The following is a 114,585-nucleotide window of genomic DNA, read 5'->3' as shown; positions in this document are numbered from 1 at the left end:
AAAGTCAAAATAATACATAAATTTTTTATTTTTCTCTTATTAAATGAATTTTAGAGTTATTTCTTATGAATTCAAAAGAACCCCTTATACATTTAAGGGTTTAGATTTAACTAAAAGAATGTCCAAACTTTTCATTCTGCCTCTGTTGGTATTAGGTTAAGGATACAAGCGAAAAGGTTAGAGGATGACTTCCGAATTGCATAAGATTCACAACATTCCCATCAATCTTGGTTTGAATATCGATCAAAATTGTATTAACAATTCGAATCACTTTCATATTTCGTCTCATAATGAATAAGCTCATGGATCACATGTTGGTAAAGCACATTTCATCTCATAATATTCATAAAGATTATAGATTTAATGAGAGAATTACAAATTTTAATGGTTGTTTTTTCTTAGGGTAGATTTTCTTGATCGATTACTTGATTTAGATGACTTCCTTGAACATATTGATATTTTTTGAAAGACATATTAATTTCATTGTGCTTGCTCCTCAAATTGTTTTAGATTTGTGGGAACAAATATAATTTTTTTTAAATATATAAAATCCCCTTGTGATTTTCCAATAAAGCATAGAACATTATTAAGGTTTTGAGTGTAACAATTACCCTCCTAAAGTCCTACGCCACTGTTCTTCATTTAAACCGTTAATTTTATACTACTTAACCCTTTGGGACGTTTTAAGTATAACACTTACTATTTAATACAAAAACATCCTTTGTAATATGTGAAAATAATATATATTGTACAATGTACATGAGTCATTACATGAGAAATTTACTATTTGTTTTGTAAATATTTAAGAGGAATGCAAATTGCAATGTCCATAATATTCTCACAACACTTTTATAACAAATATTAAGTGGTAGATTATTATTTGTTGTTACTAATGTGTTAAAAAGGTGGGGTATTTAAGTAAATCTCTTTGAGGTCAATTTTATAATTAATATTATTAAGGGAGTCTTTAAAAAATTAGGTTGAAACTCAAGCTATATATAAGCTCATTAAGCCAGCCTATAACTATAATTTTTTTTTTAAGGAAGACTTCTCAGTATATCCAAGTAGAGAAAAACTGACAACACAACTGAAGTAAGAGCTTAAAAAATCTCATCCTTCATTGAATCTATAAGTTTTATAAGAAATTAAAAGAAAATTTTATAAGGGTATTTTGGCCAGTAATGAGACTATATAAATATCTTATAAGTTTTATGATGTAAACTAAAGAGCCTCAGGAGGGGTGGCCTAGCGGTAAGGATCTTGCACGCATGTGCAATGATCCATCATTCAAACCCTGGCAAGTATTGGGAATGGGGGATGGGAGGTGGGAGCACTCATCCGTTATGCCTTACTGCTAGCTTTCTTGAGGTGTTAGGGTGAGGTCTGTGACATCCCAGTCATAGTAGCTATGACTCAATCCAACATTCCCTAACGAGGGGTATCTCTATGATCACGTTTAAGGGGTGAGTCACACATGGTCGTCTTCACCCCTTTTTTTTTCTTTAAAAAAAAAAATAACAGTAGTAGTAAACTAAAGAAAAGTTTAGGCTTAAATATATGGTATTGGTGTTGAATCTTCAGTCTCCTCCGTGACAGGCTGATAGCGTTTAATTGTTATAGAAACTACCGATTTCTTTGTGCAAGATTCTTTTAGGCACAGACTCACAGGTTTTTCTTAAGTAACAGTGCAATAATTGTTGGACTTGGGTGACTACGGTGCGCTAATTGTTAGACTTGGGTGACTGATTCAGTAGTCTACCAATATAGACTCTAAGGCGACGGTGAAGAGGCCATCAAAAGTCTAAGGCTATAAGCCTATAAGAGACAAAAAGGGGCTATGGTTCAATTTACAGCTATGGGTCTTGGCTTTGACTTTTCTTCTATAAGGCTTTAATCTAAGAATAGTGGTGGCAGAAAAATAAAGAAAATGCATTTATGAATATATGAGTTTTGGGTTTTGAGATGGCAGTGAAAAAAATAAAAAATAAAAGTTATAGATTATTTAGAATGCTTCTCTTCTGGCCGATAATATCACAAGTTTTTTTTTGAATTATTTGATTTTAAGTAAATACTAAATAGTATCTATAAAATTGTTTTTAGTGGTAACTAAGGATTTAAAAAAAAGTGTTAGAAAAAGTTTCTTTTAGTATAGCCTTTAGAGGTGAATAACATTATTCTAATTGGTTTAAGTCTCCTCCGTGACAGGCTGATAGCGTTTAATTGTTATAGAAACTACCGATTTCTTTGTGCAAGATTCTTTTAGGCACAGACTCACAGGTTTTTCTTCAAGTAACATTGCAATAATTGTTGGACTTGGGTGACTACGGTGCGCTAATTGTTAGACTTGGGTGACTGATTTAGTAGTCTACCAATATAGACTCTAAGGCGACGGTGAAGAGGCCATCAAAAGTCTAAGGCTATAAGCCTATAAGAGACAAAAAGGGGCTATGGTTCAATTTACAGCCATGGGTCTTGGCTTTGACTTTTCTTCTATAAGGCTTTAATCTAAGAATAGTGGTGGCAGAAAAATAAAGAAAATGCATTTATGAATATATGAGTTTTGGGTTTTGAGATGGCAGTGAAAAAAATAAAAAATAAAAGTTATAGATTATTTAGAATGCTTCTCTTCTGGCCGATAATATCTCAAGTTTTTTTTTGAATTATTTGATTTTAAGTAAATAGTATCTATAAAATTGTTTTAAGTGATAACTAAGGATTTTAGAGAAAGTGTTAGGGGAAGTTTCTTTTAGTATAGCTTTTGGAGGTAAATAACATTATCCTAATTGGTTTATTTTGCTTATACTACTGTATTTTAACTACTGAAAATTATTTATAATTGTTACAATTTTATTTAATTGTTTTATCTATATTAATTTAAAGTAAAGAATAAATAATTATCATAAATATGTTGATAAATGAATATATGATCTTATATATGTATTTGAATGAGATATATTTTTGTTTGAACTATGATTTGATATATATATGATTTTAGACAGTCTGATTATATTTTGACTTTGATACTTAGTCAATAGGAGTTATTCATTGGTACCAAAACTAGTTCTATTTGGGGCATCGTAAGTCTATCGTGTTTCTAGACCTAGCTAGTGGAGGATATACATTAACACGAAATTAGTTTCACTCTGAATCTAATGCCCAGTCACGGGAATATACTGTGACCATAGTCATAAAAGATTGTTAAGAATATGAATCATGTTTGAGTATTTGAACTATCTGAGTCCTTGAAACTGCTTATGTGTTTTTGAAACCTATTGTAAATTATAGCTTTTGATATATGGAAAATTGATTATTTTCTAATTCATCTATGATATAATTGTAAGATTAAAATATTCAATCTATATACAACTTATTATTTTATAGATCTATTTGCTTGATAGAACTTATTAGGACATGAGTTACTTATTGAGTTGTTAACTCACCCCCCTTCCCCCTCCAGTTTCAGATTGTGAAGAATAGCAAGTTTTTGGAATTTTACTGTTATGTTTTGAGCAAGAAAGAAACTTAGTGATTTTGGGATTAGATGGTCTTGTAATAGTCTTATATTTATTGGCCAATTGGCTAATGTACATGAGGTTTGGATTTTGTTCCTTTACAATTATTGGAGATCTATTCATAAAGAAATTGTTGAAGTATTTTGGATTTATTTGATATAATTTTGAGGATAAATTTTAGTTGCTAAGAAGGCCTTGCACACTTGTAGGGTGATTACTTTATAAGCGTGTGGCCGTTGTTACGTGCCTGTCTTTATAGTTGGGTTTTTAGCGTGACAATTTAATTGTATCAGAGCCAGGTTATGATCTTGTAGACCCGATTTAGAATGAAATCTACGCCCTAGGCAATACAATTCTAGTTATTGTTTATGGAGGTTATTAGGCCATAGATAGTGTTCTTTTGATGATTTGATGAGAAGTGTAGATGGGGTTCCATCATATAATGATTTGTTAGGTCAAATTTGTTGGGATTTTATATTTTTGTCATTTTGGTTATGCATGCATGACTTATAAAACAAAAAGGAGGATTTTAATTGATATATTTTTATGTTCTTATACTAGTATTAAGTGTGTGTGCTTTATTCTTGAAATTTTGCATAGGATCAGATTGGTTATTCAAAGACTTCTTCTTCTTATTATTATTAAAATTAAAGAGAGAGAAATTGTTAAATTATGGTTTTCCACATAACATTTATGTTGGCATATTCCATAACAAAAAGTGTTGTAATTTCATTCATTTATTTTCTTGTATTTTGTGGGATTTAATTATAATGGGTTTAGTACTAAATTGGTGAAGATTGCTCAAGACAGTTTATCTCGCAACTGCAGCATCTGCGAAAGGCCATTTAAGGAGCACATGAAGAAGTTCAATAGTCAGTGTGTTTCGCGAGTCACTCGTGACTTAGCCAACCCACGAGATGACTAGTGAGATACACTGATCAGCTGGATTTTAATTGTGACCTTTCCTCTTATTTACCCTACTATATATACCCTCATTATCCACAAAATTGTAAGGAAGTTATTCAGAAGAAAATAAAAATAAAAATAAATAATAAAAAAAATCCAAGAGAGGTTTTTACAATACACCCACCTTATTAGAGAGAGCTACTCATCCTCAATAGAGAAATCCTTATAGTTTCTTCTCCTTTCCCTCTCCTATTGTTATACCTTGAGAGGAGATTTGTACCTAAACACAATCCATACATATTTAGAGTGTAGAGAATGTTTTGGAACTTAGGAAGCATTGGGGATTTGCCAAAATAAGCCGATGAGGCTTGGCGGATGCAATCGGGCGATATTGTGAGATCCAGAAAGCTAGTGAAGACAAGATTTTGAAAAGTCCATTAGCAGTTGGAGCTTAGAAGGCTCAAATACTTTAGGTAGATTAGGCTTAGAGGGTCTTTTTGGTATCCTTGTACTCCAAATTATTCACTAGTGGATCATTTCAACTTACAGGGTTGCGAAAAGGTTTTTCGCCGAGTTCTTCGGTTTTCTCTTCGATAACACATCGTTGTGTTATCTTGTGTTTGCATCTCTCCTCCCTTACTCTTTAAGCTTTATATTTATTGTTACTTGCTTATGGTTATGGCTTAGAGAGTAGTTCCAGTTATTGTGTATCATTTACTTTTGTTCCACACTTAGATAAGTTAGAGTAAAAGCAATTTAGCCATAAGTTTAAAATTAGGGGTCTAAACTAGCTATAGTTTTTAACACTATTTGAGCTTTCAGAAAAGAATGAGCAAAAGAATCTTACTACTATTTTGTAATTGATCTTTTGTAAACTCATTTGATAGTTTTGCCTAATATAGTCGACCTTCCTAAGGTTAGTTTGGTCCAGTTTAGTCGAACCTCGTTGGCCACGAGTGGTTGAATGAATCATTGACCATCTAACTTTAGCATGGTTCAACGAGTATTTATTGATTAACATAGTTGGTAAGTGGATTTATCTAACTCCGTTGAGCTCACGTGTGGTCTAATAAACCATTGACCATCTAATTTTGATGTATGCATCGCATTAGAAAATGTATATATGTATATGAAAAAATATATATATGAAGAATTTTGTGAGGTGATTATTTATTTATTATTGAAAAGTTTTAACTATATTACATATTTTATATATATATATATATATATATAAGGAACTAATTTTGATTAACATTTGAAATTCTCTTTTGCCACCTATTTGTGATGGAGAGTTTTATTTGGATCTATTTAGTTGAAATTTTGAGATTCCACTGCATTTTTGAAATATGCCTTCTTTTCTTATGTGTTTAAAAAGAAAGTGAAAACTCAAATTAGTGTGCAACACTAGAACTTGTTTAGACATCAAATTAAAAATTACGGCTAGATTGCTTTTACCCTAATTTATCAAAGTGCAAAATAAGAGTAAATAAGCACAGTATGCCGATAACATTACTCTAAGTCATATCTAAGCACAATGAACAATAAAATGAAAGTTTAAAGAGTAGGGAAGAGAGATGTAAATACAAAATAACACGAAAATATGTTATCAAAGAGGAAACCGAAGAACTCGGTGAAAAACCTCTCCGCGACCCTTCAAGTAGAAATCGATCCACTAGAGAATAAAGTTGGAGTATACGAATAATAAAAGACCCTTCAAGCCTAGTCTACCCCATGTACTTGAGCCCTCCAAGCTTCTGCTACCAACAAACTTCTTGGAGTCTTGTCTTCTCTAGCTTTCCGGATCTGCAATTCAGCCTGATTACATCTGCCACTAAATGGCTCCTTCCAATACTTCCCAACAACACAAAAACCTCACTTAACACTTAGATTGGGTGTGGTAAGTGCTTGGGCTAAGATTCTCTCAATGATGTAGAGATGGAGAGGTAAGAGTAGAGGAAAACCAAAAGGAAATGTGTAGAGGATTGTGGGTATAACAATCTCTAACTCAAGTGTATTTGCTAGAGTTTTCTCTTTGAAAAGCACTCCTTACAATTCGTGGGTAATGAAGATATATACAATGTGGGTAAAGAATTTGGTAAAGCAACTTAACTTTTTGCCAAATAGAATGTTTTACGGGTACCTTGCGAGATGGCCTTTTTTGCGAAGTACTCGCGAAATGACAAGCTGGCATGACTTTTCAGCTTTTAGTTATGTGCTTCACACGTGGCTTTTTCGCGAGTTGCCTTCTCGCGAGCTAGTCGCGAATTTGCACTGATTCGTCTTTGACGCTTGATTCTTCACCAATCTTTCACACTCATTCCTCACAAATAAACCCACATAAATACAGGAAAATGATTGAAGAAATTACAGTCAAATTTGGTACGGAATTAAAGCCAACAAAGGCTAGTTGGAAACCACAATTTTACAGAAAGTATCAGTAAATTTTTTCTGATATCCTATGTTCGACTTCAATTTATCTTGTAATGACCACTTGAGCACATCCACCCTATGATATGATCAGCTTAGGACCTGGTGTTAATCCAACCATCCTTGAAACCCATGTCTAAATCTCGATTTTAGTTTAGCTGAATACTGAGTAGAGATGAGATTGAACTTTCCCATTGGTTTCCTTTGGCTCCTAATTTTCATTGTTTAAATTTAGTCTTGCATACTCTTTACAAATCAAAATTCAGATTTTGTTATCTTGATCTTCGAAATCATGCTTACCAGAGCCTCAGTATTAAATGTGAATTTTTGAAATTAACTCTTGGTCTCACATATTCATGAGATCTCTTTTTCTCCCCTTAAACTTTTTCCTTGGTAAACACTCGGGGGATATAGGTATTCCAACAACTGTATCAGTATTTCCTCCATTACGAGTAATTCATATTTCGAAACTCTAAATACAACTCCTTGGCTAAAAGTATAGTTTGCTAAAATTTTTATTTTTTATTTTTCCAATTGCTCTGTTAATCTGTATGGTAGATTTCAACTTTTATATGAGCTTGTTTAAAAAAAAAAAAAAATCTACTTTTCCTAGAGTTGCTAGCATTCCTTTGAACTTTATTTTTCTGGACTTATAATCAAGTTATCATCAACCTTTCCCTTATTAAAATATATATTAAGTTAATCCCTTGGACCTAGACAACACTAATCGTACTTGAATTCATGAGTCACCTATTCTTGAACTTTGTATTGTATATGATTCATTATTCTATTTTGGTTCTACTTGTTCTCTTGGAAGATTGTTTAATATTCTGGGGGATAAGTTTTGATGCTAGAATAGTAATTCTTTGATTTTAGTTGGAGAGAGTTAATGGATTGGCTCAATAGAACATGAAGTGGGTAGAACACAAGTTCATGGTATTATTGACTTGGACTAGTGAACCATATTTTGATTGGATATTGAAGGATTTGGGATGGCAAGAGAGTTTATCTTGAAAGACTTGCAATTTGAATTATAGTCAATTGGGGTACCCTTGTTTATATTGGTAGGTGGTCAATAATCATAAAGTTGCATTGTACTCTAGTTCTAGGGGACAATATTATCTGTAAGTTAAAGGAAGGAAAAAGAAAAACAAAAGGTGGTTTGAGATATTTCATGGAATTCCCTTCTAGCAAATGTACATTTAGATATTATGATTTCATAATAAGCAATATATTTACGAGGAACTCAACTCTTCAATGAGTTTAGCCCAAGCATCATCTAGAGGTTAAAGGTGAATAAAATTTTGCTTAATCGTGAAAATAATTTATGTGATTAAGATAGACATTCTATGACAGACCCTATATAAATGCTCGGTTGATTTTTATGGAGACTTTGGAAATTTATATTTTGAGACTTTGGAAGTTTATACTTTACAAATTTTGAGGAAGGAAAAGTCTACGCATATGTTGTGAAATAGTTTTGAACTTATATTTAAGTGGATGCAATATACAGTTAATGGGATGTCAGAGCATAATGATTTGCGGTAGACTTTGATTGTGGTTTTCTTTTATCACAACCTTGGAGGCTCCTTCACCATCTATAATTATTGGAGATTACTTATTGAAGAAATATCATTTTTACTGGGTTTACTTGAACATGTAGGTTTTGAAATTTTTATTCACTATGGAGGCAACTTATAGTGCAATTTGGGTTAGAGTGATAGTATCTTAAAGGGATTTTTTGTAGTTTAATTGCTCTTGAACTATGGTGATGAGTAACAATTTTTATAAATGATACAATAGTGACATCAGAGTCGCATAGGGGAAGCGTGATAAATTGATTCAACTTTAGATGAATTTAGAGGACTGAATTCTTATAATTGGGAGAGAATGTAATACCCAGGAAAAAAAAAAAAAAAAGAGACTTAAAAAGGTGGGGTATTTAAGTAAATTTTTTTGTGAGATAAATTTTATAATTAATATTATTAAGGTAGATTTTAGAAAATTAGGTTGAAACCCTAATTATATATAAGCTAATTAAGTCAGCGTATACGTATAACTATAATTATGTTTAAATGAGGACTTCTCAATATATCCAAGTAAAGAAAGACTAACGACACACCTGAGATAGAGTCTAAGAAATCTCATTTTTCATTGAATCTATAAGTTTTATAAGAAATTAAAAGAAAATTTTATATGAGAATTTTGGCCAGCAGTAAGACTATCTAATAAATATCTTATAAATTTTATGATGTAAACTAAAGAAAAGTTTAGGCTTAAATAATGGAATTGGGTGTTGAATCTTCGGTCTCCCTTGAGACAGCCTTTAATTGTTATAGAAACTAACCATTTTTTACGTGCAAGATTCTTTTAGGTACTATTGGATAGAATTTATTTTGTTGAAACTAAAAACTAAAAATATCATAATAAAGTAATTTTTAAATATGTGAATAGTACCGTAAGACCTATTTTTAATGAAAAAATTGTTGAAAAGTGAAATTTATAGATCCCATAAACAATACACAGACGCACAAACTAATAAAAAGAGACTAAAAAGTCAAAAATATATTGTTACTGTTTATAAACAGTAACATAAACAGTAATCATTTGTCCCCCTGAAACTAAAAACTAAAAATATCATAATAAAATAATTTTTAAATATGTGAATAGTACCGTAAGACTTATTTTTAATGAAAAAATTGTTGAAAAGTAAAATTTATATATCCCATAAACAATACACAGACACACAAACTGATGAAAAGTGACTAAAAAGTCAAAAATATATTGTTACTGTTTATAAACAGTAACATAAACAGTAATCATCCCCCCCCCCCCCCCCCCGGGGAAATGCGTACTGCAGCAGAAAAAAAAAAAAAGGTAAAACGCAGGAAACGTCCGACCAGTATAAGCAACGTCTATCCAAACGGATACTAGTCGCAGGTTTTTCTTTAAGTAACAGTGCAATAATTGTTGGACTTGGGTGACTGATTTAGTAGTCTACCAGTATAGACTTTAAGGCTACGATGAAGAGGCCATCAAAAGTCTAAGGCTATAACCTATAAGAGACAAAAAGGCACTATGGTTCAATTTACAGCTATGGGTCTTGGCTTTGACTTTTCTTCTATATGGCTTTAATCTAAGTAGAGGTGGCAGAAAAATAAAGAAAATGAATTTATGAATATATGGGTTTTGGGTTTTGAGATGGCAGTGAAAAAAATAAAAAATAAAAAGTCATAGATTATTTAGAAAGCTTCTCTCCCGACCGGTATCATTATAAGTTTTTTTTTTGAATTATTTGATTATTGAGTAAATGATATTTGTAAAATTATTTTAGGTGATATTTAAAGATTTTAGAGAAAATGTTAGTGAGAAGTTTCTTTTGGTATGGTTTTTGGAGGTAAGTAACCTTATCCTAATTGGCTTTCTTTTATTTATACTACTATATTTTAATTACTAAAAATTGTTTATAATTGTTACTGTGGAGTACAAGAATTTAAATAAGACACTTATGCCACGTGTCATATCTATGGTCGAGGAGTCCATTGCCAGGCCGAGGAGGCCACACGCTCTTATAGTAAGTAGACATGGCAATACAAGTCAGAATTTTCCGACCCGGCCCAACCCGAAAAATACTTAACTCAAACCTAAATTTTTTAATCCGAAACAAAAACTAGTTGACCTGTGACCCGACCCGATTTTTTATGGATCAACTCGACCTAACCCGAATAACCCGTGACCCGACCCGTTAAAAAAAATTTGCTAATTATTTTTTTTTAATTACGTCCTGATACTATGTGCATAAAGCACAAAGTACCAAAACTAGGAATAATATATTATGTTTATCATAACCAATAAAAAGAGCACTATCCTTGACAATAGACAAGACATCACAACACTACTGTCACTACACAGGGGTCAACTTGGTTGACTCACAACCATTAAAAAAAAAAAAAAATCTCATTCAATGGTCAATGCTTGCTAGCAGTAGTCCATGTCCATCACTCACGCGGTTCACTCCATTGTCCAAAGCCAAAGCACAAAATGCACAATACAATCAATTATACAAACAAACCTGAAAAGTGAAACCTGAAAGTTTAGTTGAGTTACTCTGGGCCGTTTGGTACATATGTTTAAAAACTAAAAATTATTATTTAAAAATTTTTGTGAAAATACGTGTGGGTGAAAATATGTGTAGAAATACGTGAAATGTTGTTTAAAAACTGAAAATTGTTGTTTAGAAACACTCACCAAACACCCCCTCTACTTCTCTAAGTTCTCTTGCGCCTCCATGTTCACAGTCTCTGCCCTTCTTCGGTCTTCACAAATTTGACATTCCACACTTTTTTATGTTTATTTTTAAATCTTTTTTTTTTTTTTTTTAGTTTATCTTTCTAAGTAATTTAACTTTACTATTATTTTAAATACAACAGGAACATGTGCACTTAGAAAGACCAATAACTTGCTACTTTGCTCGCTCACTTGTTTTGTTTGTTTTAAGATCTATCTCTTTTTAAAGTTGTAAACTTGTAATTATATGCATTTTAACAGTAAACTATTAACATTGGAGACTTTTTCCATCATGAATTTATGACTATAAATAATTTTTGTCATGCTCAAAAGTCAAAACTGTTAGAATTGGAAGGATATTAACAAGTGGCATTAAGTGCAATTCATTTGCTTAATTGATTTTATTCATTCTCTCTAAACAGGTTGTCATTGATTTGTTTTTGTAATTGAGGAAAATTTTTTTTTTGAAAAATGCTGGTCAACCCGACTCGACCCGCAACTCGATTGACCCGTTTAAAAATGACCCGTTTTGACCCGTGACCCGTTTGACCCGTCAACCCGATTGACCCAACCCGAACCCGACCCAACCCGTCCGTTTTGCCACGTCTAATAGTAAGGCTACATCAGTGGTACATTACCAGAGGAGGTTCTCCTGCTGAGAAAAAGTTTCGAAGAGGAGTTAGCTCTGACATGACTGAAGGGGTGGTGGCTGCCTTCACATTTAATGCATCCCACCAAACCTCCTGACTGCATTTATGTGGAGAAGACCCATGAACAATGCTGTCTTAGCCACTGCAACTCACAAAGAGCTTAGGAAGGTGCCTGATAGGACAAGCACTCAAGTGGTGTACTAAACGATCAACAAAAGTAAGGCTAGGATCGCCTGAAGAAAGCTATATAATGTGAAAGACCCTCCAAAGGGAAGGGACACAAAATCTGTAGAGAAAACACTATGGTGTGAGGAAAAGTAACTGTAATAAAAGTTAAGAGAAATATATTCAAGAACTACTCTCCTTTGACTTCGCCAAGGAAGAATTTATGTGCATCACATTTGTCTATTTATTACTTTTCTTTGCTCTCTTACCATCCTTAGCCCATTAAGGGCATCGTCCACTTCGATAAAGCCCAGCTTTTCGGCTCACTTCCTACAAATTTATTGTATTGGGCTCTTTGGGCCTTAGTCCATTCATTTTTTGGACCTAAGAGCTAAAATATGCCCTTACAATTGGCGCCGTCTGTGGGAAAGGCTTGAGCTTCAGTAAATTCGACGTCCAACCATGTCAGGATCAGGGCAGAACCGGGAGGAGTCTATCGGCTCCCAATGTCAAGATCGGTTCCTCAACCTTGAGCGGAGGAGGGACCGTGAGGTTAGTGTGCACACCACGCATACTAGTAGGAGCCAGTCTCAAGGGGGGAGTCACATCTCCCACGAGGAGAATACCAGAAGCTTGCAGCCGGAGATTAACCGTCTTCGCAGAAGGCTACGCCGCAAGTGATGAAGAAGGATTCCCTCAGATTCTGACCCTTCCTCTAAGGACAAGGAGGATGGTAACTACAGGCCTAGGTCTAGGACTCCTCCCAACGAGTCTTTTTCGTGTGACGAAGACCATCACTACGAGCGGAGGAGTAAGATTTTGCCACACAAAGGTCTGGGCAATGATGCTATGAGCAGGGCCCTTAACCAAATCTCCAAATCACTGTTTACACGTAGAATCGAAAGGGGAAAACTTCCCCAACATTTTACTCAGCCAACTTTCACCATATAAAATGGAAGAACAGACCTCGTGGAGCATGTAAACCACTTTAACCAGAGAATGGTCATGCACTCCAAGAGCGAAGCCCTGATGTACAAGGTGTTCCCATCCAGTTTGGGGCCTGTGGTGATGATGTGGTTTGATGGCCTGAAGGAAGGCTCTATCAACTCCTTTAAAGGGCTTACTCGGGCGTTTAGGGCCCATTTTATGACTTGCAGTAGGGTTCCTCAGCCTTTGGACTCTTTGCTGTCCATGACAATACGGGAGGAGGAGACCTTGAAAACGTACTCCAACAAGTACTAGGAGATATTCAACAAGATAGATGGGGACTTTGATGGCATGGTAAGAACCTTCAAGGTTTGCCTGCCAGCTGAGCATAATCTGAGAAAGTCTTTGACCAGGAAACCGATCAAGAGTATGCGTAGGCTCATGATCGCATTGATGAGTATAAGCGGGTCGAGGAGGACCAGTAACAAGGAAAAGGGAAGACTAAGGCGATCCCTCAGGACAGAAGGGATTTTTGGTCAAATAGGTATAATAACAGCAGACCTCGGAGAGATTTTGCGGGACACTATGGATCAACTACTACTCAGGTAGTTTGTACTGTGTTCCAAGAGCCGGTACACCAAATCCTAGAAAAAATAAAGAACGAGCCATATTTTTAATGGCCAAACAGGATGGGGAGAGACCCCGCGAAGTGCAACCAAAGTCTTCATTGCCAGTACCACCAAGAATGAGGGCACACTACTGAGGATTGCAGGAATTTGTGGAGCCACTTGGAGCAATTAGTTAAGGCAAGAAAGTTGAAGCAATTCCTGCATCAGCCCAACGAACAGGGCGGTCAGACAGGGAAAAGGGGCTCAAAGGGACGCTTCCATAAGGCCGCTTTTCGGTACGATCAACGTTATCTTGGCTACCCCGGGAAGGACTAGCTCTTAGCCATCCAAGGTGATATTTGTGGCTCGGCCACCCACAGATGGCTCATTCCCTAATCTGAAAAGGAGTAAAGTGGAGGTCTGACCAGCATTGAGCTTTTCTGACGAAGACAAAGTAGGGACCTTACAGTCACACGATGATGCCCTAGTAGTTACCCTCAGGATATGAGGGTATGATGTGAAAAGGGTACTGGTAGATCAAGGTAGCAGCGTGGAGATCATGTACCTTGACCTATTTAAGGGACTGAGGCTAAGGTCCGAGGACCTGACATGTTACGATTCCCCTCTAGTAAGGTTTGACAGCAAGGTTGTTTTTCCAAAAGGCCAAATCCGACTACCCGTTCAAGCAGAGACAGAGGTTATGGAAGTGAACTTCATCGTGGTAGACGTCTATTCCCCCTACACTACCATTGTGACAAGGCCTTAGCTTCACACCATGGGGGTTGTACCTTTCACCCTACACCTAAAGGTGAAATATCTGTCTGAGGGTCAGATCGAGGAATTGGTGGGAAGCCAATCCATGGCCAAGTAATGCATGGTGGCCACAATTAGACATCAGACAGGGGGCGAGTCCTTGACCTCCACGATAAGGGATTTATAGCAATCAAGGGTGCCAGAGTTGTCTTCGGTGGTAGCGGCAAAGGGGGGTAAGTGTGAGCAACTAGAGAAAATTGTTATTGGCAACGACAAGGAGAAATTCTTCCATGTTGGAGTTCAACTGCCTCCTCGGGAGAAGAAAGAGGTGATAGGTTTTCTCAGAAAAAATATCGACGTATTTGCATGGAGTGCTTACGAGACCCCCGGGGTGGACCCAAACTTCATTTGTCACCATTTAAATGTTAATCCATCCGTCCACCCTAAAAAGAAACTTCCTCGACGCTCATCCAAAGAACATTCTAATGTTGTCAAGTAAGAAGTGCTCAAACTTAAGCGGGCTGGAGCTATAAAGGAAGTGTTTTACCCCAACCCCGAGTGGTTGGCCAACACGGTGATGGTGAAGAAGAAAAGTAGGAAATGACGGGTGTGTGTAGACTTTACGGACTTAAATAAGGCTTGCCCAAAGGATCATTTCCCCCCACCTCGGATAGATCAGCCGGTGGATACAATCGCGGGCCATTCTTAAATAAGCTTTTTGGATGCTTTCTAGGGATACCACCAGATACCCTTGGGTCGAGATGATCAGGAGAAGACTTCTTTCGTTACGCCCATAGGGAATTATCATTACAAAGTGATGCCTTTCAGGCTAAAGAATGCAGGGTCTACTTATTAGAGAATGATAACCAGGATGTTCGAACCACAACTAGGAAATAACATTGAGATCTACATAAACGATATGGTGGTAAAGAGTAAGGTGGAGACCGAGCACATAAATGATCTCGAAACTATTTTCGAGATACTGAGGAGACACAAACTACGTCTCAATGCCGCTAATTGTTCTTTTGGAGTGGGTTCTAGCAAGTTTCTAGGTTATATAGTTACCCACTGCGGAATTGAAGTCGACCCAGATCAGATTAGAGTAATCCATGACCTGCAGCCTCCTCGGAATCCCAAAGAGGTCCAAAAGTTAATAGGAATGACTGTTGTTTTGAATCTATTCATTTCTCAATCAGCGGATAGGTGTAGGCTTTTCTTCCAGCTGTTGCATAAGTGGAAGAGATTTGAGTGGACAGAGAGGTGTTCCTCGGCCTTCCAATAATTGAAGAAATATCTTTTTCGGCCACCTATTATGTCCAAGCCAGAGGAGGATGAGGTTTTGTTCGCTTACATTACTGTAGCCTCATACTGGTGCGGGATAAGAATGGGGTGCGAAAACCAGTTTATTATGTGAGCAAGTCATTACATGAGGTAGAGATTCACTACTTAACGCTGGAAAGGGCTATCTTGGCAGTAGTGCATGCCACACGAAAGCTCCCACACTACTTCCAGGCTCATATTGTTGTGGTTCTAACCTTGCTCCCTCTCCGATCATTACTTCGGAAGGCTGATTACACAGGGAGGGTTGCAAAATGGGCAACAATCCTAGGAGCCTTCAATATCAAATACATGCCTCGCCGACTTAGTAGCTGAGTTCGCTGAGCCTTCATTTAAAGAAAGTGGTGAGAGGCCGAGCACGGATGGAAAATCAGTTGGGATGATCTCCCTACAGGAACCACTACCTTGGAAGGTGTGTGTTGATGGCGTGACAACCCAGATAGGATCAGGAGTGGGACTAGTTGTGGTATCTCCTAAAAGGATTATCATCGAGAAATCTTTAAGACTGGACTTTTCAGCCATGAACAATGAAGCCAAGTACAAGGCTTTGCTGGAAGGGATGGCTATGGTCCATAAAATGGGAGGAAGAACAGTGTAAATGTTTTCAGATTCGATATTGGTTATAGGCCAAGTAAAGGGGGAGCTGGAGGCCAGGGATGTGAGAATGCAAGAATACTTGAACCAGGCTAGACACTTGCAATTAGAATTTGACTTTTTTTCCTTGCACCAAATCCCTAGAAGTAGAAATACGCATACTGATTCCTTTGCCACTCTTACAACCTCCTTGACAAAGAGTCTACCTCGGATCATCCTAGTCGAGGACCTATGCAACCCTACCAAGATGGGGAGGAAGAAGGTCTAGGTTCATTAATTGAGGGCGAGACCTAGTTGGATGGATCCTGTTGCCCTATTCCTTAAAAATGACACCTTACCCAAGGAGAAGGGCGAGGCTAATAAGGTGTGAAGGAAGGCTCCATGATTTTGGCTGTTCGAGGACCAAAAGTGATACAAACGGTTTTTTTTTTTTGGGTCATATCTGCTACGCATCCATCTTGAAGCAGTAGAACCACTTCTAAAAGAGTTGCACAAGGGAATTTGTAGAAGTCATAAAGGAGGCCAATCCCTGTCTCACAAGGCCTTTACGCAGAGATATTGGTGGCCCAATATGCAAAGAGAAGCGCAAGAATATGTGCAGAAGTATGACCAGTGTTAAAGATTCGCTTCCAACATTCATTAGCCAGGGGGCATTCTTAATCCTCTGCCTAGTCCTTGGCCTTTTGCTCAGTGGGGCTTGGACATTGTGGGACCCTTCCCCAAGGCACCGAGAAACAGGAGATGGCTCCTGATCGACACTAATTACTTCACCAAGTGGGTTGAAGCTGAGCTACTAGCAAACATTAGGAATGTGGATGCTAAGAGGTTTGTGTGGAAGAACATTGTCACTTGATTTGGGATTCCCCATACCCTCATCTCAGATAACAGACTTCAATTTGATAGCAAGGCTTTCAAAAGGTACTGTGGTGAATTGGGTATCATAAATAGGTACTCCACTCCAGCTTACCCCCAGGGAAATAGGCAAGTTGAGGTTCTTAATAAGGTTATAGTGAATGTACTCAAGAAAAGGTTGGATGATGCAAAGAGCAAATAGGTGGACGAGCTTCCACATGTCCTCTAGACGTATCGAACCACCCCCCACGGGTCAACAGGGAAGACCCCCTTTTCAATGACCTATGAGGCCGAGGTTGTAATTCCTCTAGAGACTGGATTCCTAATGTTGAGGACTAGCTTATTCACTCCAAACAGCAATGACAACCTACTAGAAAAGAGTCTGGACCTAGTTGAGGAACAGAGAGAAAACATCATAGTTTAATTAACGTATTACTAGTAAAAACTCAAGCAAGGTTATGACTCCAATATGAAGTTAAGACCATTGAACCCGGGGCACTTAGTTTTGAGGAAGGTGGTGGGCATTTCAAAAAACCCAGCATAGGGGAAGTTAGGGCCCAATTAGGAAGGGCCGTACCATATCACCTCGATAGCAAGAGTAGAAGCATACTTCCTAGAAGATCTAGACGAAAAAGTTGTGTCGCGACCGTGGAATGTAAATAACCTGCAAAGGTACTATTATTAATGAAACACAGCTCTGCCATGTTTTTATTTATGACATTATGTGTTGCGTCTATTCCTTATTTGAATATTAAACAGAACCTTGGTCATGCCTAACTTCTCAGACCACATACCTTGGGTAAATTAATATTCTCTAGTATTTTTCTCTAAGTGTTAAATATAATCTTGGTTATGTCTGGCTCCTCAAACCACATACCTTGGGTAAATTAACATTTCATTATTTCTCTAAATGTTAAACAGAACCTTGGTTATGCCTGATTTCTCAGACCACATGTTTTGGGTAAATTAACACTCACTAATACTTTTCTCTAAATGTTAAACAGAATCTTGGTTATGCCTGACTCCTCGGACCACATACCTTGGGTAAATTAACACTTCATTATTTCTCTAAGTGTTAAATAGAACATTGGTTATGCCTGGCTCTTCAGACCACATGTCTTGGGTAAATTAACATTCACTAGTACTTTTCTCTAAGTGTTGAACAGAACATTGGTTATGTCTGGCTCCTCGGATCACACATCTTAGGTAAATTAACACTTCATTATTTCTCTAAGTGTTAAACAGAATCTTGGTTATGTTTGGTTCCTTAGATCACATGCCTTGGGTAAATTAACATTTCACATTATTTTTCTAAGTGTCAAACAGAACTTTGGTTATACTTAGCTCCTCAGACCACATGCCTTGGGTAAATTAATACTTACCAATACTTTTTTCTAAATATTAAACAGAACCTTGGTTATGCATGGTTCCTTGAACCACATGCCTTGGGTAAATTAACACTCTCTAATACATGTATGAATATTAAGCAAAACCTGGGCTATGTTTGGTTCCTCGGATCACTCGCCTTGAACAAACTAACACCTGTTTATCCCTTTTTCTACTAAACGTTTTGATTATCTTTAAAGACTTAGGTATCCATGTTGATTACATAGTTTTCAGTACCAGCACACAATCATCTTTTCTCATCGTCGGGAGGGAGGAGGCTACTCAGCTGCAGTTGGAGCAAGGGTGGCTACCTCGGGGGCTGCCTCAGGGATGTCTTGGAGGTCCTCAGGGTAGAAGACATTCTCGGCTTTCCTCCACTTTGAGTCCACAGGAGCTTCAGCCACGTTCAGGGCTTCAGTCCAGACCTCGAGGCAGTACTCCCTACAGACCCCAGCTAATTCCTTAGTCAGCTAGGCCTTGGTTTCCTAAACTTCTAGGTCGTAAAACTTCTGCCTTGTAGTGTTAGCAGCTGCCTGGGCCACCTGAGCAGCCTCCTTGACTTTAGATAGCTCCGTCTTCAGCTCCAGCACCTGCTGCTTGGCCATAGCCAGCTCAATCTCGGTGTAATGGAGCCTCTAGCACTGCTCCTCGGCTTACGCCTCAGCGCTTATGAGGCTAGCCTCTACGCTCATTCGGTCTCTGTCCATGGTGGCCAGCTTCAAAACCAGCTTCTTGTTCCTCCCCTCGGTAATGGCGAAGGACTTACTGGCCTCTATGTGAAGGTTATCCGCGAGCCTCGCCTTGTTGTAAGCGTCATTCACCCACTCCTCGGCTGCGAAAACCTCCTAGATGGCCTGCACAAAGGCAACAAAAACACTCCATGAGATAAGTAAACAAAAAGACTGGCACAAGGTTAGGGGGACCAAGTTGAAAAACTCACCAAAGCTAATTTCCTCTTCAGGGACATAAAGATATCATGTTGCCTCATGTTCTTTAGGGTGTTCATATCCTTGGGCAACAGGAGAGGCCACTCTAGAGCCTCGGCCACGTAGGTGGCGTGACCCCTCTAGAACTCCCTAATGGAGGAGCTCCAGGGTACCGCCGTGCCATCCAACTCCAACCAGAGGTTCCAGGCCGGATGGCACATGTCGGTTGAGTGCTCAGCCTCCTTACTCTCAATTGAGGAGGCCCGCCCTCTGTCTCTAGCTGTCCTTTGCTACTTAGGCTCCTTCTGGGGGACCACCTCCCCCTCCTCGGCTCCTTCCTTCTCTTTTCTCTTTTTCTTCAGGTTGGGCATGGGGAGCAGGTTGAGTGTAGGAGGAAGGGGAGGGGGAAGAGCAGGAAGGGGCTAGGACTTTGGGGCATCTTTAGATGATGACCCCTTATTCCTCCCTTCGAGGAGCTCCTTCAGGCCTTTCCTTGGGTTCAGGGCCATCTCTTCTTCCTCCTCCGAGCTACTGTCCACCTGAGCAACTATGAATTTGGGGGAACGAACGGTGAAGGACCTATCAAGCGTACCTTCTAAGTCTGAGATCTCCACAGGCTCTCCTAGCGCCTCTCCTTCTTCCCCAAGGTGAAATTGGTCTATCTCAGTCTCATGGGACATACGTGAGGAAGCTGTTTCTTCCCTTGGAGTTGCTACCTCACGGAGGGATCGATGGAGGGGCAGCTCAACTGGCGGGAGATCTTCCCAGGCTAGAAACCTAGGCATTGAGACGTCAATCCGGGCTAGCCGAGGATCTCCTGCTTTTATCGCGTGGACCACATCTTGGAAATTGTCTGACAGGGGCTTGAAGTCGAGGATGAAATGGACAGTTTGCAGTTGCCTATCTTCGCTCACAAACATTTCTGACCTTAGCACCCTGTTAAGGCCTGCGACGTTAACGAGATTGAGTTTGGGAGCTACGTGTCTTTTGTCTACAAAAACATCCAAGAAGCAAAACCACGGTCAGGATAACGAAGCCATGCATCAGGAGTGAACAGAATACTAAAAGAAAGAAGAAAGTGAGGAAATCACAAAGCTAATGCCCCTGTTTAAGGGGGGGGGGGGAACTAAACCTATGGTACCCCACCTAGCTCTCCCTCTTAGATTGGGCCGTGAAGACCGTTGTGCCATTCCCTCAAGACTATCAAAAAGTCATCTTTCATGCCCTTGTTGGATTTGGGGAGGCACAAGACAAGTCTGGCGACGGAAGATCTAGACTTAAGGTAATACCTTGAGTCCGCAAGTTAGTGGCACTCGTACATCCAAGCGACATCGTGCTAGGTGAGGTTTAGCCCTATTTGCTCGTTGAGAGCGCCTATACTACCCAGAATCCTAAAGAGGTTGGGCACACATTAGTGGGGGCATAGCCTATGGGCGATTAGGCAATCTCTGGTCACCTTACCTATGGGAAGCGTCATTCCCCTTTTATGAAGGAGATCATGGGAACGACAACCTCCCCTTCATTCCTATGGGTAAGCAACTGGTCTAGGGCACAGTACCGCAGGGAAACTCCCTAGGGAATGTGATACTTAGCCCTAAACCCTTCCATACCGGCGGGGGAGTCTACGAGATGAATGACCCTACCCATCTAAGCAGACTAGGATGAAATGAACGAAATTTTCAAGAAAATAAAACAAAGAATAGAAGGCCGAGGAGACTGGCCGAGGAGAAAAGAACCTAAAAAAGAAAAAGAAAAAAAAAAAACTTACGAGAATGAACACGAGGGTTGCTTCCTGAACTTCTTAAAGCTTTAAATGATTTTTTGAAAATTCTGGAAGACTAAGAAATTTAGAAAGTCCTGAAGGTTTGCGAGTTTGTAAGTCTGGAGAGCTTGAAAATTTGTAAAGTGGGGAAATGATTCCCCCAGGCACCTTATATAGGAGGCGAAATTGGGTGGGAGTTATCTTGCCCAAATTTTGAGGAGAGGCGCTAGCTGTAGGATCTTTATCCCACCACAGGATGTGGGGAACAAAGCGCCACCTAATGCATTTATTGGGACGTTGCGGACTCCGAAGTACCAGAATGGCTGCGGAACACGCGAAGTGACACCTTCATGTGTAGAAATCAGAGAAACGTGTGGAGTTAATATTCCAAAGTCAAAACCCCACTTTTCTCCTCGGATAAGAGAAAAAAAAATCGGAGTTTTAAGGAGCTATTGTGGGGTACAAGAATTTAAATAAGGCACCTACGCTACATGTCATATCCATGTTCGAGGAGTCCATTACCGGGCCAAGGAGGCCACACACTCCACATCAGTGCCACATTGCCAGAGGAGGTCCTCTTGCTGAGAAAAAGTTTTGGAGAGGGGTTAGCCCTGACATGACTGAAGGGGTGGTGGCTGCCTCCACATTTAATGCATCCTACCAAATCTCCTAGCTGCATTTATGTGGAGAAGACCCTTGAACAGTGCTGTCTTGGTCGCCGCAACTCACAAAGGGCTTGAGAAGGTGTCTGATGGAACAAACACTCAAGTGGTGTACTGAATGATCAACAAATGGAATGCCAGGATCGCCTGAAGGGAGCTAAATAATGTGAGACCCTCCAAAGGGAGGGGACACAAAATCTGTAGAAAAAACACTGTAGTGTGAGGAAAAGTAACTGTAATAAAAGCTAAGAGAAATATATTCAAGAACTACTCTCCTCGAACTTCGCCAACGAAGAATTTCTGTGCATCACGTTTGTCTATTTATTACTTTTCCTTGCTCTCTTACCATCCTTAGCCCATTAAGGGCGTCGTCCACTTCGTTGAAGCCTAGCGTTTTGGCCTACTCTCTACAAATTTATTGTATTGGGCTCTTTGGGCCTTAGTCCATTCATCTTTTGGACCTAAGAGCTAAAGCCCGCCCTTACAGTTACAATTTTATTTAATTGTTTTGTCTACATTGATTTAAAGTAAAGAATAAAGAATTATCATAAATATTTTTGATAACTGAATATATGTTCTTATATATGTATTTGAATAAGATATATTTATGTTTGAACTATGATTTGATATATATGATTTTTGGACAGTCTGAGTATGTTTGACTTTGATACCCAACCAATAGGGATTATTCATTGGTACCGAAACTAGTTATATCTGAGGCATCATGAGCCTATCGTGTTTCTAGAGATAACTAATGGGGATATACATTAGCACGAAACTAGTTTCACGCTGAATCTAATGCCCAGTCACAAGGATATAGCTTAACCATCGTCATAAAATATTGTTAAGAATATGAATTATGTTTAAGTATTTGAATTGTTTTGAGTCCTTGAAATTGCTTATGTGTTTTTGGAACCTATTGTAAATTATAGCTTTTGATATATGGAAAACTGATTATTTTCTAATCCTTCTATGATATAATTGTAAGACTAAAATATTCGATTTATGTACAACTTATTATTTTACAGATCTATTTGCTTGATAGAACTTATTAAGACTTGAGTTGCCTATTGAGTTGTCAACTCTTCCCCCTTTCCTCCCTCCAGTTTCAGATTGTGAAGAATAGCAAGTTTGGAGAGTTTTGTTGCTGTCTTGTGAGCAGGAAAGAAGCTTAGTGATTTTGGGATTAGATGGTCTTGTAATAGTCTTATATTTATTGGCCAATTGGCATTATGTACATGAGGTTTGGATTTTGTTCCTTTACAATTATTGGAGATCTATTCATAAAGAAATTGTTGAGGTATTCTGGATTTATTTGATGTAATTTTGAGGATAAATTTTAGTTGTTCAGAATGCCTTGTACACTTGTAGGGTGATTACTTTATAAGTGTGCGGCCATTGTCATGTGCTTGTCTTTATAGTTAAGTTCGGAGCGTGACATGAGGAGTTTAAATTAGAACTAGTAACCATAGTTATTAAATCCAAATCGGACATTAACTCAGTCTACAAGTTGGGTTATCGGTCGAGCAGTAAGGTCAAATAAAAAAATTTAAAATATATATACATATATAAAAATAAGTTTGAAAAATCATAACATAAATCTATGAATTAAAAAAAAAAAAAAATAGGCATATGCCTAAATTAAATTGGAAGTTGTAATTCAAAATCAAGATTTCATAATAAACAGAGTAATCTTTTTATAGGATGAGAGTCTTGGAGATATGTATACAAACGAAGAAGTGCATTTAAAAAAAAAAAATTCTTTAGGATTTCTTTTCTTTAAATTACCATATTATAACATATTAAATAGTAAAGAAGTTAATAAAGTGGATTTATAGATGTAATCTATATTTTATATATACTATAAAACCGAAACCTTTGACTTTTTGTTGACTTCTTTAGAGTTCGCCACGTAGATTTTTGAACTCTCATAATTTTTCACATCATTATATATTATCATTATTATTTTTAAAATTTTGCTTTTTTATTTGGGTTTTTGCCCGATAAATTTATAAACCTTAAACGTAAGGAGACTCTGTAGCTAGATTTTCCTGTCTCTAAAGATAGACTTCACTTTTTTTCCCCAGTTCAACAAAATCTTAATTATGTTTCCACAAACCCTAAACCTAACGCACAAGGGTCCACTCCCTCCCGTAGCATCGTTTCAACAAGAGATATCCAATTTCACTCTTTCAACGTGAATTATTTGCAACCACCCATAGTTCCTTCCTATGGACACCTAGGCCTGTTTGGTATGTGTGTTTAAACAACAGTTTTCAGTTTTTTTGGAAATAAATGTGGGTGAAAAAATGTGTGGAAATACGTATGATGTTGTTTAAAAATTGAAAACATGTGTTTAAATACATGTACCAAACGGGCCCAGGAGGAAGCAAGAGAAGTAATTTCCAAGTTCCAAGATGTGAGGTGACATGTTGTATCAGTTAATAGAAACAAAGGAGCAAAATAGATGGCAACATATGCATTACCTATTGAATCAGAGCACATGGGGCAAAGGGAACTCCCTCCCATCCTTAGCAATACTTTGTAAGACACTTTTATTATCAATAAACTTTTTTCTATGATTTCCCCTGCATGATTATATGTTGTTATAGTGAACTTTTTTATTTTTTTATATGACTTATTGAACAGTGATTAAATATTTAGAAAAATATATTATATCAGTTACTATTGCATTACAATTCTTAAGTAGTATAACTGCTAATTTTCATATAAATATTTTGTGTGATCTTTGGTGAATATAAATTTGAATTTGTAGAGAAGTGAAATCAAATTAATTAAGACCATTTGGTGTCAAAGCATATGTGATAGTGATTGATGGTATATGAATGCATTTTTAGTTTCTTCTAGCATTATTCTTGAGAAATCAAAAAACACAAATTAAACCTTTATGCAAAGATTTGAAGTTACAAAATTATGTAAGGCTGATAGTGCAATATAGGGACGAAACCAGAACTTAGAGTTAGGGGGCGGCTTTGCTTTTGATTGTGTGCAATGACTTTGGCCTTTGATTCTGCTTATACTTACCCTTTGATTTTTTTTTTTTTTTTAATATTTTTGATGTGTGCATTGTTGGGTAAGAACAAAATTATTTCGTTTAAAATTTTTTAAAGGGTCTAGTTGTTTGTTTTGGTAAAATTGGTTGATTAGGCTTAATTTTTATTTATTTTAGTTTTATTATTGGTAATTTTTGTTGTTAGACTAATTTTTTTAGGCTTGTATATTTTGTTTTAGATTTTAGATTTATAAAAAAATTTTATGGTCTTTAAAATGAGTAAAATTATAGAGTTACAAATTTTTTTACAAATTGCTGGTGTGATGAGTAGTTATTGGTAAGTAAAAAAATAGTGTTAGTAGTAGGCTCAAATGCAAACCAATAAGAATTTGTTACCTTAACAGTTTGTAAAAAATTTTTAGAAAAATTTGTGACTACAGCAATACTCTTAAAATAATCAATGATATTGTTGAGGGTAAACGTGTACTTTTATTAATATCCATATATATAAATAATATATTTTAAATAAATATCCATATATATAAATAATATATTTTAAAAAAAATTTAGGAGGGCCATTGCCCCCCAAGTCCAACCATGGCTCCGTACATGGTGCAATAGGATATCCAAATTTTTTATTTGATAGACTTGCGATAGGATATTCAAATTTTTTATTTGCTAGACTTGTATCAAATTGGCTTTTTTGGGACAATGATTTGAGAATCTTTTATACAGTATTATAAAAGCTTGACTTTTTGATGAAGAAGTATAATGCTTTGGTTTGTGGTAAATGAGCTTCCATAGTTTAAAGGGCAGTTTTTGGTTTACTATTTTTCTTAGAATATGCTCATGAAAATTTAAGGATAACAAAACAAACATTCTTAGTACATAGGAACCAACTGAAAGTACAAAATATAAACAATAACTAAATTTCCAGAATATCAAATATCAATAACTATATCATCAATCGAATATTTAAATTAGTTTTTGTAGTTTAAAATTACACATAAAAAATAAGTTTATGAATTTAATAGTAAATAAAATTTGATTAGCATGAAATTTGACGTGAATTAAGAACTTGCAATTCAATAAGGTAACGATCGATTAGATTTTCAAAATATGTAGTCATGTTAAAATTTGTCCTATAATAAATTTTCAAACTATTACAATAGAAACAATTGTCAATAGCAAAAACAAATTCATAAAAATATTTTTTGAAACTCATATTTAATAGTTTTCCGTGCATTCAACAGGTTAGCGACTAGTTTTACAAATTTCACAATCCCAACTAGGTTATAGAAATCCATCCGGGCTACCTGGGTCATCACAAACCCGCCATGTTTGACAGGATTTGACTATGTCTTACACAGAAACAATCCATTAAAACACCTAGATTGGTTTGGGTACTAGGTTAGTCCAAATTTAATAACTACTAACAACTTAGCATCTATAATTTGTTATGAAGAATATTGTAGACATAACATTTCTTAATATTTAATGGTTTACAGTTTACACACATAAAACAGTACTAAAGGAGTCAAGTTTTATATTTTAAATTTTGAAATTTCATTCTAGTCATGTGTTACAGAGAAAGCATATAGGTTTGGTGTATTTTTATTTTTTCCTTTTCTTTTCATTTTTTATGTTTCACCAAAATGCTGAAAATACAGAGGGTATGCCTTGCTCCAAGGGCTTATAAGGCATGCGTGGGGCGCTTCTCTAACCGATGTGGGACTCCAAGGGTGCGGTGTAAAAGGCTACAAGGCAAGCCCTTGGCCCGAAGATCCGTCCACCCAAGGTTCCCACACTCGGGGATAAGGACAAATCCGTGCGGGCTTGACTCCTCAAAGCAGACAATGAGTTGAGTGTGTGCGGGAAAAAACCTCCCACAGAAATCATTTACCAAACGACCCAAAGTGTTAGCCAAATAAAACAAAACAAAAACTATGCAAAATAAAATCTGTGTTTCATCCAATGAAAAAAAAACCTTGTGTCTTATAAGAGACAAAAAGGGCATTTGGTCTAGTGGTATGATTCTCGCTTAGGGTGCGAGAGGTCCCGAGTTCAATTCTCGGAATGCCCCAATTTATTTTTCTTTTATGCTCTGTCTGTCTACACACTGTTACGACGCCAATCTTTAGTCAAAAGAATGAGTTATTACGACACTAATCCCAATGGTCCTCTCTCATTTCCAAGTTGGCCTGCCTCTATTGTGGTTTTTTTTTTTTTTTTTTTTTTTTTTTTTTTAAATATTTTTGGGTGGTCTTTAACTCCATCTCTTGACCACGGAAAATGAATATTTTTAAGACAATCAACTTGAGATAAACAATAAGGGTAGTATTTGAAATAATGATAAAAATCTTATTTCAATGGCAATTTTGTGGGCTTTAACTCCATTTCTTGACCACAGAAAGTGAGTATTTTAAAGATATCAACTTGAGATAAAACAATAAGGGTAGTATTTGAAATAATGATACAAATCTTATTTCGATGGCAATTTTCACTTAATAATGCTTTTTAAAAATATATTTTGTTAATTAAAAATGTTTTAAAAGTACTTGAGATATATATATTTTTTCTAAATGAAACTCAATCGATAAGATTCAAAAGATGTTATTTTCCAAAATAATTTTCTTTAAATAAACCAAAATAACTTTCAAATATTTATATGTTGTTAAATATATGTATTTTTTTTAATTATAAATATTAACAAAAATGGCCTTTTAAGTAATTGAACATATGAGAGTCCTATAAAAAAAACATATGAGAGTCCAAAATAAATTTTCTAAGTAAACTAATATAATTTTCAAAAATTACAACTATGTCAAATATTAAAAAAAAAAATTATGTAACAAAAATAAATGGTGTGCACAACATCAAGATATTAACTATTTATATACAATTATTATTGATATAAAATTATATATATATTATTAGATATGAATTTTGAAAATACAATCATTGGATTGTATGTTCTTTTATATACTTCATACTTGCAAAATTTCCATAAAATCAAAGATCAGTAATTATGTAATCAATCAAATATTTAAATTTTAAGTTTTTATGATCTAATATTATAAATAAAAAATAATTTTATTGATCTAATAATAAATAAAATTTGATTTGAACAAAATTTAATAAGCATATTAATAGATAAAAACAAACCATTAAATTCTCAAAATTCACATCCACTAAAATAAATTTTTTTTTTTTAGAGAGTTTTCTCTTATACAACCCTAAAAAATTTTACCAATTGAACCTACCACTAAAATAAGTTTGTATTTTTAAATGGTTTTACAGAAGCCTCGTGTATATTTAAAAGAAAAAAATACACGCGCGAGCGTGGTATAAAATTCACGTGACTCCCTATACGTGGCGCTAATTCATTGGCTACCACAACTTCTTAGAAAAAAGAAAAAAAGAAAAAGAAAAAGAAAATCAGCAGTCACCACCACCGCCTATAGTTCAACCACCGCAGCGAAACCCCCCATTCGCATTCCCAATTCTCCCAATCGCCGATTTACACAAAAACAAAAGAAAAACAAAACCACCAAAAAAAATGACAGAGGAGAGTGGCGCTAAGGTTTCTTCATCCGAGGATGTCTCACAAACAAGGCAAAGGTTTTGGTTTCTGTACTCTTGAATTCAATAATTTATTCTTTAAATTTTGTTCGCATATTATTTATTCTCGTACTCATTGTTTTATAGATTTGGGTTCTCTTTGTTTTGGAGGGAGATAGGTTTTTTTTTTTTTTTAGGGATTTGGGATCTTTACGTTTATGTATGAAATTTTTTTTTTTTTTTTTTTTTTTTTTTTTTTTTTTTTTTGAATGAGGGATTGAGGGATATCTGTGTTTTCGTTGGTTTTTGGGATTTACAATGGAATGTGATTATGAAATACTTAAGAAAATTACATTTTTTTATGGCATAATTTGAGGGCATATTATGATTTTCTTCCTTAAGAGACTATGGTTATTAGTTTGCAATTGAGGCAAATAATAGTTTTGTAATAAACTGTGTGTTTTTTTTTTTTTTTTTTTTTAATTCTGCTTAAGAGGAAAAGGAAGTTGTTGAATTGAATGTTTCAAATTCACATGATTATTGACAAATTGTTTTGGTTTGCTTCATACTTTTGAAATCAGTTTCGATGCTGGATTGAATCCTTAATGTGCTCGGAAACCGATTTTGGATGTAGGTTTTTTATTAAAGGAATTCAACACTAAATTGGTGTTTTTGATGAGACCTTGAAGGGTCCTTGAATAGGGTTTGATGTTTAAAGGTTTAGGTAGAGTAAGTAACAAGAAGATTGGATCTTGAATGAGTTTGGTGGTTGTTTTTTTGTTAAAACAATGAATAGAACAAGAAACAAAGAAGGATAAGCTCTAGGCAATCCCGCTGGGTTTCCCAAGCAATCACACTTTTTTTTTGATAGATAATAAGAGTTTTATTGATGAAAAGAACAATGTGTTTACGATTGTAAACTCACTGTCCTTGAAACAAATACAATCAAATCATAAGGAAAGTCTAATATAGATAAGGAAATTAGACAAGGAACTACAATGCGTAAGACCCCAAATACGAGACCACTCAAACAAAGTCCTAGCAAGCAAGTTCTTCAACAAATCTATAGGTCTCTCAACGTCCTCAAAAGTTCAGGCATTGAGTTCCTTCCATGCTAACCACATAAGGCATGTTGGTACCATATTCCAAACCTTTGAAGATTAAGTTCCCAACCAATTTCTCCAAGCAAAAAGAAGAGAAACAATAGTATCCGGCATCACCCACTGAACCCCAAACATAATAAGGACCTCACTCCACAAAGCAGATGCAAACTTACAATGAAGCAAAAGGTGATCCACAGTTTCCTCATCACACCTACATAGACAACACCAGTTAACAAGGGGCAAGTTCTTCTTAACAAGGTTATCTATTGTGAGAATCCCACCCCTAGCAGTAGTCTATAAAAAGAAAGATACCCTTTTAGGTACCTTTACACACCGAATGCTCTGCCAAGGGAATGAAACAGAAGGGGCTTTCAATAAAGCAATATAAAATGATCGCACATCAAAAACACCACTGCGATTCAACTGCCAAATCAAGATATCCTCACCCTCCCCACTAGGAATCCTGGCAGAGATATGCTCATAGAAAGAATAAAATCTCCTCAACTCCCATTCATTAAAATTGCGACGGAAAAGGAAGTTCCAACTCCTACTTGCCCCATCTGGTGCAAAAATAACCATGTTAGAAATCAGAGCTTCCTGAACCACAGCACAAGCAAACAATTCCGGGTATAATTCTTTCAAAGGATTAGGACCACTCCAAGGGTTATGCCAAAACCGAATACGATTGCCCTCTCCCACTGCATACACCACATGACCCAAAAAATTGTCTACACCTTTCCTAATATTCTTCCATAACCCACAACTATGAGTCCCTCTCACAACTCTAGTGCATCAACCTCCACTACCCTCTCCATATTTGGTGGCTATTACCTGACGCCATAAATGGGTAGCTTCCTTCCCAAACCGCCAAAGCCACTTCCCAAGTAGAGCTTGGTTAAAAAGCCCAATCTTTCGAATCCCTAAACCCCCTATCTCCACCGGCCAAACAACCTTATCCCAAGCAACAAACGGATATCTGAAAACTTCATTAGAACTCCTCCATAGGAAATTCCTCTGAATCCTCTCTTGTCTGCCTGCTATGTGTTGCGGAATTGTAAACAACGATAGATAATAAGTTGGGAGACTCGACAAAGTACTCTTCAATAAAGTAAGCCTACTTCCTTTTGACAAATACAACCGATTCCGACCAGCGAGCTTTTTCTCCACCCTTTCTAAAATAGGATTCCAAATCGAAGTGTCTTTTAAATGAGCCCCAAGAGGCATTCCCAAATAAGACATAGGCAAACGACCAACCTTACAACATAGAATACGAGCCAAAGCATCCAAATTCCCAACCTCACCAACTGGCACAATTTCTCTCTTGCCAAAATTTACTTTTATGCCTGTAATAGCTTCAAAAAAGATCAACACCATCCGTATATATAATAATCATTCCCTAGATGCATCACAGAAAAGAATAGTATCATCAGCAAATAGAAGATGAGAAATATGCAAATATCCTCGCACATTGGGGCTTGCCTAGAACCCCCTAAGAAAGTCACCCTCTTCTGTCCTCCTCAATAACCTACTCAGCACCTCCATCATCAACAAAAACAAAAGAGGAGATAAAGGATCTCCTTGATGAGGACCACGCGAGCTACCACAAAAGCCAGCCGAGGGCCCATTAATAAGCACTGAGAAATGAACTGTAGTGATACAGGCCTTCATCCACCTCCCCCACTTCTCCCCAAAACCCATCCTCTCCATAAGGTAAAACAAAGCATTCTAATTTACATGATCATAAGCCTTCTCTATATCCAACTTAATAATCACACCCAGAACACCACTCTTCAATCTACCATCCAAACATTCATTTGCTATAAGAACTGAGTCAAGAATCTGTCTTCCCCCTACAAAGGCATTTTGGGAGTTGGATATAAGTTTGTCCAATACACTTCGAAGCCTATAAGCCAACACTTTTGACAAAAGTTTGTATAAACTTCTTATAAGGCTAATGGGCTGAAAATCTTTAATATTGACAGCATTAATCTTCTTAGGTATCAAATACAAAAAAGTAGCATTCAGAGATTTCTCAAAGATGCTTTGGCTATGAAAGTCTGCAAAAAAAGCCATAACATCCTCATCAATCACACACCAACACTTTTGGAAAAAAGCTATGGTAAAGCCATTAGGACCAAGAGCCTTATCGCCCTTGGCCTCCCAAAGAGCCGCAATGATCTCCTCTCTATCAAACTCCCTTTCAAGAGAAAGCCTATCAGACTCATCCAAACTAGCAAAATCTAACCCATCAACAGTGGGCCTCCAATCCTTAGGTTCCTGATAAAGACTCTTATAAAACCCCACCAAGCAATCACACTTAGGAAGGAGAAGGCAATCACACCCACTAGAATTTTATTAAATTCAATTTTTTCTATCTCTTTTAATGAACGCATAAAAGACTTCTGTATACACTAATTGCCACTACTACTCCTAGAAGGATTAGGACTCCTAATTAACCTTTTCCTTAGAAAGACAGCCCTAATAATAAAGAAAAGTAATTGAGAACTGTTAGAATATTGGTTAAATTCATAATTTCTTAACAACTTGAGCTTTTGGGACAAGTGGTAATTTATCATGGCATCAAAACATGTGGCCTTGAGTTTGAACCCTTTCTCCGCTCTACCTCCCATTTAAAAAGTGAAAAATCTCATGTGTTGAGCACTATCTATTAGGGTGGAGTTTGGACCCACACATGAGGGAGAATCTTAGAATAATGGTTAAATGATTAAATTCATAATTTTCAAATATGAGCTATAGCTCAATTGGTACTTCCTCCTCCCATAATAATGGGATAGAGGGTGAGGGCGTTGGTTCAAGACCCATTGGTTGCGTGTAGAACTTATTTTTTGAAAAAAAAAAAAAAAAAAAAGCCTTTCCTAATAACTTAAGTTTTTGAAACAAGTGGTATTTTATCAAGAACTTTTATACCAAATACCAAATGGACCTAAAACATAAAATGAGACTCATGGGCCTAGTAAAACCTGTCACAGCCCATTTTTAGAAAATCTAGAAATTAACAAACTACTTTTATTTTGGTAAAACTTTATTAAAACAACAAATTTCTAAGCTAAAGAAACATAATACTAATACTCAATAATAAAATAGCCCATGACGACTGCCAAGAAGGCCCCACAATCGAAGCTAGACCAAAATTCTTGAATTTTTTGGTATTTAATCCTGATTTTCCTCGAGGTCCTTACCATCTGCATAAGCTTTGAGATTGAAAATTCAGATATGGAAAGATGTACATAAATTCTATTGTTTTAAAGCGTATTAATCATGAAAGTCTAGATATGATTCACGTTTTTTTACCATACAGATGCTACTGTTATTACCTTATGGCTTTGTCTCAAATCAATTTAAATGTATATTTGATTTTGGCTAGATTCCTATTCCGTTTAGTGGAATCGATATTTGTACTTTGCCAGTTCCTAGTTATGATAAGCACTGCAATATTTTGCAATATTTAACTTTTAGTGAGTGTTGCAGGAAGAAGAGAAAATGGGATCAACCTGCAGAGTCCTTTGTTTCAGCTGGTGTAGCGTTATCTGGGGTCCTACCACTTGGCAACATAGCCCTTGGTGGGATTGCACTTCCTGGTGCAACTCCAGTATCCAGTGCCCTTTTAATGAATCCACTTGTGGCTAGCTGTGCAACCATACCCCAGGTGTTTCAGACATCATCTATACAGCAACACACTGCCACCATTGTCCCTAAAGTAAGTCAACTGAGATACCTTATCTGGGTTTGTATTGATTTCTGATGGCTTCGGCAGGTTTATGTTGGTTGAACTTTGCTGCAGTATTTGTCATTGTGGTATACTTTACAATTGGAGTCATATTCTAGCTTCAACCAAACTGTATTTGGGGAACAATTTTGTTTTCTCTTCTGGAGACAAACTCAAATTACACACACCCACATATATTTTATATATACTATTTTTTAATATCAAATATGTGGGGTGCAGCTGTGGATGTATGCATTCTCGTTGAAAGTCTATGTATGTATATATATGCTTTAATAACAGGAAGTGATTTGCCATGCCAAATGCATGCTGACGTTATTTTGGTTTGGTAATAAATAAAAGTGATTATTTATATAAGAACATTTTGAAATCATCACTTTTGGTAATATTAGGATATTATTTTTATTTTTTAAATTCAAGTTGCTCTGATTTCCCATAAAATATAACTGAAGGGTTATGCACAATATTGTGTAAGACAGAATGATGTGTTGGTGCCTTTTGTCAAACTTAGAGACCATTTATTCATGTTCTCTACATCTATTTCAATTTTCCTTTTGTTTGTACGATGTTTAATATGATTTGTCACTTGGGATTTTTCTCTGTGTTAGTTTGAATATATTTTATTTTCTGTTTTCTATCACAACTTACTGCCCAACTTTCAGATGTATTCAAGTCCTTCAATAAAAATGTTGTCTTTTGTTGCATAATATGTTGTTTGACAGTTAGTTGTTTGGATTTTGTAATTGCAGGTCTTAATTTGTTGCACTGCCTTGTACCTGGGCTTTGTCCTCTTTATTTTTAATAAAATATTATATATAAAAAAATTAGTTTCATATCAGCAAGGATAAATATAGTGTTGGATCTGTTAGAAGAATGCTATGCATGCACTGTGCACATAAAAGAATGGAATATTATGGTGTAGCTGGTTGAAAACGATGATTCCATGTAAGGGACATACAAATAATATATTTGCCACGTTAAATATTAATTCCTGTTACATATACTGCCACTTGCCTGTAATTATGATTGTAAATGTTGAACTATAGTTTACTGAAGATTTCTATTCATTATTGTTTCTTTTATTTTTCTTCCTTAGTCATCTGTTGTTTATTTTGAATGTTCATCTGTTACTCATTTCTCCTTTGGTCTGTACGAATGAAAATAGCTAAAGATTCAAGATGAGTTAATAGCCCGAGAAATTGTAATAAATGATGCTGAGTCTTCTGTTCGTTACAAGCTCACAAAACGGCAGACGCAGGAGGAGGTGAATTTTCAAGTTTGCATGACTGGATGATTTGTTTATTATTATTTTTAATTTAGTTGAACACTTTTTTTAAAATTTTTTTATTTTTCTATGGTGTTGACCAACTTAGCTTACTTGCAGATTCAAAAGTTCACAGGTGCTGTGGTTATAACTAGGTTTGTAGTTCTTCAAAGGCATTTCTGTGGGAGCCTCTTCAATGGGGTATTTTGGCTGTCATGAATGTAATGCATAATCTGATTTCCTGTTTCAGGGGTAAGTACCGTCCACCAAATGCACTGCCTGATGGGGAAAAGCCATTATATCTTCATATCTCTGCGGGAGCTCATGTAAGTGTGATTTATGCTGTGCACAATTATGTAAGAATAGTTGGTTTGTTTTGATGTATGTATCTGTTTGAATACTTATAACATGCACAGATGGTTGAATGAACTGTTGATGGTTTACAGAAAAACATGGCTAGTGTAGATTTCAAAAGAAGAAATTTGATCTACAATAAATGTTTTACATAATACAGGAACCATATAACTTAATAAATTGAAACTGAAATAAACCAGAATATTTTTCCCATTGGTTATATTCTCACGAGCCAGTTGGAAATATGTTCGTTTTGATGTATGCATCTGTTTATATACTCAGATAGTTATAACATGCACAGATGGTTAAATGAACTGTTGATGGTTCTACAGAAAAACATGGCTAGTGTAGATTTCAAAAGAAGAAATTTGATTTACAATAAATGTTTTACATAATACAGGAACCATATAACTTAAATACTTAATAAATTGAAACTGAAATAAACCAGAATATTTGTCCCATTGGTTATATTCTCATGAGCCAGTTTAACTTACTGCTCCTTTGTATAAACCTTGGTATATGAGTCATATGGATAAAGATAAATGCCTTTGGTTTCCTTGTATTACCTGATTGCCTCTGCAGTTAAAAGATACAGCTGAACGGATACTAGCAGTTGATCGTGCTGCTGCCATGGTTGAAGAAATGCTGAAGCAAGGTCAGAGTTTGCAGCCAGCTTCTTCCACTTTTCATCTGGCTATAAGCAATGGAGTGAAGGTAGGGATGTGCTGCATTGCAAGCATTTTTGTGTTAAGGTTTAATGAGGATTACAACACATGAATTTTCTAATTGATTATGGTTACTCAGGCACTGAGCACAAGTGTGTTTTTGGGCTTTGAACCAGACCCATCATTGAACATTGCTGCTCGTATATGTGGACCAAATGTAAGATATTGTTTTCCTTCCCATCTCCCCTCCCTTTTGCTTTGTTTTCTTTTGTTTTTTCCTCTGATAACTTAACCATGGCAATGTAGTTCTCTATGGTTAGTTTGTGTGTGTGTCTGTGTGCGCCTGAGTGCCTCTCTTTGTGCATAGAGCAAGCCAGTTCTATCTCTCCTAAAATTTTTATAGAGAACTGGTTTTGAGGTTTAATTTAAACTTAGCACATTGCTTTTGTGTAATATTATGTTCTGATCCAATTTATTCTTTCCTGATTAATTTTCCTAATTTTTTATTTTATTTTTACATTTCTGGTAAATGTTGTTTTCTTTTGTTTTGTTATTTTGAACTTTGTTTTACACATTGATGAGGATGAGGGATTCTAATGTTTTAGCTTTCTCTGACATCTCCATACAATTGGGAGAGATTGTTTTTTGTGCTGGTGGCTGTTCGGTTTTGTACATGCAGGACCAGTATATAAATCACATTATGAATGAAACAGGAGCAACTGTCTTACTAAGAGGACGTGGTTCGGGAAACATTGAAAGCTCACATGGAGAAGGTACAATCTTGTTGTATGAAATATGATCTTTCTACAGGCCTTTTGATTTTCTAACTCTTATAATGCTTGCAGAAGGACAGCAACCACTGCATTTAGTTTTGTCAAGCAATAATCCAAAAAGTCTTGAAGATGCTAAGCGTTTGGCTGAAAATTTGTTAGATACAATCAGTGTAGAGTGTGGTGCTTCCAGGTAATTGAATTAAGCTAGATGTAAATTATTCTATGCATTGTATGGGTTTAGTAGGTATGGGGTTATACAGTTCCTTCTTTTTTCTTTATCACCATCTTCTATGCTGTTGTATTTTATTTTGTTGTGTAGAACTTCTATGTTAAATATGTTACTAATACAAACCATTTGTTTCACCTGCTCTTTAAGTTTTTAACTTTAGTTTTTGTGTGGTAATCTAAAGAGTTCAGCATTGCATCAGTTGTGCTCTTTGCATGAATATCTAATTCTATCAAACAGTTCTTGATAACACCATTTGTTTGCACTGTAGTTTGTTATTTCTATTGGAAAATAACCTGTGGTTCCAACTCTTTAGGGTTTCATCATGTAAGGTTTATAGTGCTGTTCCACCCCCACAGCAGGTTTATAGTGCCGTTCCTCCTCCACAGCAGTTATTGGCTGGAGTTCAGAGTTCCGGGAATGAACTAAAAGTAAATACAAGTTCTGCTCCTGGTTTGACATCTGCAACTATGGGCTCTACACCATCACCCCTGGTTTCCTCAGTTGGAGTCCCTGGGATCCCTCCTGGTTTTCCTCAAGGACTAGTATCGCAATCTGGAGGATATTTGAACAATGTGCAGTCTCAAGGAAATGTAATTGGCTATCCCCAGCCTTTAGTATCTAGTGGAACAAGCTACAATGGATATGGTGGGATATATCCTCAAGCCACACCGTTACAACAAGTAGCCTTGGCCCTTAGGCAGTTGCCTTCTCCTGTCACCTCTACAATTGCTCCTACAACTTCAGTACCAAGCAAAGAACCAAAGTTGAGTGGTATCTCAGATCCTGAGACAGAGAAACGGCCTCCACAGAAGCGGAAGTTTCAGGAATTACCAACTGGCTCAAAGTTCCCAGCAAAAACCTATCAGGTATTGGTGCAGAATCCCAGCTAGATTTTTCCAAATATGGCTGAGGAATAATCTTACAAATCTTATTTGGATTTTGATCACCTTAAATGGGAAAGTAAAAGAAGCTAAAATAAAGGACATTCCTTGGGTGAATCTAAGTTTATAGATTTCTTTGTTAATAAACTTTGGCTGTGAATTTAGTGAGTGTAACAAAATGAGCAAATAAGGTTATAAAATATATTGCGAAGTCCACAATCTTGGCTTTCCAGATTTTGGGAAGAAATCATTTTATGAAAGCTTTTGCAGCTTTCTTAAGGTAATAACGGGAGGTTTGCAATTGGTTGCCTGAAATACTGTCTGTTAAATTTTAAGATTGTTTTGTTTCTTGCTTTAAAGTGTAGTACCAGAATAGTGTAGACAGGTAAGTTAGATTTCTATTGTTTAGATTTGATAAATGACATTGGGAGGACATGTTGAGAGGTAATAAGCCCAGGATAAGATTTGGGAACATTATGCTTGGTTCAGAGTTTCTTTCTCATCATTTTAGCCCTTTGCTTGAATGGAATACCACACTATTGTACAATAGTGTGGTATTGTGCAACAGTCTACCTATAAAAAAAAAAACTATTGTACAAACAGTGTGCTGGACAAATTCATCTTCCTGCCCCATTTTGGGATGGTGTTGCTTGCAGGCATACACTATCTCTGGGCACATGATGGCTGAACTACCTGGCCTTTACATCAGCTGCTTGTATGCCAAGGATTGAAATGAAATGAAATGAATATTGGCTCTTTTTTGTTTTGTTTTTTGCTTGGTTGAGCTATGGTGAGTTTCATGCCTATTCTAGCTTCCCTAACCCTGAGCAAGTTAGGCTTGGTTGTATTGCGAGTAGCTCTGGGTGGGCTCAAATGGGTGACACTATCATTAACCATGAATCTATACATTAAAGTTGTGTTGTGTATGCATATTTTATTTTACTTTGTGTGTGTGTTGTTTTTTTTCTTTTGGGGGGGGGGGGGGTTGTGTGCACGTGCATGCACCTATTCCTTTTGTCCTGCATCACTTCTGTACAATATATAATTCTAACTGGGCTTCAAACAACAAACATCAGGTTGAGTGTTATTTGGACTTGTCAGCTTGCTTATTGTATGTGATTGATTTCAAAAGAGCCGAGGGTGATGAGTTTATCAGTAGCTTGGTTCTTGCTACCTCTATTAGAGCTGAGGGTGTGCATTGTAAGCTTCCTATAGTCTTGCTAGGGATGTTGGAGCAAGTCTAATTTTTACTTTTGTGTGAATTGAATGCACCCTTCCTGAGTTGTCTTTCCACTCATTTATGAAGTCTTCCCCTTGTAGCTTGATGTTCAAGAGGGAAAAGGTTTGGCTCCAACCGGCAATAGAAAGATGACTTGTGTCACTTGGTTGGGTTAAGTGAGTCATGTATTGCATATGACAAGGAAAAATGCCATCCTCCTATTGGTGGTTGGAGCCCAAGGCTCCAAACATGTGTGGAGCCAAACTTTATCCGTTCTGGAGTTTTTTTACAAAAGGTTTCATTGATGCATTTGTTTATTAGAATGTGGTTGTGTTTTCTTTGGTATCAACGTGATTGTTTACTTCAATAAATCCTCCTGCTACAGTGTTCTTGTGTGTGATAATTTTTCATTCTCATTGCTATAAAGGCTGTCTGCTGTCTTTTGCTGACTTCAGTGCTTAATATTTCAGGTATTTTCTCTGACCTTCTATGAAGCTAACAGGCAGATTCTGGACCTCTCTATTGGGTCGTTGGTTTGTATGTTCACAGGGTTTTCAATTGTGGAGGTGCCATGGCTAGGGTGCTTATGGCTTCATAGCTTTTGATCAGGCGCCAATTCTAGATTTATGCTGATTGGTTTTATGTGTCTTTTCGCTGAACTGTGTTAAAACACAAGTCACTCTTGTTGTGTGTGTGTGTGCATGTGTGCTTGCCATTGGGCCAATGTTGGCTTCTTTAATGGGCGCCATCATCAATACTATGGACTGCCAAACTACTTCTTGAGAAGAAGTTCAGCAACCACCAAAGCTAGCTTTGATTTTGACCTCATTAACATTTAGTGGTTGCAGCACAGAATTTTTTATCCAAAATATTTTGTGTTGCAGTTCTGAAAATTTCTGTGATTTATTTGAGATTGTTGTATATAACCATTATTTTGTTATTGAGGAATTAGGTTTGGATTGTCTTTTCTAACTTACTGCAGGATTTGGAATTTTTAAAGCCAGCTGAACCATCTGCAGATTCAAGTGTGAGAAATGTTTCAACTATGCCGGCTCCAAAGAAGTTGGTCCAGTCAGCATCCAATGGAATGCCAATACCCCAACCGAGAACCATGCCCCCACCACCTCCTCCACCAAAATTTACTTCATCGACACCTTCTGTTAAACGGCATGACAAGAACAATATTCTGAACAAAACAAAGCCCGATTCTGTTCCTGGTAGGAATAAAACTTAATCTGCTTTGTTTTTAGTTTCGCATTGAATAATGATATAATGTTGATGGGATTATTGTTTCTTGTACTAGAGGCAGGGACATTCCTTGTTTTCTTCTGTTTGCAAACCCTGCTTATTGATTTTATTTTACAATGTATCTAACTGTGTCATTTCAGATACTTTGGTCGGGTTGATGGAATATGGGGAGGAGGATGACGACCCTGAGGAAAATTATGAAGAACCACTTAGTGGCAACTCCAGTGCAGTAGCAGCTCGAAAGCCCTTCTGGGCCTTATAGGTTATAGGTCATGTAAATTGGTTGATTGTTGGCAATGAGAAGGAATGATATGCTAGGCTGGTATACCAGTCACCTGCCGTTTTGAATTTACATGCAGAGCATGGTTTAGATTTTCCGGAGTGGCCTGGTCTGAGGTGCAAGGACGTTCAGATGCAGTGCTGCTTGTTGAGTAGCAATTTGGATCTGTAGATATGCTGCTCATGCGTTTCATTGGCGGCTGGGCAGGCAATGGGAAGACCTATGGTATATTATTCACAAATTGAGTATAGGTGTACATTAATAGTATTCCTTTGTTGATAGGAATAGTTTTTAATTAATTGGTCATCTCACATGAATGATAAATTCCCCCTCCTCCCCCTCCATATTCCTCTCTGACTCTTTGAAGCAGATATTTGAGTAGCAACTGATATTGATGAATCATGAAGTAATCTGCTCCTTTGTATTTGCAAAATGAGTGGTGAAAAATTAGAGAGGGCTCTAGGTTGAGTTCTTGGGCTTGGCATAATTTGCAAAATATTCGATCTGTATTGAACGCAAATTCTTTTCCTTAAGGTTAATCCTTACAGGCCCAAAAAAAGAAGAAAAAGACTCCCACATTTGTTTTGTACCTTGGTGGAAAACATTTATTGGAAAATGTTTGTTTTGCATTTTGGTGGAAAAAAAATGAATTTTCCTGGTCAAATAAGGGGTACACTGCACATGAACATGACGACAGAAAGAATTCTCTTATTTCTAACAACAATGGACCATATAGTCCACGTTGCAAGTTGTAGCTCCAAATGCAATGAATCTATAATAAAATATATGATGATGACATTTGCACCAAAAGCATCCTTTTACTAGGACCTGAATAAAATTCAAGTTGCACATGGTCAAGTCTCTTTCAGACTAGACTAGCCAAGTTCGTTCAGTCTTGAGAGTGATGGCCCAACAAACTCTGCTTGACCATGCCTTCAGAGAGTCTTTTTTTTTTTTAATAAGATATGTTGTATTCAATATCCTTTTTCCAATTCCATAGTTCACATTAATTTCTAACTGCATTTTTCATCTATCTACCGCACTATATCTGCCATGAATCACACTCACCTTTTTGGCATGTATTTAATGGATTTAATTTAATAAAAAAAATTCAGAAAAAAAAGTACAGATTTAAATCCTATTGGACTTCTACCAAAAGTAATTGAAAATAAAATTCATAGGGGCGAACCCTAAGACAAAAAGGGTCTTGTTCTTCTCCAAAGACCATCAACCTGAGGCAAGGGTCATGCTTATTGCTCTATGAGATCATCATTTGTACTTTTTTTTTAATTCTTTTTTTAGAGATTGTAATTTGCTGCTAATCCCACAGCTCGAATTCTTCCTCCCTAAACCCTTAATCATTTTGTGCACGAAGAAGTGCAAATTCAGCTATAAGGCCCTTGACTCATCATTTGTACGTTGACACATTGGATGTAAATTTCATAACATTTTATTCGTAAAATTTTAAAAAAAAAAAATCATAAAACACTTCAAATAGAATATGGAGTGGCAAATTATGATTAGTACAACATTACTTTCATTAGAATCACCATTTATATTATTTTATTGTATACCAATTATAAGAGCGAATTATTTTCTACCAGAAGATCATAAGGATAGTTCTAATAAAGACGTGCATCCTTCTAGGGATTTTTTTTTCTAGGAAAGTCAAGCTCATCCCATAGGGGAACTGGTGGGTCGAATCTGAGCTGATTTCTTTAAGTTAGAGATGAAGGTGCCACTAGACCAAGAGGTCTTTGGTGCGTCTTCAAGGATTTTTTTATTATTATTATTTTTTTAAAATTTAATCATGAATAGGCATGTCAAGCAAGTAAGAAATTTAACTAAGCTAATTGTGCTACTTTTTTTTAGTTACTTTCTGATTAAGAATCAACAGATCCCAACATTATTTGTTTCTCAAATAATAATAAATAAATAAAATCCCAACATTATTTGGTATATTAGTTTTTCCCGGTCAATTGTGTGGTATAAAGTATGGATTTGTATCTTGGTTTTATATGGAGGATTTAAATATGTTGTGACGATCTTGACTTGACCGTACCAACTACAAACAAAAGTGTCAACGTTTTGATATAAACATAAAATTCAATTTTGCGTCAAACTCTCCTCTTTATATTGATTGTGTTGATCCTATAAAGTTTTCCCCCTCTCTGTACGTGTTAGGAAACTCCATAACTTTAAAACCCAAAGATTAGTAGGTGGAAGCTAGCACAGTTTGTTGAAAGGAAAGCTAAAAAGAGACGTGTTTAGGAGGATTAAATCAAAGTTGATCGTTGAGGAGATAAAGAAAAAATATCTTCATTTTTTGTTTCTTTGTTGGGTTGATGCATGTTTGATATTTAAGATAAAATGAAGAACAATTTTGTCCATTTTTTAGTTTAGTCCAATCCCTGGCCTGGTGACACATTCCTCACATGCTATCCTAATGCGTGCCTATGGCAATGGTGGTGTATTGGGTGGGATATAAATGAATTAAATGGAGTTGTCACCGATGATCAAGATTTTTAGGTTTGATTATTCACCTATATTTAATTGATTTTATTATACAACCTAAGTCATGAGGATCCTAAGATCCTTCAACCCAAGTTAGGTAAGATCATTTCTTGAGGTAGAACATCCAATTATTACCTTGTTTCGATTTTCCATTCTAAATGGCTACTCAATGAAGTATAAATTAGAACATTTGATTTCATTTTTAGGGTGTATGTCCCATGATGCATTAAAAGCGATGCATGTGGGGTGACATTAATGATTTGATTTAAAGGGGTTTAGTGAAAAAAGGGGGAGATATGTTCTTTTGGTCTTTTACAAGATTTTGAAAACTATAGGATATTGAATTTGAAGAGTTAGATTCAGATTGAACTCGTAATTTCAATGTAACTTAAAGTAAGCACATTTTCAAACCTTAATAATTCAGTGTAGATCTCATCACCCTGTTAGGAATGATGCGGTCTATCATTTGATAATGGATGGTCTAATTATTTACCAAATACACAAACAAATGCATAACCTATATTCACCTTCATCAATCTTTTTTTTTTTTTTTTTTTTTTTTTTTTTTTTTTTTTTTTTTTTTTTTTTTTTTTTCTGAGAGAGAGAGAGAGAGAGAGAGAGTTTCAACCTATGGCGTCCGCTTTTGATGATAGCTTTTTATCATTAAACCAAGATACCAATCGATTTTTGGTGTAGGCGGGGATTGAACCCCAGATTTTTTATTCAAGCATCAGAGACTTTACTAGTTGAGCTGACTAGAACCCACCACTTTCATCAATCTGAGAGTATTCTTTTATATTATTTATGCAATGATAATTTGGCGAGGTCTCCCAATTGGTGCACTAATAGTCTCACATTTGTGTGCACAATGCACGCTAGAAGCATTCTATATACATTTGGTCACTGTGCACTAGTTTGCAATAGTAGCATTCCACTTGGGAGGACACCTAGCACATGCATGAGTCACATTATTAAAGAAAAAGTATCCTCTTACACTCGTTTACATCCACTATTTTATATTAATATCCACAATTGATACGAAAATGTTCATATTTAAAATATGAAAGAGGCGTAAAAAATTAGATATTAAAAAACGAGCGTAAGAGTATCATTGCTCCATTATTAAAAACCTCGCTCAATATTTGGCAAGCACGTGTAGCATTGAATGAGGATCTATTAGAGCATTAGCATTGGAAAATGCTAATGCTACTCTATTTTACCATTCTAAAAATTAACTTTATCATTATACCATCTTATTTTACAATACCTTCACATCCCAAACTTCTATTTCCCTCTTTTACTTATTAAAATAATATATTTATAAAATAAAATAATATATATCAAAATTTTTTCTTTTCTCAATAAATTCAGAGCCAAACTCAGCAGCAGCAGCAGTAGCAAACGACGTCGCTCTTGAAAGTCGAGCTCAAGCACTTCATTTTGTCGATTCTCGATGACCTGATTGTCAGCTGGGTATTCGGCGAAGCGGGTTTTCGGAGCACCGATATTAAGCTCGCGATTATTCACCCGCCGGTTTCGCGCTTCGCCCGAACCCGATGCCCGCCGGTTTTTCTCTGTAACTTGACCGACTCGGATTTGACACAACGACGTAGCAGTTTCGGGTTTCCGGGTATGGAAGACGAGAGAATTCGAGAAGAATTGCGGAGGTTTTGGTGGGAAAGAGCGGGAAGAGGAACCTGTTATTGCTTGGGGTTTGTGCGATGGACGCACTTCGGAGTTTTACGGAGCGCGTGAAGAATGGAGGAGAAAATGTTTTGCCGAGTGAGTTAAGTGGGTTGAGTGTGATTTGTATAGGGAATGAGATTTCGGAGTTTGTGAATGGGGGTGGGAGTGTAGAGAAGATGGGGTTGAAGTTGAAGGAAGTGGGTGAGCTGCAATGCTTGGATGAGCGAGGAGGGAGAGTTGTGGTCAACTTTGGGGATTTGAAGGCTTTGGTCGAAGACAATGATGATTCGAGTGAGGGTGGTGGTGTGATTTTTGTGGTGTCGAGGTTGAGCCAGTTGGTGGAGCTTCATGGTGAGAGGTTGTGGTTGATGGGTGCAGCGGGGAGTTCTGAGACTTACTCCAAGTTTTTGCGGAAGTTTCCAAGTATTGAGAAAGATTGGGATTTGAAGCTCTTGCCCATCTGGGTTCGGCGATGGAGTGGCTGTGCTCTGTGGTGCTGGGTTGCGGGTGACTGTTGCGGATGGCGTGAAATGGTGCTGGGTTGCAGTTGCTGGGTTCGGCGATGGAGATTGGAGAGACAGAGATGAGGTTCGGTGATGGAGATTGGAGAGACAGAGATGAGAGATGAGAGACAGAGGAGAGAGAGTGAGATAAAATATTATTATTTTTTTACAATACTTGCTACAGTGCAATTCTATGTTTAGAATTGCACTGTAGCAGTATTGCAAAAAATTTTGCAATACTTCTGTTTAGCATTCACGAATGCAGATGGTTTTGGGACTTAAAATTCTAAATTTCTCTTAGATATGGCATTAGCATTCTCCAATGCTAATGCTCTTATAGAGGGACATACCACCAATGGATATGCATCATTGGCTCATGTACGTGCTTAAGCTAGAACCTTGGGTGTATACACTCATCTATTACCAACAAGAGTGACACACAGTTGACCAATATCGTACCATGAGTGACACACAGTTAACCAATATCGTACCATGAGTGAGATGTGAGAACCATAGTTCAGAACATGCAAAGACACCAAGCGAATTAAGGGGACATGACATAATTTCGATGCACATCATTGAATTTGAATCGATGCCTACATTTCCAGCCGACACTTTGGGTGTGTATGTTTCCTCTACCATTAAGAACCTTTACTCATGAGGTATGAGGATCCATCATATTGGATCGCATCAAATTGCCAATGGGTATGAAATTGATTAGAACACAGAAAGTAGGTAAGGAGAGATTGTACCACTATTGGTTTTTTTTTTTCTGGAGTGAGGGATTTGAGAAAAGTGTTTTGGCAGCTATTTAAGAAGGGTTTTAGAGCAAAAAAAATTGATGAAATGAGTTGACAGGTAATGCTCTGCCCTCCTTTTATGACTCTTTTTTATTGCAAACTTCTAATTTTTGTTTAAGATTTTTATTATCACTATTAGAATGATTTTGGTAATGTTGAAAAGCTTATGAAGTCTAATTTCTAATGAAATCAATTCCATGGTATTTGGAGTTTGGACCGCGAGACAAGAATATGTGAGCCTTAGAAGTTGGACGCTCGGTAAGAAATTTCAAGTCAAATTCCAAAATCTTGCTAGTTAATACTTTGTAGTTTGTTATTTATACATGAATTTTCCAATAATTCAAAGCTCACCAAGACAAATTGTTGTAGCCAACCTTTAGGACATTTTCTCTGGCCAAAATGGGGATATACCCATTTCGTCCAAAAGTTATAGCAAAATACCCAATTTTTGAAATTATTTAGGGATATGCCTCTGTTTTGAAACTCGATTTTCTAAAAATCGAGTTTCAATGTAAACTTGATTTTTAGAAAATCGAGTTATGGGCAAATTGAACTTAAAAAAAAAAAAAATTTGTGGAACTCGAGCTCCATTCAAGGAACTTAAGTTCCATGAATTCGAGTTCCTTACTGAAACTCGATTTTAAACAAATCGATTTTCAAAACAGGGGCATATCACTAAATAGCTTCAGAAATGAGGCATTTTGCTTGAACTTTTGGACGAAAGAGATATATCCCCATTTTGGCTCATTTTCTCTAGTTTAAGAAATTTCTTACTTTTTGGATAATCCATGTGTGCACTGACAGAGAGACATCTCATTTATTTCAATCAAATAATCAGATTATTGTTCAAAATTCAAACTTTGATCAGTTCTAGTGAAACTTGATCAAAGTTGATTTCCCCCCCCCCCCCCCCCCCCCCAAATAAATTCATGACATTCTTCAATCCTTCGTTTGATTGAGATTTTGGTCAATTTGACTGTTGCATGTATAGAGATTCTATTAAATTTTCTTTCATGGAGTATGTTCATTATCCATTATTCATAATGGGTCTGGTCAACGAGTGTCCTTAAGACAAAAATATAAGAGGCAAAATTCGGTGTTAACAAGTTGGATGCAATAAATCTTTGACAATTATGAAGACTGAAAGTTCAACAGTTTTCAAAGAATTTCAAACATACATGTCAGTGACTCACTATATTAATTTTGGTTTTTTGGTTAATAACTAAATGTTATTTCTAAAGGAAGTAAATTTGTCTAGACTACTTTGTAATCTTCCCAAAAAGCTTTTGAATATATCATCTCAAGTTTATAAATTGTGCATATTTGAATTTGAAGTGCTTGATTTGCCAAATTTTAGCTCAAAATCAAAATGACAAACAATTGAATTTGAAAAATTAGGTGATGAAAAAATTCGAAATATTTGTTGCAATTAAATAGATGGAAGAAATTGAGGAGTTATTTCTACAAAAATTTGAAGCTAAGGTTCTAGTTTATTAATATTGAAAATATTTACTCGGGGGATTGGAAGAGAATGAAGAACTGTTTCTACAACACTAGGAGATTCTAGAGGTTGATTGTGCAAATAATTTCTGAATTGAATTTTCTTTGGAAGAACTTGAAAATTATGAATTTGTTATTTAGTGCCTGAGTATTTTTTAATATGGAAAGTCAAAAGTGAGGAATTGTATTTGGATGGGCTTTGAGATTCATAATTTACTGGGCGTCAAAATTCTGCATTGACCAAATCTTTGACCTAGAAAAATTGAATACCTTTTTTGGGCAAAGTACTAGGAGGGGTCATTAAGTGTGTATCGAATATCAATTTGAGGATCCTGTGTGATTGGAGGAAGATGACTTTGAATGAGTCATTTACTGCCATGAAAGATTGCTTTGAAGACTTGCAATTGATAGATTTGAGTCATATAGATGCAAACCATGTCACAAACCAGTTTCACATTGTTTTTGCTTAGTACAATCTGTATTCTAAGGTAACAAAGAACTTACAACTATGAACATTTTCAAACAAATCAGACTACATACACAAGACAGGAACTTAACTGGAATGAAACTGAACTTGCTTATTACCTCCTATGGCTGTTTTGTAAAGATTTTGGAGATCCCTCAAAGAGATCCAGAAGAAAACTCTCTAAATCATCAGCAGTATACTTAATATGCTTGTCACTTAAGAGACTACCATGCCTTCCCACAAATGTCCGATAAGCCTGGATCACCTTGAGGGATGTTGAGATCCGTAAATCTTCTCTAAGCTGATGATCTGGGATAAGCCATGATGTTTGCGTCTTGTATGTCTCCTCAAATGCTATATAAAAGCTCCGAATCCTTTCCTTGAGCAGAGTTTTTGAGATAGAATTTGAACCGGGATTTTGAATCCCCTCATCCTTAAGCAAAGAGAGGATTGAACTCCAACTAGCTCGCTCATAATTCATGGCATGCTGTTGGAATTTCCAGTTGCACTTTCGAATCCATTCATCTCCAAATATATGCCTTAACTCAGACCCCTTGACCTTTTGAGCCATGTAATAAATATTGTTCATCAAGAAGAAGTGCTGCAGGGAAGCATCCTTATATAGCTTGGACTTACCATCAAGGTTGCTTTCCAGAATTGAAGCAATTGATCGCAAGTGGCGAGCCATTGGGGAGATACTGCTTTTATTCTCCTCTTCCTTAGTTGGACTCATGTCAGGTGACAAGGAACTAGGATCATCTTCATCATGGTCCTTGAGGAGAAAATTAAGGATCTCACAGTAGTCAGTTAGAATCTTGACATAATTCATAACATATCTGGTCAGATGGTGGATTCCGCCTCCAGCAAAAGGGTTTGTTGATACATTTGATGCAATGGCATTCTTAAATTCAAGAAATGTTGCCCTTACAGAATCACCCAATCTACTTAGAACCTCGTGACACTCGATTCTAACTGGAGAACCCACCTCATCTGAGTATAAAGCATCTATATCTGGAAGAAGATCTGATAGCACCTCATACATGTCAAGAATGCGAGACAACTTTTCTGGTTGGTGAGGACCTATAGACATGGCTTCACCAAAATTCAGAAGCTGCAACATTGAAGCCTTAGATGCCTCAACAAAAGAATCTACACAAACAGCTCCGAGCTCCCCAAAAATTTGATGACTGAGGCATTTCTCGCTAGCAAGATAGACCCGCACAAATATCTTCATTGTTCGAACCCATCGCTTTATCTTGGAATTCAAGCTAACCCATTCCATCTTCAACACATCCTCAATGCTAAGTTTCTCCATTTCAAGAATGAAGAGGCACTCATCCAAGGCATCCTTACGGGCACTGGAATAGGCCTGGTAACATTCCTGGTCGTAATTTGAATTGAACATCAAATTCGCAATGCATCTGAGCTCAGGGATCACATCCGGATGGACCAAATCAAGGATATATTCCTCCGAGGCCCTGCTGAGACTGTCTCTCTGAAGTGAGTCCTCAATCGACTCATCTCCAAAAGAGATAATTGAGCCCTCATCCAAAACATCCTCTTCACTGGATCGAAAAGACACATGCTCCGGCTCAAAAGGTTGCCTGTTCTCAACAAGCATGTGACTGAACTCTTCCTCAAGCCTTTCCATTGCCTTCTGAAGAACATTGTGAGCCCTGTGTAACAGTTTATACTCATCATCATCTTTATTCAGGCACAGACTCTCTAATCTTTCAGTCAATTTTCGGGCTTCATCTGCCGCATTCAAATACTCAGAAGCTTCTTCGGGTCCTGAATCCCATATCATAGATTGATCTTCCTCCCAACTCAAGATCTTCTCCTCAACAGCATAAAGCCGATCTTCGATCTCACTAACCCCAACACCCTTTGTTTCATTTAGTGCAGCCATGGTGGACAATTGGCTGCCAAGTTCTGCCAAAGTTTTCCTTGCACTAAATGTAAGCTTCTTATTTGACCCCAATGCTTTAACAATGTGCCTAGCTGCAGCAATTAAGTTTTCTTCTCCTTCTACTTCTGAAATAGTAGAATCACAGTCCCCCATAGCCAACAGGCCAAAGAGAATCACAAACACAACTAAAATCCCTTTTAATTCTACAACAACAACAATGGAACCACAGACCCTTCTCACTCCTCCAGATTGGCTTTGGAAACACTACTAAAAACCCAAAAAAGAAAAAAACAGAAACATTAAAAAGCTACCCTTTTGATTAAAAACTGAAACAAAACTAATCCAAACTAATATTCATGCATTTGTATACAATAAAAAGACCACTGGTGAAATCAAGCATTTATACACACAAAGAACAGTGAAATTAGATAACTAAGGAAAGAAAAGCTTTGTCATTGAAGGACCAAAAATTTCAGAACTTGTACATCAGTAGGAAATGAATTACTATATGAATAAGTAAATAACAAGAAACAATCCAATTTCTATAAAGAGCAGGAACATTAACATAGGCAAGAACAACTAAAGCCAACCTCTTTGAACGAAGCTTTGGCAGCTTGTAATACCAAGAGACAAACTTTAGACCCAGAAGTTCCAAAATCCCAACAACAACAATGTAACTCTGACACAAAATATGTATGCTTTATTTTGAGAAAAAAAGAAAAGGTGTAAAGACTAAAGAAGAAAGACCCAAAACAAACAGTAGGACAAGATCTATAAGGCAGTGAAAGCAGTCAATGAAAGGAATAGTACGGTTAATAGAGTTGTGGAGGTGTAGACAGAAGAAAAAGTGTACGGAGTGAACAAAGAAAAATGGACCCTTTTTTTAAGAGAGCTCCTTTGAAAAATGGGAGTATTGCCAAGATATTTTTGGAATGGAGGCTGCAATTTCTATGGCGGATCTCCCTCTGTCTATAATAGTATAATACATGTGACTCTCTCTCTATGCAACTTTTCCAATCCTTGACTTTTCATTTTAGACCACGTTGCCACTTCCATAAGTGGCCTGATGAGTTTTTTATTTTTATTTTTAATGTCATTATTTACATTAATGCTTGGTTGAAGTGGTTACATATATAAAAATGTGTTGTCATTGTGAAGTCTTTAATTATATTATTTCATTTTCTATCCTTTAGATACTTAGCACTCGTTACTCTACAAATATAAAGTTTTTGTAAAGTGGGAACAAAGTTAAGATTTAGGTTCCTATAAAAAAAAAAAATTTCTAAGAGAAAACTTCATTTACATATACATTTAAATTATGTTAGAGTAAAATTTTTATATATAAAAAAAAAAGTGACAGACACGCTTAACAACTTAAACAATTACAAAATTTGTTGTGAAAAAAGTTGGGTCCGTAATATTATATTATTTATCCTACTGGTTTGGAGTTGGAGACAACAAGTTAATTTGTTTGTGGTAAAATATACATATATATATATATATATTTAGTTTATTTACACTCTCTAATATTTTCTTGATCTTAAATTGTTTAAAAAACACTTGTACTAATCAAGTGTATGAGAATTTATAAAAAAATAATAATAATACAATGAGAATCTTATTATGATATAAATTATTTACATTTAAGAATAAACAACAAATTTAACAATTTAAACTCGATCTCGACGTGAGTAAAGACAAAGTATATATTTTTATCCTTTGTTTTTGTCTGTGGCATAATTTGGTGGCCTAGAGTGACCTCTTCATATATATATGACGCAGACGAATTAAAGAAGATGCTGAAAGCATTACTATGCTCTAAGCAGAAAGGCTACTGACTTTGTATTTGTATCTAATGACCAATTACACAACCCTATGCTTCTATTTATTTATTGACTTAATTAATCATTTTTTATTTTATTATTTCTCTCCTACTTGAAAGTATCTAACAATTAAACTCTATTTGGTCGGGGTGAGAAAGAAAAGGAGGTAAAAATCATGAGTAGATAATGACTTTCTTTCTTTTGGTTGAAGGGAAAAAGGGAGGGAGGCATGACTTGGGATTTTCCACATTAATCCATCAAAATACTCTCACTGAAAATCTCTCAAATTCAAATTCAAACTCAAACTCAAACTTAATTCTCAAGCTCTCTAGACTACTCATATCTTTCATTATTTTTTCCTATCTAAAAAAGTTATATATTTATAGTCTTATATTTTTAATTAATTGTATTTATACAATTACAAGTATCAACCTTTTCAAGTCAAAGGCTTTGGAGCATTCAATTGGAACATTGGATTTAGCACTTGAAGATCTAAATTTTGACTTCTTCAAGTTGGAGTGGAATCTTGTTGCCTCAAATTTAGAATTATTGGATAACAACTTTTCATAATTTTTAATTAATATTTTCTATGTTATTATTTGTGTACTTTATTTTTGTCAGTTGCTAAAATTTTTAAATTGCTCATAGAAATGATCATATTTATTACTAGATGAATTAGAAGTAGCTGACAAGGGAAATATTATGAGTGACTTGGTTCTCCAATTTCCCCCCTCCCCCCCCAAAAAAAATATTGGTAGTAGTCCAAATTTACCATTTGTCCATGGGCGGCTCCACATAAAACCCATGGGGTTCAAATGAACCCCCTGAACTGGCCCATAAAAAATATTAATAAAAAAAAAAAAATTGTTTTGATGCCCTAAAATAAAAATTTGAACACTTTAATTCTAAAATTTTGTTAAACATAATTGAAATAAGCTTGAATATGATGTTCTTAACAATATCTTGACATTTTTAAAGACACAAAAAAGGTTCAATAACAAACTAATTTGATCTAAATTTTGAAAAAAAAAAAAAAAGCGCAACAACAAAAATATAAATTTGTTAACGTCAATCTTAATTCTTAAACCTTATAAAAAGCTCATTTAGTTCTTAAAAATTTCGAAATCAATCAATCAAATGAGAGATAAGTGAATGAATGATTGTTTGGCTTTGTACATTGAAAAAAATGTAACTAGTAGAATTGATAATGAAGATATCATGTAACAATTTCAAAATATAAAATATCATAGAAGGTAATCAAAAAAAATTCATTTATTTGGTTTTTTTTTTTTTTTTTTGGTTATGTTAATATATTCAAGTTTACTTTTGTTTTAGATTTTATATCATTTATATTTCTTAATGAACCCCTAGAAAATAATCCTAGAGCAGCCATTGCATTTGTCACCTGTAATATACCAACTACAACTTGTACTACTATACCCACCCCAAATCAAAATCAAATCCAAATGTTACTCAAAGAAAATTTTAAGGTGAGGTTTGAAAATGTTTTAATAAGGTAGAAAATATAAATCGTGATGGTACAAAAGATATTAAAGCTATATATATTGCGTGTGGTGATGAGTAGGCCGGCTCCCTATACGTGGGGAGTGGGACTATCCATTTAAAATGTCATACAAGTCAAAGATGTAGATGAAAAGGACAACAGGATGCAAGATCATCCATAGTAATAGAGCTAAAAATTTAGTTATTTGGTGTCATAAAAAATTATTTTATCTATTTTACTGACTTACTTTACAAAACATCCAGTATTAGTGGATCTATTTTAGCTTTTAACATAATAAAATAATATGAATATCACAATAAAATAATATATCTACTATAACAAAATAATATATCTACTATAATAAACAACAATCACAACCACCATAACTGCTACCGCTGCCACTACCACTGCCACTGACTCTTCCACTGCTACCGTCACATGATAGCAAATAATCATCTAGTGTTAACAAGAGAATTTTTTTACCCCAAATTATACCTATACATTTTTTTTTACTAAAACAATTTCTCAATTATCATGATAGCAAATAATCATCTAGTATAATAATAATATTTTGTTTTAACCCCAAATTATATATATACAAATTTATCTTTTGACTAAAAAAAATTTCTCAATCATCAAGATAGCCTATTATCGTCTAGTATAACAACATTATTTTTTTTAAAACCAAATTATATATATACAAATTTATCTTTGACTAAAACAATCGTCTCAATTGTCTGGAAGCAATCTTGGAACAATGTGAACTATGAAATTGATGAACTTTATAAGAAAACATATAAAATAGAACACATATTATAGCTAGAACAATGTAGTCCATAGATTACTCACATACATAACTTAAGCCAAATTACAATAAAACTCATACACTTGCACAAGTTCCTATGACTCATGCTTCTTAACATATAAAAAAGGGAGTTCTTGCAACTCGCTTTGCAATTGCCATAAATGTTCAATGAGGTCCAACTGGAGTTGAGAATGAATTTCTCGGTCTCTAATGCATTCATAACTCTCAATGTATGCCATAAATCCATCACTTTGTTCACGTGACACTTGCATAAGAGGATTATCCACTCCATCAATTTGTTCATAATCCAAGTCTACCATTTCATTATCATCCCACTCATCTTCAACAATCATGTTATGGAGAATTATGCACGTTTTTATGATCTTTTGGAGCGTTTCAAAATGTAAACTCCCCTGGACACAGAAAATTTCCAAACTAACATTTATATCAAAACTTAAAATACTTAGAAGTATAACAATAGAACATGATTATGCATAAATACTTAATTTGACATGTAGCTTAATCCCATTGATAAAGAAAACAACAAATTCATTTTTCAGCATCTCAAAACCAAACTAACAATTTCTCATTAAAACTAGAAATCATGATTCAAGTTTGTTTGTAAGAATTTCGAAATTAAAAAAATCAATTCCTCATAAATTAATTCCAAAGATTCACCAATCATGAAAACCAACGTGCACTAGATTGTGATTTCATCACACATCAAGAGCAGTTAAGACTTTACATCTTAAGAAGTGACTTATAGCCAGTATATATAAGACAACACCAAGACTTTATTATATGTGTTGGGAAGTAACCCACCTCAGCATGTATTGTTTGCTTGAAAGAAAAAGCTGGAGCCGGTAAATTACTTACTTATTTCTAAAATAATTTGGTTTAGTTAATCATTTTACAATTAAATTTCTTGTTCAGAATCAGACAAAATATCTCCTTTCATGGAAAATGAATAAATGCACAAACTATTTGACCAATTCTACAACTTGCCCTCATTTTTCTATTTTAGTTTTTGAGGTATTTATTTATAGATAATGACATATATATATATATATATATGTACCAATCATAAATTATTCTATAGTTTTTTATTTATTATTTACTAAAAAGGAACCAAAGCCACAACCACATGCCATGTGAAAGAAAAAAAATCTAATAATTACCACTGGCAATCAATTTGATTGAATGGTTTTTTATTTTAAACAAAATCAATAGGAGATTTGAAATCAAATTCCATGCCTTGTTGAGAATATTTAAATTAAGAACTGACAATATTTTTTAACAATAAATTTCAACCTACAATATTATTTACTTGCAATTACTTACCATTGAGCCAAAATTCGTGAACTATGTAAATAAATTAGAATCAACAAACAATAAAAATAGCAAGAAGCAAAAACAGAAACAAAAAAAATTGTAGCCTTCCGTACACACAAAAAATTCTCAAACTAACATTTAAAAATAAAAATATAAATTCTTGCAAACAGAAAATTCCCAATACATTTCAATCCTCAATGATTTATCATTAGAGTCAACAAATATTATAAATTTATCATTCCAATTACCCAAATCAAAAATCCCAAGCATGTAGATGAAGAAGACAAAGACAACTCACTTGAAGGTGAGTCAGGTTGAAGGCGTGGATCGGCGGTGGCGGTGGCGGTGGCGGTGGGATAGAGAGGTGAGAGTTTGAGAGAGTTGAGAGCATTAGAGAAGGCCGAGATGGGTCAGAGGCGGGGATCGGCAGCGGATCGGAGGCATGGGTCTGAGGCATGGATCGGCGGCTTGGGGCTTGGGGCTTGGGTCGGCTTGGGAGTGCGATGAAATGGGTCAACTGGTGGGTTGGTGATGTCGAGCTTCGGTGTGCCGGTGACATTAAGGATCGAGTTAGGTCGGTGGCGATGAGACAGAGAGGTGAGAGTTTGAGAGTGAGTTTGAGGGAGTTGAGAGTGTTTGTTTGAGGCTTGCATGGTTGGAGAATAAAACAATAGAAAAAAACAAACGAACAAATATTATTTTAATCGGATGGAGAATAAAAAATGAATTTTTCTTTTTAGCTCTTAGCTACAGTGCACAGCCATATAATGTTGTGCACTATAGCAATGAAGGTAAATTTTTTACCTTTAGCTCCACTATTGCAACTCTTTTTTATATGTAGTGGTGCTAAAAATAGCTTTTTAGCACCACTATTGCTAGTGCTCTAAGTTTAAATAGTTAGGAAAAGATAAGAGCATTCATATTGGTAGAGTTAAAAATTTTAGCATTTAACACCTTAAAAAGCTAGCTTATCTATTTTAACATAGAATTTCACAACACTCCCTGCATCAATGGTCTTATTTTTACTATCAGTCAAACACTATTAATTTTTTAATTAATTTCTTTCTCACTCTTTGCCTCCAAATCCAACTAAGTGATAAAGTAATAATTTTTTTTATACCTTCTTGCTATAGTGAACTACTAGTCTTGGTAGTTTACTGTAGCAAGAAGGCAAATCTCCACCAATGTTAGAGCATCCACATTGGTGGAGGCAAAAATTTGGCTATTTAGCATTAACAAAAGTCAATTTATCTTCATAAAAAAAAAAAAAAAGTCACTTTATCTATTTTATCTATTCACTTTACAATACACCCAACATCAATGGATCTATATTTTTAGCTATTTGATTAAAATAATATAAAGAACTTATTAAAATAAAATAAAATAAATATCAACCTCAAAAACCTTTCAACCAGCCACATCCACCTCCACCATCACTCCACTAGCAACAAGCTCCATGTGGCAACCACAACCCATAGAAAGAAAAAAAAAATCAAACCACCACCAACACAACCACAACCATAACCCACTATTACAACCAAACCCAACACAGCCCACGACAACTACAACCACAGCTACTAAATCACCACCAACACAGCCACCAAACTGCGATTTCAACCACAACCCACAGTTACAACCAAACCCACAAAAAAAAAAAATCGAACACCGAAAAACCCATGCGAAGAAGAACTAAAAGCATCATAAAAAAAAAAAAATATATATATATATATATAATAAAAAAAAACAACAAAAAACAACAACAACATATCAGAAGCCCACAAACCTAACAATCCAAAACCCATGAACACAGAGTTTTCACCATCACCAATCATGGCGCCGTTTTGCTGTTTGCCTTGACCGAGCACAGAGCTTCGATGGGTCGGTGGTTGGGCAAATCTAATGTTTCTGCACTGGGCAAATTTGATGAGTCGGTGGCGAGTGAAGGAAGAGAGGGAAAAAAAAAAAAAAAAAGGGAGAGAGTGAGCTTCTATGGAAGATTTGGGTTAGCTAGAGGAAGAGAGAGAAAAAAAAAGGGAGAGGTTGAAGATTGAACTAGAGGATGTACGAAAGAAAAAAAAAACAAAGAAACATTATTTAGTTGAAGAGGCAAATAAAATATTATTATTTCATTATACCTTTGAGCTACAGTGCATAGCCAAAAGTAACTGTGCACTGTAGCTATGGAGCCAAATTATTTGGCTTTGACTCTACCAATGTAGCCCTATTTTTGTATTTGGTGGTAATAAAAATAGTAATATAGCTTTTTAGCACCATCAATACTAATACTCTTAGAGCATTAGTATCACTATGTGCAAAAGTTTCCTTCTATTTTACACTAAAAACCTACTTTTTCTATTTTACATACCCACTTCTCAAAATCCTCCACATCAGTCCATCTATTCTACAACATATTTTATTTAAATAATCAATTTCTCCAAATTTTTAATTATTTCTCTCAAATACCTTTACATATGCGCTCTCTCTCTCTACCCATTTTTTCTGATTTGTTGCTTTCTCTCTATACCCATCTCTATGCCCATTTCTGAACACAGATCACCTTTCCCTCTCGGTCTAACCCACACCCTCTTGGTCAAATCTCCATAGACACATTCATCGCCATCTCAAACCCCTTACTTTCTCTCGCTCGTTCTCTTCCATGCTCATTGAGAATAAACATCAAACACCTTCACTACAAAACTAGCAAGACCCATACTCACTCCTCAAACAAGACCCAATCTCCACTCACTCTCGGTCAGATCTCCTCTACCTGTGTTCGACCCTTAAGCCGCCTTAAGCATTATCTCTGCCGCCAGCATCAAAACCCATTCCTGTTGACCCACAAGCATTGATCAAGCACTAATTGTTCCAGTTAAGCACCGATCGTTCCAGTCAAGCATTGATCTGTCTCTCTGTTGGTTTGTTCATGTGGGTTTGTTTGTGTGTGGGTGTGTTTATGTGTATCTGAGGAAAAAGAAGATGTGGAGAGGAGAAATCACTAAGTTTGTTGTGCACAAAGAAGAGAGAGAAAAAAAAGGTGCAAACGTGAAATTAATAAAATAATAAGATACACATCTACAGTAACTGTGCATATATGCATGGTTACTATAGCAAATGTGTAAATATAGACAGTTTTAGAAAGACTGATGTGGAAGATTTTTGAGGCAAAATGTGTAAAATTGGTTGCTTTTTGTATTTTGCAAAGTTTTATATCCACTGATGTGGATGCTCTTAGGCACTAAATCGAAGTTTGAAGTGGCAAAATAGCTAAAAAGCTATTTTACCACCACCAATGGTGATGCTCTAAAAGTAATTTGACTACATTTATTTACTTTGATGCATGTGTGTTAATGCTCATTTTGGAAGGCCAATAGTAGGAAGAAGCCCAACAATATGGGCAGAGTAGAGTTAGTGGATTAATAGAAAAACCATTAAACCCGAATGGTAGGAACAATGGATTATAGGTTCATAAAGTAAATAAATGAGCCTAAAGGAGCCCAGAGAGAGAAGTAGTAAACTCATGGGCATTATGTGATAAAAAGTAAAAATGGGCCACCGCAAGCCTAAGGTAATGAAGTAAGGAAGTAAGGGGTTGATGGAAAGCCCATGAGCCCCAAGGATGGAGGATAAGGTAATTGGGTTAGGGAAGTCCAAAAGAGTTAGTAAAAGCCCATGAGAATGCAAAATTAGAAAATGGGTCGAGGATGTCCAAGGAAAGCAAATGGGCCAAGGATGCCCAAGAAGAAAGAAATGAGACAAAGGAGCCCACAAGCAATGAAATGGATCAAGAAAGCCCAAAGTGGCATGAGTATAAGTCCAATGACCATACTGAGTCATTGAGAGAAGAACAGGTAGCAGGCCCAAAAAGGCCCAGCAAGTACGGGTCAAATAACACCACGACAAGAATAGTAGAGTGGTATGGTAGGAATGACAACAAGATTACGGAAGGAGCAAAGAATGGACTGAAGAGGGGAAAATCCACAATCAAACAAGGCCTGGCCCTTGAAAGGAGCAAGCCAATGAAGGAGGGAAGATTAGAAAATAGTTCATGCCATAAGAGGTTAAGGATGAGTGACAAAATGCACAAATGAGCCTCTAGACCATGGCAAACGCATGAGCAGCAGACAAGCTTGTGACGTACACGAGAAGTGGAGCATGTGCAAGGCCTAAGCACTACCTACCTGTACCCAATCAATACAGGAGTGGTGGGTCATGGTCAGAGGTAAAAGAGAGTATGGTCTGACGGTGGGGAGAAGGGAAAGCCTACTCTAGGGTTCCCGCTCATATTCTTTTGGGGGTGATGTCCTGCTGGAATGACACACCACCCAAAAGAAGGAAGGATGAGTTGGAATCATTGGGTGCATATCATGAGGGATAGCAAAAGAGAATACCCATACTATCGTGAATAAGAATGCCACGATGAGCAAGCAAATAAAATGGTCTTCTTTGTTTGGTAATGGGGAATGGCATAGCCAGCACAGGTAAATGGTGGTGGCTGGACAGCTGACAAACCAGTGGGTGGTCGGGAAGAACATCCTAAACCAGACAAAAGTAGTTAAAAGCTAAAATAGTAAAAATCAGTCACGGCAAGCAATATATAAAAGGTCCTTGTTGTGCACAGTAACATCATCACAACGATAGTAACCTCTAGAAGAGAATCTTAGCACCACCATCACCATAACACCACATGAGCAAGCATTAAGAAAGAAAGAAAAAAGTGGGAAAGAATCAAAGTAACAAAACGGAGAGAAAAAAGAAAGAAAAGAAGTAGGGAGTGTAGAATGACAGACATGCACCAATAGGTTAATCCCTTCTCTCCCTCTAAAGGCCTACTCTCTGTTAAGGATAAAGAACTTGTTTGGGCACAAGCCATTCAGGCCCGTTCCCTCAAAGTGGATAATTTCTATAGCAGGATCATCTTGTGAGGTTACCCACGTCGAGGAAGTGGTTCCCTCCTTGGCCCTAGCCCCGTAATACAATTGAACGCGTTAGATTGATCTTTCATTCTTTGATTTTTTCATTTATTGCTACTGTTTCTTATCTCATCTTTACAACTTCACCTATAATGTGTTCTTTTTCCCTGTTTTAATTAAGGATCCTTTGCTTGTTTTGCCTAACTGTAACGTATTTTTTTTACCATTGTTTTATTGTATTTATCTGCCATAACTCTTCTGTAGCAACTTCGCCTGTCATGGGCATGTGACTAAGGTTTCAGCAAACGGGGCATAGTTTGTGCGCAAGTCAGACCAAGATGAGTTGCAATTGGACCGGTCTCAACTTTCTTATCCAGAACACTCGGGCCCAGTGCAGCAGGAGGTAGTCCAGCCCAAAATCACAAAAGGCCCACCACAATGTGCATGTAATAGAACACTAGATTATATTGTTAGGGTTCTACTTCTACACCCCATTTACATTTGTTGAAAAACATGATTTTACCAAAATGGTGCAATGCGGTTTAAATCTACAATATAAAGATTTTTTTTTTCCGCATCTACCACCAAAAGAGATATTATGAAGAATTTTAAACTTCAAAATGAAAATTAAAAAGAATTTTACATGCACATACTGGAAGATTTTGTGTAACTTCTGACATATGGACGTTAAGAAGTAAATTAGATTTTCTATCTTCAATTGTTCATTATATTGATTTAGGAATAAACTTTAAATAAAAGAATAATATCATTTAAATGTTGGAATCTCCACACTCAGGATATAGTATTGTTTGAGGAACTTCAATGTTGAGATATTATTGATAAAATATTTTCAATAAAAATTGATAATGTCTCAAATAATGATGCGGTGGATACATTTTTAAAGGAAAAAAAAATTATGTTTACCTTTAAGAGGTACATTATTTTCAAGTATGATTTAGCCAAAAATAAAAAAACATTATTTCAAGTTTTTTGTTTTTTTGGTCTTATTTATGTTGTTGTGCAAAGATTTCTAATTTAATTCTGCAAGATGGTTTACCTTATTTATCTTTTTCTAGTGAAAAAAAATAAAAGATATAGTCCAAAATATTAATAGTTCTCAAGCAAGATATAAATTATATACAAGAGGTTGTATAGAATATAAAAGAAAGAGAAAAAGATATTGATGTAACTCATAGGTGGAATGCCACTTATCTCCTTTTATATTTAGTAATAAAATACAAATATGTTTTAAATTTATATTATTCTCATCGTTTTCAAAGTTCAAGTGTCCTCTAGAAAAAATTGAAGAAAGTGATTAGAAGTTAGCAGGAGTTGTAAGAGATTTTTTATTTTTTATTTTATTTTAAATTTCCATGATTAAGATATATATTTTTTGTGGCGTATAATATCCAACAATCGTGTAGAGTTTTAATTCAATTGACTAACATTTTTTTAATATTTGAAGTTTTATATGGACATGCTTTGGTATATTTGATAAAGTGTTAGATTTAATGAGACAAAAATTTGACAAATATTGGGGAAATATGTCTCTAATTTTTGGAATGGCTATTATTTTTTATCCTTTGTTTGAACTACAAGAGTTAAGTGTTTTTTAAAGAAACAATATATATGAATGATGTTGAAAAAAATTCAAGAGACCATACAGTCATTCCAAAACATAATAGCACAATTATTTGATTATTATAGAAATGCATATGAAAATTCTAATATTGGTTCCCAAACACAACAAGCTTCTCTGCTAGTTTGCCAAAACACATGTTTAAAAGAAGAAGAAAGTGGCTTAACTCCGTTACAACATTATTTAAATCAATCTATATTTGACAATTGATACGAATGAAAAAGAATCATTTGATTTATTGGGTTGGGGGAAAACACATCATAGTAAGTATCCTTTGCTTATCATGACTTGTGATTTATGATCAAAACTTGTTTCCACTGTATTGTAAAGCAGGTTGTTCTGCAGGTGGTACAATTGTATATGACAAAAGATGTGGTCTCAGTATCATGACTATTGAGGCATTCGTGTGCTTAAAGGGTTGGAACTTAGCAAATACAAAAGGACATGAAGCAATACGAGAAGTGGAATTAGTGGAGGTGAAAGCTCGAAAATGTGTTAAAACACAAGAACTGTTTAGACCCCCAAGTTAAAAAAATTACGAATAGATAGATTTTACTCTAACATTAAGTACGGAATAGAGTAAATGCGAGCGGATAAACAAATAAACTACTCTAAGCCATATTCAATATAACACAGCAGTAATATGAAAGCTAAAAGAGTAGGGAAGAAGAATGCAAATACAAGATAACACATCGATGTGTTATCGAAGAGGAAACCGAAGTACTCGACGTAAAACCTCTCTGTCGCCCTCCAATCGATAATCGATCTACTAGACAATCAGTTGGGATACATGGGTTGGTAAGAGACCCTCCAAGCCTAATCTATCTGATACACCTAAACCCTCCAAGCTCCTACTCCAACAAGACTTCTCGGAACCGTGTCTTGTCTAGCTCTCTGGATCCCACAATACACCCGATTGCATCCGCCAAAGCCTGGCTTCTTCCAATACTTCCCAGCAACACCAAAACCTCACTTGACACTCTGAAAGGGTGTGGTAAGTGTTTGTTATCAACCTCTCAATGGTATGGAAATGGAGAGGTAGGAGTTGAGGAAAATCCACAAGCAATTGTGTAGAGAATTGTGGATATAACAATCTCTAACTCTCAAAGTTTGTGGCTAGGGTTTTTTCTCAGAAGCACTTTTTAACATGTGTGGGTAATGGGGGTATATATAGTGTGAGTACAGATAGTGTGTATCAGAAATGACAGTTTAGCAAAACAGAATATTTCGCAGGTGTCTCGCGAGAAGGCCTTACCCATGAAATACTCGCGAAAACTAGTTGTCTCCATCCTATCCTGATTCTTCGCATTCCAGTCATGTGTAGGGCATATGCATCACTTCGTAAGATGCTTACTCGCGAGCTACCAGTGAAAACACTTCAATCTTTAATTTGTCTTGAGTCTTCACTCACTCTCTCTCTCACACACAACCCTTACAAATAAAACTCACGTGAAATACAAGGTACAAAAGATTGAACATAATTACAATCAAATTTGGCACGAAATTAAAACCAACAAAAACATTATTGTAAATTACAACTTTACAGGAGGCATTTGAGTGCGGTTGAAGTTAGAGAGGCCTTAGTGAATACTAGACAGTCCACAACATGAACAAATCCATCAATGTAATTAGTTGTAATATATATATATTCATGGATACATCAATGTACTTATTTGTTCCTATCAATAAAAGTTACTCGATAGTTTTTTTTTAAGCATCTTTAATAGTTCAAATTGATCATTTGCGTTTTAAGGCATATAATATAATAGTTTTTCAATTAAAATTTATAAGCCCATTAAAGGCCTGTTAAAAACCCATTCGGCTGAGCTTGATAGCCTAGCTCGCTAAAGACCAATACAAGAAGTGGAGTTAGTGGAGGCATTAATGGCTCTCACACATCAATGTACTTATTTGTTCTTATCAATAAAAATTAATCAATAGTTTTTATTTTTTTATTTTTAAAAAGTATCTTTTATAGTTCATATTGATCATTTGCGTTTTATGGCATATAATATATTAGTTTTTCAATTAAAATTTATAAGCCCATTAAAGGCCTGGTAAAGACCAAATGGGCATTGCCCATGTGCTGGGCCATGAGCTGGGATTTTCCCTTTCAACTTGATCTGTTGACTGGTCAACAACCCCTAGGCCCATGCTCTAAGTAAAAATGGGCCGGACTGGCCCATTGCCGACAGTTAGGTGTAAAAGGCATTAAGGTGGCAAATCTTGGCCATTGGATGGCAATCTCGGTGGGTGGCCAATCTTGGGCTTGGGTATGGGTGGGGGAGAGTTAGCAGTTGGGGGTGAGATGGTTGATTGGGCACTGGGGTGTCAGATCCGTTGAATGAAATCTTGACACCCAATTTTTGTTTGAATAAAATAGAGTAGATAAATAATATTTATATAAAATAGTAAAAAATAAAAGAGTTTGATACTAGTAAAGTAATAATAATAGTCAGACATGGCCTAACAAAATAAAAAAAAGGTATGTTTAAAGTGAAATTTGACTATTAAAAAAATTTCCTAATCCAATGCAAGCGCTCTAATGTTATGTTAGCCCACCTCAATTGAAACCATGCATATAACAGAGACACATTCATGAAGTGATATCAAGCAGGATCAGGTTGACATTGATGGCCTACAATTGTTCTTTAGATTAGTGATTAGTCTTACCTACTCAAAGGGATTCAGACAAATGCAAATATAGCCTGAATTCTTCCATTACATTTAAAAAAAAAAAAATTACACAATCAGACTCTCTTTTCTGGTTTGTTAACAATTAAAAATTAATTTTCCTTTTCTACAATAACAACAATTCAAAGAAGTTGAACAGTAACAATTCTTAAAAAATTAGAAAGTAAGACATCTTTTTTCAAGACTTTGGAAGAGGCTCCCCTCTGATAAATGATTTGAATAGCAGAAGGGCTGCCCTGGGCTTGAAAAGTGGTACTTCATGGCCTGCCCCTCTCACTGTAGCAAATGTTAGCCCTTCATATACCTCTGTCCAGCCTCCAACCTTCACAGATGACAGCACCATGATTGGTATAGTATGAGTACCAATAACATATTCATTAATTAGTCAAATGGTTAAGGTTTGAGTTACAATTGTGGATTCCCTCTTAAAGTTGCAGATCATTGGTTAGAGCCTAATACTAATTGAGATTGGGACCTATTTGGATGTGAGGATGTGAGAAAATGAGGGCATTCTAAATCATAATGTAGTAGGCAGAGAAAAATTTTCAATCTAATCCAAATCCAACACAAATTACATACAGAAGACCAAGGATATTTAATAGGGCTTAATTTTGCTTGGTAGACTTGTTTTATATATTTTTGATAATTCGATAGTTACAACAATGGGAGGGGGGATTTGAACGTTAGAGCAATGTCACTGAACTACAAGACTCTTGACATTTAGGCTTGTATTATAGACCATTAATGCCGAAGTAACAATAACAATATAATGATTTTGTCAGTCAAAAGTTGAGTATAGGAAAGGATTAATTGACTTACCTGCTTCTTAACATACCAAGGATACCATGGAATTTTGGTTTCCAATTTTAGTTGTGCAAGGGAATATCTAGTGGCTGTAACTGGAACTACTGAGTCGACATCACCACTGCATTAGCCCCCAGAAAGAATAGCAGTTATATTTCTAAAATGAATATCTAAGTATAAATATTATATTGGGAGAGATCAAATTGTTGTGGTAGCAAGTTAATCAAATATAACATGGCCAACCTAAAAACCCAAATTCTCAAACCACCAGCAATCATTTCCCTGTAAATTGGAAGAATGGATACATCTGTGTCCTTCCAATTTCGATTCAGAACCTCGCTGCATCAAATGAAATACAGTTTATGTAAAACTAGCTAGAAAGGGAAAGCAGAGGCCTATTTTGAATTTGGTTGTAGAATGTTTAAGCATGATAATGTAGAGTTGTTGACTCACCTGCAAGCAGTCCACTTATAAGGAATTTTAGTTATGTTGGCATGGAGTGCTTTCTGCACATCTGGTCTATTGTAGTAAATCTCAGCATATTTTTCCGTACAAGGATCATACCCGGACATTTGCCGGAAAGTCTGGAAAATCCATTAAAAAAAAGTCTTCTTATAGGATGATAACAAATTTATTAACACAAGTATTGTCAAATTTCCTTGAAGAAACAAAGGAAACAAAGAGAAATAGAAACATAAAACTATTATCATTGTCATTATTGTATTATTATTAGATTATAAATACCATTGATTACTATTGTAATTTGTATGATATACCTGATGGGGTCTGTGAGGCAACCGCATAGTCTGGCGGGTGGCTTTGCTACCATCAGATTTGTTGCAAGGGGGTGCATAGATGTTATATTGATCAATGTTACCAAATTCTTGATCCATGGCATAACTATACACCGAATCACATTCATTCGATTCCTTTTGATGCGTAAAATCACATGTGTTGATGAGCTGCCTGTATGTTTTATCGGAGATCATGGCATGGCTCCACCAGTATGTCACTGTCCCTAGGTTATCATAGTAGTTGTCTGTGACTGCATTGCCAACCTGCATTTAATTTAATTAGTAGCTAGTATAATTATATATTTTTGTGCTTCATTAAAATTAACAATTAGATATATAAAACATCTATGTATTCTGGATACTAAATTGTTTGTTTGGGCCTAAGAAATCCATAAAACAAAGTCAGCTTTTAGTACTTATGCTAAGGATACAAGGTTACAAATTGAAGTCATGCAAATATGGAAATAGAAATAGACACGAGAGATTGAAGAGTATACCATTATTCCTTTGAGATTTATGGGATGCTTGGAATGTTTATTATACATCATAATTTCTTTGGCCAGCTGAGGAACGTAGTGTCCTGCGTAGCTCTCGCCTGTGATATAGACTTCTCTTTGGTTGTAACGGGGGAAACGATCCAACCATCGTAATAGGAATTCCAGAGAATCCTTGGCTAAATAATAACCCCCTCATTAGATTAATTACATGTGCACTATATATTGAATAATACTTCAAACTTTGAACTAAAAAAAAAATGCTAATCAGAAACTATCAAATTAGAACCGTTTTATTATGCATGAAAGCAAATTTTCCATCTCAAATTGTGACTGATCTATCTCAGATTATTCCAAAATTTTGATCTGTTCCATGGGAAAATACTTCCAAGGATTCAAGTGTATATATTCATCTATGACGGAACAAGTCTTCGGTCATGGATTGAGGGGAAAGAGAGAGAGAGTAGGGAGTAGAGTAGAGATGGCCGGAAAAAGCTATTTCCGGCCATCTCTACTCTACTCTCTACTCTCCCTCCCTCTCCCTCAATCTAAACAGACAATTATAATTTATGAGGTTGATTCATATTCTTAAGAACAACTAGGACTCAAATACCTTTCTTTCTCCTGTCATTGTAACAATTTTCAAAGAAGAGACATCTTATAATCTCCATAATCTTTTCATAGACTTAAAAAAAAAAAAAAAAAACTCAAGAACGTCCACACCAAATCTGTAGCCTATAGGGACTATTTGATTGTACAAATAGGTGGAACACATGTCATAAGCGTGGACCAAAGATCCATCGAATCAATCAAGATGGCAATTATGCATGCTTTACATCAAGTCTCATCCTTTTTTAACTGGGTGATCTTAATCTTGAAACTATAATTAAATTACTAGAGTTAGTCAATGGTTTATTTTTAGCCAATCGTCCAAGACTACGAGCTTATAATTGAGTGCTTCTAGTCTCTTAAATATGGCCTACCAATCAATCATGAGCATCCATTCTTTCAAAAACAACAAAGTGCTAATAATTAATGATTCAAAATGAGAGGTTGTGGGGTCCCACCAGTGCGTCGATCGCCGGAGTTGAAAAGATCGGATGACTGGTTGCTATAAGAGAAGCCAACTCCTGCTGGCGTTTCCAGGAACAAGAGGTTGGCCACAGTGTTCCATGAGAACTTGTTATAGTACAATCCTGAGGCTGTATTGTTTATTCTAAATGGGCCTATTTCTTCTGATGCGCCATATGCCACAGAGGAGCAACCAGGGCCTAATCACAAAACAAGCATCAATAGAGAAAAATAATGTTAGCTACAAAATATGACAAATTTTATTACATAAGTTTTATAAATTAATTTGTCAACATACAAATTACATAAATGTAATTTAGATCAAGTATTTATTTACTAATTGTTAAAGCAACACCAATCACATTCATTATTGCCACCTTAATTTGTAAATCTTTAATAGTTACGTTGGTAGTAATTTTAGAATTTTTTATAAGAGAAAATCATGAGGATATGAATTTGAATGATGGTCCCATTTATTTATTTATTTTTCTGGGATAGAGAATTAATGGAGAAAATAGATGAAGTCATGATCATATAAATGATAAATTCATCAGGTATATCATTATATGGTCTAATATGCAAGTTTCTCGAGATAAAAAAAAAACAAATATGCGAGATTCTCTTTGAGACCCATTAGACAGTGATATGAAAACAACAACTTGTTAATTTGGATATTTTTTCATTGTAAGTTGAACTAGTGGAGCTAAAATTGAATAGATATCTTTGAACAGAAAAAAAAGAAAAAAAAAAAGGCTACATATTTAAACTGAGTTAAGTATTTGGAGTCCTGTTAACGGGTGTACTTAGAGTATTTATTAATAGATCATTTTAATAAAGTTTTAATACCACTTTCATTATAAAAAAAAATATATAAAAAACTGTAAATAAATTACTTTTTTCCTTTCCCATAAAAAACTTCAATAAATAGTTTTTATTTTTTATTTTATTTTATATAAGATAACAAATCTACTCTAACCTAATCTAAATACATATGTGAATCTCATTCTTAGATGTTTGAACTCCGACCTTTACCCCACATCTCACAAACATTTATATTTTTGAAGTGACCATCACGCAAATATTACGTGTCAATAAATAGTTTTTAAACAACTACCCTTAAAGTATCCGTTAACTTTTTCCTATTATTTTTAATTTCTACTTCGTTAATGTAATCATCTTGGGTTTGGCTACTTTGGTTTAGTGGGGGCTGTAGCTATAGAAGACTTCAAGTTCTGCTAATTTTAGCTGTGCATTATTGATGGTGCACCAATACAGAACTGCGCAGCGTTTGTGACAATTAATGAGGTCAGTTTTTGGTTGTTTTCAAGCATTGAATGGTTCTGTTCACTTCCATGCCAGTTACGAGAGAGATGGTTATCTTATATGCATCTAAATATATTCATCTCTTTACTGTGGGGTCTATAGTCTATAGACACTATACACATTATATAAAGAATATGATGCATGTATATATATATATATATATATATATATAAAAGATGCATAAGATAATTACTGATGAGAGAGAGACATTACGTTTTTGTTTGGATTTTAGTGTGATGGGTTTCTTTGGCTTAATTATGTATTGGAAACTTGGAAGATAGGCCGTGTATGGGTTTGAATGGCAGTAGTTAGGTCACCATTCCTAGCCATTGGTAGGCCATTGATGTGGGCTCTCTTTCTTTTTCGGTACTTGTCCTTTCGAATTTTACTCTAAAAATCAAAGATACCTATAGCAAATTAAAACTATCCTTCACTACACATAATACAAAAAGGGTCTCTTGTCCTACAACTCAAGGGGTTTCTTGTCCACCAAAAGATAATATATATATATATATATATTTTTTTTTTTTTAAAAAAAAGGAAAAAAGGTAACCCTCCAAATGTAAACAATAGTATTTCCAAGCAATTTTTTATTTTTTTATTTTTTTTTATAAAATTTTTTATAGAAACATAATGAAGCCCAACTAAAAGAATTTTTCTGCATAGCTTATTATTATGTCGGCAACGTGAGAAATAAGTGTTTTCTAGCACATATATATATTATGTGAGACACATTTGAGCATAGACTAACAAAGAAGGAGCAATGGAGAATCATATCACTAAAGGCAATATAACAGTGACACTAAACAGCTTCTGATTTCTTCTCTAAACCATCTCAAGAGTATAGTACAAGTGACATAAATTTTTTTATCATAACTAATAACAAAACCAGACTCTTGGTTTATACTTGCATGCATTTTACATAAACAGTTAAAAATGATAAAACACTCGAACTTACACACATATTTATGTACTTGCTAAGAGAGAGAGAGAGTCTAACCTCCATTAAGCCAAATTACCAAGGGTTTTGACAAGGGGTTATGGTCAGCCTCAGTGAGCCAGTAAAAGAGGGCTCTACCGGCAACATGATTTACAGTGACATAGCCTGAGTACTGCTGGAAAGAGACCTTAGGCTGCCCAGGAAGTTGCAATATCCTGTCAGCTTCTTCTTCTTCGTTTATAGTAACATGACTTGCACAAACCAGTGCAACAAGCAAAACTAAGACCATGAAAACTACAAAGATCTGCCTTTTCGTCATGACCATGGCTTTAACAAAGAAGAAGAAAAAAAAAAGCAAAGAAAGAAAGAAAGAAAGACTTTCTTCCTAGTTGTGTGTGTGTGATGGAAGTAGGGAGTGTGTGTGACTGTGTGTTATTCAGAATGGATTAAATAGGAGAGAGAGAGAGAGAGAGCCATAATTTTTTGGTTAAATTACCAATAAGACCTTCTACTTTTGTTTAAAATTCAATTCAGTACTTTAATTTTTAATTAATTTAATTCAATTCTATCATTCCATTAGTTTTTGTCAAAATTGAGCTATTAAGGACCATGCACCTCAAAATAATGTAATTTTGTATTGAACAACATTGAGAATTAACGGTACAATTCTAATAGAGATTGACGAAAAGACTAAGTAGTACAAAATTAAAAATTAGAGGACTGAATTGAACGAAAGTGAAATCAAATGACTAAATTAAATTTTAAACATAGTTAAAAGGTGCAATTTGTAATTTAATATATTTTTTGTTAATTAATTAATTAATCGAAGAGTGAATAAAATATGTGAAATTAATACTTTTTCCTATAGAGATATGATAAAATTTATAATTTATAATATTAGTTATACAATAATTACTCTTTGCTATCAAGGTAGCTAGTATATTAACTGATTTCTTTTTATACCTATTTGGGATTTGAATCCAAATTTCTTAATGACAAGATACTTTTTTTTTTTTTTTTTGAGAAACAAACACACACACACAAGAGAGAGAAAAATGGATTCTAACACAAAGGCACCTTACAATTCCACTCAATAATGACAAGATACTTAATCAATTGATTTTATTGCCATCCTTCAAAACTTAACTAACGTCATTTTCATTACTTAATCATGTAAAGGCTAATCAGCTCATGGGTAAAAGGGGGAAAATAAAGATCGTTATTTTTGTTAATCAATTAATTGAGAGTACAATAAGTGTTTTTTTTTTTTATATATATTATTATTTAGAAATCAGAGAGTACAAAAAGTGGGTGAAAGATCACAAAAAGTTAAGTCCCAAAGTTAGTAAATAAAAAAGAATACTCATCTTCAACTTAGTTGAGGCACATTTAAAGTCAAGAGACAACCCATGTAATGAAAAAAAGAAACCTTTAGCCGCATACACCCTTTCAGCTAATAATTATTGTCCATTTTTTTTTCGGGAGGGGTCTACTTCCCTAAGGATATTAGGTCAGTATTGAGTGTATTTATTTACTATAAATAGGGGAGTGCTCATATCATGTGACATAAATTCTATTCTATGATATTTGATTCTTAAAAAAAATAAAATTTATGATATTTTTGAAGGGGGTAATGTGGTAATAATAGGTAAATGGAGTCACATTGTTCTCCCAACCCATGCCCTTGAATCGGACCCTTTAATCACGCATTAATTCCTCTTGTATTCATACACTAGACTTTGACTACCTTTTCCCTCGATTATTGGCTTTATTATATTTCTCAGGTTTTGGTTTTCTTATATTTTCTTAATTTGCTCCTTTCTCTGTTCTGCTTGGATAAGGTTTTAACAAGTGTTGTTTTCATTACACTTTAAAACAAAACAAAAAGTTTATATTGACCACGATATCACGTTTGCTACTTGTAGGATTTTTATTTAATATTCTTTTTTTTTTTTTCATTTTGCGGCTTCCAATTATTGTCCTATAAAACATGACGATTTTTAGAGAAACCTGCGCCCAAAATTTTTTGTTTGTGTAACAAATATCTTTCATTTTTCTCCAATTTTATCCTTATTTACTATTACGTATTACAAACTAGCTTTTCCTTTATTAATTCTAAGAGCACTTACTTAAGTCCATGCATAATAGTATAAGGGGTAAATTTTGCACATCCAACTCTAAAAATCATTCACTTCAGTCTGTATTAATTTGTGTAAAATAAGATGCAAGATTTAGTAACCATGTAAATATACATGGTTACTATTCACATGCAAATCTATTTTTTATTAATACTTCTTTACTAATATAAACAAAGAGAGAGGGAGAGTGAGAGATGATTTGAGAGGGTAATAAAAAATTGCTAAATATATATATATATATATTTGATGAAATATAGTGTAAAATATATAATCTGATATAAGTGTTTTCAAAAATTGGTTGTATACGGAAAAAGAAAAAAGAAAAAAGGTTTTTATGTTAAAATAGACATGAATTTTTTGCACGAGATGATTCGAATGTTCTAAGATATATGTGGATTTCAATTAACTTAACTGATAAAATCTTTTATTTGATTTGGGGTTTGAACCTTGGTTACGTTAAAAATCGATTGATGTTTTGATCTAATGATAAAGAATAATCATCATAGAACAAACATCATCATAAGTTGAAATTGAATTGTATCTTAAAAAACAATAATAAAAAACCATGTATATGAATATGATGCCCAAAATTGATGCACATTATATATTTTTTAGGGTTGTGTTAACGGACACCGTAAGGTGCCCATTAACAACAACTTTTTGACTTTTTTTGTACAGTTATTTTTGTCCTTTTTTACAGCTTTATGTCATTTTTTTCAGTGTGGGGCCAACTTTATAAAGAGAAAAAAAATATTAAACTAACTTGCAAGACCATTTTTATATCCTTTTCTTTTGTTTATCTATTTTTTTATTAAATGGGATCCACCTTAGTACAATCTTAACAAGCACCGGTGCAGTGCTTGCCATTTTGTTATTAGAAGGGTTTTTGCTGGTAGATAAGTCATTACCGTATTCAACTAGTAACAAACAAGTACTTGTACAATATGTTATTGTTTTTTTCCCCCAAAAATGTTTGGAAATATGCTTAACATCAGCAAAAATATTTTTATTAGATAATGGGGCTTTTCCTAGTTCTCTTTACGTGCACGCGAGGAGGGGAGGTTTCAATGATTTCCAAAAATAACATGGTCAGTGTGGTCATGGTGATGATGGCTCTCTTGGACTGGTATTGCCCTAACAAAAATTGTGAATCTCATGCTCCAACCCCCTCTATTTTATTCTTTACACCTTTATTTATTTTACTAATTATTCTTTACATCTTTCAATTCATCTATATATGTTTCACCAAACTTCCTACATAGGTCTTACATTTTTTATTTAGTCAAAAAGATAAGGGGATCAGCCAACAGCCCATGAATCTGCTATATCTTATTTGACATAACCATAATAACTCTCTAACCCTTTTGATTGCACTCATATGCAGTAACCTTTTTGGCAAACTTGAAAATGGCATTAGAAAATGGCCATATACTACTGGTTGAGAAAATATGTATGGATTTATCACTTTTTGTGAAATATTTAGCAATTTATTACTTTTTTGAAACTCGAATTTGCCATGTAACTCGAGTTCTTTGAAAAAATAGCCTTCAAATTTGTCGTGTTATTTTTTATAGAACTCGAGTACTATGGAAAACTCAAGTTCCCATTTAGTGATAGATCTCTACATATTTCAGAAACAGTGATAGATTACAAAATATTTTTAAAAACAATGCTATTTGACTATTTTGGCCTTTAGAAAATTGTATTATATATTAGTATTTCTAACTTTGTTTCCAAGATTAGTTGGCATACATATGCATTTCCTAATGCTATAGAAAAGATAAATAAAAAGAAGTCAAGAATTTTTTAATTCTGTGATAATTATTGATCTCTTTTTTGGAAAGTCAATTTTCAAATCTCCATTCCCTCACTTTTCGTAACAAATTATAAATAAATAAAAATGCTAGAAAAGAATGAAGCATTAGTGTAATTTAACACAATGCCCAAAATGGAAATTAACCTATTTGTTTTGTTTTTGTTCTTGTTCCTTTCTTTTATATTTAGATAATATCAATTCAAAAAAAAAAAAATTGGATAGTATGAATTAGTTTTTGACATCACAAGTGGGACATTGGTTCTTACTTCTTAAAAACATTAACAAAAAAAAGAAAAAGAAAAACAAGAAAAAGAAAAGAAAAGTAGCATGGCAAAATTTTCATTGAAATGGTATTATTCGTACCTGATACTTTGATATGAAAGAAAAAGGTCAAAGATAAAAAAACACTGGTAAAAATATAAAGATATTGTGTATAGAAAGTCACAGTTTTTAATAGACAAAATATTATATGACAAAAGATGTCGTATGTATCAAAAGGGAAATACCCTTTATTTTTTAGGTAGCGTCAAGAGGGACATATATGGTACGCGTTACGCAAAGCAATGAATCTAGTTCAGGCCAGAACAGAAGAGAAATGTGAAGATCTGCTAAGATGTACATTGCAATTATTATAAAAGTTTGTATAAGCTAGATATGGTGGATAAAAACAAAGATATAATGAATACATGGATATAGTGGTAGACTAGGTGGAGAAGAAGACGAGAAAGTAATTATGGTATTTATGACATTATGGTAAAGCATAGAAAAGCAAAGCAGAGAGTGGTTGAAACTGCAGCATAGCCAAAAAGTGTGGTTGGTTCGAAGTTCAACAATGGATGAGGGGCCTTGGATTAAGGCCTATAACACTGTACCACTGGCAGTTAATGAAGATGGAGTGAGAAGAACAATAAAATACAGAGAAAAAAAAGTGTTTGAGTCACTTTCAAATAGTCAATGCTAGCTTCTCTCTTTAGAAACCTGCATGTATGTACCTTGAAATGCTCATGTGTAAGACCGTATCTTTATACTCTTTTTAATATATTATCTCTTTTTAACTAAAATAATAATAATATTAAAAAAAAAAAAAAAAACCCCCATTTTTTCATTTAGGGCACCTCACATAAAAACATACTTGTCTAAGACCGAAAAAATAAAAAATCTCCATGAAACTTAACCTTTATTATGGTTATGAATTCCAAGGTAATAACAGATAGAGTTGGTCCAGTGATTCTTTTTTTTTTTTTTGACAACTTGGTCCAGTGATTCTTAAGTCGTGATAAGATGTTGAGTGCATCTTGTAGCCACTTATAAAGAATTAGGTTAGAAATGTATTCAATACATTAATAGACTAGACAAGTTAAGGTGTAAATTCGTCTCATTATTTGAACATGTTCAGTGCATTAATACACTAGACATAAGCTGTGTTTTAAATAACTTTATTATTTCTGTAATTTACACATGTTTGGAAAATAGTCAAATATTCGAAAAGTTTGTACACCAAGAAATTAAAAAAAAAAAAAAATAGTAACGTTGGAAATGGAATGTAATGATGTAAAGACTTGAATTAAGAAAGCCTGGTGGTAGTGATTAGCTTTTTACATTTAAAGTAGTGGTGGTCTCTTTTGACTCAAATGATTCAAGGAAGCTTCTCGCGCGCTTTGCTTGTAATAATGCCTACTGATCTCTTTCTTCTTACGTTTACTCATTCAAAAAGTTTCGGTGTGAGGACCTGAAAGTATCTATCAGACTCAGATCCACAGTTTCTTAGAGATCATATAGCCGTGTATAGTAGTTATTCTGCTAAGCATACGTGCCATTGTTAGGCCCTCACGTCACTGTCCAATCGATGCATCCAAGCAACGTTGACCATATATGGCTTTGAAATCAAATTCGGGGACCATGCAAATTTAAATCTTCTGCTTAATTTGCTTATTTTATTCTCATGCTTTTTGCAGCTCAATCTCGTTTGAAGGAATTGCTTGGAAGGCTATGCTATACACAGGACGCAGCCATATATATATATATATATATATATATAAAGAATTAATGATCCGATAGAATTACAGAAGTCTTCATTTCTTGTTTTTTCAACGAAAATGGTTAGGGTTTTCCCAGTAACAAAAGCCATTATGTTTTTCTGATTTTCGTTAATATTTATTTGAGTTTTGGTTTGTTTGTTTGTTTTCTTTTTTTTTTTTTGGGTTGAAAGCTCACTAGTATAAATACTAGGATGGGTTTAAACCCCCAAATTTTAAATTACGATTAGATTGCTTTCAATTTACTCTAAACAATGCAAAATAAGAGTAATAAATGCATAATCAACCGAAATTACTAACTAGTGCATGCAGGGTCGGCCCTAGGCTCAGGCCAATTAGGCCACTGCCTAGGGCCTCCTTAATAGAGAAGGCCCCAAATTTGGGGGCAAAATTTTTATTTATTTATTTTTTTTTTATATATAAATATTTTTGGGAGATATTAAAACATTTTAGTTTACATTTTTTTTCACTATTAAGAAGGCTCAAAGAATTAAGTAATGTTAGAGATAGAGATAAGACAAATTTAAATAAATAGGTCTTATAAATAGATGTGTTACTAATCACAAGTAATTCAAATAGGAAAATGTTAAAAATACAATAAATTTTACTACATAAATTTTATTTATTTAATTATTTTTATACAAGATAAAAATATACTCTAGCTTAATTTAAGTGTATATGTGTGCGAAACTCTCTTCTAGAGACTTAAATATCGGCTATTGCCCCCCACACTCCACAAAAACTTATACTTGTGGAATGATCACTGCACCAAAGGTGCGTGGTGGTCTCCATAACAAAATTTGATGTGACAATAAATATAATAGGTAGATTTCAACAAACTATTGAATACATTTTTGAATAAATATTTGTGATTGGTGATATATCTTTGTAATTCTCATGTTGTAAATTTTATAATATTTCTAGTATTTTTTTAAGCCTCATGTCATTGATCACATTCATTACAACACCAATTTGTAGTAAAATTTGTTATAACTTTAGCATTTTCTCAAAAAAAAAATCATATTAAAGAGTAAAAAAAAAAAAGGATTTTAAAAAAATTATTATATAAAATGCTAGTTAAATATTATTTAAGTGATAACATAAAGGCCCCATTTGAAAATTTCGCCTTAGGCCTTGGAAATGCTTGAGCTGGCCCTGAGTGCATGGATAAATATAATTGAAAATTAATTAAAAGTAGTACGGGAAGAGATGAGCAAACACAAGATAATAATGGGATGTGTTATAGAAGAGGAAAACCGAAAAATCCGGTGGAAAAACCTCTCCACGTGGCCTGACAAGCTAAAATGAACCACTAGCAAATCAGTTGGAGTATATGAATATAAATAGACCCTCCAAGCCTAATTTACCCATTGTTCCCTCAAACTCCAGTTACCAACGGGCTTCACTGAGTCTTGTCTTTGCTAGCTTCCTAGATCTCGCAATCATCACCAATTGCTCCTACCAAAGATTGGCATGAATCTAGTGCTTCCTAAATGCTCCAAATCAACTCTCTACATTCTGAATGGGTGTGAATTGTGTCAGGGCTAAGTTTCTCTCATAGGATAAGGAAATTAAGAGAGATGAAAGTAAAGAAAACTAAGAGAAATGTACAGATGATTATTGGTTTGCAATTTCTTATTCTCTAATGTGTTTCTAGGGTTTTCTCTCTAAAACTTTTTTTCCAATTTTGTAGGCAATATGGGCTTTTATAGTGTGGGTAAAGAAAGAAAGGAAACACAATAAAATAGTTGTCAATGGCCTTTCACGAGTAAGTCGTGAGTCGGCCAAGTTGCGAGATGCCTCTGACACTTGAGTTGTTTGAACTTCCAACATGTGCTCCTCACATGGCTTTTTGTGGGGTGCAGCAGTCGCGATCCAGTCACAAAATTCCTTGTTCTTCATAGTTCTTCACCAAATTGAACACTATACCCATTACATTTAATCCCAAAAAACATAAGTAAATGGTTGAATGAATTACAATCAAATTTGACATAGAATTAATGCCAACATATAAGAATTGAAAACCACAACTTTACACTTCTAATAGATTTATTTATTTATTTATTTTATGTTAGGATATTTTAAATATTATATACAAAATTTTTCTTTATACCACAACTTTACACTTCTAATAGATTTTTTTATTTTTTATTTTTTTTATGTTAGGATATTTTAAATATTATATACAAAATTTTTCTTTATAAATAACATAAATCATGATTTAAAAAAAAAAAAACCATAGACTTCTGTTGTTTTCTAATATCACAGTTTCCCATGATTATAGGGTTATTATACTAGGGTCATGTTAACAGATGCCCTTAAGGTAATTATTAATAAGTTATATTAGAAAAAAATTGACATTATTTTCATAAGAAATATAAAACCATATTAGAAAAGATTTGACACTACTTTCATGAGAAATATAAAAAATTGTCAAAAAAATTAATCGTTTTATCATTTTCCCATAAAATGTTTCTAAAAATACTTCCTTAGGGCATCAGTTAACATTTCTCATTATACTATATAAACCTATGGTATTTTTTTTTATCTTATATGTACCCAATATTAGATTCATTGTTATCAATTTAAAAAAAATATATATTATATACAACTCAAAATAGAAAAAATAAAACCATTAAGTACTTATCAAGTCAATCTACATTATTTCCCTTGCATCTGCTTTCTCTCTCTACATCATTTTATTTTTATTCTTTCTATTTTAGCATGTTATCAAAGTTACCATCTCTATTTCTCATCAACTTTGTCACGGCTTTCACTATTATCATCAAAGTCCACATTGAAGGTCTAAATCCATGGAAATCCCATCAATATTTAGACTCTTCAATCCTACATCAAAGTCCTATCAAAATTTTTGTTTCAGCATCACACAAACAATCAAGTATTGTCTTAGTCTCGATCATCCACTTCCTTGTGACTGCACTTATTAATTCCTACTGAAGACGTGCGTCCTCTAGGTGTCTCACATGTGTTTAAAGCCCTCACATGCAGCACTTATAGTTAACTTTTATAAGACTCATTCAACATAGTAAGTGTCACTACAACAAACGTGGACTATGGTGATGAAATCTAGTGAAGAAAAATAATTTTGTCTCTAAATAATAATATTCAGTGAAAAAATGAAACATTCATTAACAAATAGTACTATAAAATTTTTAAAGATTGTGACAAAATAAATATTTCGTCTTTAAAGATATTCAAATTGGTGACGAAATATTTTGTTTGTCATTGTAGGTCTTGGGAAAAAAGACGCTAGATCTAGGAGTGTCTATGGTGATGAAATATTCACGTCACCAAATACTTACCAAAGGTGACAAAATTCTAATCTCGTCATCCAATATTAAGATTTAGGCATTGTTGGTGACGAAATAATTTTTCATCACCTATTTGGTACAAATACCAGTGCACAGTGCCAATTTGTGGGCACATAAATTTTTTTCTAGTACCTAATTTTTTTTGTAAAAAAACCCAAATACCCTATCTCTCTCTCTCTCATTGTTACTCTTTGTTTAGAGCTCTCTCTCAGGTATCTTCTCCCTTCCTTAATTCTATTTTCTTTCTTTCTTGTGTAGTTCTAGAGTTCCTAATTAATTTCATAGCATCAGTTTCTGTTTCATAACGAAAGCTGTGGTTGATGTTTTTCTTTTTTTCAATTTTGAATATTCATCTATAATTTGGAGCTAGTTGTGTTTGTGTGCGATCTCGTTAGAAATATTGTACATGCTTTTTCTTTTTTAATTCTGAAAGTTAACATTCAATTTGGATCTACGCTTTCGATGTTCACTCTTTGTTGTTCTCTCTCAGAGCTACAATTTTTATTCAATTTGCTTTTTCAATTTTGAATGTTTTTCCTCCATGAAATATTTGGTCATCTAATATGGTCAAATAAAAAAATTACAAATTAAAAATCATTGGTGATGAATTTATTTCATTTCTGAATATAATGTTTAGTGACGAAAATATTAGGTCATGAAAACATTTCATCATCTATCATTTTTTCTATTAAAAAAAAATTAAACATTTTAGTAACGAATATTTTCATCACTAGGAAATTCGGTGACTGAGATTACGTGACGGATGGTGTTTCGTCACCATATGTCTTAGACAATGAAATAAGGAAATTCCGTGATATAAAAAATAAATAAAAAACGTCACTATAGATCTTGTTTGTTGTAGTGTGTGTTGGAGACGCTTCTACTTATGCTCCCGTGCTACTGCTGGAGCCCTATTGCCATTGTACTGAGCTAGTCTTTGTATTTAAGCATCTTCTTCATGTTTTCTTTACCCAAGCAACACAAAAAACACTCATTATTAAAATTAATTTTGCACGGTCCCAACAAGATGAACTCTTTCACATGCATAACTCGCTTCACGAACTTCTTCCTCCTCCATTGTGGTCTTCTTCGTTTTTTTTTTAGGCATTTTTTGGTGGTTTTAAATTCATTTGATAGGCATTAAAGACCTTTCTCATGTTGAAGATTTTTCTTCCAAACTCAAATTTTAGTCAAATCTCCACCTTGAGCTTAAGAAATGTTATGCCCATAACATTTTCACAACACTTTTACAACAAATTTTAGGTGGTAAGTTGTTACAGATTTTTAATTTAAATCTATTATTGAAATTACTTTTCTACGAATTAGTAACCGCTTATAATAACCTGTCGTTTATAATTTGTTACGAAAGTGTTTTGGAAATGTTATGACTGTAATATTTCTCTAAAATATATTAGGATATTTTTTTTTTGAAAGAGTTTTAACCTATGGCGTCCGCTCCTGATGATAGCTCTTCATCATCAAATCAAGATACCAATCAGTTTTTGTGTGATTAGGATATTATATATCAAAATAATACCATAAAAAAGGTAAATAACGGTGACTTTGCCCCTATATATAGTTCACAGTCTATAGAGAAAAACAAAAGTTCCAAACTTCCAATCCAAAAAAAAAAAAACTCACACAAAAGGGATCCCACAATTATATAGCGCGCCTATACATGGTTCCGCGGTTGCACACACACACACAAAAAGTCACCCAATAGCTATATTTATTATTTAGGGCAAATTTTCAAAACAATCATTACGCTTAATTTAGTGCTATTGGCATCTAAATCTAAGAAATGATAAAATTGATCCATCTATATTCACTTTCGTTAGTTTTGAGCGACGACCACCTTTTTAATTATTAAATTTAATAAAATAATTTTTAAAATTTGATAACAATTCCATTTTACTAAACCGATAAATTAAAAAAATAGACCACTGAACTTAGCCTAAACTTTTTCATCCGTAGAAAACCAAAAAGACATAAGAAACATATATAAGGAAATTCATACTAATTTAAACGTTAATTTTCTTTTATGTTCTAAAGCCCTGCACAAAAACTCACAAAAGAAGTCTAAAGCTTTCTTAGTTGCCAAACACAATTTGCTAAACACAAAACCTAAAATACCTACAAAACCAAAAAGAAATTCCTAAGATAAAAGCCAAAAAAAAAAAAAAAAAAAAAGAACTAAACACCATATCCAAACTATTTATTTTCTCAAATTTCTTGGCATACAAAATTTAAAAAAAGAAAAAGAAAAAGAAAAAAATGACTCGAGAGAGAGAAAGAGAAAGAACAAAAACAAAAATGCTTTAAATAAATTTTCATTAAAAATGAATTTTATTTTATAATAAAGTGGTCACCTGCCTACACATAACCACCTCCTATCACTTAAAATTAATGAAGGTATAACAAATTGGTCAATTTATATTTTTTAATTCTCAGAGTCAATAACACTAAATTGAATATTTTCTTTTTTAATTGACCCACACCCTAAAAAATCATTTTGTAATTTGCACTAATATATAGGTAGATAGTCTTTAATCACATATAACATTTTTCAGTCTCGGAAACACACTGGCACGAATTTCTTACCATTTAGACAAATTTTTCACCCAAATGATTTTGGAGTAAAGTTGCACTTTCTTCCAATCTATTACGTAGTAACTCAAAATTATATATTAATAAATTATTTTAGAAAAATTTTGACATTATTTTATAAGAAATATTTAAATCTGTAAAAAAAAAAAAAGTTAATTATTTTTTTTCATAATTATTTTATAAAAAAAATCCTAAACTAATACCTTTAGAGCATCCACACCAGCTCGTGGATACTCATCTAAAATACAAAAAATGCTCCAATTTACACATTTTATCCCAAAATCCTTCCACATCAGTTCATGTAAAAATGTCTAAATATCCATGATGTCTTGCAAAATGAACAGTAATCGTGTATATATACACGGTTACTGTTCACCGTGTAAACGATTTTTTAATTCTTTTTTTCTCTCTCCTCTATCAAACTGCAACAGACTAGCGCGGGGAAGAAGCCAGCGCCACCACCAAACTACAACAAACCCAACCACCAAACCCAGCGCCACCACCAAACACCGCAACCTAGCACAGAAAATATCCCAAAATCAACAGAAACCCAAAAATCAACCCACCCCACAATCAACAGAAACCCAAAATCAACCCAATCGCTACAACTCAGCACAGCGCCAACCACACAGACCCACCGGAAACCCATCGGAAAAACCCATATGAAAAATCCAACAGAAACCCACATGAAAAACCCACCGGAAAACCTGTTGGATTTGCCCCGATTTGCCACTGATCTGCCGCCGATCTGCTCCTCCAGGTTGCTGCGGATCTACCGCCGCCAGGTTGCCGCCGATCTGCCACCGTGAGGTTGCTGCTGACTGCTGCCGATCTGGGTTTGAGATTTGAGTGAGGAAGAGAGTTTAGGGAGAACTAGAAAGTAGGGCAGAGGACAATTGAATGATTGATAGATAGAGCCACGGTTGAGATTGTGGAGTGGAAAAAAAAATATATTAATGAAGAGATATTTATTAATAAAATAATAAAAAAAAAATATTATTTAAATAAGTTAAGAGTGTATAATAGATATACTGATGTGGGAGTTTTGTAAAAGTGGTCTTATAAAATAGAAAAAGTAGATTTTTGGTGTAAAATAGATGAAATCTTTTAAACGAGCTGATATGAATGCTCTTAGGACACTTTTTACTTCAATTAATACAAATGAATGAATACTTGGACCATTTCTTTAAAATTTTGTTGAAAGGAGCTACTAAATCAGCTGGGAGAGAGTTAGTAAGTAGTCACTGTTTGGTCTACTTTTTCTTTTTCTCTATATTTACGCCGACCGACACGTCTCAATATACACACAAAGAAAGTGATTTGCTTGATTGCTTGACTCACTAACTATCATAAAAGAAGACAATCACATGTTGAATTTATGACGATATGTTTCCATGGCGCACGTGCGTTAGGGATGAACGTACATCAACTTTTTGATTAAAAGTTTCGTTTTTTACGTCGGGACAACCGGACAAATTCATATCTTTTCAGAAGAAAAAAGAAAAAAAAAAAAAAGCCATCTCTTAAATTTTGTTTTTTGTTTTTTGTTTTTTTTGTGATTACCTAGATAATAAATTATATTATATTATATTATATTAAAAGGCTTAAAATCTATATCATGTTTTTAAGTTATATCCCAGATTTTTATTTTATTTATTTTAAAATATATATGACCAATTTTAGCCCTAGTTATGTATTTTAATGCACTAGCTAGTTAGAGCATGTTTGGATAGCATTAAAACTAAACGATATCGCTCAGTTTTCATGATCCATCATCCAAACCGAGTGGATCCCACAGATGACCTTCTGTTTGGCTTAGTTTTGGATCATTGTTTTCATAACTCAAATACTCAAAATTTTGGATGTGGATGATGGAAAATGAAAACAGGATTTTGGTATTTTCAGTTTTTGAGAATTGAGTTTCAGTGGCATTTTTGTAAAATTAAGCAAAGAATGGGACCCACCCGTATGACTTGTCCCATCACATAACGTCTCTCTCCAAAAATCAGCTTGGCATTCTCACTTTAACTCATTCTTCTCTTTGTCTCTTCTCCTTCTTCATTTTTTTTTCTTTTACCCAAAGCTCTCTCTTCTCACTGACACTTCATTACTCCTCCATAAGCCGCCACCACAACACCAGTCATCATCATCATGAGCAACCACCAGATCGGGCCTTCGTTTTTTCTCTCTTTCTTTCCTCCCTTTGCCAAATCGGTTTCTCTCTCAGGCATTTTTTCTCTCTCTCATCCCTTTTGCCAAATCGTCACCATCATGAGTAACCACCACGAGCCACCGTGAGATCAGTTCAAGCTCAGCCTAGATTGGGCCTTCATTTTTTCTCTCTCTCTCTCCTCCCTTTGCAGATCGATTTCTCTCTCAGGCATTTTTTTCTCTCTCTCATCCCTTTTACCAAATCGATTCATCTTTATGCCTAATGTCGTGATTTAGGTCTCTGATCTAAGGATTCTAAGTTTGGGTTTGCTATGTTTGTGGTTTGGGTTTGCTATGCATTTGTGTGTTGGTGGGTTTGGATTTTTGGTTGTGGTTGGTGAGGTTTAGGCAGTGGTGGAGGTTGTTTGTACATTCATTTGGATTTTTTGTGGAAGGTTGTGATTGTGGTTGAGGGTTGTTGGTGGGTTTGGATTTTTGGTTATGGTTGGGTTTCATGTGCATTCTTTTGGAATTTTTGTGTGGCTGTTGGTGGTGTTGATGGTAGTGGAATCTAGGTTTGTCGTTGGTGGTGTTGATGAAACTGGGTTTGGGTGTGGATTTCATGTTCTTCGTGTAGAGTCATGCGGGTAAGGGAAGAAGACAGTTGAAAAAGAATGATCGGTGTGCTTCACCATTTTGGCAAAAGGTGGACTTAAAAGTTGAGATATATGACTGGGTTTTGTTAACAAACAAAAATTTTGGAGTTTTTGAGTGAGAGTGGGTTTTGAGTTATGAGTTATGAATACTGAGTTATGAAAACTGAGTAATGTCTAAACCAAACAAGCCCTTAATGATTCAAGCTTTGGCTATGTGTGAATGAGTGGAGGGTAATCATTCATGTGTCACACTGTAAAACCAAACACTACATTGCCACTTTGAAGAGAAAGTTATACATGACTATCTTACTACTACTATATTTGTTTTTTCTTAAAAAATTACCCTCAAATACTAGGTAAAAGGTGAGCATTGCATGATAAAATGGGTGAATGGTTAAAGCTGCACTTGAACATAAAGTTAATTGTCTTCATACTTGTTGCACTCTTAGAAACAACATATAGTAAGGAGGAGTCATATGATGTAACTCTTTTAAAGAATAATGTTCCTTAAGCCTTTGTGGTGTGAGGTGTGTAAGTCATTTGACTGGTTTCTTTTTTCACCTAAACCATCTCACAAATGTTTTGTAACTTGATCACTGGCATGCCTCTCGCACACTACTTGCAAACTTTGTTAATTTTGGTTCATTGCACTTTTGTCATGTATGTGGTCAACTGTGGTTACATATATGCTTAGTGAACTTCATGTGATTGATGGGATAAATGTTGAATTTATTTATTTATTTTTATTTGGTGTGGTTAAAGTGATTCTTGAGAGAATGAAAGCTTAAATTTCATGATATTGAGCCATGCATTCATTGCATGTATTCATTTCATTAGTATCATAGTTTTTAAGTCTCATTTAGAAACATAATGCATACTGCAATTTTCTGCATTTTTAGACATTTTTTTTTATCGATCCTTGACCAATCGAAAATATCATGAGCCAATCTCTAGAAGTTTTTTATTTTTTTAAAAATTTTATTGACTCTCGATTGATCGAGAGCATGCTCAACTGAGCCTCTTTTCACCCTTGCTTGAACAAGGTAGTTCAACAAAAAGTTCCTAAACTTTCTTCTTTCTCAATTGAGTCTCGATTGCCTCTCGCTTGATTGAGACTCCGGATTTAAGAGTTCAAACTTCTCTTCCGTGATCATTTGAATAGGTTTTTATTTATTTCAGTCTCTCTCTACTCTCCCTTTAGCCTCTTCAATCTCCAATTATCCAAATCCTGGATTGAGGCATATTTCTTCAAGAATTCTTGATTATTCTCAATCGGTACATCCTAATCTGTGTCTTGCTCTTAAAGTTCATCAATTTTTTTTGACATTCAAGCATTTGAGTTAGGATTAGCTTGTTCTTCATATTTCCATCAATTGCATTAGTTGAAAGCTTGGATGAGGGGATTTAATTAGTGAGATAGTGTATTAAGAAAAGGTAGTTTATGTACTTAGGGAACTCACAAACGGTATCAAGTGCCGTTTGTACTCATGGAGCGAATTGAACAATTTTATATATATATAAAAAAAAAAAAGTTTTAATGGTATTTGGTATTGATTCAAACATCTGGGTGATTTTTGTATTTTACCCGCATAATTAACATAGAATATTTCTCAAAAAAATAAAAAATAAAAAAATTAACATAGAATAGGATAAGTCCACTACCACATAAAGACATTTTACACATATAATTGTTTTTGTTATTTTGTAGTTCATAAATTGAATAAAAAGTCTAACTACCTCTAACCACCGTACTTATCTCTCAATAATTAAAGAGTTTTGTAATAGAGGCGCTGCTTTTAGAACAACCTTATCAATACAATTTGTTTCACACAGCTCAATCTCTAAAGTTAATTTAAACCATTGCAAAAGAGTTTTCCTTTAACAAAAAACAATTGTTAATCTCATTTCTTATAGAAACTCAGACTTCTGGCTGCTAGCTATGCTATGTTTCAAATTCTTAATTCACATTTTTGGTTATTTTTAATGAACCAATTGTTAAGTATTCAATAAAAAAATCTAAAGCTTTTTTTTATAAATGATTAATGCTTTACAAGTAAAGTCCAGATAGTAGGATTCTCTATAATGTTCTTTGTCTATTATCTGGATCGATCCACTGTCTTTACGTGAGTACTTTGGTTAGGGCTGCCTTGACCACCTGTTTAATCTCTATCACCATTCATTAGACGAAGACAGAAAATGTTAGGTAACTAGAACCATCAAATTTGAAACCCCACCTTAGCAAATATTTCATTCTGTGTTTGAAAACACAATCATCCCAATTTAATTTTAAGCATAATTCCAAATTGCAATTAATAATCTATCATGGACAGAATTATTTAAATTTTTAACTACTCCGCTTATTAAATTCTTGGACTTTGGCCAATTGGAGTCGAACTTGACCGTAAACATTTACATCAATATCTATCTTAGGTTTAATGGTTTTTAGGTCTCATGTGATCAATGAGATCTTAATTTTGAATCTCCTAACCAACATTTTGGAACTACCTCAAAGAATTCATTTCTATAATTACAGTGTATAGAAACACACTTGGAGGAATAATTAACTTCTCAAAAACCAAATAAGGTCAGCTTTTTTTTTTTTTTTTTTCGCTAAATAAATATAATGCCAGCTAGTTATAACTTAATGTAAACCCAAAAGAAAAGGTAAAAAAAAAAAAAATCAAGGTGTATATTTTTTTGGGTAATTGGAGTATACACTAGTCCAAAGACAAAATTTTAGGCAATAAACGAGCACTGCCCATCAAGAATCAGATACTCCATAATAAAAAGATCTACCTTTTTTTTTTTTTTTTTTTTTGAGAAACAATAAAAAGATCTACCTAAGCAAGGGTATTGTTTCCTAAGTAGATTCCAACCACAAAGAGTTCAAATAATCTAGTTTTTTTTTTTGGATAACAACAATCTAGTTAATATATGATATATCGTAAATGTTTTCCATGATTGTGGCCATGAAAGCTGGGTCTGAGTCACAAAAAAAAATAGAGTTCTGAGTCAATTCAATTGATATCTACAGTCAAGGGTTAACAACATAAGCGAAAAGATTTGAGAATCTTAGGACCTATAATTTTAAAATTGACACAGATGTGCAAATTGACTAATGGTGGTTTGTTTGGAAAGATCAAGCTCACCAAATGAATGATACTCTCTCCAGATAGTCACAACTCACTAGTCAAATAAAGAGGGCTGTCAGCTTCTTAGTGTCATCTCCTTTGCTTCTAGTTCAAGAAGAATTGGGTCCCTGTTTTGGGAATATCTCCTAGATCCATGAATTACTGGGGTCATGCAATTGTAAGCCATAAGAACATGGCTAAAAAGTTGGCAGCAACTGCCCTGATGATTATCTTAAGCTTTTGTTTGATGTAGTTTATTTTTGTTGGGTCCACCTTTCTTCCCGTTCAAAAGTCTCTCATTCTCACCTATTTTTGTTTAGATGACCGTCCACAATTAAATGAGAGAAATGTGTTGGATAGAGGGGTTTGAATGGAACTAGAGCTAGAATCAATTGGAAATTGTATTTTAGATTAGTCTTTTTATATTGTACATTGTATTTTTCTCTACACATTTTTCATATTTTCAACATGTATTTCTGTATTTTCACATGTGATTTTTCAACATGTACATTGTATTTTGTAAATTGTTTTTGTATTTTCAACTTTTCTTCTTTCTTGTCGGCCATGGTTTATTGGGGTTTGCTTGCCTTTTCTTTTTCTTACTTGGATGAGAGAGAGAGAGAGAGAGAGAGAGAGAGAGAGAGATTAGGTTATGAAGAATTTGTGTGTTCCAAACCCTATTTATTTATTAAAAATCTATTTCATTCATAATTTGATCTTAAATTGGGGATTCCTCACAATTAACTATACAGATGCCTAGAAACGAGTTGGGTCAAATTGAGATTGGGTCAAGATAATCATGTTTAGGTAAAAAAACATATAATCCCAAATGTGTTGTAAATGGGTTGGATTGGTTAGGTTATGAGTTGACCTATATTTTTTCACATGCAAAAATAAATAAATAAATAAATGAACAAAAAAAAGTGATAAATGTAAAAATTTAAACTCAAAAATAAAATTTAAATAATACATAAATTTTTAAGTTTACAAATTTTAGAGTTCACTAATAATATAATCACAAAAAAAAAAAAAAAAAAAAACACTAAGTATTGTGGATTATGTCTAGTTATCAACCTTTTCAGATATATCTATTCCTATTACATGTAAAATAATAAAAAAATTATATTACCTAAAAATATAAATATATATAAAAAAATGTTTTAAAAATAAAACATAACATATTAGTTAATGAAAAATAAGTATATACTGAGTACGAATTATTCCTTAATCTACTCACTGTAACGCTTTGTTTGTTTCATTGGAAAACCTTCTATAAAGATAGTTTTCCACATTTTCCAACATTTGGTAGCACCAAAAAAAAAAAAAAAAATAGTCAATGGAAAACTATCTTTGGTCAACGGAAAACCCTAATAAAAATAAGGCTTGTTTTCTATAGGTTGTTTTCCAAAAATTTTTTTGGAAAACAATCTCTCTCTTATGCATTGCATCTCCTATAAATATTATCTTCGTCTGTAGTTGTGGAAAACATATTTTTTTGGCGCCTTCCCTCTCTCATGGTAAGATTTCTCACTTTTTCTCTCTTCTCTTTACTTTTTCTCTCCTCACACCCTCACTGCCACTAACTCTGGTCTCTCCTCTTCCCATAGATCTCTTTCTCTAACTATCTCTCTTCTCTCTTTTCTCCATGTTTCTCTTCCCCTCTGTAACATAATTCTCTGATTATATATATTTTTTCCTTCATTGATCGGTCAATAACTCCGACTTACAAAGGAGAACAAATTTGCAGTGGTAATTATTTCATTCCTCTCTACCAAAATCCCAATTCTTTACTTTGAATTTCAAGTTTGATTTTCTTTTTTCTCTAAATTTTTTTTGGTTTGATGGATTCCAAGCGTAAGTTACTTCTTTTTCGTACATAGTACCTATATTGCTCTAAATTGCTTTTACATGGGATAATCTTTACCTTGGAGTAATAATATTGTTATATAATGAATGATAATTGTTTAGGGAAATTGTATTTGTTGGCAAATACTTTTTTTATTGGCAGATAATTTATACAGATACTATGCAATGATAATATATTATTCAGTATATTATGTAAATACACAATTTAGAGTAATATTGAAGACTTGTGGTTGACCATAATAGACAATTAGTATACCAACAAAAAAAGGTAGACAATTAAAAATTATTGTTATTTATACTTATTGAAAATGTATTCCCCTATCAAATTTATATATATATATATATATATATATAGACAAATGGTTGATATGTGTATGTGTGTGTGTGTGTACATACATACGTACGTACATTACTGTCCATATATATGACAAAGATGAGTGGTAGAGATCAAGAAAATTTGACAACTAATTAATTTTGATTGTATCTATTATCAAAATTTTAGTATGAAAACCAAATTCATTCTTGGTTTTTTATTTATAATGATTACATTAGTTAGTTTATATAATATACATGTTCTAAATTATACAAGAAATACTTTTTAAAAATTGCATATCAAACACCAGAAAACATTCTTAAACCCATTTTCAAGGTCGTTACCAAACACTGGAAAATGAGACAATTTTCTAGAAAATACTCAAATGAACCATTTTCCAAAAAAACATTAATACTGAAACAAACAGAGCGTAAATAATAGATCCAGCACTAAAAAATCTTAATATTTGAGAATTGTTTTCTACCATATAAATTTTCCCATACCAATTAAACCTAGCCCTACAATCCCATCAATTTTAAAAATAATAATCATAAAAAAATATTATTTTAAAAAATGGTCAGATTGCGCCACTGCGCGCACAGCTGAAAAAGGATTTGATATTTTCCTTCGGTCCAATTTTGCTGGATCTTACCCAATTACCCATTTACCATATTTTTATTTTTCATTCATATTTTTACATGGTGGGCCATATGCTGAGGTGGCCGAAGCAGGATGTACTTTCTCCCTCTGTCCCTCAGCAACTTCAACGGGCAACTTTATTTTGAATCCTCAAACAAATCCAAAGCCTAAATTCGACCGTTGAACCAACCAAACAGCTCCACCCCCTCAACGGTTATCTCTACCACTCAAATTTCCTTCATACATTAAATTTCGCTTTAAGCTTATTACAATTGAGAGTTCCAGTATATGTAAAACTCTCTCCCTCTCTTCTCTTTCTCTCTCTGATCAGAGGTTATACTTCTTAATCCCTATCTCTCACCAAGAAGGTCTGACATTATTTAGTACTTTTCTTCAAGATGCTTAATTAATGCTTTGCGTTTTTCACAGGTAAATTCAATGGAGAACGTGCTCACTATGCTTCCCAAGAGCCCAATCCAACCAGAAAACACCATTATCGACTGTAAAACACCACCCCAGATTCAACAAAATGATGAAAACAATCGAAATCCCGGCAATGATTTGCGCAAACCCAGCACCCCAGAACGCCTTAAAGTCCCCAAGGCTTTCAAGTTCCCCGAAAGGTACACTTTTTTTCAGTGTTTCCTACAGTTCTAGCAATACACTTCATGTTTAGTATTGCAATTTGTAACTTTTTTGTGTATATTTCTTTGGCAGGTATAGAAGCCCGACTGATTCGATGATGTCCCCAGTTACAAAAGGCCTTCTTGCCAGAAGCAGAAAAGGTGGCATGCTTTTACCACCTAGTGTAAATCAAACCAAGGTATATAAGTTGTTATTGAACTATGGAACTTTTCTTTTAGCAAACTTTGGAGTTTGGGGTTCAGATAATTGACCCATTTGTTTTTTTCTTATTTGTGTTGTTTGTGTCATTGCTTTAGATCCAGGACTTGCGTGTTCAGGATGCGGATCTCGTTGAAAAGTGAAGAAGTTTAAAGCTGTTGGATAAATGCTTCAAGATCAGATGGATTTCTTGATCCTAACGATGTCATCAAATTCAAGAAGATTTGATGGGATTGCATGTGCAGAAACCCTATTGCTTTTCATTTGAGTAAGATGCGTGTAATGTTGTAATTCTCTGAGGCTTCATATGTAATTTGATTGCAGTTTTGTAATAAGGAAGTTGTTCACTATTTAGAGTCTATGTGCAAATGCTTCTGTTGAAGAAAATGATTGACAGGGAAACGAGTCAAACATATTACACGTGGGTTTGTACCTGTTTTGAAGAATGCAAATGAAGAAAACTAGGAGTACTATTGAGTCTTGACTAGTCCTAAGATTGGTGAACACAATGCAACCTTAGTACAGCCTATATACTGAAGGCTAAAGGTGCAGTACACACTCTTATGAAACAGTTCTAAGTCATGTCTAGGCAACAGCCCACTTCACAATGCATTGCTCAGTCGCGGGCATTGAATAAAATCATAGTTAAAAAGGATGTCTATTCTCCTTTCTAAATTCTGTATTTTCTTTCGATGATGGAGTAAGAAATTTTATTCAAACCAGAAGAGAAAAGCCTGCTAGGCAGGACAACTAGTACAACAGGCAGGCATAAAAGTTCCATAAAATGCCCACAAGCAACATTAAATTCATTCCAGCTTTTAAGAACATGAGAGAAACATAACCCAGACTGGCAATTCAGTTTTGCTTTCCCTAGGGACGGTAGGACCCAAACTGGAGAAAGTTTTGAATAGTATTTTTTTAATATTCTATTTTTGCTTACTTAATGTGGGGTGAATACTTGGTTTTAAGGATGTAAAGCTGGCCTCTATGAAGTTCCCTAGGAATATTTTCTTTATTGTTTGCAAACTTTAGTAAATTGTAGTCAAACCTTTATCTCAACATGTCCAACTTACATAAAATGAATTTTATGGCTGCTCTTATATTATAACTATTTCTTAGTTGTAGCAAAATTATATGTAGCATGGTTCCATCATCTTTAGAACAGGCAAATTTAACATTTTCTCAATCCAAACGAACTTCATACCATTGGATTGAACCAACATTTCCATCGATTTCAAGTTCACAAACAGACTTTACTAGGAACAAAACAGCATCGTCAATGTTTTCGAATCTGGCAAGATCTGGAGGGAGGGCCTCGCCTGGCCAGTTTTCCAGCCTATCTTTCAACTTCGCCTTTAACTCTTCCTCAGAAACAAATCTCTCTTCCTGTCCTGGTTCCATTAGAACATAAGTTTCACTCTTCTGATATTTCCTACTTCTTCTAATTGCATAAACCTGAAAACAATGTACTGAGAATTGAAAATGGCACCTGTAATAAGATATGCATCTGAAAATAGTTATTTTTAAAATCTAAACTAGTGTTGAGAGTATATCCTAGGCCCAACAGCCCTAAGCCCATTATAGTTAGTATAGTAGGTTCAATGTATTAGTGCCTCTATTCTATGACTTATACTACATTCTATTGCTTGAACTATCAGGCTTAGATCAGTAAGCCTTATATAAAAGCCCCCTCTACATTCTTTATGACATATAAAATGTACAGAATTTTCAGTTTTTTTGTAGCATTAGAGCTATGTTGATCCTAATCCCACGAGGAAATGTATGAAAAGATAATAGAATGACCCTGAATGCTCACACATCCCCCTTATTTATAGTTGAGCATACGCCACTTCACGGATGGTTTACAATCTTGTGGGGAGTTGTCTATCTTAACAGTTGCAACCTTTGCCAAAGGTTATTTACCTTCACCAAGAGTCACACCTCTTTGAAGAGTTATATCTTTTTCAAGGGTTGCAAACATCACCAAATAACACAATCGTATTGTAAAGCAAACAATGCTTCAGGGGTCAAATATCACCAAGTTATGATGTTATCACCCTCATATACTTAAATCTCCCACTTAAGCACAATAGTTAACTTGATATCTTGGTACAGATACTTTGCTCTATGCTAACTCTCAACTACAATAACTCTTAAATTGGCATTAGTGAATAACTTGGCTATACATTAGCATACTATGCCACTTGTAAAACTTACTGCATCCCTTTCATGAACTATTGGTTATCAACCATACATCCCAGATGACTTCCAAGCGAACAACATTGATCTTCTCAGGTAAAAGCTCCACCAATCCACCTTCGTGATTATTGTTATCATGCCTTAGCCACCTTATACAAACCTCACACCATTCATGAGGCTTCATCTAACCTTCTATGTCAACAAGAAATGAAGCAGAAATTGGATGTACTAACAAAAACAAGGTGTTGGATATGGTTGATCTGCCTCCAGGAAAATCTACTATAAGGTGCAAGTGGGAGTTCAGGACTTGTTCAGATGGCTCTATTGAATGCTACAAAGCATGCCTTATAGCTAAGGGATTTATGTAGGAGTATGCCATAAATTATAAAGAGACCTTTGCTCTTGTCACCCATCTCTCCTATGCTTGCACTCTCATTGCAGTGGTTTTCACTTTCCACAGGGACTACTCTCAGATGGATGTAAAGAATTTCTCTCAATAAGGATCTCGCAGGGAAGTTTATATGCAGCCACTTCCAGGATTTTCTCATCCTCAACAATAGGTCAGATTTGTAAAGCATTATAAGACTAAAGCAAGCACCACATGCTTGGTCTGCAAAATTCAGCTCAACCATTCCCTGCTTGGTTATTCAGCTAGCTCTTGTGACATCCTCAACAATAGGTCGTATTTGTAAAGCATTATATAGACTAAAGCAAGCACCACATGCATGGTCTGCTAAATTCAGCTCAACCATTCCCAGCTTGGTTATTCAGCTAGCTCTTATGACATCCCCAACAATAGGTCGGATTTGTAGAGCGTTATATAGACTAAAGCAAGTACCACGTGCTTGGTCTGCTAAATTCAGCTCAACCATTCTTAGCTCGGTTATTAAGCTAGCTCTTATGACATCCTCAACAATAGGTCAGATTTGTAGAGCATTATATAGACTAAAGCAAGCACCACGTGCTTGGTCTGCTAAATTCAGCTCAACCATTCCCAGCTCAGTTATTCAGCTAGCTCTTATGACTCAACATTGTTCATTAGATGCGCAAACCATGGCACCATTCTTATTTTGCTCTATGTTGATGACATGATTATTGGTAAATATTTGTGGGGCATTCACAAGCTCAAGTAGTTCCTCAATTAACAATTTGAGATTGCTTTGGTTTGTCTTGAGGTATCCTCTTCTCTTGATGGTTACTATCTCACTCAAGCAAAAGATAACACAAAGCTTCTTTCTCGAGCTGATTTTACTGACAATAAGACATATGATACACCTCTTGAGCCTAATGTTCGACCCAATGCTCATGATGGGGAGTCTATTCATTATGCTACCTGCTACCCGCTCTAGAAAGTTCTTTGGGAGTATAGTGTATCTCACAGTTATACATCTATATATCTCATATGCAGTAGATATCATCAACAAATTCATGGCAACGCCATCATCTTCCCATTTTTCCATAATTCTCTGCATTCTTTACCATTTGAAAGGCACTTGTTTTGTGGCCTAAACTTCTCACTGTCACCTTTGATGATCCGTGCCTCTACTAATGTTAACTAGGCAAGAAACCTTATAGATTGTCGTTCCACCACAAGATTTTGCTTCCTGCTCAACGACTCTCTCATTTCCTAGTATAGCAAGAAGCAAACTGTGGTTGCTCAATCTAGCACAAAAATCAAATACAAGGCACTTGCTGATATAATATCAAAACTTCTATGGCTTTTCTAGATTTGGGAAAATTCCTTACCCACAATAGTCACTATCTATTTAAAAACAGGTTTCAATCCAAACGGCGATCAATTACATCTTCCATGAACAAATTAAACACACTGGGATTGATTTTTTCTTGTCATCATAGCTTTAGGTTACTTCACATGCAGTTGTGGTCGATTTCCTCTAATGATTAGCTGGCATACATCTTCACCAAGTTCCATCTACCAGGCCACTTCCTCTAGCTGGGACTGTTAGAATATATCCTTAGTCCAATAGGCCCAAACCATTATAATCAGTCTAGATTGAATTTACTAGTACCACTGTATTGTACTTTTTGTACAATAGAGCTGTATGAAAGAGCCCTGCGTAAAGTTTGTGATATATACAATATACAGAATATCCAGTCTTTTCAACTAGCTTAATACATAGATATTTCTTTTCAATCTTTTCTGATATGCTCCTTTCACTATACGATTAAGAGTGACATTTCCATCTGTGTATCCAAATCTTGGTGAAGAAAAATTAGCTCGGGGACTTGGACACTTTTTTGTCAGTTTGCTATTTCTTGTTGCTTGGTAAAAAATTATGTATTAAAGATTTTCATATGTAATACATATACAAAAAACTTATTGGTTTCACTTAATGCATGGGAAGGTTTGAGGATAAGGATATCTATTGTCTAAGAAATCAAAGAACAAGGATATTAGATGAACCTTCAATGTGTTTCTGTTGTTGACAAGGGGGCAAAGAAGTAAGCTACCTTTAATGCATGTCTGTTGTTGCTTGACATTTTAGGCAGTTTGGGATGGACTGAAGAATTCCAGTATGCTGTTACATCCGCCGGTCTTGTGTGAATTGATGGACTTCGAATATGTTGTCTTGCTTCTTTACCTGCGTGTGATGCTGCTATCATTTTGAATTGCACAACGTTTCTTCCTTAGGTAATCAAATACACTCTCTGATATATTTAAGGTAACTAGTGGTGTTGTTTCTGCTAGTAATTGAAGTACATTATTCAAAAGGGAACTTTTTAACATGTTCACCATTTCTTTTAAACAGAGGAGAACGCTAAGACTTTGTCTTGAGGGATTCCTTGTAACATTAAATCTCTGAACTCACATCCACCTTGTATTATTCAGGAAGTCACAAACTCTATTTTTATAAGTTTACAATGCAATGTAAATAATGTTGAATTTTTGTTGATTTTATCAAATATGAACAGTATACTTTCCAATCTAGTCATTGTTAGCATTGTCATGATTCATTAAGTTGCCCCAAATTATGCTTTGATTAATAACATGCACTTTCCTATTAGCGACCTCACGCTTGCTAGCATATTTCAACTCCATACAAAGTTGTTCTGTGTCTCTTGACTTTTGAGGTCATTTTCTTCTTGACAAAGTACCATCCAGGCTATCGTAATTTGAGAACTGTACTTTTTACAGATTTTTGACAACTCTACTTAAATCAATGTTCATTGTTTAATATTACAATACATTAGCAATTTCACTTTCACAGTCACAGTTTACTGCTTCAATAAGGTCCCCTTTTCTTTGTTTTCCAATTCTTAAGTTTATCTTGAATCCTATGCAACCAGTAGGAAAACATGTATGTAACAATCATTGACTCAGAACCTAGTGCCCCATTACATCTTATTAAATGATCAGATTCATCACCAAGACTTACCTTATCTTCTTTCATTTCATGCTCACACTTTCATAAAGTAAGAAACATACGTGGACTGTCATAGTACAAATATCAAGAGAGCTAATAAACTGATAAGCAGTTCAAAGAGAAGAATAGAGCTTACAACTGAGGTTCTGAACTCCATTGATGAACAGCTGCTTCTCCAAAGCTCCCTCCATTGAAACCAGTTTGCCTGTGATTTTCAACATCTTTCTTCATTAGCTTAAAAATGAAATGTGGGTGAGAGCTTATATTATATGTACCAACAAAAATGTTGTAGATAACGTTACAAAAACAAACTGAACCTCCAACTGCCTTACATGTCTTACCCTCTGTTGTTTTTTTTGGTTATATTTTCAAAACTACCCTCTTGGGCTCCAGTTGTAACCGTGCACATTCAGCCCACCAACTTAACAACTCGACCCAATCCGATGCTTCAAGTTTTGTGGGTGTTTTTTTTTTTTTTTTTTGGGTGGGTTTGGATTGGGTTGGGTTCTAATTAATAAAATTATAACCCAAGTAATCTCTGACCCAATAGTTTTAAAAATAATTATTTAAATTTGTTAGTTCAATTAATTTTGGATTTTAAGATTTAGTTTAAAATAGTGTGTAACCTCGTGCATATGCACAAATACAATTATAAACAATTGCAATTATAAGGTTCAAATTATACATTTTTTTTTTTTAAGAAGAGATTCAAATTAATGAATTATATATGGTATTAGCTTTTATATATATATATATATATATATATATATTATATATGATTTAGAATTTAATTGGCTTTTAGACTTTTCAGTTTTTGCGCCCAATAATTTACTTGCCACAAAAATTAAAAACTTAGTTGGACACTTGGCAGAAAATTGGATTCCAATTGAAATCCAATTTAGAATCTAATTGGATTTGGACTCTTCGATTTTTACACTCAATAATTCACTTGGCACAAAATTAAAAATTAAATAGGAAACGTGGTACAAAATTGAGAATTCAATTAAGTCTAATTGGATTTTCTCTAAGATTTAGCTATTAATATATATATATATATATATATATATATATATATTGCTAGTTAAATTTATTTTGAATCTTATGACTTAATTTTGATGAAATCAAAATATTATGTTTAAGTGTTTAACCGTTTACAGTCTTTCAAAAATGTGTACTGTAAGGGCCTAAAAAAGGCTAAGCCCACTTAGAATAGTGGAGTTAGATTTTATAGGCCCAGTGTAATTAATTTATTAGAGTATGGGTTGACAAGGTCAATTTTAATGCTCTCTTATGGTCCAACTATTAGGTTAGTGGAGATAGGGCTAAGTGAATTGTAAAAAGAAGTACTAAATCTGAAAATAAAACTACCTTGAGTCTAGTCGAGGAGTCAATGTTTATAAAAAGTTTCAAGTTTTTCATATACAAGGTTTCCCTACACAGTTCTTCTCTTTTCTTTCAATCTCTCGTCCCCCTCATTTGGAGGGGTTTCCTTTCCTTATATAGTCCTCTAGATTGCATCCTAACTCCCCACTTATACAGTTAAGGGTCTTCTTTTGGATGCTTGTCCCATCAGAGTTGTGTTGGAGGTGGTAAAATGTGCTGCAAGCTGTGAGACCACTGTTTAGAGGTCATTCTTTCATTAATGTGGCCATCTGAGTTGGTACAGTGCATTAAATGCAGAGGTAATGGCTACTTTATCTAAATATTTCATTTCTTCTTTACTCACACGTTTCTTCCACCTTCTTCGGTTTCTTGTCTTTTGGTACTATTGGCTTGCTTGGTAATTCTCGAGGAAAGCTTGGTCCTTGGGCTCCTCGGAAGGTCAACCTCTTCATCTTTCCAGTTTGGGCTCAAATCCACGGGTTGGGCCAAGATTGATGTGCAAATGGGCCTTTTTGTCCTCCTTGGGCTGGGCCCACAGCTTTCATTCCATAATCGGCCTCACCCTTCCTACATGTAAACTTATTAATATACACAATTTTCAATCAACTTACACAATTATGTATGTTATTTATTTATTTATTGAGAAATAGACTAACTGCTAAACACACACATATAGAGGTGTTCACCAAACCGCACAAACTGCAAAAACCGCACCAAAACCGCCCGTAAAATAGCATAACCGCACCGCACTCTCTCTATATATTAATATATTTAATTATTTTTAATATTAAATATATTATTAATAGTTTAATATCCCTAGTTTTCAAAAAAAAAAAAAGTTTGATAACCCTAGCAAGTGTTGATTAGGAAAACCAACCCAAAATAAAGAAAAACTAACTCAATAGTTTAAAACTTGGCCCAAAACAAAGGGAAAAATTAGTTTTAGGATAGGTAGGAAAAGCCCAAAATTTGTAAAATATACCAACTTCAAACTGTTTAAACCGCATCTTATACATAGTATCGCATATATGACCGCAAAAATAAGGTGTGGTGCAGTTTAGGTTATGGTTTTGGCTAAACTCTAAACAGCACCACACAGCACCGTACCACATATGTAACCACAAAAATAAGATACGGTGCAATTATGGTTTTAGCTAAACCGCACCGCAAAGTGCGGTGCTAAAAATTGCTCAAAATCGCACCGCACCGCAAACACCCCTACACACGCACACACTTAATTACACTCTCTTACTAAACTCAAACATATTAATTAACCCAAAGTACCACTACAAAATGGCCTAACTCTTGTAGTAGTAGAGTGAGGTTTTAAGCAATGGAAAAGAGTTACACTTAATCGATGTGAGACAACACCCACTTTTTTCTTTTTCTTTTTTTGAGAAACAAACTAATTGCAAAGTACACACACATTTAATTACACTCTCTCACCAAGCTCAAATACATACACAATTATATATGTTGAATGTACATAGTTATGTACATTTTATAAATAAATAAAAAAATTGTGTAAGTTGAGTATATATAAGTGAGTACATTATTTGAAAATTATGTGCAATGAATGTGTAAAATTATGTACATTCTTTAAAAAATGTGTACATTAAATGTACAAAATTGTGTACATTTTTTGATAATTGTGTATATTTCTTGAAAAATGTGTAAGTAGAATGTACATGATTGTGTACGTAGTTATGTACGTTGAAAACTATGTACGTTGAATTTACACAATTATATACCTTCTTTGAAAAATATGTATGTTGAATGTACATAATTTTTGTACATTCTTTGAAAATTGTGTATGTTAAATGTATAAAATATTGTACATTATTTGAAAAATTATGGAAATTAAATATATAGAATTTAGTACATTATTTGAAAAATTATGGAAATTAAATATATTGAATTTAGTATATTATTTTAAAAATGTGTATGTTGAATGTAAATAAATGTGTATGTTCAACATACACAATTTTCAAAAACTGTACACTGTGGGGCCAGAGAACTTATGACCAGGCCTACTTTCCATTAGGACCCAAGGCCCGTGCCGAGGAAAGTAGTTGCCGAGGACAAGTGGTGAAAGACCAAATAGCCTAGAGATGCAGCTGAGGATGACCCTGTCCTCGGCATCCCAAGACTTTAAAGGGAAGAACGACATGTCGTCAAAGGCAGTCTCCAAAGCAGAAGAAAAGGCAAGTAGAATGGGACTCATGTGGGGGTACGAAGTGGGGATGGTTCAAGGTAAAGACGTCACCTCCGCATTAAATGTGCCCACAAACGTCCTAACCATATTAATTGGAAAAGACTCCTGAACAGTGTGGTTTCGGTTATTGCAACTAACAGAGAGTGGGGAGAGGCGGCTGATGGGATAGGTACTCGAATAGGTACTTATCTGATCAACAGATGGAGGGTTAAGATCAACCGAGAATGACTATATAATGTGAAAGCTTATGCGCCAAGAAAGAGAGGCGGAAAAGAGGGTACCCAGAAAAGGGAAAGGAAGGATCAGAACATTAAGTTTCATGAACAAGATCCACGGATAACTTTAGCTCACCTCTATGCGTCCACCATGAGTACCACGACTAACCACTGTCCGGTGACCAAGACCTAGCCTTTCAAGCCCTAGCCTTTCAAGCCCACGCTCTACAAATTATATTATTTGGGCCTTTAACGTACGAACCCAATATCATTTTGGGGTCGTTACAAATTGAGACCTTACATACACAATTTTGTACTTTCAATGTACACAATTTTGTATATTCAATGTACACATTTTTTAAGGAATATACAAAATTCTATACCTTTCTCGCACACATTTTTCATAGAAAGTACTCAGTTAGTTATACTTAATGTACACAATTTTTCAAAGAATTTACACAATTTTATACATTTAATCTACACAATTTTCAAAGAATATACATAATTTTGTACATTTAATATACACAATTTTCAAAGAACTTATACAATTATGTACATTAAACGTGCCAATTTTTCAATGAATGTTTACAGTGGTGTACATTTAACTTACACATTTTTTTTATTATAAAAAATGTACATAATTCTATTCATTCCTTGCACACCATTATCAAAGAATGTACCCGATTATATACACTCAATGTACATATTTTCTCAAAGAATGTACACAATTTTGTACATATAAAATATACAAGTTTCAAAAAAATTGCACATTATCAAAAAACTTACACAATTGTGTTCATTCAATATATGACATTTTTCAAGAAATGTACACAATTGTGTATATTTTATCTACACAATTTTCAACTCAAGGGGTTGGCCAAGTTGGTTGGGCTCTCGGTCTTAAGGTGTTTGTACTGGGCTCGGTTGGGTGTGCTCCCAGTTTGAGTCCTGCTACCTGTACTTTGAAAAGAATTTCCTTGACCTGTGCTTTACCCCTTCGTGGGCCCACCCAACATGAATAGTGATCAATCTTTAATTGAAAGCCTTGAGAATACACTGTGCGAGAGTAAAAAAAAAAAAACGCGCACTCAATTTTTGAACATTGTAAATAATTCTATACATTCCTCATACACATTTTTTAAAGAATATACTCAGTTATGTATACTTAATGTACACAATTTTTAATGAATACACACAATTCTAGTTCAACTTAGGATTGAGATTGGTTCGAGTTTTGGGTAGGTAGGTAGGTAGGTAGGTAGGTAGGAACCTGATCCAACCCGCAAATGTGGGTCTATAGGTCAGACATTTTTTTTTAATTAAAAAAAAAACTCCCACCCAATGTTGTTTTGGGCTTCTTCTTTTTTGGCAGTGTCTGAGGATATTCTTTAATACTGGCGCTTTTTTTTTTCTATGGTTTAAACTTACACATTTAACTATGTGTGCACCATGAAGGCATAAAGAGAAAGTTTTCAGGGTAAGACAGTGAGAGGAAAAATGTCAGAGTAGTGTGTCTGTGAATTGTGATCTTTAGCGACTATTCTTATATAGAGGGACTCATGTTCATGCAGAAGGAAAATATCCATGGAAAAAATCTAAATATTCAAAAACGGTAACATTCTGAAGACTTGAACATTTCAAGAGAGAAGAGAGAAGAGAATAGATATAGAAAGTTTTAGAGCATTCGGAATAAAGCTCTTAAAAGCTAAAAAGTCAATTTTTAGCAACTCATTCCACAAAAAACATACTACAACAATGTTGCTATTTTTATAAATTTTGGCAAATGAGGTAAATGGCAGTCTACTGTAGCTCAAAACTTACACATTTTTTTTTAAATTTTAATATTCCTTAGATGAAGTGGCTGATTGCTTTTGTTGTTTGTGGAAGTTGTTTTATTTATTTATTATTTTAATGAGTTGTTTATATTATTTTAAATGAAGCGGTAAAAAAATAAAACTTTTGATAAAGGGTGTATTCTAAAGTAAGATGGTAAAATAAATAAATTAGGTTTTTGAGTTGATAAAGCTAAAATTTTTAGCTCCTTTGATGTGAATGCTCCAATATTATTGATGTCAAAAAAAAAAAAAAAAAAAAAAAAAAAAAAAAAAAAAAAAAAAGAAGAAGGAAGAAGCTATTGGGTCATTGGAGGGGAATTTTTACCTTCCATGGCTGCCAGCTTGCCACAAATCATGAGTTACGTGCATATTGTAGGGGGAAGGAGAAGACTTGGTGAGACTTTACTGCTACCATCCCCAACCTCTTTCTAAGAAGTTTTTTTTTTTTTTTTTTTGAGGTGTTTAGATTTTACCTCCTGATATTTCAGAATTTAGATTTTATCTCTAAAATTTGGGGGTATTTGAACTTTACATCCTGCAATTTTGAAATTTTAGGATGTAAAATCCAAACACCCCAAAATTTCAAGGTGTAAAATTCAAAAGTTCCTAAACTTTAAGAGTGTAATTTGCAATTTGCAATTTTTTTTTTTTAAGAAGCTAAATGAAAAAGGGATATATAATTTTGGGTAGAAAAAAAGCCCAAAATGAAGATAACCACCCAATAAAAAATAATCCATGTCTCCCCAATATGGAATTATCTGTTGAAGACCAAAAAATAAGGAAAGACCATTTAACATATCTGTTAAGGAAAATTCATCAACCAAATCAGAAAGTCATTCCCGTGTGATGAGGAAATCAAACACAAAAGGAAAGCAACGGCTATGATAATAAATACAGATTGAATAATTGTAGGAAGTTTGTTCCCAAAAACTTTGTATGTATAAAATACGTTGATTTCATCCTGGTAACGTTTTATTTTTATCTTTAGTTAATAAATAGTATCACCTCCAAAAAAAAAAAAAAAAAAAGGTTAATAAACACTATTGTTTATTAACTTTTCAAAATTATTAAGCACGGTATACGGTTGACAAAATTTTTAACTTCCAAACAAGTCTCTCAAGAAAGAAGTTGTGAAAAATTAAACTCTATTACATTACATTTGTGACAAAAAGTGATAAAAATTTTGTGGTCCTAGACTTTTAGAGTATGTTTGTTTGGAGAGATTTTAGGGAGGATGGAAAATTGAGGAAAGAAAAGTGGAGAGAAAACCTTTTAATGGATGTTTGGTTGGAAGGGGGAGAGGAAAAAGAATAATACTAGAGATACAAATTATTTTACAAAAAATTTTACAAACTGCTGATGTGATGAGTAATTATTGGTAAATGAAAAAGTGATATTAATGGTGGGTCTAGATGAAAACCAATAAAAGGTTGGCCACATCATCAGTTTGTAAAAAATTTGTAAAATAGTTTGTAGTTGCAGTATTACTCGAGAAAAAAACATATGGTGGGGCCCAGGTGTTTTCTTTCCGAGCCCATCAAAATGTTTTCTTCCCAAAATGGAGATAAAACTTAGATAAGAAAACTCAGTGCATTAAAAAGACTAGAATACCCATGTGCAAGTGCACATGGTTTTTCGTTTCTATGCCAGTTTGGCTTTTCTTTTTTTCTTTTCTTTTTTTCTCTTCTGATTTTTATCCCAATTCGTTGTACAGTCATACTACTGCTATCTATTTTTTCTTTTTCTTTTTTGGTTATCAAAAAATATCTTCCTTTTTGTTTAATTTTGTGATTTTTTTCCTTTTATTCTTTTTTTTTTTCTTCTTTTTTTTTTTTAAGTGCTCATCTTCCTTTAACTATTACTCCTTTAAAAAAAAAAAAAAAAATTGAAGTGTTCATACTTCATACACAATTTTTTAAATAAAAAATGTGTTACTTTTTTATTTTATTTAATGGGGACATAATTGTAAATTTATATTTACTTCATTTTCCATCCTCTCATTTTTCCTCTCAATCAAACAAAAGAGTTTTCCATCATTCTATTTTTTCATCCCTCCAATAAAACACACATGAGGGAAAATTAAATCTTTTCTATCCTCTCACTTTTCCATCCTCCCAAAATTTTCTATCCTTCTACTTTTCCACCCCTCAAACCAAACGGACCCTTATGTGGCGTTTGGTACGAGGTAATATTTTAGGATTCCTAGGAATGATTAAAAATTCTTATGTTTGGTTGCAAATTATGCTAAGAAATCAGATGTCAGGAGAATCTGGATTCTCTCTTTAAACCCCCTTTTATTAGGAATGTGGATTCCCTTTAAAACAGGTAGGTATCCAGATTCCCAATCTTAAAGGAAATCGTATTTTTTTATAAATTGACAATTTTAACCCTTTTTCTTTATCATTTAAGCAATTAAGATAAAATATAAAACAAATCATCAATATCTTTTCCCTTGTCTTTATCTTTTCCCGCCAAAATAACATAAACAAGATAGATAACTCTGTTAATATATTCTTTAACAAAGTTCTATTTAGGTTTCATGTGTAGAAAAAACAAAGTTTGAAGGGGACCTTCCATTATTGCTAGGTATTCACTTTTGTTGTTATGTGTGTTGCTCAATAAATTATTAATAGTTTATATTTTGTTTTTCATTATTTATTTAGAGGAAGATCTTTTTTTTAAAAGACTTGGTAGTTCATATTTAACTCTTAAGGATAGAATGGGAAAAATAAATAATTCATTTAAGATTCTTGGAAATAAACCAAATATTATCATCTTACATTCCTAGGAATTTTAAGAGATTCCCAATGAAACCAAACATAGGAATAGCTACATTCCTAGGCATCTAGATTGTAAGGAATCACATTCTTAGGAATCTGGATGCCAGGAATAATGTGGATTTCTCTGTACCAAACGCCACATTAATGTAGTCTTGCATTCAAAATTTGTCAGTAGAAGGAAACTTCTGTCGTTTTTGGAAAGAATAGCTGTCACCAGTTGCTGATGATTTGTACTTAAGTTCCAAACAAATGTGTCCTCATCCAACTAAACTGACTCTTAACACAACTTGGGGGCAGCCTTGAATCCCTTTGTTTCATGATACCAAGTCCAAAGCCATATCCCACTATTATCTCCAACAGATACCCATGTATCCTACAAGCAATTGGGATTGATTTGAAGACTTGTTATTTTGGGCTCCATAAATCATGTGGATAATTCAAAATGAAACTTAAATTAGATGAGAATTTAACTAAATTAAATATGCCACGTGTGAAAACATGACTCAAAATGAAACTTAGCTTTTCAAAAGATGAATTTTGCATTAGGAAAATTTCAAGAGGTGTAAATTGGCTGAGAAAGAAATTATGAAATGAAACCCTATATGTTAAGAAGGAATTTATAATATAATTTTTTTTCCTTTTTGGTTTCAAAACACTATATTAAGAATGTAATGTCATACTTTTATGTATGAACATAATAGTCAAGGCCATTATGGGAAAATTGTTTGTAAAAATGGTACATTTATTTACTCAAAAGGAAAAACCTATGAAGCCTGCCAAAATAGCAAAAACTCAAAAGGGAAAAAAAATCGATTTTAAGATCGAGTAGGTCAAGTTACGCAAGTGAGACTCGAAGACGAAACAAGCTTGAGCCTAGCAACCGAACCGCACCTACCTGACTTGCCCAAAGCTTGTTGGGTTATGCAGTTCCCTACTTAGCTCTAGTTCAATTAGCTCTTTCTAATGTTTCCAATTGAGATGTGCAGGATTGAAATCCGCCCTCCCTTAATGTAAATATCGAATTATCAACAAACAAAGAAAATTAATGAAAGCCCAATTTTTTTAGGCAATAGCCCCAACTCAATCCACTTTAATCTCTATGGTTAGGTTGGCTTTTAGAGGTACCATAGGTTAAGTTGGTTTGGAGATTTCTCAACACAATAAGATTAAGTTAGATTAGACAATAATCCAAACTGAACCCAGCCCGATCATACATGCCCCTAATAATGGTAATCCTTAGTAGATTTTTTAATAGGTAAATAGTATGCTTAAGGCTCACGCCAACATGATCAACCCACCAATCATCTCAATTAATTTGTTGGCAAAAAAAAACAAATTGCATAAGAAGGTTTTTTATTTGTTGATACATTGCGTAAGAAGATTCTGGCTCTGGTTCTGGTTCTGTATAGAGGTCATACCAGTTATAAGTTATAACAAGGTAAAACATATTATGAATCCGTTAATGTACGAGGTTAGTCAAATGACATATATATATATATATATATATATATATTGGTCTTCCTTAGTCTTTTCATTTTTATGCTGAGGTGGTCGGCCCCAAAAAACTAACAAATAACAATCAAACTGTCTAACTGAACTCCTTCCTTCCACAGAGAGAGAGAGAGAGAGAGTGTGTGTGTTAGTAATTTAGTACTATTTGTATGTATCATCCTTAGAAATAGTTCCAATGTGTACAAGAGTTTGTTACTTCGTTCCATAATTTCTAAACCCCGAGTTGCTCTCTTGGCCTTCCCTTATTTCCCTTTCATAAGCTAACAAAAATAACCAAAAGCTCCTTGTTTGTTGTTTGTTGTTCATTGCACTCTCTTTTATTTCCGATTCCTGCCTAGTCCAAACTCCTAAGTCCTAACTACCTCTCTCTCTCACACTTCTCTCTACATTTCACATAATAGGCATTTTCCAAATTTACTCATACATTAAAGGCAATGCCTTTTCCAAATTTGTATGAGTATTTTGGGTGGTACTGTGGCTGATTGAGATTTTTAAAATAGCTTGGTTTTTTTGGATTTTGTGGTTGATTGAAGGGGTGTTTTGACTGAAGAAGTTGAGGGGCAATAATTCGACGGGTTGTCAAAGATTCGGGTATGCTTTGCTTTATTTACTTATGTTGATTATTATGGTGTTTTATTTGGTGTTCAAGGCCTTTGCATGCACAAAACCCATTTGCCTTAAATCCAAGATAATGTGAAGCTTCCAATTATTAACCTTTATTTAATTTTGTGATGCATCGAATTGCGAAGAATGTAACAGGATGCAGCACTTCTAGTTATTTGGTTGCAAAAACTCTTTCTTCCTTTTCTTTTTGGGCAGGTTGGAAAAAAACTCATTATTAACATTTGGATTTCTCATAAATAATAAATCCCAAATAGGATTAGATTGTCAAGTACTTGATGTCCATTGAGCAAACCACTGTATACAACTCTACCCTGATGCAACTTTGTTTCGACAAGCCCGAGTTAATAGTTGGCTTATTTTGTGTGAAACCTAGGCCATCAAGCTCGAAGTTTATTGAATTTCACATCATAGTTCTTTTTGTCTTGCAGTGGTCTAGGGACATCATGTTGTGGCATTTATGTGCATGGTTTAACTTGTGAAAGAATTCTTGTTTTGATCTTCATTACTACACTAATTTCATTAGGCACTTATGCTATCACAATTGGGTTGTAAAGTCTAACATTTGTAATTGCTTTGTTTATTTTTCCCCTCTGGTTGTGCAGTATGAATACCAGTTGCAAGTTGGAACTTTGAGGATTTGGTTTTAACTGAAAAATGGATGCCATGGATCATAGTTGTAAGAGTGAAAATAGTAAGAATCAAAGGGTTCATTTTGAGGTCCCTCCAAATGAAGTGGACCCTGTAACTCATAGCAGGTCAAGCTCTTCAGAAAATCTAGATGCAATTGAGAAAGCTCTTAATAGCCACTCTCTTGAATCTAAACAACCTGACCTTCAGACACAAGGACCAACATCATCAATAGATAATTTATCTTCCTCTATTTGGAGTACGCAAAGTGGATCAACTACACAATTACCTCCAATTCAGTTGGTGGGGCGGCCTACAGGCTATGATCCAAATCGAATTCCATCATCAATATTTGCTAGTAAACCGACAACACCAATGGAATGGAGCAATGCTTCGAATGAATCATTATTTAGTATTCACATCGGAAATAACAGCTTCTCAAGAGATCATTTTATTATGTTCAATAGATCTCAAGAGTTAACAAGGACAGATGAATTGATATCTATTCCAGCTACCTTCCCCCATTTTACAGAATCAGAGCATGATAAAAGCAAGAGTGCCAATGTGGAGAAGGATTCTGGAGTAACCAAAGCATTAAATGAAACCACAAAGGTAGTTAGGAAGGAATCTCCAGGAGATGATAGAAAGGAAAGAGTGAATCCTGCTGGGGGGTTCCAAAACTTTTTTAATCTCTCTTACCATTCTGATGCGAGTGATAACAGCACCCGGTCATTCAATTTCCCTATGTAAGCTATATTTTATACTTTTTAGATAGAAATAATCTTATCTCAACTTCAATGCATGCCATTTTGTATATAAGTTTAAATGTGACACACACAAAGATTCATGAATGTGTGAATTCTAACATATAATGTGTAAGTAAGTATGTGAAGGTTCTCTCAAATTTAATGGGAACTATATAGATTAGGAAGAAATTAAGGTGATCATTGTGCTCCAACTTTAATGTTTCTCAAGCAGTTCACTTCTTGTGTGGCTTAGCAATTACTGTTCCTAGGAAGCATGCAATATCATTTCATTGTAATCAATTAAAAATGGTTTTGGAGTCTAGCCAAGAACTAGGTTCTTTAACACCAAAAAAAAAAAAAAAAAACAGTTATTCACTTATTCTAGACCCTGGTGTCTTTATTGATTTGATTTCTTCATTCTCACATTTGAAATATTCCTTTTTCCATTATACATATCTAAATACACTCCAAATGTTAGTATATCTTGATTGATTTGACCTGGTTGATAGTCATATGCAATCTGCAGAGGTTTTTGCAGTTATTCAAATATGTGCTTGCAATGATAGATTAGTTTTTTCCAGTTATGCAGGTGATAGTGCAGTAAATAGCCCCAGGACATTGGAATTGGAAATCCAGCAACCCGAGCAGCAACTTCTACAAAAATCGCAGCCTCTAAAACCGCAAATGACCTCAAAGCCTGCTAGGATCAAATGGTTTTCTCGCCTTTCTTGTTTCCCACGTTGTTGTAGATAGAGATTTTTCTATATAATTGTTCTATAAGGATCACTATGTGACTTTCCCACTTCATTCAGAATGACTACCTAACTAGACACTTGCTCTAGATCTCAAGATGGGCCTCCTCTCCACTAAACATGATTTAAATCATTGTGCATAGTGTGATTCAAACATGTACCTAAGCATTCTCTGCACCTATGTATGTGAGAGCAATTGTTTTCACCTTTCAGTGACAAAAAGTGATGGGAGGAAAGAGGATCTATGATTGTCAAAGAGAAGATTCATGTACACATCTCTCTCAAATATTTCATTATCACTTGAAATATTTGTGGCTGATATGTCTCTTCATAAAGTCCTCTTTAGTCATTCTTTTTTATATTTTTCCTTTAGTCTTCTGGAAATGTTTCATTTGAGACAGGTTATCATGTAGCACCAATCTGTGATTAATACTTTTGTTTTTGTATCATGATATTGTTTTGCTTCTTGTCTTGAATGAAATTCAATCAGCATACATAGTTACCTCATTGTAATTCACATTGTAAGGACTCAAATATCAAATAGCCCAAACCCACTTAGAACAGTGAGGTTTGCATAATTCAACTTGGCCCAAATCAATATATTTGTAAAAGAGTGGATCAAACAAAAAGGGAGGGTTTAGCCAGAGGACAAAAACAAGGAAGAAAAACTAAAGATCATGGATTAATGTATGTAACAGGCTTATTACAAGTTTGTCCGAGGAGGCAAATAATACACAAAATGAAACACTGTTCACGCTATTCTCTCAATGTTCTTGTTCTAATGTCTATCTCCTTCTCTCCTCAGGCAGGCCCCTTCTTTGGACTTAGGATACCTCAATAAGAACAACCACAGCTTAACGTTCCCTTCCTCGGTCTTTAGGCTCCCACACACATCTTTTGATGAACCAGTTTGACATCTTGCATGGTGCAACGGAATGCAAGATGTCAACAGGTATTTGTAACTTGCATTTTTGTTTAAGTTTTAGCTTTTTTTATATACAAATTTTAAAATCTCACTTTTTAAAAGTATAAATTATACATTAAGCTACTTTTAGCAAAAAAAAAAAAAAAAAAAAAAAAAAAAAAAAAAACAATAAACTAATGCCAAACGGAATGACCATTATTCTAATTTCTCACACTTTAAAGTCATCACCATAATGTATTCTTAATTTGTTCTTGTTGTGAATCGGGAAATAAAAGATAGTGTAGTCAATTTAAGATGACTAATCTCCTGAACTTGAGAGAGGAAATAGACATTTTTGGTTAATTTTATGCTTAATTCTCATTAATGCATTCAACATACATAAAATAGTGGAGGATGAGATAACCTCATCAACAAATCCTAAAACATAGGAACTAATCCTATCCTAAAACATAGGAATTATATTGAATACAAATAAATAACAATACTAATCTATATAGGAAGATTTACTCCATCACTAAACTAAAGTCAAATAAATTATCCAACACCTGGCTCATAAGAGTTTTTTCCTAAGTTAAGTTCATATAATGATTTTCTGAGTTGTAATAGTACTAATGAAGCAGAGGAGGCAGTTGACTGTTATGTTAATATACTTATCAAACTCTGATAGTTTCTTAACTACCTTCAAATTATAGCCACATGTACTAATTAGAGTAAGATATGCTGGGGAATAAAACAAACAAGCAGGCAATACAAAATGCACCATGTTCAGATAAGAGCCGTCTTAAGGGGGTGTTTGGTTCGTCCTGATATGCAATTAGGGCTGTAAATGAACCAAACTGATCATGAACAACACGAGCTTGGCTCGATAAAAAGCTTGTTCATGTTTGTTTGTTTATAAATAAGCTAAGCTTGAGCCTTAGTTTTAGACTCGTTTAATAAACAAGCCGAGCCCAAGCAAAAAAATTTGTTCACGAACAAGCTCATGAGCTATTAAGCTTGATACACAACAATTTAAGTATAGACTCATTTATAAATTTATATGTGTTAGCTATATATACTCATTACACATATCTTTACAATGACATGACTAACATGAGATCACTACCTATATTACCTTAATTTTTTCATTCCCTTTAAACTGATCAATAACCACTTTAGACTATAGTTATATTTAAAAATAAATAAATAATTAAGTAGGCCACATATAATTCTTCCCTAACAATTATCTAAATTAAAGTTATGAAACATATTAGTATTTTCTTATTCATAATAGTTACAAACATGTATTTTTCTAGTCCTTCACCATCTAACGTAAATATAAAAATTGTATTTTGAACAATTGCTGAAGTTGTAGATAAGAAATGATAAATGAATGAATTTAATTATATAAATTATTAATTTGAATAATAGCTAATATCATAAGTAAGACTAGATGCATGATAAAATGAGTATACTATTTTTTTTTTTTTTAATTTTAGAGATTTAGGCATTTAATAATGTAATTTTTTTAGATCTCAAGCTCAAACTTGACCTGAGCTCGAATTTGAGCTTGATATCAAGCTTGAGTTTGGCTTGACTAATTAATCAAGTCAAGCCAAGTCGAGCTCAAGCTCAAACACTTTTTTTAGGCTTGTCACAAGCTCAAGCCAAGCTCAAGTTTTTGATTTTTCCTGATGAGCCAAGCTTGAACATGCACTACTCGACAAAGTTCAACTCGTTTACAGCCCTATGTAAAATATACAAATTTGATTTTCTTTCCAATCCACCCATATGTTTCACATATTAAGACCATAAGTCTTATATCCAAAAAATATAAATAAATAAATTTTTTTTTAAATCATAAGTCTGGACATCTGTTATTTAGCTACTAGCATAAGAATGTTCATTGAGTTAAGAGTACATTAACTGAATGAACATTGAAAATATTTAAATTCAATTAAATAAAACAAAAGATTAAAATATCTTCTTGCAGAAGTAAAACAGGGATAGATTGTATGCTGTTCATGACCAATTTAGTCTTTAGGGTTCAAGACCCCAGGCCACAAATTTGGTCCAAGATAGTGGACTAGCAAAAGTCCATTATACCCAAATTGACCTCTAAATAGTATAGGGTTGCAAAATCCACCTAAACCTATTCAATTATTAATTTTTTTCGAATGAGTATTGACCCAATTAAATCCAACTATTATTTACTAAATCATTCGATTCTAAAATACCCAAAAATTACTAAAAATACTAAAATACTATTGGAATTACTAGAATAACTAAAATTCACCCCAAATATTCAAAATATCCACGAAACTTCTAAAAGGACTAAATGCATGTCATGTTCTTATACTTTCTCCGCAAGCTCATCGTCCAAAAGACTAAAGAGCTGTCCACCATTAGCATTAATTGACCTCAACAACTCTCTTTGTCCCCACCTGAGTCAACCTACTTCTAAGTTCTAACATATGACGTGACTTTGTTCAGATGGGGAAATTTTGTTACACCTTCACTAAATAGTAAATACACACATTCTTGAGTCAAGATTTTTAAGTCATTTTTGTGCTTGTGCAAGAGTGTGTATGTGCATAATTAGCAACAAAAAAGAAAAAAGAAAAAAAAAAGTGTGTGTATGTGCATGTGAAAGGGTCCTTACTCTTGCTCAAATATGTTGAATAGGGAAATTTTTTCTTTTAAGATCCGCTTAGGAACAACTTATTTAGTTAAAATTGAAATTTTTTTGTTGAAAGTACTATAAATGAAGCTAAAAGATAGTTGAAATAGTACAGTGAGATCTATAAATAATATCAAAAAGTATAATGAGACTCATAAATAGTAACGAAAATAAGTTAAATATTTTTTAAGTCAATGCCGAACACACACTTAGAGTTTTTCTACTTCTACAAACAAAATCACAATTTTTGCCATAATTTTCCTATCTAAACTCGCCACTTTTTCTCCACTAATTACCGTCAACTGCATGAATAATTGTGGCAAAAATGGTACAATTTATTATGTTACTAGATTTTTTGTTCCCTATAAAGTTAGTGCTAGTTTATCAAAAAAATATAGAGTAAGTGCTATGAGCTATTTTCCCACCCTTAATTTCCAAACTCATCGGTAAAGCTCTTGCCTTAAAAAACCAATTGGAAGCTCACTCTGTCCTAGGCAACTCAAACAAAGTTGGGAAAGTGTTCTCTCTCTATGGAGGGAACGAGGCTATCCGCTACTATCAAAAGGGGAAGAAACTAATGTTGTAAGGTAAAGAACAAGGTAGCCTAGTCACAAGCATAACAACACAAACTAAAAAACTCAACAACTATAGTAAAAGAAAAAAAAAAAAAAAAAAAAACCCTTTAAATCTCATCACCCAAAACATGCACAGCTTTTAGATTCACTCTCTCCAACCAAACCAATCTTTTCTCCTCTCTTTTCTTGAAAGAAACAAGCCAAAGGGAGCTTTACCCTTAATTAAAAAGCCTCTTACTTTCTGATTTCTTGGCCTAGGGTAGCTTTAGTAGAGAGAAAATAACTCCCTTTAAGATAATTTATCTAACTTTTTGTTGAAGTGAGAAAAAAATGAGATTTTAAAAAGTTGTATATAAATTTATAAGCTCAAGCCAAACAGCTTCTTATGTATATTTCAAGTTCCTATTTTCATATTAATATATATGCTCACTTGTAGTTTTCACTTATATTTCTTAAGGGTTTGGTTTACTTTTAATACTTTTTTAATTTGAGATCTCTTTTTATTTTAAATACATAATAGTAAGTGGTAGTGAATTTTAATCTCCACATTTTATTTAGTTAGTAAGTGACGTAACAATTTCTCATTTAAACAAAAGAAGATTTTAATTTAAAAAATATTAGAGGTAAACTAAATCATTTTCTTAAAAAAGCCAACGTAAACCTTGGCAACAAAAGATGTACATATTATCATTTTCTCTTCATTAAATAATTCGGAAGATTAATGCTCATATCTTTATAGATACTTTGTTTATTTATATAAAAGAGAGTTGTCAATTGGGGAAAACACCAAATTAAGAAACTTGCTGAGAAAATTTATCCACCTACTAGTCATCATTAAATAAAAAAAATAATCATAAAATAATTTCTTTTTTGTTTTTTTGGATAAGCTAAGGAAAATTACTTAGCCACATTAAGTTAGATGATGTCACTCTACGTCATTTATTTTTTTTAATAATATAGACCTCAAGATCATAGATATGAGTTATGAAAATCTGTAACAGTAGGAGTTTTGGCTTTTTCGTA

The 114,585-nt window shown here is 34.3% G+C and overlaps 7 protein-coding genes and 1 non-coding gene across 13 annotated transcripts; 4 read left to right on the top strand and 4 right to left on the bottom strand.

Moving 5' to 3' along the window:
- The first annotated feature begins 26,779 nt into the window (after window positions 1–26,779).
- TRNAP-AGG lies at window positions 26,780–26,851 on the top strand. The gene has a single exon. It is a non-coding gene; the product is annotated as a tRNA-Pro (tRNA).
- Window positions 26,852–28,193: 1,342 nt separating this feature from the next.
- LOC115976292 (protein RIK) lies at window positions 28,194–40,679 on the top strand. 3 transcript variants are annotated; one of them, XM_031097491.1, is made up of 12 exons: window positions 28,195–28,389; window positions 32,922–33,150; window positions 34,343–34,441; window positions 34,562–34,596; window positions 34,692–34,767; window positions 35,378–35,509; window positions 35,600–35,677; window positions 36,140–36,233; window positions 36,306–36,423; window positions 36,776–37,328; window positions 39,563–39,779; window positions 39,951–40,679. In XM_031097491.1, exons 1-12 carry the CDS (start codon window positions 28,328–28,330, stop codon window positions 40,070–40,072), a joined length of 1,815 nt encoding a protein of 604 aa, XP_030953351.1. In that variant the 5' UTR covers window positions 28,195–28,327; the 3' UTR covers window positions 40,073–40,679. The 3 variants fall into 3 exon arrangements, with proteins under 3 accessions (XP_030953352.1, XP_030953351.1, XP_030953350.1); XM_031097490.1 differs by having other exon boundaries at window positions 39,545–39,779; XM_031097492.1 differs by lacking the exon at window positions 39,951–40,679 and having other exon boundaries at window positions 28,194–28,389; window positions 39,033–39,779.
- A 6,815-nt stretch (window positions 40,680–47,494) lies between these two features.
- Window positions 47,495–50,457, bottom strand: LOC115976291 (exocyst complex component EXO70E2). Of its 2 annotated transcripts, none has more exons than XM_031097488.1 (2): window positions 50,059–50,457; window positions 47,495–49,735 (listed from the first exon to the last, which is right to left on the bottom strand). In XM_031097488.1, exon 2 carries the CDS (start codon window positions 49,619–49,621, stop codon window positions 47,675–47,677), a length of 1,947 nt encoding a protein of 648 aa, XP_030953348.1. In that variant the 5' UTR covers window positions 49,622–49,735; window positions 50,059–50,457; the 3' UTR covers window positions 47,495–47,674. The 2 variants fall into 2 exon arrangements, with proteins under 2 accessions (XP_030953348.1, XP_030953349.1); XM_031097489.1 differs by having other exon boundaries at window positions 47,495–49,732; window positions 50,059–50,255.
- A 3,135-nt stretch (window positions 50,458–53,592) lies between these two features.
- LOC115978391 lies at window positions 53,593–55,585 on the bottom strand. Its single transcript, XM_031100411.1, has 2 exons — window positions 55,231–55,585; window positions 53,593–54,013 (listed from the first exon to the last, which is right to left on the bottom strand). The coding sequence occupies exons 1-2, from the start codon at window positions 55,489–55,491 to the stop codon at window positions 53,696–53,698; spliced, it is 579 nt and encodes a 192-aa protein (XP_030956271.1). The 5' UTR covers window positions 55,492–55,585; the 3' UTR covers window positions 53,593–53,695.
- An 8,565-nt stretch (window positions 55,586–64,150) lies between these two features.
- LOC115976290 (serine carboxypeptidase-like 25) lies at window positions 64,151–70,074 on the bottom strand. The gene is made up of 8 exons (XM_031097487.1): window positions 69,662–70,074; window positions 67,335–67,538; window positions 66,271–66,446; window positions 65,756–66,037; window positions 65,433–65,563; window positions 65,223–65,318; window positions 64,995–65,100; window positions 64,151–64,497 (listed from the first exon to the last, which is right to left on the bottom strand). The coding sequence occupies exons 1-8, from the start codon at window positions 69,924–69,926 to the stop codon at window positions 64,354–64,356; spliced, it is 1,404 nt and encodes a 467-aa protein (XP_030953347.1). The 5' UTR covers window positions 69,927–70,074; the 3' UTR covers window positions 64,151–64,353.
- A 20,436-nt stretch (window positions 70,075–90,510) lies between these two features.
- Window positions 90,511–91,804, top strand: LOC115976288. The gene is made up of 4 exons (XM_031097486.1): window positions 90,511–90,619; window positions 90,716–90,909; window positions 91,004–91,109; window positions 91,228–91,804. The coding sequence occupies exons 2-4, from the start codon at window positions 90,725–90,727 to the stop codon at window positions 91,270–91,272; spliced, it is 336 nt and encodes a 111-aa protein (XP_030953346.1). The 5' UTR covers window positions 90,511–90,619; window positions 90,716–90,724; the 3' UTR covers window positions 91,273–91,804.
- A 394-nt stretch (window positions 91,805–92,198) lies between these two features.
- Window positions 92,199–97,025, bottom strand: LOC115976287 (protein CHLORORESPIRATORY REDUCTION 7, chloroplastic). Of its 3 annotated transcripts, none has more exons than XM_031097485.1 (3): window positions 96,851–97,025; window positions 95,801–95,943; window positions 92,199–92,515 (listed from the first exon to the last, which is right to left on the bottom strand). In XM_031097485.1, exons 1-3 carry the CDS (start codon window positions 96,933–96,935, stop codon window positions 92,312–92,314), a joined length of 432 nt encoding a protein of 143 aa, XP_030953345.1. In that variant the 5' UTR covers window positions 96,936–97,025; the 3' UTR covers window positions 92,199–92,311. The 3 variants fall into 3 exon arrangements, with proteins under 3 accessions (XP_030953345.1, XP_030953343.1, XP_030953344.1); XM_031097483.1 differs by having other exon boundaries at window positions 92,199–92,584; window positions 96,851–97,022; XM_031097484.1 differs by having other exon boundaries at window positions 92,199–92,584; window positions 95,801–95,931; window positions 96,851–97,020.
- Window positions 97,026–107,932: 10,907 nt separating this feature from the next.
- On the top strand, window positions 107,933–109,404 carry LOC115968919. The gene is made up of 2 exons (XM_031088466.1): window positions 107,933–108,651; window positions 109,161–109,404. Exons 1-2 carry the CDS (start codon window positions 107,933–107,935, stop codon window positions 109,402–109,404), a joined length of 963 nt encoding a protein of 320 aa, XP_030944326.1.
- Window positions 109,405–114,585: the final 5,181 nt, after the last annotated feature.

This window comes from Quercus lobata, chromosome 2 (genome assembly GCF_001633185.2).
Source record: "Quercus lobata isolate SW786 chromosome 2, ValleyOak3.0 Primary Assembly, whole genome shotgun sequence".
NCBI classification, from domain to species: Eukaryota; Viridiplantae; Streptophyta; class Magnoliopsida; order Fagales; family Fagaceae; genus Quercus; species Quercus lobata.
Note: the sequence above shows the minus strand (reverse complement) of the source record. Positions and strands in the feature narration are given on the sequence as shown.

Bases quoted from the DNA above. Each gene is read 5' to 3' on its own strand.
- LOC115976292 (XM_031097490.1), top strand. From the start codon at position 28,328: ATGACAGAGGAGAGTGGCGCTAAGGTTTCTTCATCCGAGGATGTCTCA. The intron at 34,768-35,377 runs GTAAGTGTGATT...TTGCCTCTGCAG, and splicing joins ATATCTCTGCGGGAGCTCAT to TTAAAAGATACAGCTGAACG. The intron at 35,678-36,139 runs GTAAGATATTGT...TTGTACATGCAG, and splicing joins CTCGTATATGTGGACCAAAT to GACCAGTATATAAATCACAT.
- LOC115976291 (XM_031097488.1), bottom strand. From the start codon at position 49,621: ATGGGGGACTGTGATTCTACTATTTCAGAAGTAGAAGGAGAAGAAAAC.
- LOC115978391 (XM_031100411.1), bottom strand. From the start codon at position 55,491: ATGTCACCGGCACACCGAAGCTCGACATCACCAACCCACCAGTTGACC. The intron at 54,014-55,230 runs GTGAGTTGTCTT...TTCTGTGTCCAG, and splicing joins TCAACCTGACTCACCTTCAA to GGGAGTTTACATTTTGAAAC.
- LOC115976290 (XM_031097487.1), bottom strand. From the start codon at position 69,926: ATGGTCATGACGAAAAGGCAGATCTTTGTAGTTTTCATGGTCTTAGTT. The intron at 67,539-69,661 runs GTTAGACTCTCT...TTTTGTGATTAG, and splicing joins GGTAATTTGGCTTAATGGAG to GCCCTGGTTGCTCCTCTGTG. The intron at 65,319-65,432 runs GTGAGTCAACAA...CATTTGATGCAG, and splicing joins TATAAGTGGACTGCTTGCAG to CGAGGTTCTGAATCGAAATT.
- LOC115976288 (XM_031097486.1), top strand. From the start codon at position 90,725: ATGGAGAACGTGCTCACTATGCTTCCCAAGAGCCCAATCCAACCAGAA. The intron at 90,910-91,003 runs GTACACTTTTTT...TTTCTTTGGCAG, and splicing joins GCTTTCAAGTTCCCCGAAAG to GTATAGAAGCCCGACTGATT. The intron at 91,110-91,227 runs GTATATAAGTTG...TCATTGCTTTAG, and splicing joins CTAGTGTAAATCAAACCAAG to ATCCAGGACTTGCGTGTTCA.
- LOC115976287 (XM_031097483.1), bottom strand. From the start codon at position 96,935: ATGTTGAAAATCACAGGCAAACTGGTTTCAATGGAGGGAGCTTTGGAG. The intron at 95,944-96,850 runs GTAAGCTCTATT...AAATGATAGCAG, and splicing joins TGGAGTTCAGAACCTCAGTT to CATCACACGCAGGTAAAGAA. The intron at 92,585-95,800 runs GTAGCTTACTTC...CATTGTTTTCAG, and splicing joins ACAACAGACATGCATTAAAG to GTTTATGCAATTAGAAGAAG.
- LOC115968919 (XM_031088466.1), top strand. From the start codon at position 107,933: ATGGATGCCATGGATCATAGTTGTAAGAGTGAAAATAGTAAGAATCAA. The intron at 108,652-109,160 runs GTAAGCTATATT...CCTGGTTGATAG, and splicing joins CGGTCATTCAATTTCCCTAT to TCATATGCAATCTGCAGAGG.